Source organism: Panthera leo, chromosome A1, assembly GCF_018350215.1.
Source record: "Panthera leo isolate Ple1 chromosome A1, P.leo_Ple1_pat1.1, whole genome shotgun sequence".
NCBI lineage: Eukaryota > Metazoa > Chordata > Mammalia > Carnivora > Felidae > Panthera > Panthera leo.
Window position 1 is genome coordinate 121,533,246 of NC_056679.1, and position 144,179 is coordinate 121,677,424.

General features: G+C 40.4%; 2 protein-coding genes across 5 annotated transcripts; both read left to right on the forward strand.

Moving 5' to 3' along the window:
- The first annotated feature begins 1,358 nt into the window (after positions 1-1,358).
- Positions 1,359-73,848, forward strand: RBM27 (RNA binding motif protein 27). Of its 4 annotated transcripts, none has more exons than XM_042938433.1 (21): positions 1,359-1,563; positions 15,756-15,874; positions 20,230-20,354; positions 25,212-25,303; positions 25,972-26,165; positions 26,900-27,163; positions 29,324-29,611; positions 32,449-32,583; positions 40,778-40,942; positions 42,777-42,926; positions 46,350-46,494; positions 47,082-47,235; positions 50,543-50,839; positions 52,169-52,309; positions 57,248-57,367; positions 58,296-58,370; positions 58,511-58,675; positions 60,456-60,560; positions 60,644-60,835; positions 71,331-71,441; positions 72,864-73,848. In XM_042938433.1, exons 1-21 carry the CDS (start codon positions 1,505-1,507, stop codon positions 72,945-72,947), a joined length of 3,180 nt encoding a protein of 1,059 aa, XP_042794367.1. In that variant the 5' UTR covers positions 1,359-1,504; the 3' UTR covers positions 72,948-73,848. The 4 variants fall into 4 exon arrangements, with proteins under 4 accessions (XP_042794367.1, XP_042794376.1, XP_042794385.1 ...); XM_042938442.1 differs by having other exon boundaries at positions 26,903-27,163; XM_042938451.1 differs by lacking the exon at positions 40,778-40,942.
- A 49,222-nt stretch (positions 73,849-123,070) lies between these two features.
- Positions 123,071-125,697, forward strand: POU4F3 (POU class 4 homeobox 3). Its single transcript, XM_042906147.1, has 2 exons — positions 123,071-123,190; positions 123,508-125,697. Exons 1-2 carry the CDS (start codon positions 123,071-123,073, stop codon positions 124,402-124,404), a joined length of 1,017 nt encoding a protein of 338 aa, XP_042762081.1. The 3' UTR covers positions 124,405-125,697.
- Positions 125,698-144,179: the final 18,482 nt, after the last annotated feature.

Consider the following 144,179-nt stretch of genomic DNA (forward strand, 5'->3'; position numbering starts at 1 on the left):
TTTTCCACTTTTAAATGTTTTTTTAGAAAATCAAGAAAATATGTTGTGACATTTGAAAATTATCTAAAATTGAGTACGTTTTATTTGGACATAGTCAGAATCATTTGTTTATGTATTACCTATGGCCAGTTTCATGCCAAGAGGGCAGAATTGAGTAGTTGCCAGAAACCATATGGCCCACAAAACAAGGGATATTTAGTATCTATTCCTTTTAAGAAAAAGTTGGCTTTTTTCTGCTCTATGTGGATAAGTATACTTGCTTATTTTGGGCTGACCCATCTCTTTTATATGAGGTTTGTGCTCATCAGGTATTTTTCAAAATATTATTATATTGCACAATCCCACAAACCGTTCAGCTTTCTGAGAGACTGTTTTGCTAACCATTGGAATCCTGGTGCCTTACACAGTGCTAGCATAGAGCAGGTGCTCAGTATTTGTTGTTGAGTAAGCATTCTAAGACCAGTGCCAAGCTAGTAATTTCAAAACTTCAAAAGGAATTTTTTTATCCAATACAAACTAAGTTGCCTATTTTGGTAATTTCGGTTTTAAAAAAATATTTTTAAAAACTTTTTTGCTGACCAAAATTCTCCCTGCAAAAAAATAAAAAAAAAAAACACCCTACTGAATTTTAGATATCCAGTGAACAGAGAATTTAAAAAAAGATTAGAATCTTTTTTTTCCTAAATAAAGCATGTATTAAAAATACTGGTAAAACTGAAATGGCCTCAGCCTTTTACAACTGTGCGCCACGTTTTAAAAATGACGATTACTGGAGTCCAAGGAATGGTTGTCAGAAACATTCTGCGTAACTTAAGCATAGCGGCGAAAAATACAAGCATGTGTGCTGAGCAAAATGATTGTGCAAGGAAAAAAAAAAGTAAAATTTTGCATTCTGTGCAATGTGTCGAACGTGAATGTATTGCACGTTGTGTTGCAGATTTACTACAGCTGAGTCATTTCGGGACACAAGTGTGTTTCCAGGAAAAAACGAGAGGAAGGAACCAGGCTGAGGGGCTTGCCGGGTTCCCCCAGGCACTCCCAGTAGCAGACACCGGTATTGCGCGGCGGGCGACGGCGTGGTCAAAAAGGCGCCGCGGCCCCTTTAAGACTCACAGCACCTTCTCCAAGATACCATCTTGCACCAGGAGTTCACGTAAGCTCTCCACCTACCTTGCTATATCCCTCCTCCTTAACTGGGTACGGCCTGCCGGCGGGGCGAGCGAGCTTTTTCATTGGCTCTGCGCGCACGGCCCTCTTATTTCTATTGGTTCTTGCGCCCGCCACTTGACGCTATCTCCTGCCCTCCTGAGCCGTCAAGCTAGGTTGAGTGAGGGCTCTTGGGTTAGTTCCTGTTAGGCCCCGGCCGGGGGAGTAGGTTGAAGTCTCCTAAGATGCCCGGTGGGCTGGGGCACCGGGAGCTGTGAAGAGAGGGTGAGGAAGCGGCGAGGGGAGACCCGCGGCAGGCCTGAACAAGACCGGCGGCCAAGCCCGCCTTCCCTGCACCATGCTTATAGAGGATGTGGATGCCCTCAAGTCCTGGCTGGCCAAGTTACTGGAGCCGATGTGAGTGAGCCAGGCTGGGCCAGGGCCGGCGAACGTGGGCGTTGGGGGCCCGCGGGGGCGTGGGGGGAGGGGAGGCGGCGTGGGGGAGGGCGGAGCGGAGGGGCCGCGGTCCGGAGGTCCCGGCGACGTCTTCTCTGTAGTACTATCACCATTGTGGGGGGGGCGGTGGCGGGGGGGGGGGGCGACGAGAGGCAGGGGCGTAGAGGCGGTGTGGCTGTGGGACCGGAGGGTGGGGGTGGGGGGCGGCAAGGACAGCGAGGGCTTTTTAAATATAAATATTGGGGTGTTGGAAGGGGTAGCAGGAATAGTGAGGGAATTTAAAATTTTACTCTTTGAGAACAGCGGTAGATCGCAAGGCTATCGAGGGATTTTTGAATGTGAATATTAAGGGTGTAGCAGCCTGTCGAGGGCTTTATTAACAATATTAGTACGGGGCTAAAAGATCCAGAAGCAGAGTATCGAGGGCCTTTTAAAAACATGAAGACAGAAAGGAATAGTAGGGATACTGAGGGTTTTATAGCGATTATTGATGAGCTCTAAGGGTTCAAGAATTTTGAAGGATTTGAGAAACATGAGGTAGTTGAAAGGGATATGTGAGCATTCAAGTGTTTTTGGGAATTACTGGAAAGCTGTTAAATAGGATAACAAGGATATGAAGGGATTTTAAAATATTATCTGGGAGTTGTTAGTACTAGGAGAACTAATAACTTTTAAATACCATTAAGGGTTAGAAAATAACTGAGATTTTAAAGTTTGAGGGTTGAAAGGGCTACCCTGGTATTTAATATTATTGGAGGAGTAGTTGAAAGGGGGTATACCTGCAACATGTAGGGATTTTTAGGTACAGCCATAGGAGCAATAAAAGGGGTAGAAGAAAGACTACGAGTTTTGTAAATATTGTTGAAGGATTGTGAGGGCAACTGAGGATATTGGGGTGTAGGATTATTGTTGACGGGCTGAAGAATCAGAAGGGCTTGTTTTTGAAAAATATTTGGGTAGTATTAGTTATGGAATTACTGGGACACTTGAGAGAGAGAGCAGAGGTATCAGCTTTTTGTTTTGTTTTGTAACCATTTTAAGAGCTTAGGATTGTGGTGAGTTTATTTGAGATATGGGGATATAGGTAGTTTCTGAAACATCCCAAAGAGGGAAGAGAAGGAATGCTGAAGGGAGAGTTGGAGAGAGATGATATCGAACTCTCTTGGGAAAGAAGGCTTGGAAAGAGAAGGGAAGGGATCATTTCCTGCCCCCTCTTCATTTCTAGTGCTTATTCTCCTGTTAGAGGTGAGGACTTGCTGGTGAAAGAAAAGGGGTAGAGGAAGAGATGGGCAGGCTATAGGATTCATTAGATTAGACCATTTTAGTGGAAACATTGAGTTTTTCAGAAGTGTAAATAAGGGGTAGTTTGAGAGGCGTGGAGGTGTGGTAAAGCTGGGGCTGTTGGGAGACAGCTACTTCCCAGTTTATGTCCTGGTCCTCCTGAGAAATCTTGTTAAATAACTTTGTTGTTGTTTTGCTACTTTGATTTCTTGGACGTGAACACCTAAGAAGAGAGTCATCTTTAGTCCAATGTGTCAGTCTTATAAAGGTAGGATGGTTGAAGGAGGCAGCATTAGAATTTTGATGTCTGACATGCTATTTACATTCTGAGGATGAGGAGTATGTGAGAGTACAGGTGTGAATGAAAGTACACTAAGGGCTTCTGGGTTTTATATTAGTGTTGGTCTCCTTGAAAGTTTTGTAGAAGAGTATGGGTGTCTTGAGTCTGCTGTCTTTTTCTGCAGTAAAGTTTGGGAGCACAGAGATGGAGATGGATTGTGATGAAGGTAGAACATAAATGAAATAGATTTAGTGAAATTGACCATATATGGAAAAGGCTGAAAAAAAGGTCATGTTTAAAAAATTGTTTACCTTCATGTTGACATCAAAAAACAAACCTTGTGTGCGTGTGTGACAGTTTTGCATATAGGCTCTGATTTTGTTTGTAGGTAGAGATTCTATAAGAATTATATGTATATGTCTTTGGTAGAAGGTGACTAGTTTTAATGTTACTTTAATGTTAATTGCCTTTTTTTTTTTTTTTTTTTTTTAGTCCTCCCTAAAATGTTTTATTCTGGGTAGTGGTTTTTGTTTTTGTTTTAAACAATTTTTTTTTTAACGTTTATTCATTTTTTGAGAGACAGAGAGTAAGCGGGGGAGGGGCAGAGAGAGAGGGAGACACAGAATCTGAAGCAGGCTCTAGGCTGTGAACTGACAGCACAGAGCCGACGCTGGGCTCGAACTCACAGACTGTGAGATCATGACTTGGGCTGAAGTCGGTTGCTTAACCGACTGAGGCACCCAGGCGCCCCTGTTTTTGTTTTTGTTTTTGTTTTTGTTTTTTCTTTAATGTGAAAATTTAGTTTGGGTACAAACTTAAACCTAATCGTGTTTTTTCCCTTGGCTTTTTATACTAATAAGTTTATAAGTATTCTGTAATTTTTATGGGTAAAAATTATTTTTGAAAGTGATTATTTTAGTTTCCCCATTTGTTTTTACTTGTTCAACTGAAAACACCCAAAATGCTTTTTTAATTATTAAAAAATTGTTACTTTTTTGGGGCTAAAAAGAGCCAAAATCACTACTCAGGCTTTCCTAGAAGTACAAATAAAAAAATACTAATTTTTAACTCATAGAAGTATGGTTTCAGATGGAAGCATTAATAAGAGACAGCAAATGCAAAAAGGAAAAATAAATGCAGATATATGTATTTTCATTAGTTGTCACGGGATTTTTTTTTTTAGACATCCTAAAATATAATAAATGATATGCTAAAATGGGTTGTATTTGTAATTTACTTTTTGCGTATTACAGATTGTAGAAAATTTTCATGGCAGATTGGCATGTTGTTATGACCTAGCGTTTCAGAGCAGTTGTTAGGGTTTCAGATAATGGAGTTGAAGTGGATATGTTGGAATCATACTATGTCCGTGCACATGATCTTCTATTGTGTTTTCTTAGCTTAGTTTATGGTTAAGTAAATTTATAAAAGATTTTAATTTTTAGGGGTTTTTAAGTATGTTGTGTTGCACGTAATGGGGTGTTTCTAAACCAAGGCATTTTACATTTAATTATTTCTTATAGACAAATTAGAAATATCATATACTAGAGCTTATCTGTTACCTTCCACTTCTTTTGTAGATTGGGGACCTATCTTTTACTTTAAAAAATTATTTTTTAACGTTTACTTATTATTCAGAGACAGAGACAGAGCATGAGCATGGGAGGGGCAGAGAGAGGGGGAGACACAGAATCTGAACCAGGCTCCGGGCTCTGAGCTGTTAGCCCAGATCATGACGTGAGCCGAAGTTGGACGCTTAACTGACTGAGCCACCCAGGTGCCCCATGTCAATTACTTTTACTAGAGGAAAGACAAAAGGACAGTGCCTGGAAGAAATGACTCCTTAACTGGCTTGGAAAACCTAGTACCATTTTCATTGGCAGTGCAGTCAAGGGAGTGAAACCATCTCAGTCAAGAAATTTATATCTCTTTTCCTACTGCTACATGAACAGACTGAATTCACAAGTCTTGTTTGAGGTCTTTTTTTTTTTTTCCTAAGTTTATTTATTTATTTTGAGAGAGAGCACGATCTGGAGGTGGGGGTGGGGAGAGAGAGAATCTCAAGCAGGCTCCTTGCTGTCAGCACAGAGCTGGACGCGGGGCTCAATAGCAGAAACTCCCTTAACTGAGCTGAAATCAAGAGTTGAACATTCAACTGATTGAGCCACCCAGGCGCCCCTTGTTTAAGGTCTTTATCTTTGCTCACTTTCAAAGTATCCTAGATGTCAGAGAGACTATGTAGGGATTATGTACAATTGGGAGATGTCATGGTATCTATTAGAAATAACGTCTCATTTTCAGTAGGTGGGCCCTTTAAGAGTAAAGTCTAACTAAAATCCAAGGGATAAATTAAAAACTGATGAAGTTACAAGTTTAGAAAAAGTTCAGGCAGTAGAGCTTTGCTTGGGATTCTCTCTCTCTCTCTCTCTCTCTCTCTCTCTGTCTCTGCCTTTCCCGTTTGTGCTAGTGCTCTCTCAAAAATAAATATGTAAAAAAAAAGTTCAGGCAAGCATTTTTCTTTTTAAGAAAATATTTATTTTTTGGGGTGCCTGGGTGTTTCAGTCAGTTAAGTGTTCCACTTGGGCTCAGGTCATGATCTTGTGTGTTCAAGTTCTGTGCTCAGAGCCTGGAGCCTGCTTCAGATTGTGTCTCCCTTTGTCTCTGTCTCTGTCCTGCTAGTACTCTGTCTCTATATCTCTAAAGAATAAATAAACATTAAAAAAATTAAAAAATATATTTATTTATTTTGAGAGATAGGTAGAGAGCAAGTGGGGGAGGGGAAGAGAGAAAATCCCAAGCAATCTCCACGTTGCCAGCGCAGAGCCCCCACCAGGGCTTGAACTCATGAACTCAAATCAAGAGTCAGACACTCAATCCACCGAGCCATCTGGGTACCCCCAGGCAAGCATTTTTTAGTAACAAACATGCATTTCTACCTGAAAATGTCTTTATGTATTTATTTTTTATTTGAGAGAAAGAGTACAAGCCAGGGAGAGAGAGAATATTAAGCAGGCTCCATGCTCAGTAGGGAGCCAAATGTGGGGCTCCATCCCACAACCCTGGGATCAAGACCTGAGCGGAAATCAAGAGTTGGACACTCAACTGACTTAGCCACCCAGACACCTCCCCCAAAAGTCTTTAAGTGTTTTAAGTTATTTACATTATGTATTATATATATATATATATATATGTATATATAAACATAATTCAAAGCTGTTTAGCTTACTATAAAAATCTGTCTTGGTATGTGTTTTATTTTTTTCTTTATTTTTATTTTTTAAAGTTTACTTACTTATTGTGAGAGAGAATATCCCAAGCAGGCTCAGTGTGGAGCCTGATGTGGGGCTCAAACTCAGGAACCTGTGAGATCATCACCTGAGCCAAAACCAAGAGTCGGAGGCTTAACCATCTGAGCCACCCAGGAGTCCCCTTGGTATATGTTTAAAACTTTTTTTCCCATTGTCTGTTTTGAGAAAGAGAGACAGAGCGGGGGAGGGGCAGAGAGAGAGGGAGAGACAGAATCTGAAGCAGCCTCCAGGCTTTGAGCTGGTAGCACAGAGCCTAACAATGGTGCTCCAACTCATGAACTGTGAGATCATGACCTGAGCCAAAGTTGGACGCTTAACTGACTGAGCCATCCAGGCGCCCTCCTTGGTATATGTTTTAAAATGAGTGATGGGGTTTGTAATACTTTTTTGTACAGTTGCATCTATATTGTAGTAAACACCATTATGTGAATCAGGGCATTTAGTTTCTAGTTCTGTATCTATGTCTGATTTACTGTGTGACTTTGGAGAAATTCTTTAAATTTTCTCTAAACAGTTAATAATATTAGCCATCTACCTATCTTTCAAATATGGTATGAATATTAATGTGTAGACTATAAAAAGTGCCTGTGTACCTTAGAATCATTAAATATAAATGTAATTTTGTGGTTTTTGAAATGTGAAAATATGTTAAACTCTTTTTGCAAAAATATTTTACTTAATATTGTTAAGCATTACTGCCACTTACTAGAGAGCAGCTAGAGTCTCACTGCGGGCCTGTAGGTAGGACTGGGAATTGGTGAAAGCCGTGACTTTGATGTGTAGTTTCTGTGACTTCAGCCCATAGCAACATCTTTTTTAGTGCACTAGGAGATTGAATATGTTGTCATCTTGGAGTATGATGGAAAAGGCAGCAGTAAGCTTCATAGACAGATCACTGTATTGGTTCAGTGTTCAAGGAGGGAGTATACTTTGAACTCTATAGAGTTTTACATGCCACCATAGATTTGCAATCCTTATCACATTAAGTTCTGATTAGTAATGTCTTCAGCTGCTCAAATAGGAGGAAAAATCATCACCTAGTAGCTATGACACCTGACCTCTTACATAAATAAACTACGAGGGTGAAATGAGTATTTTGAAGGTATGTTCTTAAAAGATTGAGAAGTTCTGATAATGTGCTTAGTGGCCTCAAGGAATTATTCTGCCTCTAAAGTGCTGTCATTGGACTCGTTTAAGGAGACTGACCCTTAACTATTTCACAGAAAAGGACTTATTTTGACCAGAAGACTTCTTGGCAAGTTCCCCCCCCCCCCAATTTTTTTTAATGTTTTTATTTATTTTTGAGAGAGAGACAGAGCTTGAGCAGGGGAAGGGCAGAGAGAGAGAGAGGGTGATACAGATTCTGAAACAGGCTCTAGGCTCCAAGCTGTCATCACAGAACCTGACGCGAGGCTTGAACTCATGGACCATGAGACCATGACCTGAACAAAGCTGGACACTTAACCAACTGAGCCACCCAGGCACCCTACAAAAAATTTTTGAGTGTTTATTTATTTTTGAGAGAGAACGAGGGCACAAGTAGGGGAGGGACAGAGATAGAGGGAAAGACACAGACTCCGAAGCAGGCTCCAGGCTCTGAGCTGTCAGTACAGAGCCCGACATGGGGCTCGAATCTACAACCCACAAGATCATGACCTGAGCTGAAGCCAGACGCTTAACCAACTGAGCCACCCAGGCACCCCTTGGCAAATACACTAAGTGTAAGGACATACTTGTTCTTATGTCCTTTGGTTTGCCTCCTAAATATGTCTGACTTTTTTCTTGGCCCAATTGCTATAGGCTAGAAGCCAGAAGTTGCTTTTATAGCCCCCTGTTTCCTATCACTGTCTTGTCTCATCCTCTGATAGGGTTATTACTTACTTTCTTGTGAATCTGTTTTTTAACCATCTGTTATTTTGTACTGTAATTATTTGTTTTCATTTTCAGCCCTTGGCCACTAGACTGCAAGGCAAGGTCTGTCTTACTTAGATTAGACTAATTCCATTACCAAGCAAGATGCTTGGTACTTAGTAAACATTCAGTAAATGTTTAAATGAATCAGTGTCCTTATATGTGTATGTACACATTGGTTGACAATTTTGAAAAGTACTATTTAAAAAATTTTTTTTAAATGTTGATTATTTTTTGAGAGAGAGAGAGAATGTGCGTGTGGAGGGGAGGGGCAAGGAGAGAGAGAGACAGAATCTGAAGCAGGCTTCAGGCTCCAATCTGTCAGCACAGAGCCCGATGCGGGACTGGAACTCAGGGACTGCAAGATCATGACCTCAGCCAAAGTCAGACGCTTGACTGACTGAGCCACCCAGGTGCCCCATATTTTTTTAATAGCCTAATTTTTAGGGTATACTTAGCTGGTGACTATTGATTTGTAAGCCATAGTCTGAATATCAAAACAGTGTTTGCAGCTGACAGGTATATATATGTATTTTTTTTCTCCAAGGTAAATCTAGGTATTTTCTTCCATTCATGAAAGCCTCTAATTAATTAAGGGGAAGATGAAAGCTTTCATTCGAAAAGAAGTAGAAGTGCCATTATTTCTATCTTTTTAATATGTGTTAACAGGTTCTTACAACTTAATGTTATTCATATTAACTTTTAAAAAAAATTTTTTTTAAATGTTTATTTTTGAGAGAGAGAGAGACAGAGCAGGAGCAGGGGAAGGGCAGAGAGAGAGGGAGCAACATGTGGATTTTGGAGCAGGCTGTAGGCTCTGAGCTGTCAGCACAGAGCCCGACGTGGGACTCAAACTCACAAACCATGAGATCATGACCTGAGCTGAAGTTGGACACTTAACCACCTGAGCCACCCAGGCGCCCCACATTAACTCTTTTAATAAAGTCAGTTCAAGTTTTACTTCCTTTTCTTCTTCTTCTTATTTATTTTTTTTAATAAAAAGAGATAAGGGAGGGGGCAGAGAGAGAGAGAGAATCCCAAGCAAGCTCAGGCTCCTTGCCTAGCCTGGACTCGGAGGCAGGGCCTGAACTCATGACTGAGAGATTATGACCTGACCTGAAATCAAGAGTTGGATGCTTAACTAACTGAGCCAGCCAGGTGCCTCAGATTTTATTTTATTTTATTTTTAAATATTCATTTATTTTGAGAGAGAGAGAAGAGTGTGTGTACAAGCTGGGGAGGGGCAGAGGCAGAGGGAGAGTGAGAGGGAATCCCAAGTAGGCTCCATGACCAGTGCAGAGCCCCACCTGGGCTCGACCTTAGGACCATAGTGTGAGATTATGACCTGAGCCAAAAACAAGAGTTGGGACACTCAACTGATGGAGCCACCCAGGCACCCCTAACATTATATTTTTAAGTAATCTCTACACCCAACATGAGGCTCGAATTTAACAACCCTGAGATTGAGAGTCGCATGCTTCACCAACTGAGCCAGCCAGGTGCCCCGTTTACTTGTTTTTCCAGTGTTGTTTTATCAACGGAATAATCTGAACACAGATCTCAGGATCAGACATTTTGGTGTTTTATTTAGGTTTTTTTTTTCTTACAAAGTAAAAATAAAAGCATTATTATATTATAGAAAATATAGAAAGAAAAAATAATAAAATTGTGTGTATTAATTTCTAGTTTCTCTTGTGTGTTTGAACTTCATGTAGCTATAATAAGAATCAAATGTAAAATTCAAAAAAAAACCTAATGTTTACTTATTGGAGGACCTGGGTGGCTCATTTGGTTAAGGGTGCAACTTCAGCTCAGGTCATGATCTCACAGTTCATGGATTTGAGCCCCACATTGGGCTCTGTGCTGACAACTCAGAGCCTGGAGCCCGCTTCTGTCTCCTTCAGTCTCTGCCCTCCCCCGTTTGTGCTCTCTCTCTCAAAAGTAAACATAAACATCAGTGTTTACTTATTTATTTTTGAGATAGAGAGCGAGCAGGGGGAGGGCAGTGAGAGAGAGGGAGACGGAATCCCAAGCAGGCTCTGTGACCTGAGCCAAAACCAAGAGTTGTGTGCTGAACCAACTGGGCCACCCAGGTGCCCCCAAATGTAAAATTTCTTATCTTGATTTCTCCATTTTACCTTACATCAGAAATGTTTTTCATATCTGTGTATTTTTATAACTATCACTTTGGATCCCTTATGTTTCATAAACATTTACAATAAGAATGGGTGGGTACCTGGGTGGCTCAGTCCATTGAACATCCAACTTTGGCTCAGGTCATGATCTCACCGTTCTTGATTTTGAGTCCTTCATCAGACTTTCTGCTGTCAGCAAGGAGGCCGCTTTGGATTCTCTGTACCCCTCTCTGCCCCTCCTGTGCTCTTGCAAGCGCACTCGCTCTCTTTCTCTGAAAAATAAACAATAATAAATGTATATTATTTATATAAACATAAGTAATAAAAATAAACAACAATAAGAATGGGTATCTTGACTTTTTGTTAAAAATAATGCTGTTTTTATATCATGTATATATTTATATATATATATATATATTTATATATATTTAGCACTAATTAGTGCCACAATATATATATATATATTTAGCACTAATTAGGTATAGTGTTCTCTATGTTTGGCTTTATTTCCTGAGGCTAATTTCTCATAACTACAACTACTAGTCAGAGAATATGAATATTTTTAATGGCTGTTGATACACATTAAGATCAGGAGGTTCTTTCCCCTATGGCTCAGTAACGTATTCATTGTCTCACTTCTGAAACAAATATCACACTAAGGTATAACTTAAACTTGGGCCCTTCTTATTCAGGAACATGTAGATTTTTCTGAAAGTGGAAGAGGTTTAAATAGTGTTGGTTTTTTCCTTAAAAAAAATTAGACTTCTCTAACTTTTAAGTAGTGTTTCTTGGCTAGGGCCTAAGGCAAGCAAAGACCTTTATTCTTTGGTCTTGGGATTGGACATATGTCTGAGATCTGTAAAGCTGATATGCCACCAAAGCAGATGGGTCATAAACCTGTAGTGGAGATTTCATTAAGGAGGAAAGGACAAATTTGAGGATTTTACAGATATTTTTAGGGCAGTATTTCTGTTAACTTCCCCTGATGAAAATTCATTAAAGTTGATTTTTTAAAATAAAAGATAATTGAAACATGTTCTTAGAATATTATTATGCAAGATGTAAATTTTAAGGAGTCCTCATGTTTCTAATTTCCATTAAACTTAAGGAAATTTATTTTGTTCTTGATTTTAACTGGAAGGTAACTATTGGTCGAGACTTCAGATACATTAATTTGTCATGCAGATTTACAGTAGGAAAGCATATGCCATAAAATATGCTATAAAATAATTTTACTCCCTGGAATTCCAACTGAGTTTTACTTCCACAAGTATGCTTTCTACATGATCTTAGGTGGATTCCTTAATTTGTCTTTACATATTTACAAATTTAGATATCTATAAAATGAATACTAATTCATTGTGCTATTAAGGCCTTTTAAAGACTATAGTAGAATAGTAATTCAGATGGGTATCATTATGTTTTCTAATCTTTCTTACAATAGAAGCCTCTTTCTGTCTAGAAATGTGTGTACTTAACACATCCATGGATCCAAGATTTTAAAATCTTTTTTATTCTCAAACATGCTTGTCCCTATAGTTAAGGAGAAATTAGTTTCCATAAGCTTTGGTTACAAATAAATAGCTAAAAGATTTAAAATACTCTGGAATAAGAGAATAAGAAGTTGTCCTGCATTTGTCTCATAAATTACCAAGAATCTTAGTCATGCCCCGATTTTTGGGACACGCTTTTGGAAGTCTTGTTGGTGTCAAAGCTACTACAGTATTGTAATTGTTAACTTTTAAAGATTATATAGTAAGAAGTGATAAAAGAATATATAAGAACAGTCATAAAGGTACAGAAAATTACAGCATAAAACTCTCCGGTGTATTTAAGTTTCACCATTCACTTGGTGTGACTTGATTATTTCAGATTGGTAATTTCCGTCATAGTACTTGATGGGTACATATTAGGAGCTGTTCAATTTAAATGGTCCCATTCGTTTGGTTGTAAACATGCTTTTGAATTGGGTACAGAATTCTAACTCTCAGTTCTTAACAATCAGTTGTTTACTCATGTTGCACAAATACTTAAAATTTGTGATCGCTCTCTTGGTGTCTAGTTTTTTTCCTGATCTTTTACCTTCTTGTAATTATTCATCTTGTGTTTTCACATTGTCCTCTCATCATGTGTTTTATCAGAAGCAACCTAACTCCGCAGTTGTTTTTTCAGAGTCTGTATACTAAATACATGTATAAGATATGTGGGATTGGGGAACCTGGGTGGCTTAGTTGGTTAAGTGTCCACCTCTTGATTTTGGCTCATGATGATCTCAACCATTTGCGAGTTGGAGCCCTGAATGGGGCTCGGCGCTGACGGTGCAGAGCTTGCTTGGGGTTGATTCTCTCTCCCTCTCTTTCCACCCCTCCTCCCATCTCACTCTCTCTCAAAATAAGTAAACCTAAAAAGAAATACGGGTTCGTTTAACTCCTATTCAGTAATGTGAATGTTTTGCCTGCTTCTCACTAGAAATGGCATATCCTTACCAACTTTCTACCTGTTAGGTCGTGAGACTCCTTTAAAGCTTCTTATAACAGGAGAAAAAACAACATTGCCTCTTTCTACCATTTGTACGTATTTTTAAAAATTCTTGTCTTTTCTATGTTTAGAATATCTTCCTTATCCACGATCTGAACTTTGTAAGTCAAGGTAGAGATGTGATATTTTTTTTAATCCTCTCCCCTCCATTTGAATGTTGTTTAGAACTGATTGATCAAATACCTTACCTTACTATTCTCAGGAGTGAAGTATTTATGGATTAGCCAAGGTGAGCATGGTCTGTGTAACATTTTTGAAGGTGCAAATGCTGTATATTCATTTTATTATTTATTTATTATTGCTGTTTTTTAGGTTGGGTAATTGACATACAATGTTATATTACTTCTAGGTATACAATATAGTGATTTGATTTATACATTATGAAGTGCTCACCACAATCAGTCGAGTTACAATCTGTCACCATACAAAGTTATTAAAATATTATTGACTATATTCCCTATGCTATACATTATATCCCCTATGTCTTATTTATTTAAAACTGAAAGATTACAACTCTTAATCCCCTTCACCTATTTCACCTGTCCCCTCCAACTGCCCCTCTCTCTGACAACCATTAGTTTGTTTCCTGTATCTGTGAGTCTGTTTCTGCTTTGTTTTATGTTTTAGATTCCACATGTGAGTGAAATCTTACTGTGTTTGTCTTCCTCTGACTTACTGCCCTCAACATACACTTTCTAGGCCCATCCATGTTGTTGGCAAATGGCAAGATTTCATTCTTCTTTTTTTATGGCTGAGTGATAATACATTGTATGTATACGACGTCATCTTTATCTTCTTTATCCATTCTTCTGACAATGGACATTTAGGTTGCTTCTATATCTTCTTAGCTGTTGTAAATTATGCCCTGATGAACATAGGGGTGCATATGACTTTCCAAATTAATGTTTTAATTTTCTTTTTTTTAATTAATTTTTTTAATGTTTATTTATTTTTGAGAGAAAGACAGAGCATGAGCAGGGGAGGGGCAGAGAGAGCGGGAGACATAGAATATGAAGCAGGCTCCAGGCTCCCAGCTGTCAGCACAGAGCCCAACGCGGGGCTCGAACCCACAGACTGTTAGATCATGACCTGAACTGAAGTTGGGCGCTTAACCGACTGAGACACCCAGGTGCCCCCAGGCTTTTTTTTTCTGATTTTGATCTGTATATCCATTTTAGAATTTAGCAATTGGGTTTATCCAGGTAGTCTATTAATAATTCTCTAAAATGTAATTTACATTTTTTACTTAAGAAAAATCCTGGCTTTCTTTTAAGTTGCATATTTTTATTAATATATAGCTCATCATCGTGGACACTTATATTCTTTCCCAGTGCACTTTGACCCTTATCCATAATTATTTTTTTATTAGCTCTGAGTTTCGTAAAATTGACATTGAAACTCGCTCTCTTAGATTTGGTGCATAAATGTGCGGGTGTTTAAAGAAACAGCCTTTCCCACAGCAGTATTGGCAGTGAAAAAAATTCTATTTTATTGAATTATGAACTTTAAAAATATAGAATAGAAGGAAGTGCTTGGCTTTTCTTTTTGTAAAATTTTTTTTATTTACTTAAAAATATATTTTTCCCACATATGTATATATTTATAACACAAAAACTTTCATTTCCTATAGTGTAGATAAAATGTTAGGTCTGGAGAGTACTACATGTTGGAAACTCAGGGAACATGTACTGCCCTGGCAGACGAGATGATTTTGAATGTCAAAAGACAAGTTACTACTGACTGGAGGGGGGGAGGGGGGGTTGGAGGTTGGGGGTTGGGGTTGGGAGGACAAAACAAAAAAGGGAAGTAGCTAAAGATCCTTTCTGCTGCCCTTCTACTACTTCTCTCATCCTTTCTGTTTTAGCTCCCACATCTTTTCTTTCTTGCTTAGAGCTGCTAGACTGTTTGCCAGTAATATTTATGGTGTCAACCTTCTTGTGTTCTCGTTTTTTAAAGAGATCTTTTGGGGTGCCTGGGTGGCTCAGTCGGTTCGGCATCTGACCTCCGCTGAGGTCATGATCTCGCAGTCAGTGGGTTCCAGCCCCATGTCGGGCTCTGTGCTGACAGCTGGGAGCCTGGAGCCTGCTTTGGATTCTGTCTCCCTGTCTCTCTGCACCTCCCCAGCTCACGCTCTGTTCTCTCTGTATCTCAAAAATGAATAAATGTTAGAAAACATTTAAAAAAAAATAGATCTTCAAGAGACCAAGAAGATTATCAGTGGAATTGATTGCTATTTTTGGATGCTGGTGCCTGGGGTTATAGGGAATGAGGAAAGGTGTCCCATCACTTCCCCTGGTTCTTCCTCACGGTCACATGGAACAGATAGTTCCTGAAGATATGAACAGTGCTTCTACAGCACTGCAACTCGGGTTGGTTCCCATCCTTTCCTTGTTTCCATTGAGAGATGCAAATCAATGTAGATTTGGTCCAAAATTCTGGGTATAATTAGAACATTGAAAATAGACAATTTTATAAAAATAAGCATAAAAGGAAAATCTTGCTTGCACTGTGTGTATGCTGTTTGTTATAAAAATTGTCTTTGCAGTCACTATTTATTTATTTATTTATTTAACTTATTCGCACTTTATTTGAAATAAAGTTGTTGACCTTTAGCTTTCCAAAATAGGGGTGACTTCATTAATGACATTGCTGTTTAAAAAAAAAAGTTAAAACATTTTTGTTTTCTCTTTGTCTAACTAGATGTGATGCTGACCCTTCAGCCTTAGCCAACTATGTTGTAGCACTGGTCAAGAAGGACAAACCTGAGAAAGAATTGAAAGCCTTTTGTGCTGATCAACTTGACGTGTTTTTACAAAAAGGTAATTATTATGGCCTTTCAGCCACATATTTAAGAATTTAAATTTAAAACTTTCTGATAAAATCTTGGAGATAAAAGCTTGGAAGGAAAGACATCAGTCATTGCCCTTTAAACATTTGAATATACCGATTCCTGTTAATTATTTATCATGTATTTTGGAAGAACTGTTTTTACCCCATTTTCTTTCTCTGCTTCTTTCCTATATTGGAGCATTTGCTTTTTCGGTGAATGGATCCTCTTTGGCTTGTGACAGAATCTAGTTGATGGTTGGGGATAACAGTTTAAGGAAGATGAAACTATTTATGCTTACTGTTTATTAGGACTATGAAGCTATGTTTTTTTCCCTCTTGGCTGGAGCTTTTTGCTGTCCAGGAAGAGATGGGCATGATTCTCTTTACTTTGTGCCTCCAGCTTCCTATCTTACCAAAGTCCTTTCCATGACCTGCATAGCGTCCTGGAGTGCTCCCCTGCTTATTCTCTGACCTCATCTCCTACCACTCCCTCTCACTTGTTCCAGTCTAGCCACCTTGACCCCCTTGCCTTTTTTTTTCAGTATGGCAAACATGTTCCCACATCAGGGATTTTGAACTTGTTTTACCCTTGCTTGAAATGGTTTCTTCTCTATGGTTTCTGGTTTCTCCTCAAATGTTTCCCCTGAGTGTTCTATGTATAGTATATTCTACCTCACGCCCCTAATCACCCTTTCCTTTTCCCAGCCTTGCTTCATTTTGTTTATCCTGGTACTTGTCACTTTTTGTCATGTTATATGTTTATTTGCATGTTTATATGTGTGTGTGTCTTTTCCCCTCCCCCTACTTTTTGTCTTTCCCTTTGTTGAGAGTGGTGACTTGGAACCTATAATGCTTGGCACATAGAAGGCATTCAGTAAATGTTGTTGAATGGATGAAAGGAATGTGGATAATGCACACATTGGTTGATCTAGCTATTGCTGTGAGAAGATAACCTTCAACTGAAATGTCTACAGAGAAATAAAAGATAGTAAATATGGCTTCTCACTTGGAAAACAGGATTACATATTTTTTTGGTGGATTTTAAGGCTTTTTTTTTTTTAATACACAAAAAACATAATACTTCTAGAATTCCTCCCCAGTACAGGTGAGTATTTGTTTTCTTTTTTTGTAAAGGAGTATTTTCTAAATGTATTCATTTGTTTTACTTAGTTTACATGTGATGAAACTAGAAGAGTCGTGAAACACAGAGCCATGAGAATAGTAAAAAAATAAATGTAGTGAAGACATTGGGGTAAGAGGCAAATGTATATTTAAATATACATTTAAGAATTTGTTGTAAAAGCTTTAAAGATTTTTAGTAACTTTTTAAAAAAGACAGTACACAAGAAGAATCATAAAAACTTTTTTTTTAATATTTATTTTTGAGAGAGAGAGTGTGAGTGCATGTGCACAAATGGGGAAAGAGCAGAGAGAGGGAGACAGAATCGGAAACAGGCTTGAACCCACGAACTGTGAGATCATGACCTCAGCTGAAGTCAGACCTTTAACCACCTGAGCCACTCAGGTGCCCCTAAAAACTTTTTTTAAGTTTATTTATCTTGAAAGAGGGAGAGAGAGAGACAGAGAACATGCATGTGAGCTGGAGAGGGACAGGGAGAGAGAGAGAGAGAGAGAGAGAGAGAGAGAGAGAGAGAGAGAGAGAGAGAGAGAGAGAATCTTAAGCAAGCTCCATTCTATCAGTGCAGAGCTGAGGAGAGGCTCGAGGCCACAAACTGTCAGATAATGACCTGGGCTGAAATCAGGAGTTAGATGCCCAACCAACTGAGCCACCCAGGAGCCCTTATAAAACATTCTTTAAAAGAGAAGAAAATTAATAGCCATAAATTTGCCACCAGAGATAAAATCAGTTACCTTCGTATATGTCTTTGTAGACTAGCATGGTCTAGTAGAACTTTGTACACTGATGAGTATAGTCTGTATCTTCCTTTTCTAATTCAGTAGCTCCTAGCAGCTTTTGAGCGCTTGAAATGGGGCTAATGTGACTTAGGAACTGATTTTTATGTTTTTAATTTTTATTTATGTATGTATGTTTATTTACTTTTGAGACAGAGAGACAGAGTGTGAGCAGGTAAGGGGCAGAGGGAGGGAGACACAGAATCTAAAGCAGGCTCTAGGCTCTGAGCTGTCAGCACAGAGCCTGATGCAGGGCTCGAACCCACGAACTGGGAGAACATGATCTGAGTCCAAGTCAGCTGCTTAACGTACCGAGGTACCTCTGTGCCCTAGGAACTGATTTTTAGATTTAAATTAATTTAAACACCTACATGTGTTTCGTGGCTTCTGTATTGGACTGCATGGCTCTGAACTTATATATATATATATATATATATATATATATTTGTATTACATGTCAAAGTAGTTTTAAATGAATATATGCCCTTGTAATCTTAAAAAAAAAAAAACTTAATAGTTTATCTTGAATATTATGTTAGGTATTTAGCTATGCTTTTGTTTCTTTTTTATAAATATTAAAAAGAATTTTTTTTAAAGTTTATTTTAGAGAGAGAGACAGTGCTAGTGGGAGAGGGGCAGAGAGAGTGAGACACAGAATCCAAAGCAGGCTCCAGGCTCAGAGCTGTCAGCATAGAGCCTGACATGGGGCTCGAACTCATGGACTGCGAGATCATGACCTGAGCTGAAGTTGGACGCCCAACCAACTGAGCCACCCAGGCACCCCTATAATTATGTTTTAGATGTTTGTTTTTTGAGACAGAGAGCGAGGCATGTGTGTATGCATGGGCGGGGTAGGGGCAGAGAGTGTGGTAGAGAGAGAATCACAAGCAGACCCTGTGCACTTGACACAGAGCCTGATGCGGGGTTCTATATCTCTGTCTCACAAACTGTGAGTTCATGACTTGAGCCGAATTCAAGAGTTGGCACTTAACTGACTGAGCCACCCAGGTGACCCTCTTTTTCTTTGTAAGTTTGTTTATTTAAGAAATCTCTGTACCCAATGTGGGGCTGGAACTCATGACCTTGAGATCAAGAGCTACATATTCTTCTGACACAGCCAGTCAGGCACCCCACAGTTCTTCATTGGGTTATAGGTCTTTTATTTTTTCAATTTTTTGAGAGAGAGAGAGAGTGAGAGAGAAGATGCAAATGGGGTAGGAGCGGGGGGGGGGGGGTGGGGGAGAGAGAGAGAGACAGACAGACAGACAGACACACACACACACACACTCAAGCAGACTCCACGCTCATTGCAGAGCTTGACACGGGTCTTGATCCCAGGACCATGGGATCATGACCTGAACCAAAATCAAGAGTTGGACACTTAACTGACTGAGCCACCTATGCACCTTGTATTATAGGTCTTTTAAATTACAAAAGTGATACATGTTTTAAAAAATGTTTTAGAAGTACAGAAGCATATGAAGAGAGTCTTGATCATAAAGGGTTTTGGAGGGTCTGATCAATTTATTGTTTTAAAGTTAGGTGTAACAGTTAACAAGGCCTAACAGTTCTATAATCACAGAAAATGCTTACTACACAAATTAATACCATAAAGTTTTTTGAAAACATACTTTTCTGAAGAAAAACTCATTTTACATTTTAGAAATAGCTATTTATATAAAATGTATAATTACAGTGTAAGTAGATTCTGTGCTATATTTTTAATACACCCTGTAGTTTTTAATACATTCATCTGTTTCCCCCATTCATTTAATCTGAAAAAGTTACAAAATACAGTAGCTTTTAAGTAAAACACAAAAAGATATTTTTATATCATTCTCGTACCAAACTTTATTTTTCCAAGTGATTTTAAAATGTTTATAATGAAATTTTTGAATAGACAGTACATTTAATCCAACAATTAAAGGTACGTATCTTGAAAAATATCATGAAAAGTCTGTCTCACTTGTTTTTTGTTTGTTCCCTTCCCACTTCCAGTTGACAAACTTGTCATTTTTTGTCTGTGTCCTTTCAGAGTTTTTTTATGCACATATAAACAGATACAAATATTTAGTTTGTGTCTTTGAGATGTGATGTTATCCATATTCATTCTCTTTAGAGCTCTGTGTATTCTGTTGTATGGTTGTGACATACTTTAACTAGTCTCTTATTCATGAAAATTGTTCTTTTTCCAGCATTTTACTATTTTGTACTCAGTGTTGCATATACATCATTTTGTACATAAGCAAGAACGTACAAAGGATTTAAAAACCCAGACATGGGAATCTCCCTCATAAAGTATAGACAGACTTAGTTTTGATTCTACTGCCAGTGTGGAAGGTGTTCTGTTTTCCTCAGCTTTGCCGAGGAGCGTGTTGTCAGTCTTCAATTATTGTTTGTGCAATATTTAAATACTGTTTCTTCTCCTTAGAAACTTCAGGTTTTGTGGATAAACTGTTTGAAAGTCTCTATACCAAGAACTACCTTCCACCTTTGGAACCAGTTAAGCCTGAGCCAAAACCACCAGTCCAAGAAAAAGAAGAAATTAAAGAAGAGGTAATGTAAAGTTTTCTTTTGCTTTTGGGGGCTTTTTAGATCTTATTCCTAGTATCATTCTTAGTTGGAAGTTGACCTCTTTAAAAATAATTATCTCTTGATTGACTTTTCTGTGTTTGGCATGTTACAGATTCTTTATCAGGGCTTCTTAGTTAACTTCTTAGTTTTTTGGACTGGAAATGTTATTTAGTGTTCCAAGAAATATTTTAGGAATATTGAGAAATTCAGAGAAATCTTAGTGATTTTAGAAAGACAAAACTTGGTTACATATAGAGGTTTGACTAAAAGTGAGATGAAAGCTCAAGAAAAATGATTAAGTGACACATTTTCATATTATAGACCAACCATTTTCTCTTTTTTAACCACAGAATATTTTTTATGGTTAAGGTAGTTACAAATAAATAGTTATAATGTTAATATATGAAAGAAAAAAACGTTTTTACAACGGTTGGAGTTTAAAAGCATGATTATATAAGGTAATGTTCTTGTTTGAACTAATGGGAAACTTTTTACAGAGTTGATTTGTAATTCCTCCTTTCTTTTCCATTTTCTTCCTTCCTTCCTTCCTTTCTTTCTTTTTCTTTTCTTTTCTTTTCTTTTCTTTTCTTTTCTTTTCTTTTCTTTTCTTTTCTTTTCTTTTCTTTCAAAAACCCAGTGTGGGGCTTGAACTCACAACCCTGAGATTAAGAGTCATGTCTTCTATCGAATGAACCTGTCAGGCGCCCCCATTTGTGATTCTTTTTATGTACAGATAACACAGTGTTATAAGATTATGGGTTCTAGAATCAGGCTGCATGAGTTAAAATGATAGCTCTAAAATAAATTACTTGCTTCATTTTCACATCAGGAGAATGATCATAGTAATACTTATCTCATTGAGGATTAAATGAGATTTTTATATATACACACATCTTAGCTACCTGGCACATGAACGTTGGTTATGATCCAGAAATATTTATCAACTTTTGTTTTTATTATAATTGTTTAATAAACTTTTTATTTGGGAATAATTTTAAGTTTACATAAAAATTATAAGAATAGTACCTAAAACATCTGTATACCATCTATCTTTATTCACCTATTGAAGATTTGTCCCATATGCTCTCTTTATATATCCACACCCAGAACTATCATGCTCTGAATCTAGGAGTAAGTTAGATACCTCATGATCTCATGGCAGTCTGTGTACTTCATAAGAATAACGATGTTCGTTATTCTCATTTTCAGTAAATTTAATTTTGACAAAATACTTTAGTCCTGTTTGTATTTCAATTTTATGCATTGTCCCAACACTGTACCACCACCCCTCTTTTTTTTCAATGTCCTCCCCCGCCTTTTTTTAACAGTTTTTTTCTCTTTCAGTACATGATTCAATCTAAGAAGCAAGTATTGCATTTAGTTGTCCTCTCCGCTCCATTTTTAAATGCTAGGCTGATTGAATCAATCCATCATTAAAAGAAAACAAGGGGCTCCTGGGTGGCTTAGTTGGTTGAACGTCCATCCAGCTCTTGACTGGCTCAGGTCATGATCTCACGGTTTGTGGGTTTGAGCCCCTCATCAGGCTCTGTGCTGACAGTGCGGAGCCTGGTTGGATTCTCTCTCTCTCCCCTTGTCTCTCCCCCTCCCCTGCTCGTGTGCACGTGCGCGCTCTCTCTCTCTCTCTTTCAAAATAAATAAATAAACAAACTTAAAAAACAACAACAACAACAAAACGTGGCTATACTTACAATCAGTTGAAACCACTGTCCCATTTTCGTTTTTGGCTCATGCACTATAATTGTTTCATAAAATCTTTTTAAAATAGGAGACACTCTCAGTATGTTACTTCAAGTAATGGAAGTAGGAAGAAACTTTTCTGCTGTACTTGATTGTGTATAAATTTTGGTCTATGTGTACAGGTTAAATCTTTTAAAATAAGTTACAATTTTTGCACCATTTGTCCTTTTCTACAGTCTTTGAAGTTCAGTGGACTAGAAGTATCTGTTTGAAAGATAGCAGGTTTGAACATAAGTGAAAAATTGCATTATTTTGAGTTATTAAAGAACAGTTTAAAAAAAAACAAATTGTTGCACGGTTTCATTTTGTATCATACTAAGTTCTAATTTCGAAAATTGTGAAAAATGGGTATCAGCTTCTGCATGTAACAACTTACCAGTTGTTATACAACAGATAACTGTTGTATCTGTTATACAACAGATAACAGTTAACAACAGATAACTGTTAACCTCACAGATAACATCATGTGGTATTTCTCTTGTATTCTAAGATTTTATACACAACTTAATTGTCATCACTGACATAAATAACAGCTTATTGAGCTAGTGTATAAGTAAAGTAGTTTATCCTAACTCTTCTACACGATGTGGAAAGGAAGGGGTTTGAGATAGCACATACTTCTGGTCTGTGCTAGGTTGATGCACTTTCTCTGAGCAGTGTAGAGAGTTGCAAATCCATCTAAGGACTGGCCATTTTAACTTTTTTCTTTAAAGGAAAAGGGCATTGTGTATGCCCTCTGACTTATTTATTTATTTATTAAAAAAATTTTTTTTAATGTTTTATTTATTTTTGAGACAGAGACAGAGCATGAGCAGGGGAGGGGCAGAGAGAGAGGGATACACAGAATCTGAAGCAGGCTCCAGGCTCTGAACTGTCAGCACAGAGCCTGATGCGGGGGTCGAACTCACGGACCGTGAGATCATGACCTGAGCCGAAGTTGGACGCTTAACCGACTGAGCCACCTAGGCACCCCACCCTCTGACTTTTTTAAAATAGCTTTATTGAAATACAACTCCCCTACCATACAATTCCCCTACTCACAGTGTACAAATGTGATGGTTTTTATCGTATTCAGAATTGTGCAGCCATCACTAGTATGCTCCATTTTAAATCATTTTCATTATCCAAAAATGAAACCCTGTACTCATTAATCTATCACCCGCCAGCCCTTCTTTCCCAATCCCCACCCCTCTTTTAGGCAGCCACTAATCTACTTATTTCTCTATGGATTTGGCTGTTCTGAATATTTCATATAAATAGAATTATGTAATTTGTAGTCTTCTGTGACTAACATTCATTTAGCATGATGCTTTCAGGGTTCATGTAGGTTTTATCATGTATTCATTTTTTATGGCTGAATAATATTCCATTTTTGGAATGTACCACATTTTCTTTATCCACTTACGAGTTGATGGATATTTGGGTTGATAGACAAGTTGTTAATGCTTTTTTGTTGTTCTGAATAATGTTGTGCTGAACATTCATGTCCCAAGTTTTTGGGTGGCCTTATGTTTTTATTTCTCTTGGATCTTTCAACTCTTTAATAATAGTTTTTTCCATTAGGAATTAATACATGTTCATCAAGAAAATTATTGCAAAATACAGAAAAGGAAAAAGATCTTCCAAGTTGATGTCTTTTAAGTTTATTTTAATCTTTAAATCCCCCCTTTATACCTACCTGTATGTCTCTCTCATTCTTCTTTTCCTCCCCACTTTTTTCTCCCTAAATTTTATTTTGTTGAAGGAACTCAGTCTTTTGCTCTGTAGAGTTTTTGCCATCTGGATTTGCTGATTGCATCCCAGGGGAGTAATATATATAGTCTGTATTTCCTGTAAATAGGTAAAGAGAATGATTTTTAAATATAGTCTTAACAAATGTGTGGTATTTTAGCCAGTGCCATATGGTTGCCATATTGTGGCTACCATTTTATGTTGCCTGAGTTTTACTAAATTGTTCTCATCTGTTCCATTCACTGACCTCCTATTTGTTAAGTGAGCTTCTCTATTAGATGGACCTTTGTTTTAGCTCTAAGGCAAATGACTTTATTTCACCTTTCTCTAGTAAAGGCTATATATTTGTTTTGAGATTAATCTTAAAAAATAAAATAAAATCACAAGTTACTTCTGGTCAGTCTTAACTGTTAGGCTTTAAAAAGAAGACAGTATTTCTTGGGGCCCCTGGTGGCTCAGTCATTTAAATGCCTGACATTGGCTCAGGTCATGATCTCACAGCTCATGGGTTTGAGCCCCACACTGGACTCTGTGCTGACAGCTCACATCCTAGACCCTCCTTCACATTCTTTGTCTCCCTCTCTCTCTGCCCCTCCCCTGCTCACTCACTCTCTCTCTCTCTGTCTCTGTCTCTGTCTCAAAAATAAACATTAAAAAATAAAAGAAGACCATATTTCCATTAATTCCAATATCATTTTCCTGTAAATCTCGTGAAATGTGTCGTTTATGGCACTTATTTACTTTACCATTTTTTCTTGAAACATTTTCTATGAAATCTACAGCCCTCAAATTATGAATATATTTTATAATTAGGAAAACAGGAACCATTTTGCATATGATACTTAGAAATGCAGAATTGCTGTTTCTGCGGTTTAATTGTGAGGGACTAATTGCTGTTTTCCTCCTGCACTTCCATTCTCTACCTTAAACTAACATTTAAAAATTAGTGTATTACTGTTAAAATAATTTCAGCATCTTTTTTACTCCCCCCGTTGCCTAACTTTTTTAGATGTGATTTGCCTCCAATATTTCTTTCTTTCATCTTTTTTTAAAAAGTTTATTTATTTTGAGAGAGAGCTTGAGACAGCGAGCAGGGGAGGGGAAGAGGGAGAGAGGGAGAGAATCCCAACAAGTCTCCACGCTGATGCATGGCTTGAACCCACAAACCTTGAGACCATGACCTGAGCTGAAATCAAGAGTTGGACACTCAACTGACTGAGCCGCCCAGGAGCCTCTTGACTTCAGTATTTCAATGTATTTGTGCCCTCTCTTTCGTTAGAAAGATTATCAGGTGGATGTATTTCGTAATTAGTAGAAGGACTGATCTTTCTAATGAATGCTTTCATGTAGGTATTTCAGGAGCCGGCAGAGGAAGAACGAGATGGCAGAAAAAAGAAGTATCCTAGTCCCCAGAAGACTCGTTCAGAATCTAGTGAACGAAGGTTTGTGTTTGTATTTAATTAGGAAGACACTCATAATTCACTTTTCAGTTACCTTGTAGGGGCATTAACGGGATTTTTAACATATGTACTGATCCCTCTCTCTCTAAGCTGATTAAAGAAAGTGAATGTTCCCTTCCTTCCATTCTGTTTTTTGTCTTTGTCATACTTTCTCTTCCTTTTATAAACAGTCATCATTATGTGCTTTCCCCAAGAGCACAGGGGTGGGAGTAGTCTCCTTAGAGGATATTAATGAAATGTTCCATTTGGTTAGGGGTGCTCACTATTAAAATCATCCATAGTATTTTATATTACAAATAGTTCAGTTTATATGTTGAATCTTCAGCCTGCCATCCAGAAATTAGTCTTTTGTTTAGGAAAACTTTATTTCAGCCTTTTTTTCTTTCCTACTTGTAAATTTCTTTTTTTTCCCCTCCCCCTCCCCATACTTTGGATTCACCTCTTTCGTTTCTCCCCACCCAGTATACTTGAGGGAATGTTTTTTCTTTTTATATAATGGATCAGAGGAGTTGTGCTGTGGCTTTATGGCTTTCTAAAAAAGCAAGACGTTACGAGTTTTGATGAATCAGGGAGGGTATTTCATACTCCTGATTCGTTTGCTTACTTGGTTTCTCTAGTGTATATATGGCTTTTATATCTGTGCATTATAGGACACGTGAGAAAAAAAGGGAAGATGGCAAGTGGAGAGACTATGACCGGTACTACGAGCGGAATGAATTGTACCGTGAGAAATATGACTGGAGAAGAGGCAGGAGTAAGAGCCGGAGTAAGAGCCGAGGCCTGAGTCGAAGCCGAAGCCGAAGTAGAGGGCGCAGCAAAGACCGGGATCCAAGTAGGAATGTTGGTGAGTAGATGAGGCTTCCCCTAAAAACTCTATATTGCTTATTTTCCTTTATCATAACTGTATCAGAACTTCCCTTCAAGGCACATTACCTTTAACGTGTCTGAGCGATATAAAATCTAGAAATGTCTCAAAAAATCTAATACTGATTTTGTTACAGAGACAGGGCTGAGTTTGACTAAAAAGAAGCTGTTGATAAGTATATCATGGTACATGTCTAGGCTTAAAGTCATTTTGTATAATTGAAACTAATGTCATTTCATCAACAAGGCTATCATTGGAGGAAGAGGATTACCTGCTCCTTCCCCCACCCTCTGACTAAAAATAATTGATTTGCTTTAAGATTGCCTAGAGTTTCTAAAATTAAAAATAAAAAATGTAGGTAGATAACTAACTGGGATCCCAACCACTCATTACCAGGATGAAGTCAGTTCTTGGAAGTCACTTCTTAGGTAGCTTTCTTATTAACTCTCAGTGGTGAAGCTGGTCTTTCTTCATTATGTACTGATGTTGATGTTATAAAAGATGATTTTACATAAGCTCTTGTTAAGATACATCACGTTGTTGATGCTCCTGCTTTTAGGATACGTTAATAATGAGAACACTTTGAAATACGGATAGCTCAGTAAGTTTACTGCAATGTTCTCTTTTTCCCTGTTCTGTGAAAAAAGGAATCGTAGGTTGAGAACATAAATGTCTAATCTCGGTTGTTTCTTGTTTTTACTTTGTCTCTAAAGCAGAGCACAGGGAAAGATCAAAGTTCAAGAGTGAAAGGAACGACTTGGAGAGTTCCTATGTGCCTGTGTCTGCACCACCTCCGAGCTCTTCTGAGCAGTACTCCTCTGGGGCACAGTCTATTCCCAGCACTGTTACTGTGATTGCACCTGCGCACCACTCTGAAAACACAACGGAGAGTTGGTCTAATTACTATAACAATCATAGCTCTTCCAATTCTTTTGGTCGAAACCCACCACCAAAGAGGCGATGCAGAGATTATGATGGTAAAAATTGTCCTTTCGATTGTACCCCAAAGTGCTAGTAAAGCAAATGTGAATATTGCAGACCTTTTCATTTTAATCCAGATTTTTGTTAAAAGGGATGGATGAGGAGGAAAATCTCTTTTGGTATATGCTTATTTGCTTTTTTGATTTAATAGTTTGGTTCTGGTTAAGAGGGTGTGCACATGTCATCCATTCATTTGTTTTTTGTTGTTACTTCAGACAGTATACCACAAAATTTGGTAGGCACTAGGAATTGTAATTTATTTGTGTAGTGTTTGGTGGTGGGAATTTGTTAAGCATTATAACTTAGTTAAAATTTTAATATGCTGACTTTCCATTTGAATGTATGTATTTAGGTGTGTATGTATTTTAATTTTTTATTATGGAAATATTTAAATATTAATGTTGACAGAACAATGTAATTAACCCTAGTGTATCCGTGATCTCGCATCAGCAGTTAGTAGCTCCTGGGCAATTTTGTTTTCATCTGTGCTTTTCTACTGCTTCTTCTGGACCTGTATTATTTGAAGCAAATCACAGGCATTATTAACATGTTTCCTTTAAATATAGAATATATATTTTTACATTTTGTTTTTTTTATTATTATTGTTTTTAATGTTTATTTGTTTTTGAGACAGAGACAGAGCACAAACGGGGGAGGGTCAGAGAGAGAGCGAGATACAGAATCCGAAGCAGGCTCCAGTCTCTGAGCTGTCAGCACAGAGCCCAAGACAGGGCTCGAACTCACGAACTATGAGATCATGACCTGAGCCAAAGTCGGAGGCTCAACCAACTGAGCCACCCAGGCGCCCCAACATTTTATTTATTTTTAAGTGGGAAATAGAATCAAATAATAATTCAGGCATTATCTCATTCTCACCCTGGTCTCCCAGCCACAGAGTTCTCTTAAGGCCAATTTAATGTTATTTATTTATTTATTTACTTATATATTTATTTTTCAAGTTTGTTTATTTTGAGAAAGAGAGAGAGAGAGAGTAGGCAGGGGAGGACAGAGATAGAAGAAGAGAGAGAATCCCAAGCAGTTGGTGCAGAGCCCGATGAAGGGCTTGAATTCATGAACTGTGAGATCATGACCTGAGCCGAAATCCAGAGTCAGGTGTTTAACTGACCAAGCCACCCAGGCATCCCAGTGCTATTAATTTCTTATATATCTTTCCAAACATAGTCTGAATATGTGTACATAAATATGTACGTTCTCCCATTTTCTATTTTACATAAATGCTAGTATACTATTCACACTCTTCTGCATGTATTTTTTTGCACAGAGTAGTATTTGCTGGCAGTTGTCCTATATTAGAGCTTCCTTAATGCTTTTTTGAGGTGTTTTAGTATTCTATATGTAGAAAAACATGTTTAACTTAATTTGATGTTAATGTGCTTTTGGGGTGTTTCTAACGTTTTGTCATTATGAACAATGCTGCAGTGAATAACCTAGTAAATTGAATGTTTTTTTTCTTCCTTTTTTTTTTTTCTTTTTACATTTATTTTAAAGTAATTTCTCCACCCAACATGGGGATTGTACTTACAACCCTGAGATCAAGAGTCACATGCTCCACCAACTGAGTCAGCCAGGCACCCCTTCCACTTTAATATTTTAAGCTAAAGTTTCAAACTGTACATATAGCAAGAATGTAGAATTTAGAATAATACCATGAAAATAGATAGTTGAAATTAGATTGTCTAGTTAGGTCCTTTACCTGCTGTACCCTGCCTTTGCTATTTTGAATCTGAATTTTTTTTTATTTCCTTAAAGTAATCTCTACAACCAGTGTGAGACTCAAACTCATGACCCCAAGATCAAGAGTAGCATGCTCTATGGACTGAGCCAGCCAGGCACCCCGAGTCTGAATTTTTATTACAAAAACTTAATGGCGAATAGGTTAATCTGATAGTGGCTAGTAGCCTGTTTTGGACCCTGTTACTTGCTATCTCAACAAAGCGTAGTCTCAGAAAGTAGAGAGTACATCTGGCCCTACCTCAGTGATATGTGATGATTAACAGAGTAACACTAAGAAGGCTTTAAATTCCTTGGAGAAAAAATACTTTGTAAATCAGATAGGTAGGCTTTTCAGGGTCTTGTTTTATTTGTTTTCTGAACTCTAAATAGATTGTAATAAGATTGTTCTTCTGTTCTTACAGAAAGAGGATTTTGTGTACTTGGTGACCTTTGTCAGTTTGATCATGGAAATGATCCCCTGGTTGTTGATGAAGTCGCTCTGCCAAGCATGATTCCTTTCCCTCCACCTCCCCCTGGGCTTCCTCCTCCACCACCTCCTGGAATGTTAATGCCTCCGATGCCAGGACCAGGCCCAGGACCAGGCCCCGGCCCCGGCCCGGGTCCAGGTCCAGGTCCTGGACATAGCATGAGACTTCCTGTTCCCCAGGGACATGGCCAGCCTCCACCATCTGTTGTGCTTCCCATACCAAGTAAGTATATGTTCGTTGAATATTTCTTTCTTTAGCAAAGAATTGTATTTAGAAGAACCCATCTCTTAGCTAACTTGACACTAGATTTAAAGTTTTTGAAAGATAGATTAAGAATAGATACCTTCAAAAAATCTTAGGAGTCAAAATCTTGCTTAGTTGACAACATCTTGAGAAATCCCAGTGTTTTGAAGATGTCAGAAAAAAGAACATGCCACTTGGTTAATGAAATTTCCTAGTCTTAAAATCTGTTCTAGAATATTAAAATAATTTTTAAAGTCTTTTATGGAAATTTTCAAATATGGTAGAATAATAATATGTGTACCACATGCACGATCATCCAACTTCAGTGATTATCAGTATTCACCTGTTTTTGTCTTATTTCCTCCACCTTGCTCCCACTCCCCCGCCGCTGCCCCACCCTAGTGTGTGCGCTTTTTGGCTCATTTTTGCTGGAGTAAAATTCCAAAAGTCTTATCATTTCACTAGCATGTACTTTAGTATGAGTCTCTTTACTGATAAGGATTGTTTATTGTTTATTTTACTTTATTTTTTAGTGAACTGTATGCTCTTATCACATCCACCAAAATGGAGTACGAAATGTTTTTATTTATGTTAACGTTTATTTGAGAAAGAGAGAGCAAGCACAAGCGGGGAGGGGTAGAGAGAGGGAGACACAGAATACGAAGCAGGCTCTGGGCTCTGAGCTGTCAGCGCAGAGGCCAATGTGGGGCTTGAACCTGAGAACTGTGAGATCATGAAATGAGCTGAAGTGGGATACTTAACTGACTGAGCCACCCAGGCACCCCAAGTACAAAATTTTTTTAAATGATTTAAAAATTCGTAACAGTTGATAGTTTAGCAAAAAGAGAAGCAAGACTAAAGTCCCTTTTTTTTTTTTGTAATTAGAAAAAACTGGTGAATAGTTTACATGTGTGCAAAGATAGAACAAAATATCTATGTGGAGACATTAACAATTGTTAAGAGATGGCAAATTGTTATTTAAAAATTTTTTTTTTAATGTTTATTCATTTTTTGAGAGACAGAGAGTGAGTGGGGGAGGGGCAGAGAGAGAGGGAGACACAATCCAAAGCAAGCTCCAGGCTCTGAACTGACAGCACAGAGCCCAGTGCGGGGCTTGAACCCACAAACCGCGAGATCATGACCTGAACCGAAGTCAGACGCCCGACTGAGCCACCCAGGCGCCCCGCAAATTGTTATTTTAAAAAATGATTGCCATTCAATTTATTAAGCAGTACTTTTTTAGCTTTCTTTTTTTAAACTCTTTATTTTTGAAAATATTGTAGACTCACAAGGAAGTGACAAAAATAGTTTAGCATGAACCCATGTACCAATCACCTAGCTTTCCTGCAGTAGTATTCTTTATAGAACACATTTCATGGGGCACCTGGGTGGCTCCGTAAGTTGAGTGTCCAACTTCAACTCAGGTCACAATCTCACAGTTTGTGAGTTTGACCTGACATTGGGCTCACTGCTGTTAATGCAGAGCCTGCTTTGGATCCTTTGTCTCCCTCTCTCTCTGCCTCTCACCCACTTGCACTCTCTCTTTCAAAAATAAACATTAAAAAAAAAAAGGAATTAAAAAAGAACACATTTCATTAATGTTGATAAAGATTTGGAGACATTTAATACACAGATTTAGTATTGTCAATTATATGGCATAATTGTGAAGCTCAAGTTGAGATTTTATTCCCCAGATATAAAGACATCTTCATACATAGAAATTCTCACAATAAAAGATGTGATATGTGGGAACATTTCTGTTTAATAGTGAAATCCAAGAATGTCATTTTTTCCATGTTGCTATGAAAAATTTCAAGCAAACTGAAAAGCTGAAAGAAGTATACACTGAATACCTATATACTCACCATCTAGGTTCCTGATGAATATTTTACTATATTTCTCTCGTCATGTATCTTTCTATCTTTTCCATTATTTTTATATGTTCCTTAGAGCATGCATGTGCACACTTGGGGAAGGGGCAGAAAGAAAAGGAGAGAGAATCCCAAGCATGGCTTGATCTCACAAACCATGGGATCATTACCTGAGCTGAAATCAAGAGTCGGGACGCCTGAGTGAGCCACCCAGGCGCCCCAGCCCATTATTATTTTTGATGCATTTCCTGTTGTGTTGCAGACAATCAGTATATTTAAACATCTTCATGATGTTGTAGAACTTGAGTTCTGTAGAACTTTATCATCATCCCAGAAACTTTGTTCAAGTTACTTCTCAGCCATTTTTCACTCCCATTCTCCAGAGCTAACTATTCTGGTTTTTTTTTTTTTTTTTTTTTTTTTTTTTTTTTAAATTTTTTTTTTTTTCAATGTTTTTTATTTATTTTTGGGACAGAGAGAGACAGAGCATGAAAGGGGGAGGGGCAGAGAGAGAGGGAGACACAGAATCGGAAACAGGCTCCAGGCTCTGAGCCATCAGCCCAGAGCCCGACGCGGGGCTCGAACTCACGGACCGCGAGATCGTGACCTGGCTGAAGTCGGAGGCTTAACTGACTGCGCCACCCAGGCGCCCCAACTATTCTGTTTTTTTTGTACCCTGGAGTTGTTTTGTCTGTTTTAGAACTGAAATGTCATCTTAATTAATACTGCAACTCAGTGTGTTGAAGCATGTGTTTATCGAATTCCTTTATTCTGTTCTAAGCTAAAGTAGGTAGTTTAATAATGACTACCCAAATTAGTACTAGCATAGTATTTTTATTAGTTAGGAAACATTAGTGTTCTAACTTTTTCTTTCCTTTTCTTTCCCTTTTCTCTTCTCTTCTCTTCTCTTCTCTTCTCTTCTCTTCTCTTCTCTTTAATTCTTAGGACCACCCATAACACAGTCAAGCTTGATAAACAACCGTGACCAGCCTGGGACAAGTGCAGTGCCCAATCTTGCGCCAGTGGGAGCAAGACTACCTCCTCCTTTACCCCAGAACCTCCTTTATACAGTATCAGAACGTAAGTAAATACTGCTTGACTTAAAACTGCTAGGGTCTAGAAAAGCTTAAGTTTCAGTGTTATCCTTTTAAAAAATACAATTTGTTTCTCTTCTTATGGACTGTGCCATATAAAAATTATATTTGTATTCACAAGGAAGTTTACTATGTGGTTATGCTCTTTAGTTGTGTATTAACTTGCGTGTTCATGGAGGAGAAGGGCAAGGCCTTCTGTACTGGAGAAGTTTCCTGTAGAGGAGGTAGCAACATTTATATCTCTTAAAGGACATTTCTTTTGAAGCTTTATTCTCGTCTAAAGGAAATTTATTTGAAGCTTCTGTTAAAAAATTGTACCTCTGATTGAATTTCCAAAGCACAAGGCTTATCTTCTAAGAATATACAAAAGGTCAGATAAAATATGCCTGTTAATTATTTAACTTGTATGCTGGAGTGAAGATAGTGAACATCATTTAAACTGTAATATTTAATGGCTAGGATATTTGTAACATTTATGTTTATAATATGTTGTTCTTCAGTCCTAATTCTTTCTTTTTTCTTAGGTGGCTTTGTTGTTTATAGTTGATTTAAAGTTTTTTAAAAAATTTCCCTAATAGCATAAAACTGACGTAATTAGTTGTTAAAAATGTCAGGTTGTGAGTTTTTAATTTTTACAGAGCTATGTCACTTTATCGATAAATTCATCTTTTATGCAGTTCTGTTTGTCAGGCATTTTTTTGTCTTTATCATACCATGGTGAGACAATTTAAAGTAATTAATAAACCCAGGTTTAAATCCTGGTTCCGTTACTTTCTGTCATTGTGACCTTGGACAAGTTACTTAACTTCTTTGTATCTTAATTTTCTCTTCTGTAAAATGGGAATAATAACATTACTCACCTCATTAAGAGTGTTTGAGGAATAAAGGAATATATGTATGTAAAGTATCTAAAATAGTACCTGGCATCTAGTAAGCTAGATGTAGTGGTTAGTTTTTATACTGTAGTTATTATTGTCTGCTTACATTTTAACTTTTCTGAAATCAAACATAATTATCTTCTCTTTAAGTCTCTACCTCCACTATCCCTGTCTTTATAAATTGAAATAACAGCCATCTAGTCACCTAGAATTGAAACCTTGACATGATTGACTCATTGCTTTGCTTTTTTATATCTAGTTAGTAAAAAAATCCTTTCTCTTTTTCTTTGAAGTATCCGTTTCTCTCTATTCCTCCTGTGGCTTTTGCCCTCATCCACACTTGAATCACCTCACATTTGGATTATTGCTGTACTCCTTTTGACTCCCATTATGTTTCACTCCCCCTAAGTCACACTGCATAGTGCTGCTAGTTTTCCTAAGAAAGCCATTCACGACATGAGAACTCTGTAGTGGCCACAGTTTTCTCCTAAAGTATAGATGAACCCTTCCCTGTAGCTTCTCTTTTATATAATAGGTAATCTCACTGTGCTCTCACATACATCTTCTGGTTAGGCAATTAATATCTTGTCTTGTGTCCCTGTCTTGAATCAACTTTCTTTTCCTGTCTTCATTCCTAGTAATGTGCTCTCTCTCTTCTCTTCTTTCAAACCCCACATCTTCTAAGTACATGGGGAACATTATTGGTCTGTTGTAAACTCCGACAAGACCAAAAAGCATTTCTTACATAATGACGTATAATTGTCCATAGGCCTCCTGTTAGATTTCTTTTCATGTATATTAAGTTTATGTTCAGCTGAGCTTTTTCAGAACAACATCTTAGCCTCTCATAGTCTTCTAATTAGTGCATCTTTGTTCTACTGCTTCTTTTATTTTTCAATTAGACAAATTTTAAATGTAAAAATAAAGAAGATAGTATAATGTACTGCCATATACATCTGTTACCTGGCTTCAGCATTTATCAGTCCTGTATCATTTATTTCCCCCAATTGAGTTCTTAACATTATTAGTTAATGCTTTTGGACTTACAAGTACAAAAACCAGATTATTTATCTGAGAGTGTATTGCAGATGGCATGTTTTCTTAGTGTTAAATTTAGTGTTGTGACTCACAATAAAAATTCTTTGTTTTTGATTTTTTTTCTAAGTCTGGCAATTACCATTTAATATTGTTAAATTTAACATAGTGACTGTAAAAATTCCACTTTGATTTTAATTTATAAAAATCTGACTGTTACCATTTATTTTAGTGACTTAGATGTTTGTTAATTGAGCAAGTATTTGGTGAATGCCTGCTATGTGCCAGGTATTGTGCTACATGCTTGAGAGCAAAGTTGAACAAGGTATCTAACCTCATTTTACTTGAACACCATTTTTTATTTTTAAGTTTTTGTGTGGGTTTTTTTTGTTTGTTTTTTTGAGAGACAGTGTGAAGGGGAGAGAAGGACAGAGAGAAGGAGATAATCTTTAGCAGGCTTCAGGGTCAGCACAGAGCCTGATGCAGGGCTTGATCTCGTAACCATGAGATTATGACCAGAGCCAAAATCAAGAGTTGGATACTTAACCAACTAAGCCACCCAGGCACCCCCATTTTTCTATTAAAAAATTTTTTTTTAATATTGATTTATTTTTGAGAGACAGAGTGAGCAGGGGAGGGGCAGAGAGAGAGAGGAGACACAGAATCTGAAGCAGGCTCCAGGTTCCAGGTTCCAGGTTCCGAGCTGTTAGCACAGAGCCCGATGTGGGGCTCGAACCCACGAACTGTGAGATCATGACCTGAGCTGAGGTTGGATGCTTAACCAATTGAGCCACCCAGATGCCCCCATTTTTCTGTTTTTAAAAGCAAGAATATTTTGTTAATATATTAGTAACTGCTTTTCAGAAGCTGGTAACATTTTTAAGAAAATTTGGAGGAGCAGTATAGTTAGCAACTTCTTGTTTGCCCCCATTAAGAAACTATATGTGAAAAAATTTAATATTTCTGTTTAAAAACTACATTTTTATTTATAAAAAAAAGACAGTACCAGAATAAAGGACAATCCTTTTATATTTCATTTTATGAAATACTAATTTTTCCGTTCATTTTGTCTCAGACCAGTAAAAGGTGATAGCTTTCTTTTGGCGTTTGTGAATTACTGCTTTAGAGGATAGTCCCATATAAGCGCCAGTGTCTTGAAGAGATTTGGTTGGCAGACAAATGTCTTGAAAGTTACAGAATTATTCGTATCAGACAATTTAAAACTCTTTGTGCTATGCAAACTACTCTCTTCCTTTTTTAAAAGTTAAAATTTGATTCTAAAATTCATAGGGAAATTTGAAAACATAGGAGAAAGTTTCTGATTACAATGTAAACAGTTAAACATTTTTTTGGTGTAGTTTGTTAGGCATACATTTTTTATATCTTTGTATTTAGTTGTTTTAAAAATAGCTTTTTTTTTTTTTTTTAATTTCCTTTTAGATATAAGTTGAATCCTTCAAATTGTTCAGGTATATTTTTCTTAATAGTGTAATGAGTAATTTCCCAAAAAATTAGAACTTCACTTCAAACAAAGTAAAAAAATGTATTAGAGAACTTGAGCTCTCAAAGTTTAACAAGTTGGGAAGGTATAAATTATGGATATTTTGTTGTCGTTAAAATTCACAACACAGAAGATGTTTATAAGTGGAATACAGCATATCAAATGGTATTTACTTTTGAAAATTATGTCTGTAGAAACCCAGGATATACAGAGAAAAATGAAATCTGGGGTTTGGGAAGGAAAAATAGAGGAGTTTCCCTAATGCTAGGTACTGGGAATATACAGATGAGTAAGAAATGATTCTTGTAACAAGTTAAAAATCTAATAGTGGAAAAGAAATGTGTTTTTTAAAATATAGCATATTTTGCCATTGTAACTAGATGAACAGAGTGGCTCAGAAATACAGGTGACAAAGAAACTAATTCTGTCAAAAATAAAACATCCAGCCTGTGGTTATTACTTGTTTTGGAATAGGACAATTGAATATTAAAAGAAAAGGAATTATCTTCACTGTATAACTGGGTAGGGTATATATGGCCTCTGGTAATGCTATTTAAAAGGTGTTGTCAAATAGATACAGTTTAGAAGAAATTCTGAAATGTTGTTTTGTTGCATTAAAAATGTCACAGATACTCTGAAAATGACTTAAGGAATATAGATGGAATTGCATGGAAAGAGAACAATATCATAACACACATTAAAATCACCTCTGTCCTCTGCGGTACTCAAGACATTTTATCCAAATTTGAAATAACCAATTCAGTGTATAATTTTTTGGTTTTCAGGACCAGTTTTAAGTATATTCCCCTTTCTCCTTTAAATTTGGTCTCTTTTTTATGTTTCTCTGAAGAAGATGTGGTAGATCTATTTTATCATCGCTAAGCTCAGTGTAACGAGTGTGTGCAAGAGTAATAGTAGAATATAACATCCTGTATTCTACAGACTGATGTTTTGGGTTGAAGGTAGTTGTCAGTCTCCAAATGAATTTATGTAAATTATCTCTTAAAATACATTTCCTGTTACCGACTGTGTAAAATTATTTAAAGCCCTGTACACCTAAACTTGAGATTCTGCACTTAATTCTGTGGAATGCATAAATAATGTTTCTTTGTGCAGAATCTTGGGTTTTGAGGTCTAGAAAATTTATTCGTATCCGATAGAGTCATTGAATGTTGTCTGGGGCATCTCTCCCCTTGTGTTTTACTTTGTTTTGTCTTGCATTCATTATCTTACTGTCCATTTCAGCATACAGATTTTCATCCAAAATACTTGTCATTGGGATACTTTTAATAAATAAACTTTCATCGCTTCTTTAAGTCACTCTTTATTGAGTTCCTACTATGTACCAGACATCATTTAGACCCTGGAACTTTAGATGGTGTGCCAGGGACCTTGGATTCTAATACTGAAGATACATGATCAATATGGCCAATAATTGGAAGGTGTAGCTTTTTTGTTTTCTAATTGAGCTTTTAGTTTAAAGCTTAAGATTTTTTTTCCCTTGGAAAACTTTTAAAGACAAAATCAGGAAATTACAAAGCTAAAAATTCTATTTGAATAAAGACTATCTTCAGCTGACTAGAGTTAACATTAAGAAGGTGAAAATTTGGGGGGTGCCTGGGGAGTTCAGTTGGTTGTGTCTGATTCTTGATTTCGGCTCAGATCATGATCTCATGGTTCGTGGGTTCAAGCCCTGTTTTGGGCTCTGCACTGATAGCACAGAACCTACTTGGGATTCTTTTTCTTTCTCTCTGCTCCTCCCCTGTTCACTCTTTCTCTCTAAAAATAAATAACTAAACTTTATTTTTAAAAACTGAAAATTTTTCTGTCAGGCATATAAGATATATGAAAAACTTAGGAGCATGAACTTGGGAGTGTTTGCACTTTGAAATTCTCCATTCACTCTGTGCTGATCAGAACTAAAATTAATGAATATAAGTTGTGATCAGCTCACCTTCACAGTTATTGTAACATACTTCATTTAAGAAAACTTATGGAGGGTCGCCTGGGTGGCTTGGTCGGTTAAGCGTCCGACTTCGGCTCAGGTGGTGATCTCACGGCCCATGAGTTCGAGCCCCGCTTCGGGCTCTGTGCTGACAGCTCAGAGCCTGGAGCCTGTTTCAGATTCTGTGTCTCCCTCTGTCTCTGCCCCTCCCCTGTTCATGCTCTGTCTCTCTCTGTCTCAAAAATAAATAAACGTTGAAAAAAAAAATTAAAAAAAAAAAAAGAAAACTTATGGAAAATTTCAAATATACAAAGAAGGAAAGCAAATACTGCAGGAATCTTCAGGTACTCATGGCCTTCAATGCTTCTCAACATATGGAGTTAATCTTGCTTCATGTATAGCTCATCCCTGACTTGATTATTTTAGAACAAGCCCCAAACATAACATTTCATCTGTAAAAACTTCATTGTATATCTTTGAAAGATAAGGATTGAACACACAATCACAGTACTTGATTACACTCCCAAAATATTTGTAAGTTTACTGTTGTCAAATATGCCATCAGTGTTCATATTTCCAAATTGTATCGTAGGTGTCCTTTTACAGCTGGTACATTTGAAGCTGGATCCAAACAAGGTTACATATTATATTTAGAAGATGTATTTCTTAAGTCTTTACACCTATAACAGTTTCTCGTACCTCTGTTTTGTTTTTTCTTGACCTTTATTTGTTAAAGAAACTGATCATTTGTCCTGAAGAATGTTTTCACATTCTGGACTTGGCACATTACATCCCCTTGTGTCATTTAACACATTCTTCTATCTTCTGGGTTTTCTATAAATTGGGGGCTAAATTTTGAGGCATTGGATTCACATTTGTTTGTTTTTTGTTTTTGTCATGAATATTTTATTGATGTACTTCCTACTACAGTATTTTATGATATACATAATATTTCCTTTCTGTATTGTAAATGCTGATCAATGTGTACAGGTATTTTCATCCTGATTGATCCATTTTGAAAGTAGTTCATGGTTTCAGCAGCCATTTGTAATCACTGCTTAGACCTGTTGTTTCATTAAGGGTTGTTGAAGAACATCAGACTGCATTTGAATAAACAACCATCTTTCTAAAATTAAATGCATGTTCTTTGTCATTCATGTTGACAAGAAGACATTGTGCAGATTAGCCTTTAACTTTTCATTTCACTTTAAGACAGTTATTAGTTAAGTATACTTGGTACATTGAGTGCTGTGTCAAAAATTTAAACTAGTTGTATGGACTGAGAATGTACTTCCCCATTTTTCTCTTTAGCACACCCCTTCATTCTGCAGGAAATTCTGCCCAGTAGGTCGTTCTTACAACTATTTTCAGATCGTTGATGATATGTTAGGTTGTTTTTGCAATGTAGTGATCAAAAGATTCTTTTTTAATGCAAATTTTGAAAGAATTGGTGCTAAGCACACAGTTTTGTGGTCTGCTGTACAGTATGATTTGTCACCTCCTTAGCTTCATACGTAGGAAGAGAAGGGTAGTAAAATTTAGTACATCTGTTTCTCTTGTACGTTTACTATAAAATCAAGTGGCTGTATTGTGGTTTGTTCTGTTAAAAGTGTATTAAAAATCTTTTGGAGGGGCACATGGGTGGCTCAGTCAGTTAAGCGCTTGACTTCGGCTCAGGTCATGATCTTGCGGTCTGTGAGTTCGAGCCCTGCGTCGCGCTCTGTGCCGGCAGCTCAGAGCCTGGAGCCTGCTTCGGATTCTGTGTCTCCTCTCTTTGCCCCTCCCATGCTCATGCTCTGTGTCTCTCTGTCTCTCAATAATAAACGTTAAAAAAAAAAGTTAAAAAAAAATCTTTGGAATTTTATAACTGTTAAGGAAATTTATCAGGTGTAAAAGAAATTCTAAATTCACTTATCTTGTGCCACATAGTGAACATCTGACTTTAAATATAAAGTGTTGAGTAAACATTATAAATAGGTCTCATGGGGTAGTCAGTAAAACAGATACTATTAAGCGTCCAATGAAAGAAAAAAGCCTACTCCTTGGTACTTCTTTTTAAATCTTTTTCTACCAAATTTGACTTCATTGTGTCAGAGATTCTTGTGTTAATATATGTAAGCTCTAAATGTGCTTTTTTTCAAAAGTCATTCTTAGTATCTGAGGTAATTTCATACGTACAGTAGTTGGTCTGTTTATCTCGGGTTTTGTCCTTTTTTTCTTTGTACTTGTTATCTACCTGTTCATGGGATAACAAGTTTTCACTGTCTTGTTTAGTGTTTTCCTTTTGAACGTTTCTCATTTTCTGTGAGGATATGCTTGTGGTGTTTTTTGTTTTTAATTTTTTTATTGTTTTTTCTGCTCCCAGATATGGGAATATGTTTTGTGTCAACCTTAAACTATGTGGTTTTGAGGAGAGAAGAGTTTTTGTTTTTAATGGATGTGATAGTCTTCAAAAAACTACATGTCTTGCTGGATACAAAACTGTACACAAGTAATAGCTCAGGGCACCTTTACCTGATAGTGTGATATGGTTGACTGTTCAGTTTTGGGTACAATTAGCATATCGTTGTTCCACTTAAGATTGTGAAAAATGGAGATTATGCAATCATACTGCCTAATTCTCACTCTTTCTTTATACCTCAGTGCATCCTAACTGGTTATGTGCCTGTTTCTTGAGTTAGGAAGAATATCAGTAATACCTTTCTCGACTGGCATTTTGGTGTACTCTCTCTGTTCTTGGCTAAAGTCTCAGGAAGTACATCATTCCCTGAGAAGCTTGTGACTCTCATTCCCAGCTGCCCTCCTATTCTTTCCTCTGTAGGACAGCCCATGTACTCTCGTGAACATGGTGCTGCTGCATCTGAGCGACTTCAGTTGGGGACACCGCCTCCTCTGTTGGCAGCTCGTTTGGTGCCACCTCGAAACCTCATGGGATCCTCCATTGGGTACCATACCTCAGTCTCCAGCCCCACCCCTCTGGTCCCAGGTAAGCTTTGCTACAGATGGCCGGCCATCCACCCTCTGATCTTTTTGTACCATAGCTTGCCAGCCTGCGTGGTGACTGGCATCCTGATCTGCCATCACAAATTCCCACCGAACCTCTTAGGTAGTTTTCTCTTCTGTTCCTCTGCCTCTTTGATTTGTCCCTAGTGGTTGCTAGATTAGGCCTCCTGTGTGTCTGTCATCTCTGGTGTCCTCTATGTTGACTTTTACTGCCTCAGTAACAAAGTCATGGTAGTTCCTTGAACTGATTTCTAATACAGTAAATAGGAAGAGAATATCTACTTGGATATTTTCTAATCAGTTACACATTACAAGAAAAACTAGGATAATTTTTTAAAAAGCAAACCAAAAACATCTGTTTTTCTTGCTGATCATGGATGAGCATATCTTTTTTTCCCTCTCTGATCCATGTATGACCTGGCTGTGTATAATGTAGTAATTTCTGGAAAACTCTTCCCTCCTACTTATGTGTACCTTTGGAAGACCTGTGGAGTGCTTTGTGGGTGTTTCATGAGGTTTTTAACATTTCTTGCTTTCCCTTTAGATCTGAGTCCATCATAACTGTCTAAAGGACTTTTGAGTTTCTAGGGGTTCTGTGTATTCTCAGGAATTATAGAACAAGGTCATTTGATTATGTAACTGCTTTAAAACCTACAGCTATAGGAGATTTTCTTTCAAGACTACCAAGTGGTAACTGAAAACTTTTTTATCATAATTTGCTGATCTTATACTTTGAATCATATTGATTGGCCATTTAGTAAGGATCTGAATGTCTCTTACTTTGTAGCTGAAACTTAATATGAACGCCATAGAGCATTTTTCCACCAAGGAAGAAAAAGAGACGCAAGGACTTCTAAATCACAGTTGTGAAAACCAGTGTCTTCACTTAATCTTAACCCTTGTTTCATTTTATGTAGGATGAAGAGGATATATACCACTTAGAGATGAACATATTCAGAATTTTTGTAATACTAACAAAATAGCCATTTAGCATTATAATTTTAAGAATTAAATATTTAGTTGTAGAGAAAACAAAGGGAATGTGATAAAAGTGGCATTGATGGGGTGGTTGGTAGTAACATAATGATTATATTTGTAAATGTAAAATTTTTTTAGCTGTTTGAAATAAAACATTTGAAATGTTTTATGTATGAAAGCAGCTATTATATCTCCATTTTAAAATGTAGGTAAGCAAATTAGTAGATTGATTTTTTTCTCTATTTTTTTCCCTACTTAAAAGAGTACCTAGGGTGGGGGGGATGGCTAAATGGGCAAGGGGCATTAAGGAAGACACTTGTTGGGATGAGCACTGGGTGTTCTACCCAGGGGATGAATCTACTCGTAAAGTCATTATTGCACTATATACTAACTTGGATGTAAATTAAAAAAAAAAAGAGTACCTAGAAATTGGTGAAACATGATAACAGAGGAAACTCAACCAGTCCTTTATATATAGTATTCATATATGTGCATATTTCTCTTAAAATATTTAAGAGATGTTTGGATTAAGTGATTAATATATAGGATAAAAATGGCTAGCTAAGGTAAATGAATTTGGAAATATCTCTGTAATCAAGAACAGATATGTGTATCTGTGTTTTGAGACAGGAGCGTTTTTATTTCTTTCACTTCTAACAGGTGTATTAATATATATTGTAATTCAGATTGTGTGTGTGTGTGTGTGTGTATTTGTATGTATGTATAGGTTGATATATTTGTCAAAGAAAAATTCATTTTTTGCAGTTGTTTATAGTAATGAAAAATTACTTAACTACTCTCTTATTTGTTATGTGTTTTGTTGTTTTGTTTTCCCCCAGATACATATGAACCAGATGGTTATAATCCAGAAGCTCCTAGTATTACCAGTTCTGGTAGATCTCAGTACAGACAATTCTTTTCCAGAACACAGACACAGCGCCCAAACCTGATTGGCCTAACATCTGGAGATATGGATGCAAATCCAAGAGGTGAGAATGCCTCAGCCTTTGTTTGTTGCTGTTATACAGGAGTTCAGTACAGCATTTCAGACCTCACTAGGGTCCAAAATTATTTACACACTGTCCTTTTGAAGAGTGCTCTATAATCATCTCAAATAAATGTTTTTGAATAACTTTGTCTCCACATTTTATTTTAAAACTATAATTAGAGGGGCACCTGGGTGGCTCAGTCGGTTAAGCGTCCAACCCTTGGTTAGGTCATGATCTCATGGTTTCATGAATTTGAGCCCTGAGTCAAGCTCTGCACTGGCAGTGTGGAGTCTGCTTAGGATTCTCTCTCTCCCCCTCTGTCTGCCTTTCCCCAACTTGGGCTGTCTCTCTCAAAAAAAAAAAAAAAAAAAAAAAAAATTAATAAAGCTATAATTGTAATATATTTATTTTAAAATAAAAATACTTTTTTTTAATTGCTTTTTTTGTATACCTTTAGCCTGTTTTAGCTGTTTACTGGGCACTGCACTAGATATTAGGTAAAGAAAGATGAAATGACATGGTCCCTTGCCTTCAAAGAATTTGATCACTTCAGGGCCTACTTTGTATCGTAAGAGCTATGTTGCACACTAATAACTGAGAATCTAAAATACTGCAATAAGATGATTATTTGACCTTTTTAAATATTTATGATTACAACCATATGTCAGGATCTTTACAGAGCATAGTCATAAACCTTTAAAAATTAAATGCAAGCATTTACCTTTAATATGGGTTGATGTCCTCCTTTCTCCTCCCTTAAAAAAGTTGGTTTAGGGGCACCAGGTGGCTCAGTCGGTTGAGCATTCGACTTTGGCCCAGGTTGTGATCTCATGGTTTGTGGGTTTGAGCCCCACATTGGGGTTTGTGCTGACAGCTCAGAGCCTGGAGCCTGTGTCTCCCTCTTTCTCTGTCCCTTCCCCGTGTACTCTGGTCGCTCGTGCTCGCTCGCTCTCTCTCTCTCTCTCTCTCTCTCTCAAAAATAAATATAAAAACATCTGAAAACAAGTTGGGTTAAAAAGTTTGATGAGGTTCCAGTTTTTCTTACTATAGTTGGTTTTCTGATATTTAATTTTAATTTGAATGTCCATGGGACATCCTGACAGTATTTATCTTTTTTTTAAACATTTTTTAAAAGGTTATTTATTTATTTTGAGGGAGTGTGTGCATGTGCACCCATCAGGGAGGGGTAGAGAAAGAGATTCCCAAGCAGGCTCTGCATGGAGCTGGGCTCATAGCTTGATCCCACAAACAGCAAGGTCATGAGCTGATCAATAGTTGGATGCTTAACTGAGCCACCCGGGCACCCCCCCGACAATGTTTTTCTGATTTAGTTATATGGTGACTATTTTCGTGTTCTTACCTTCTTTCCTGTCTTGATTTTATTAACTTTTATTTATTGCCATTAATATCATTGTTACTACTGCAAGCTAACAGTTTTGTGTCCAGATGAAACCAAATGCTTTTGTATATGTATTATTATCTCTTATTTTCCTTTCCTACAACTCCTTAAAAGAGGTACTATTTTAATTCTCTTTTTACAGATAAAGACACTGAGGATTAGAGAGGTTAAAGAAATTTGCCCAAAGTCACACAGCTTTTAGTGGCTGAACTAGAATTTGAACCCAGGTCATTCCAATTCTGAAGAGTATACTATTACCTTCTATGCTATAATGCATATATTATTACCAAATTACTTGAAATTAGTGGAAAGATCAGAGTCTTAAAAATTCAAGTTTTTCCTTTGTCGCTAGTCTGGTCTTTCTCTGCATTCATATACAGTAATTCGTGGATAATCTCACTCAGATAGAAATGAGGTCTTTGGGGGACCCTGGGTGGCACAGTTGGTTAAGTGTCTGACTTCAGCCCAGGTCATGATCTCAAAGTTCATGGGTTCGAGCCCCGTGTCGGGCTTAGAGCCTTGAGCCTGCTATGATTCTCTGTCTCCCTCTCTCTTTCTGTCCCTTCTCCACTCACATTGTCTCTGTCTCTGAAATAAACATTTAAAAAAATTATTTTAAAAATTAAAAAAGAAAGAAATATGGTTTTTGTACAGCAGACGTGGTTTGTCACCTTGGCAAAGTCATCCAGCCTCTAGCTCTGTATCTCTTTCTTTTTTTATAAAGCACTTCAGTAAAGGAAAGCAGTAGGCAATGTTAGGAGGTAATCAAGCTATTTTAGGGAAGATCTAATGGCATCTCAGATTCTAGAATGCATTATACCATCACAATTGCTATCTCCTCCATTTGCCTTCTGAAAATAAAGGCCCTAATAGAGCAGAGATCAAAGTTATTTTATTCACTGATTTACACGTATGTCTAATATGATTGTTGAGCTCTAGCAGCTGCTAAAGAAATACATGTTAAATCTGCATCATTATTTCCCCGATTGTCACACATATTACCCCCCACTCTCATCCCTACCCCAGCATCTAGCCCTACATGTCATTTTTGGCTGCTGATTTTACTTTTGGTACAGTCACTTGAAGTTAAGGAGAATATTCACAGTGTATCAGGCATAGTTTTGTGTTGTTATTTATTTTTTTATTCACACCTCTTCCCACTCACAGATAAGCCATTGTAATGTCAGTTTCTTTAAGTATTTTAGTTTTAATTGTTATGAATGAAATATAGCAATTTATAATACGGGCTTTGGGTTTTCCTCCCAACTTTTGAGTTTGAAAAATTTTAAACGCACAGGAAATCAAAAGAAATACAATAAACATTTGAATACCTTTACTTAGATTCACCTTTATTAAAGTTTTGTCACCTGTGGGCCTAAGTGCTTGCTTATGTATGCGCAATGCACATTCTTCTTTATCCCTTCTTTCCTTCTCCCTTCAGGTTTTTTTTCCCTGAGTTACTTGAAAGTATATTGCAGAGATTATGCCCTGTAGATACTTTATTTTACTTCCAAGAATATGACGTCCTTCATAAGCACAATATCATTGCTACACATAAGAAAATCATAATTCCTTAATATCCTGTCCAGGTGAACTTTTTTTAAATCACATCAAACAGTACAAATAATTTCACTCTGTTTATGGTGCTAAGTTTGATTGCTTGTCTGAGATGATAATTGGTAGATCTCTCCATTGTAAAGTCATCATTTGTGGGGTGTACTTTGGCACCAGATAAATATCTTGTTCTCTAACAACGTTTACTGATGAATATTGTTTTCCAACCATTGATGATCCTTGTCTGAATCAATTTTTACATTGGAGCTGCCTATGACTTTTTAAACTTCAATATTGTATTTTTAACAAAGGAGAAAAAGGAGGCAGTTAGTAAATAAGCATTTCTGAAAAGGAAATGGTAGCTGGGTGCTATTCACTCTGCTTTTTAGCTTTTAGGCTATATATTGTAATCATTTGAAATTCCTCAGATACCATGCATTGTTAGTAATGTTAATTTTTGTTTCCAACAGCTGCTAACATTGTCATCCAGACTGAACCACCAGTTCCTGTTTCAATTAATAGCAACATAACCAGAGTAGTTCTTGAACCAGATAGCCGAAAAAGAGCTATAAGTGGTTTGGAAGGGCCGCTCACAAAGAAACCTTGGCTGGGAAAGTAAGACAATTTGCTACTTAGTAGTTCTAATTGGTGTATTTGTTGTTTTTGTTTGCGTTAGTAAATTTGTAAAATTCACAGTTGTCATTAATCAGTGATTTTAAAACTTTGTGTCTCAAAATTAGGGTTCCCCAAGGCATCATTAGAACATCTTAAAAATGGGAAGAGCGAGCAGAATATAATAGATATTAGTAACTTGTATTAGTAACTAATAAAATAGGTATTAGTAACTTGTATTCTGTACTTTTACAGAAGTTGAAAAACCCACCATTGAAAAAAATGATGTTCTTTCCTTGCTTTAAAGTTAGACTCCTTGGTAATTGTGGTGGATCTTTTTAGCCTATTAGTTTTAATCTCATTTGGGCCTCTCTTTTTGTGATCTTTTGCTCTTCAGTCTTCTTTTTCTATACCTGTTCTGTTCCCATGTAACACGGTCGATGTGAAAATTACTTAGTAATTTCTGAAGAATGTAAGAATGTCTTACAAATGACACTTTAATACATATAAACTTAAAGTTTTTGTGGACCTGTCTGATGGCTAGGCATAAGGTGGGGGAATTAATCAAGATCTATTAATATTCCTTTCAGGCAAGGGAATAACAGTCAGAGTAAACCAGGATTTTTGAGAAAGAATCAGTATACAAACACCAAATTAGAAGTCAAGAAGATCCCTCAGGAATTAAACAACATTACTAAACTCAATGAACACTTCAGCAAGTTTGGAACTATTGTGAACATCCAGGTAAATGTGACTAGGTTGCTGACAAATGAATGTGCTTTTATGCATCTTTGAACATAGCAGTTCACTTTGCTTAAATGAGCCAGTAATTAATCTTATAATCTCTGCTAAGTGTTTTAAGCTCCACTGTATAGCTCTGTACCCAACTTTATGATGAAATTAAGCTGAATTTGTTTTTTGCTTTTTTTTTTTTTTAATTTGTTTCTTATCTGTAACCTCTTCCTGAAAGACATTGAGGATGGTTAGTATATTTTTATTCATGGTGCTATCTCTGGACAAAAGACTTTTTAATCTGCTTTAGTATTCTAACTAGATAGGTAAGATTTTTGGTAATTTCTAAGGTAATTTTGTCTACTGAGTGACTTTTATATTGTAGTGAAAAAGTGATTGGTTAAGGATGGTTGTAATCTTGACAATTTAGGCAGCGTAACATGTTATCTAACATCATGTGATTTGTAGTTTCTGTATTTTGCTGTCTACTTGACACATATTCCAATTTATGCATTTGTGGTTGGGTGTTCCAGTGTAATTGAGAGTACTTGAAGTCCTTATTAATTTGCCATTTCACTCAGTTACCCCTGATGGTTAATGTTGGTCATGAAACCAAAATATGATTTATGTAACAATTTAAGAAAGTATTATGAGGGGGTGCCTGGGTGGCATAGTCGGTTAAGTGTCTGACTTAGGCTCAGGTCATAATCTCACGGTTCGTGGGTTTGAGCCCTGCGCTGGGCTCTGTGCTGACAGCTCAGAGCCTGGAGCCTACTTCAGATTCTGTCTCCCTCTCTCTGTCCTTCCCCCACTCACACTCTGTCTCTTTCTCTCAAAAATAAATATAACATTAAAAATTTTTAAAAAATTATATGAAAAAAGGCACCACCCTTAGGTCACTGCAATAAATCCCTGTTCCCTTCACCCTCCAATCTCTGTACTCATCCAAAATGTGGAGGTGTGCTATACTGGACCAGCACTGTTGAAAACACTGGCTAAAAATGAGCATGATGATCAGGGTCCTGGCCTTCATGCAGCTGACCTTCTCAGAGAGCAGAGAGAGAATAAACAAGTAAAACAGGTTAAGTGCTATAAAGATAGATATAGTAAGGTAATTAAGTGATAGAGGGGGAAGGGAACTCAAGAAAAAGCACTCTGAGAGGTGACATTTAAGCTGAGACCTGAAGAAAGTAGTATGAGGGGGTGCCTGGGTGATCTCACAGTTCCTGAGTTTGAACCCGGCATCAGGCTCCATACTGACTTTGCAGAGCCTGCTTGGGATTCTCTGTCTCTCCCTCTCCGCCCTTCTCCCACTTGTGCTCATCTGTTCTCTCTCTCTCTCTCTCTCTCTCTCTCTCTCTCTGTCTCTCTCTCTCAAAAAAATAAACTTTAAAAAAAAGTAGTATGAGGAAATTTTATATTTCAAAGAATTGAACCAAGGTACTCTTTTTGAAAGATTTTTAAGCACTGTGTTTTCCTGAGTATAGTACATGTTTAATTTTATAGATAATTGGAAATCCATTAAACAAAAGTGAAAAAACAAATCACCTGAATCTCACCACATTGCAACAATAATTATTAATCTTTTGATGAACATACTGTATTTATATGGAAGAACACATACATGCACACACATAGACATGTTTTCTTTTTAAAAATACTTACTTTACACACTTCAAGAATACAAAATCGTATCAGATGTCTCTGCCTTTTTTCTCTTACATGTTTTCTAGGTCATTATGGTTTATGGCATTTAGGAAAATTAGATGGCTTAATGTAATTTGGTATATTAGTCTTGTTGGATTGCCATAACAAATACGTATCAGAGACTAGGTGGCTTAAACAACATTTATTTTGGGGGAAGTCCGAAATCAAGGTGATGGCCATTTTGGTTCCTGGTGAGGATTCTCTTTATGATGGCCACTTTCTTGCTGTGTCCTCAAATTTTGGAAGGGGAGAAAGATCTCTTCCTTTTCCTATAAGACCTCCAGTACCATCTGATTAGGGCCCCACGCTTATGACCTCATTTAACTTTAATTACCTCCTAAAAGCCCTGTCTCCAAATGTAGTCACACAGTGAGTTAGAGTTTCAACATAAGAATTTGGGAGTGGGGGCATAAATCAGTCTGTAGCAATAGGCCATAATTTACTTACTGTTCCTTGTGGTTGAGGATTTCTATTGTTTCTCTTATCTTCTATAAAAACAATGCTGTGGTGAGCCTCCTTGTTGCTAAACCTTTCGTTCTCTTTTTATGATGCGTTGCTGAATTAAAGGGAATTTTAAGACTTTTTATTTGTGCTCTGCCAAATTGTTTGCCAAAAGGGTTGTGCCAGTTGGTACTCCCACATGCACTGTGTTAAAGCCTGTCAACATTGTAATGTGGATCCATCAAAATGTTTTGAACCAGTTTCGTAAGTGAAAAATTATACTTGTTTTACTTTGCTTTTCTTTTTTTAAAATAAATTTTATTTATTTATTTGTTTATTTATTTAGAGTGTGAGCTGGGAGGGGCAGAGGGGGTGGGGTGGGGGAAATCCCAAGCAGGCTTTGCAGTCAGCACAGAGCCGGACATTGGGCTCGTACTCCCAAACTATGAGATTATGACATGAGTCAAAATCAAGAGTCAGACACTTAACCCGCTGAGCCACCCAGGCGACCCATTTGCTTTTTTAAATTACTAGGTAGATTCTGATTTATATAGATCATTTGCAGGTTTTTTTGGATATGCCTATTGATTGTCTTCGCCCATTTTTTATGAAGCCATTTATAATAGTGCTTTTCCAAGCCATTGCTTGTCATGTATATTAAAAATAGTTCTTCTATTCATCATTTAGTTTAGGGTATATTTGGACTGACAGATTTTAAATTTTTATGTGGTAGAATTTGCTACTGTTTGTCTTTATGGATCCTGTTTTTATAGGTATGCATAAAAAGATTTTCCAAACACTCAGATTGTACAGATATTCACCTTTTTTTCTTCTGTGTTTTTATTGTTTTTTTTTTTGTTGTTGTTATGGTAAAATATTTTCTTTCTCTGGAGTTTATTTGGATGTAGGATATCAGGGAGGGATCTAACAACTTTTCCCTAACTGGTTACGTAACATTACTAGGATTCTTTATTGAATAGTCTTTTTTGTATATAATTTGAAAAATACGCATATTATCTTTTAGGGTGATGGAGAACTGTACTTACAAAGCTTTCGGAATGGATTTCAGCAGGTTCTTTTCTATTCTGAAGTCTTTATCAATAATTTATCTGCATTTAACTGCTTATTAATTTGTTTGCTTTTTTTTGTTGCTTTTGTTTTTTTCTTACAGGTTGCTTTTAAGGGAGATCCAGAAGCAGCCCTCATCCAATATCTTACCAATGAGGAGGCCAGGAAAGCCATTTCCAGCACTGAAGCAGTTCTAAATAACCGGTTCATTCGAGTTCTGTGGCATAGGGAAAATAATGAGCAGCCTGCATTGCAGTCTCCAACACAGCTACTCCTGCAGCAACAGCAAACACTTAGCCACCTGTCACAGCAGCACCACCATTTGCCACAGCACCTTCATCAGCAACAAGTGCTGGTGGCCCAGTCCCCTCCCTCAACGGTACATGGGGGTATCCAGAAGGTAATCTACTGGTTCATAGACAAGGAAAAGTCCTCTGGTCCCACCCTCTAGATCATTGTCAATTTGCGGTCGTTAGGTCTTCTACTTTAAAACTTCTCAGTTTGATCTGCAGACCAGCAGCATCTTATCTCCTGAGAACTTATTAGACATGCAGTTTTTTGGACCTCACCTCAACTTAGAATCACTAGGGTTGGGGCTTAAGCATCTGTGTTTTAACAAGCTCTCCACTTGATTCTTACAAACCGTAAAGTTTGACAAGTGCAATTCTGCTTCTACCAGAATTACTTGCCTGAATACAAATTCTTGGATCTTAGCACCCAGAAGTTACAGTCTGTAGAAATGGGGCCCATAAATCTACATGTTTAAAGGAATACTCTTAGTGATTCTTCTCAACACTAAAGTATAATAACTGTCCACTACCAGACAACTCTGAATCTAGAACTTCTTCTTTGTTTTGTGTTAGACTCAGTCATCCTTGTACCCACTCTTTTGTCTGACTTTTTTCCATGTAGAAAACTCTTTAAAAGCTTTAAAAATTGAAATGTAAGCTCCAAGAAAATAGGATTTTGCTTGTTTTATTCCTTCTGTCTCTTGTGTCTAAAACAAGGCTTGGCACATGTTGCTCAAACTATACTTGAATGAACAGATGAAGGAAGTAAAGAAGAAACCACTATGCATTAGTGCCATTCCAATATTGATGGTAATGCTGATCTTTTCCTAGGTGTTCTCTTGTTCGAATTAAATGCATTCAGGTTTTTTTTTTAAAGTATTACCATATGTAATCTTAAGTCCAGTCATTATCCTTTTTATGTGCACCTCAGCCTCCATTTCTTTTGTCTAGGTCCCACTTCATGTTAGAGCCCAGAGGCAGGTGCTTCCCCTGGATGTAGGCTGAATGGTGTACAAGAGTGATACGGTCATGTTTGTGATCCATTAGACTATGTTCTGTTAATGCAGCCCAAGATTGCACTGTGTTCTTGGGGTGTCCATATCACACTGTTATTGATATTAAGCTACTATCATTTAGAAGCCCCAGATCCTTCAAAGCATTACATATTAAAGGGAACATTTTAAAAATTAGTAGAACTTGTTTTCTGTATGAGTTTATATCCATATGCATGCATTTTGTTATGACATATTTCAGACATCCATAGAATAGATAATAGCAATCATTTGAATATCTACCACTTAAAAACTTAGAGATGATAGAAGCACTCTCCCTTCTCATTTCTTTATTTTCTTCTCCAGGGTAATCACTAGCCTGAATTTGTATCATTTCTGGCCATTTTTAAAACTTTTACCACTTATGTGTTTATTTTGTGTATGCAGATCATGAGTAAACCACAGACATCCGGCGCATATGTTCTTAACAAAGTTCCTGTTAAACATCGCCTTGGACACGCAAGTGGTAACCAGAGTGATGCATCACACGTGTTGAATCAGTCAGGTGGTGCTGGAGAGGATTGCCAGGTATGTATTTCTGTGACCCTCTGATTCATTAATTACTCAATATGTCTACCTATTTATAATTTTTAATGTTTATTTTCGAGAAACAGAGAGAGACGAAGTGAGCAGGGGAGGGGCAGAGAGAGAGAGGGAGACCCTGAATCTGAAGTAGGCTCTAGGCTCTGAGCTGTCAGCGCAGAGCCCAACACAGGGCTCCAACTCACGAACAGTGAGATCATGACCTGAGCCAAAGCTGGATGCTTAACCAGCTGAGCCACCCAGGTGCCCCGATCCTCAAATATATTTAAAATTGTTTAGTGACACAGAGAAATTAACAACTTAACTTTCATCCAGATTTGTAATGTCTTGTTTCTTCACTTGAGGTAAACGTGACAGCTAACCTTAATGTGGAAGGCATACTTGCCTAATTTCCATGATACAGCCAGAAATTGGCTAAATTTTTTTTTCTATTCAAAGCTAAGTAGGAGTTTGAGAATTTTAGAAGAATATAGTGAAGAAGATTCTATCCTAATCAAAACTTTGAAATGTATCTTAAGTAGTTTCTTTTGCTTTTAGGAATATATCTGTACAGTGACTTTGCACAATGGTGATTATTTCAAAGAGGGCTTGGAAAATTCTGAAAATGATCAAGGCCGGTGGGGGGAGTGCTTAACCCTACTAGCCATAATAAGAATATTGTGAAGTCTATGTAACTAAGTCAGTTAGTACTGGGACATGAAGAGATAGACCAGTGAAATAGAGTAAAAGACGAGAAATAGACTCATTTGCAAATAGGAATTTATTAGATGTCAAAGAGTATCTCAGGTCAGTGGGGAGAATATGGACTTTTTGATAAATGCATTTGGATAACTGAATAGCCGTGTAGAAAAGATAAAACTAGATCCATTTTTCAAATTACATAATAAACTAGGATAATTTCCAAAAAGATCTGAGAATTTAGATGCTGATGGAAATGCTAAATGTTACAACCCCCATGAAAGCAAATTTGGCAGTGTCTGGCAAAATTATGTATGCATTTATTCTAAATCAGTAACCCTCCTTTTCAGAATGTATTCCAAAAGTACATTTGTCAAACTATGAAAAAATATACGTACCAGGCTAGTAAGTGTAGACTATAATAGCAAAAGACTGGAAACAATCCAGATGTCCATCAGTAGGGAACTAGTTAACTTAAAATGCAGTACAGTAGCAAAAGTGCAACTTTACAACAGAATGAGGAATATCTTCATATGTACTATGAGGTGATCATGAGGCTGTATTAGGTAAAAAAAAAAAAAAAGTCCAAGGGTACAAAACATATATAGGCAGCCACTGTTAATGTAAGCAAGTAGGGCCATTGAACACCTAAGTATTTGATTAATAGCAGAAACAAAAAATCCTAAAATTAATTAAAAAAAATTTCTTTTAGTTCCTAAAATTTAAATCTTGGTGGTTACGGCAAGGATGGAAAAAACTAGACACCTTTGACTATGTCTTATTTTGTAGATTTGTCTTGGAACCATGTAAATGCTGCGTTCAGTCATAAAATGAAAAAAGTAATGTCTAAGAATTGAAAAATGAAACAAATGAAGTAATATGTTTGCATAGAGAGTACCTTTTTCATTTTTTACAGTTTATTTATTTGAGAGAGACATTGTGAGCAGGGGAGAGGCAGAGAGGGAGAGAATGAATCCCACACTGATTGCGCAGACCCTGACTTGACCTCATGAACCACGAGATCATGACCTGAGCCAAAATGAAGAGTCAGATACTTAACCGACTGTGCCACCCAGGTGCCCCTAGAGAGTACTTTAAAATACAGCTATTTGAATATATATTCCTAATGAGATGAACCCTGAGTTCAAAAAAACAATTTTAAAAAATATTTTTCAGCAATAATGTTATTCTGAAACAGTTTGTGAGCATTGTAGGATAAATCAAATGAAAAATTATATTGGTGTCACTGACAAGTGGCGATTTTCAATGTGGTTGAAAAGATGTGTATGGTAGATTAAGTGAAAACACTGTAGTCCTATGTTTGAATTGAAAGTATGGTAGATCCTTGAACGACATGGGTTTGAATTGTGCAGATCACCTAAACATGGATTTTTAAAATAAATACAGCACAGGACTGTAAATGTATTTTCTCTCAGGATTTGCTTAACATTTTCTTTTCTGTAGCATCTTAGAAGAATACAGTATATAAAACATGTAACATAAAAAGGACGTGTTAATTGACTGTTTATGTTATCGGTAAGGCTTTTGGTTAGCAGTAGGCAATTAAGTTTTGGGGAAGTCAGAAGTTAAATATGTGGATTTTTGATTCTTGGGGTCCGTGCCCCTTAACCCCTGAGTTATTCAAGGATCAGCTGTATTGATACACATTCACATACTGTTTTATCATAAAAAATAATAAGCAGTAAAAAGCTCCAAAACATTTCTTAATTCTATTTACTGAAAAGGTTGAGAAATAATAATCAGTCCAAGGGTAATTACCCCCTGCCCCCTCCCAGGCACTCAGAGGAACCAAGGGTTTTTTGAAGAAATGGCTGTCTGCAGATCTGGGGCTGGCAGTATTCCAGATGACCCTAGAATTACTTTGTTCAACCAGAAAACAAAGTCGTCAACAATTTCTGGAATCCTGTCAGAAGATTGAGAAGATGTCATAAAGGCTCTAGATCTACTAATTTGAAGGAAATTCAGAGGACACAGAAACATGTTATGGGGTATCATAGAATTTTGTGGTGAATACAAATTCACAGGATAAATGACCTGATTTCTTCAAAAAGCAGTTTGCAAGGAAAAGAGATGAGAAAGGAAATGGTATCAAAATAGACTTTAAAGAGATATAACCAGTTCCTGTAGAAGAACCTTCATAGAGCCCAATTCAAATGGCAGAAAATGTTTAGAAAATTATAATACAATCTTGGGGCACCCTGGGTGGCTCAGTCGTTAAGTGTCTGACTTCAGCTCAGGTCATGATCTCACAGTTCGTGGGTTTGAGCCCCGCACCTGGCTCTGTGCTGACAGCTCGGAGCCTGGAGCCTGCTTCGAATTCTGTGTCCCCCTCTCTCTCTGCCCCTCCCCCACTCACCCTCTGTCTCTCTGTCTCAAAAATAAACACTAAAAAAAATTAAAAAAATTATAACACAATCATGAGATGTGATTGTCTAATGATAGTAAGGAGTTGTTATAAGTGTGATGATGGTATTGTGGTTATGTTTTAAAAAGAATGGAGTCCTTATTTTTTAGAGATACAACTGAATATTTACATGTAAAACATAGAAACAGTGTTTGATATGAATGTGGAGTTAGGGATTTAGGTAAAACAAAAGTATAGTAGTCTCCCCTTATCTGTGAGGATACTTTCTAAGACTCCCATTAGATGTGCGACACCATAGATAGTACCAAATCCCGTATATATTATGTTTTTTCTTGTACATACCCATAATATGGGTACATACCCATAATAAAGTTTAATTTATAAATTAGGCACAATAAGAGATGCACAATGATAATACTAAAATGGAGTAGTTATAACAATATACTTTAATAAAGGAGAAGTCACTGAAAATACTGTACCATATTCATCCTTCTTGTGATGATGTGAGATGATAAAATAAATGCCTCCAGATGAGGTGAAGTGAGGTGAATAATATAGGCATTGTGATGTATTGTTAGGCTTCTAATGACCTCCTGATGAGTCAGAAGGAGGGTCATCTGTTTCTGGACCACAGTTGACTTTGGGTAACAAACCGTGGAAAGCCAAACTGGATAAGGGGGAACTACTCTATTTTATGTCCTGATAATTGTTGGTGCTTAGTGATGGGTACATTACCTTTGTAGTATAACTCTGTTGTTTCAAAAATTCTATTATGAAAAGGTAGCAAAACAAAGATAGTTACAGATTTGGAAGTCAGACAGCCCTATTTGACTTGACCTGCCTCTTACTAGCTGTATTAGATAACTTGGGAGCATTGGTTTCCTTTTCAATAAGTTGCTCTGGGGATTAAAAAAATTTCATGTTAGTAAAGCATGGAAGGGGAGTGTTAAGTACATACTAAGTGCTCAGTAAATTGTAGGTGTTGCCATTTGTGTTAGGAAAGACTTGAACCAGAGAGATTATACTGTGCCATGTAGCTCTGCTATGCCTTAAAAAAGGGAAGATTAACTGGAGAGTGGTCTGTTCAGAACGGGAAAGGAATCTAAATACCAAAACAACCACAGTAAAAATGGCCACCACTTTGCTTGCAAAGTCAGACCTGTGAACTAACTACTTGTTTTATGTTTGATTATAAACTCATATAGCATTTGATTTAAATAGATTCTGATGAGGAAGTACTTTAATCCTGTGTTAGGTGACTTGGATCAGGGTTTAAAGAAATAGGAATAATTCTATGACCAGATGTCTTAATTAGTCTTAACTAAGAAGGAGGGAAAACTAGAATGAGACTAAAGGTATAATTGGTAAAGAGGCTGCAGTCATTGCTGTTAGCCAGGTCAGAAAGGGACTTGTCATTTTAACTGTTTGAATAGTATTCCTGTTTTTTTCTGTGTTCAGTCATGATTCTGAATTGTGGATTTGTTTTTGTTTTTGTCTTGATTCATCGCGGTCACAAGAGTTGGTTTGTTGGAGGTTCTTAATCTGTGAAATTGTTGAACGAGAGGACAGTAAGGCTTCGCTATGAGTACAGGCCTGCTCCTAGATAAAAGTGGCTGTGGTTCCTTTTTCTCAATTAAGAAAATAGAAGAAGAAGGATGTGATTGCGTTCAGAAACATTATTGCTAAAATTTTGTTTTTGTATTTGAATTACAGTTGAATTTATGTATATATAAAAACCAGTTATATAAATGAAGTTTTTAAAGTAAACTTTAACTCCTGAACAAAAAGAAATACATGCAGTCTTTCTAAAAAATTACCTTAAAGCGTTTCTAATATTTAATTATACTTGTGTTTCATAGATATTTTCAGCTCCAGGCCATCCAAAAATGATTTACAGCTCCTCAAACTTAAAGACGCCTTCAAAACTTTGTTCAGGGTCTAAATCTCATGATGTTCAAGAAGTTCTTAAAAAGAAACAGGTAACAGCCTTGATTCTAATTTCCTTAAAGAGGGAAGGACCCATTGAATTCTTAAGCAATTTTATTAACACATTTGAATAGTTCATGTTCTAGAACTACATTATGTTTATTTAGCTGCTTCTTGATGGAGTGTACATTTGAAAAAAAAAAAAGGTGAACAGACAAAAAAGTATTTTGCAGTTGCCTTGCAGAGGCTACATCAAGAACAAGGAAGGATTTTTTTCCATGTAAAAATAAATAGCACTGAGTTGTCCTGTTTTTTTTATCCAAGGTGAAGAACCAGTTTTATTTCATTATTTCTTCTTTTAATTCCTCTCTTGCTTTTGTAAGTTAGTGTTTTGTATAAAGTATAATGTTTATGTAATTGGTATTCATATGACTTCTGAGTTTCATTGTTATCTTAGATATAAACTCATATAGACGATTTTAAATCAAATAGATATTTATAGGTATTATTTCCATATAATTGGAGATTTGATTAGCAGAGGGGTGGGAGGCAATATTTTCCTGGCAAAAATCCATAGAATTTGCCATCATTTCTGTCTTCTAGCCTGCATCTCACATTTATTAAACTTTAAGCTTGAAAAATCAGGGATGGCTTACTACATTGGCAAGTGGAAACAGCCCTTGTTTTTCCTCATACGTACATTCAGGTCACTCAAGAATAAATGTCATAGATACAGCTAATTAGGAGTTAGCCTTTTAAATATTTTTAAAAGTACACTTAGAAATTTTAACTCTTCCATAGAAAATGTAATTAAAGGTTTCATTTCTGGTTTCATCTGTTTTTTGATTGGGAGTGAAATTTGTCTTGTATAGCATAGGGATGATCCAGAAGAAAATGAGTTGTTCATGTATCAAATGTTTGCAAGTATATCATTGGCAAATATTTTTATCTCTTACTAATTTTTTAAATGTATTCATATAGGAAGCAATGAAACTACAGCAAGATATGAGGAAAAAGAGGCAAGAAATGCTAGAAAAACAAATAGAATGCCAAAAGGTAAGACAAGAGCTCATTTGCCTGCTGGAATTGTTTTCTACAACGGATTTTATAGCTATTCCTCTTAGTAAAGTTGATAAGGGTTAGTTATAGTAAAAGTTACTAGGCATAGTTTTTACTTTTTTCTGTTTATTTTGTAGATGCTAATATCTAAGCTAGAAAAGAACAAAAACATGAAACCAGAAGAAAGAGCAAATATAATGAAGACTTTGAAAGAGCTTGGAGAAAAGATCTCGCAATTGAAAGATGAATTAAAAACATCTTCTGCAGTCTCCACACCATCTAAAGTTAAGACAAAAACAGAGGTATGTATTTTCATTTTCCATTCAGCATAGGGTTGTTGAACATCTGTTATATGTTTGGTGCTTTGAAGTACAGTGGAACCCCTAGGTAACTAATAGTATAACAGGGAGACAGTAAAAATTTTAAATGTTCCTATAGATGCTGTGTCTTGTCTTTGAAAGAGGTGCTAATACCTTGTTTGAACAAAGATATGTTTATTATTATTATGTTTATTAACTGAATTTATGGTTTCCTTTCCTAAATATGAAATTGCTAGAGTGATGGCAAAAAAAGTGATATTTCCTATTTCAGCAGTTGTTTTTCTAATCTATAATACAGTGAAACCATTCCTTTTAATATTCAAAAGGTATCATTGGCTTTAATACGGGTAAAAATGTGATACTCTATTGAAAAGGATAATCCACTTAAAGTTCCAAATCCACTTAAGTCTCTTTTTTTAAAAATACTTTTTTTAATGTTTATTTTTGAGAGAGAGAGAGAGAGAAAGACAGAATGTGAGCGGGCAAGGGGTAGAGAGAGGGAGACTCAGAATCTCAAGGAGGCTCCAGTCTCTGAGATGTCAGCATGGAGCCCAGTGCGGGGCTCAAACCCACGAACTGCGAGATCACTACCCGAGCCAAAGTTGGACACTCAACCGACTGAGCCACCCAGGCGCCCTACGTCTCATTTTATTAATTGTCATTTGTTTCCTTACCTAGGAGAATAGTTACTTTACACAGTGATTACATTATACCACAGCTCTGTCATGGAATTTAAAAATTTTTTTTTAAAAGATTTTACTTTTAAGTAATCTTGACATCCAACATGGGGCTCAAACTCACACCCCGAGATCAAGAGTCACATGCCCTTCTTGACTGAGTCAGCCAAGCACCCCTCTGTAGTGGAATTTTAATTTCTAGTCCTTCGAGAACTCAAAATAATAAATTTGTCAGATATATAGAGTGCAAATTTTTATATCCAATATTATAATACTTTTGAAGTTGTGGTTCTGTATTACTAGAGGGATATAAAGTATTTCTTCAAGATTGCATTGAAAAAGTCTAATAAAAAATATTTTTAGTGAAATTTCCCCCAATTATAGAAGGGACATAACGAACATTTTAAAAATTGAAGAGAGGGACGCCTGGGTCGCCCAGTTGGCTGGATGTCTGACTGTCAATTTTGGCTCAGGTCATGATCTCATGGCTCACTTAGTGAGACGGAGCCCTTTGTTGGGGTTTGCACTGGCAGCATGGGGCTTGCTTGGGATATTCTCTCCCCCCACCACCCCCCCCACTCACAAAATAAATAAATTAAAAAAATTTTAAGACAATATGGGAGTAAAAATTAGTCTCACAGTCACACCATCTAAAGACAGATAGTTTGTCCCTCACACACACAAAAAGAGTGCAATATTGTAGAATTCAAATCTGAAAGCAGTTATGTAGATGTTATTTATGTTTTTATTATTAATTTTTCCTATGTATATATTTTGCTTCCATTGAGTTTGATTTATGGCTCTTTATTATTAGAAAATTATTCTCAGCTCCCTTTTTTCATTTGTTTCCAGAGTCTGATTTTTAAGCCATCTTAAGCAGTAATACTGCTTCTTATTTTTACTGAGTTCAGTATATTCTCTGTATGTTTTCATACAGTGAACCTTCCTTTAAACACTCCAGTTTATTGCATCCTCTCATTCTCCTTTTGCCAAAAGAGATGTTATGTCATTCTTTAAGTATGATATTCTGAATAAGATCTTGGAAGTTATCTAACAAATACATTTTTACTCTTAATTTTCCAAAGGCTCAGAAAGAACTATTAGATACTGAACTGGACCTTCATAAGAGGCTATCCTCAGGAGAAGACACAACAGAGTTACGGAAAAAACTCAGTCAGTTACAGGTTGAGGTGAGATTTAAGAGGTTTTTAAGAGGTTCTTCCACGGTTCTTCCTAGAATGTATATTATATTCTGCCTTTTGTTGTTATTCAGGCTGCACGATTAGGCATTTTACCTGTGGGTCGAGGAAAGACTATGTCCTCTCAAGGTCGAGGAAGAGGCCGAGGCCGTGGAGGAAGAGGAAGGGGCTCGCTGAATCACATGGTGGTGGACCACCGCCCCAAAGCACTAACAGTAGGGGGATTCATTGAGGAGGAAAAAGATGAATTGCTTCAACATTTCTCAGTAAGTTTTTAAAGTTGGCAGATATCAACTCTAAAAGCACTGTATTCAGCATTTTCTTGCATTCTGTGTAAGTGTCAAATGTTTTATAGATTAGAAAATCAAGTTGTAAAAAATGGGTATTAGCAAACTCTTATTAATATATTTGAAGGTCAAGAAGCAGGTCATGCTTTATAATTCCATAATAGCCCACATAAATGCATTTGTAGTGACAAGTTGTTCCAAAGCAAATATTTGATTTTTGTTTTAGGGTTATTACATGGTTTAGCAGGTGTTCATAGTCAATAAGTGAAATGATCTGGGACGAAGGCAGAATTCAAAGGAAGAATTTATTAGGATAAGAGACATGTATAGTTATGTTCTGTATACAAGGGCAACCACTTTTAGGTAAACATGCAAGTAGAGATTTGCTACAGGTAACTGTCTTTAATTTGCTTCATAAACAGAGTATATCTTCTCTCCAGTCACTCATTCATCCAATTAAATATTGAGTGTTACTTGTGCTAGAGCGTTTTCATACATGATCTCATTTAATCTTAAATAACTGTATAAAGTGCATGTGAAATCCCATGTGTACAGACAGGGAAAACTCACGTTTAAAACTTAAAAGTGAGTCATACATATAAAAAGATCGTTAAGTAAGTGTCAGAACCAAGATAAAAATACAGTTGACTCTTAATATCTGGGATCCCTATTCCTCAAACAACTTTTGTTTTAAATTTTTATTTTACTTATTTTATTTATTTGAATTTTTATTTTAATGTTTTTATTTTATTTTGGAGAGAGAGAAAGAGACAGAGTGCGAGTGGAGAAGGGGCAGAGAGAGAGAGACACAGAATTTGAAGCAGGCTCTAGGCTCAGAGCCCAACGCTGGGCTTGAACCCGTGAACCGTGAGATCATGGCCTGAGCTGAAGTCGGACACTAAACTGACTGAGCCACCCAGGCGCCCCGACTCAAACAACTTCTTTGAGAGAAAACACTTTCAGCCCTATTAAGTATTAAAGATGATGAAGGAAATATTTTTACTTGTTTTTTACTGTTTATTTATATTTGAGAGAGAGACTGTGTGTGAGCGAGGGAGGGGCAGAGAGAGGGAGACAGAATCTAAAGCAGGCTCTAGGCTCTGAGCTATCAGCATAGAGACCGACACGGGGCTCAAACTCATGAGCCACCAATACCATGACCTGAGCCAAAGTCGGATGCTTAACCAACTGAGCCACCCAGGAGCCCTGATGGTGAAGGAAATCTTAAAGAGCAAGACTTCACTCTGAGTTTGACACCCCTTAGTCCTTTTTCTCCCTGACTTTAGAGAATGGTGGGTTGTTATATAGTGTCAAGATTTGAGAACTGTGCTGGCAGTACTCTGTTCACTTGAGGCAGTTTCATTCACCAGTTTGACCTACACACACACACACTTTTTGTAAAGTGGGAAACCAGCTTTATGTATTTACTTATTTTAAATATTTTTGAGAGAGAGGAAAACGCATCCACGTGAGTGGGGGAGGGATGGAGAGAAAGGGAGACAGGATCCAAAACAGGAACTTATACTAAATGTTTAGAATACTTGAGCTGCGCTTAGACATTTTCAAGTAGCATGCATCAGTTAACTGTAAGATTTTTGAACTGTGGTGTATGGTTTAGCCGTTGTACTACATGATACAGGGTGGAACTTGATTTTTTTTTTTTTTTCTTCTTTCTGATTATGGAGGTAATACACACATCTCAGGATGTGTTTGGCTTGAAGTAAAAGATAACTTGGGAAATAGGAAGATTTATTTTTTTTCCTTTCATGAAATTCAGAGTTAGGGAGGTTTTAGGTTTAATTAATTCAGAAACTCAGCCACACAGGTTCTTTTCATAGGTCTCCTCTGCCTAGTATGTTGGCTTTGTTCTTAGGCATTTTTCTTCATGGTGTGATAGCAACCACAAACATCATGGCCTCTAAAAAGAACGTCCAAAGGCTTAAGGTAACAGTACCTTTCTCATGACATTTTAAAAAATCATGAGAGGTAACCTTCCCAGAAAGTGTCCCTGTTTCAACCCTCACCCTCCTCCACCCTCACCCCACCCCTGACATATACCACTCTTACTTAGCAGATGTGCCCTCATGTGTCTTAGCCAGAATTGTCCCTTACCCGTTTGTAAACTAATCCTCGTTGAGGAAAACGGTTACCATGATTGAATTAAACCTGTCATGGTTCCATATGCCACTTGACCAGTGATGAAAATCAGGGTCCAGTAGAATGGAAGGAGATCAAGTAGTTGTTGGTTTAAACAACTAAGACAATGTCTTTTTTAAAGTTTTTATTTAAATTTCAGTTAGTTAACATACAGTGTAGTATTAGTTTCTGGTGTATAGTATAGGGATTCAGCACTTGCCGTGTATCACCGAGTGCTTGTCACACCAAGTGCGCTCCTTAATCCACATCACCGAGTTAAACCATTCCCCTCTGGTAACCATCCGTTCTCTGCAGTTAAGAGTCTGTCTCTCAGTTTGCCTCTCTCTCTCTCTCTCTCTCTCTCTCTCTCTCTCTCTCTCTTTGCTCTCTTGTTTTGTTTCTTAAATTCCACTTATGAGTGAAGTCATACGGCATTTGTCTTTTTGCTGCCTTCCTTTGCTCAGCACAGCTGAGCCGCCCAACTCTGGGTCTCTCCATGTTGTTGCAGATGGCAAGATTTCATTCTTTATTATAACTGAATAATCCATTAATATTCCATTGGAATATTCTTTATCCATTCATCAGCCGATGGACACTTGGGCTGTTTCCATAATTTGGCTATTGTAATACTGCTATAAATTTTGGAGTACATGTATCCCTTTGAATTAGTATTTTTGTATTCTTTGTGTAAATACCCAGTGGTGTGATTGCTGGATCGTAGGTTAGTTGTATTTTGGGGGGAGGGGTGGTAGTTTTATTTTTAACTTTTTGAGGAACCTGCATACTGTTTTCCACAGTGACTGCTCCAGTTTGCATTCCCACCAGCAGTGCAAGATGTTCCCCCTTTATCACATCCTTGCCAAGACTTGTTCTTTCTTCTTTTGTTGATTTTAGCCATTCTCACAGGTGTGAGGTAACACATCTCATTGTAGTTTTGATTTATATTTCCCTGCTGCTGAGTGATGTTGAGCATCGTTTCAGTGTGTCTGTTTGCCATCTGGATGTCTTTGGAAAAATGTCTGTTCGTGTTTTATGCCCATTTTAATTGGATTGTTTGGTTGGTGGGGTGAGTTTTATAAGTACTTTATATATTTTGGATGCTAACCCTTTATCAGATATGTCCTTTACAAATATCTTCTCCTTTTCCGTAGGTGGCTTTTTGGTTTTGTTGATTGTTTCATTTGCTGTGCAGAAGCTTTTTATTTTGATGTTGTCCCAATAGTTTATTTTTGTTTTTGTTTCCCTTGCTTCAGGAGACCCATTTAGAAAAATGTTGGTATAAGCAATAACAGAGAAATTACTGCCTGTGTTTTCTTCAAGGACTTTTATGGTTTCTGGTCTCACATTTAGGTCTTTAGTTCATTTTGAGTGTATTTTTGTGTATGGTGAAAGAGAATGGTCCAGTTTCACTCTTTTGCAAGACAGTGTCTTCCATGTTGTTCATTGAAGAAAACTTGGAAAGCACTCGGTTATAGAAAAAAGAAAACGGGCTCCTGGGTGGCTCAGTTAGTTAAATATCCAACTTTGGTCATGATCTCACGGTTCGTGGGTTTGAGTCCTGCGTCAGGCTCTGTGCTGACAGCTCAAAGCCTGGAGCCTGCTTCGGATTCTGTGTCTCTTTCTCTCAAAAACAAAATAAGCATAAAAAAAGAGAGAGAGGGGGGAAAGAAAACAACTTCAAAAACCTTAGGTGCGTTTGATAGGAATTTTTTAGTTTTTATTTTCTTAAAAGTTATATGTGTACATCATTTGAAGAGTCAGATGAACTTAACAGCCACAAGGTTGTTAATCATTTTATTACTCTATTTCTCCCCAATTTCTATTCTTAAAGGATGTCTACTTTTAAATCTTTTAGCTGATTTTTTGGGTATTTTTTTCATTCCTGAAACATTTTTGCTACTATTTCCTGATTTTAAAATTGTAGGCATTATATATTTAATCCTTCTGCTTCTAAGCGCCCCATGTTTTTTTTTAGCTTTGTTGTATTCTCTGTTTTTTTCTAAATGGATTTATGCCTCTAAAAATAAATCATTTTAGTATCATTGCATACTATCGTGTTCATCTTCCATCTGTAGCCAGAGAGTATTTTAAATCTTAAGAAAGTAACAGGTTTAGAAGTCTAAGTTTCTGTACCCCTCCAAAATATTTGTGTAATTCATTCAACTTTTTGTGTTCTTATTGGCAAGAGCCTCTAATTGATCACTCCTTCATTCCTGGACCTTCAAGTAAGACAATGGAATACTTCTGCTGTAATTACTAAAGACTTATCATGTATGGTTAACTTTTCCCTGTAGCCTCTCTAGGTAGGGATTTTACCCTTTCCCATGTTTCAAGTGTGTGGAAATATATTTGAGAGTTTTATTGTATATGGAAGTGATTGATACCTTATCATTTGAAAGATAATTTTCCTTTGTGTTTACTAGAACAAAAGTTCCCCTTTCTCTGGATTTAGTATTCAGGGAAAGTTTTCTGAATAGCACTTCAGTATTGCCATTCTTCAGACCTTGTAAAAAATCTCTTAGTAATGGTAGATTTTTCATGAACTACTGATACTGCCTTTGATGGCTAGAGTATTTCCCATTTTGCTGTGAACAGTGTTACAGACATCTTACTGGATTTTGCGTCTGTGAGTGGAACAGTTTGTTATATAGGACAGTCCTGTACATGTTAAGACCTTTAGCACTCCTGGCTCCCGCCTACTAAATGCCAGTAAGTGCTCTTCAGTCAGTGTGACACCCAAAATGCCCCCCAGAGTAATGTTGTCTCAGTTGCGAACCCTGTTTTACATTTGTTCGTAGGAGTGAGAGGACTAGATGAAAGGCATGCATATTTTTTTTTAAGTTTTTTAATGTTTATTTATTTTTGAGAGAGAGAGAGAGAGAGAGAGAGTGAGCAGGGGAGGGGCAGAGAGAGGGAGACACAGAATCCAAAGCAGGCTCCAGGCTCTGAGCTGTCAGCACAGAGCCCGATGTGGGGCTCGAACTCATAGGGTGCAAGATCATGACCTGAGCCGAAGTCAGAGGCCCAACTGACTGAGCCACCCAGGCGCCCCAAAAGGCATGCATATTTAAAATTTTAGGACAGCTTGCCAAATAACCCTCCAGGAATGTTGTAATAAGTTTTACTTATAGTGACATTGGATAAGAGTACCTATTTGCCTATGTCCTCAGTAGCACTTCAGTTTTGTTTGATCATATTTGCTGGTCAGGTAATTGATAAGTGATGACTGACAGAATTGGCATCAGTTTCTGATCTTGGAAAATGGTCAAGTTAGATGAATTTCTAGTAACTTCTGCCTCTAAGGTTCCAAGTACCTCTAAGTTACTGCATATAACTTTTCATTGATGGTATATAATTGATTTTCTTATATTCATATATAAGAATGTTACTTTATTTGAATTACCTTATATTTTGAGGGGCAGCACACATGTACAAAGTATAAAAGAAATAAAAGTGTAGGGGTGCCTGGATGGCTTAGTCGGTTGAGTATGCAACTCTTGATTTCAGCTCAGGTCATGATCTCATATTTCAAACCCTGCATTGGCCTCTGTGCTGACAGTGCAAAGCCTGCTTGGGATCTCTCTCTCTCTCTCTCTCTCTCTGACCCTCCCCTATGTTTCTCTCTCTCTCTCTTTCTCTCTAAATAAATTAACTTAAAAAAATATAAAGAAACAAAAGTATATGCAGTGTACAGAAGGTTTCCTTCTATATCCAGTCACTGTTTCACTCTCTGTAGGCAATTACTGTTATCTGTTTCTCACATATCTTCTTGAAGATATTTTTCTGTATTTATGTATTATTTTATCTCTCTTTAACAAAAATGGTGGTGTGCTATACAATACTCTTTTGCATATACACTTTGTATTTGGTATGTATTAAATTGTTATTGGAGATTATTCTGTACTAGTGCATGTGTTGCTGTCTTCTTTTTAATGGCTGCATGGTATATCATTGCATAGATGTACCACACTGGATTTAAACAGTCCTCTAGTGGGCCTCCTGGGTGACTCAGCTGGTTAAGCATCTGACTTTTGATATCAGCTCAAGTCGTGATCTCACTGTCATGAGATAAGCCCGAGTTGGGCTTCGCACTGGGCGTGGAGCCTGCTTGGGATTCTTTTTCTCCGTCTCTCTCCAAATTAATAAGTAAACTTTAAAGAATCCTGTAGTGATGGACATCTAACTTTTCCCTAGTATTTCATTGTCTCAAGCTATATTATGGATATATGTGTTAGGTAAAATATATGTGCATATTGAAAAATTACGTATTTTAATAGATACGTCACATTTTAGAGGCCAGTCTTAAAGTTATTAAAGTATTCTTTAATAAAAAAAGAATACACACAAATGGTTAAAAATATGGTTAATAAAAAGTAAAAAATCTTCACTTTTCCTTCATCTCTGCCTACTCTTAAAAGGTAGTCACTATTCTTAGATATCTTTATAGAAAAAAATTCTGAATATAAGAATACATACACAGTCTCTCACTTGAAAAAATTTACCAGAGTATAAATATAGAGCTGTATTTCACACCTTGCTTTTTAAACATAAATATCTTAGCTGTTTGATATATTTTTTTAATTATAAGGATAATATTCAATTTAAAATACTTACTCTGAAACAAACTATACCAACTAGAAACGTATATAGTTCAGTGATTTATCAGAAGGTAAACTTCCATATACCTACTCCTCAGGTAAGGAAAAAGTATATTCCCAGCCTCCTCCTTGCCCCCTTCCAGTCACTGTTTTCTCTCCTCCTCAGAAAAGTGACCCTATACCCTCACTTTCTGATAATCACCTCCTTGCTTTTGTTCTATAGTTAATCCTCATTATTCATGGATTTTGGACTTGCACATTAACCTGCCTAGTAAAATTATTTGTAAGATCAAAAATCAGTACTCAAGGTGCTCTTGTGGTCATTTGCAGACATTGGCAGTTACCTGATGCACACATTCCCAGCTAAGTTCAAATAAGGTGACACTCTGTCTTACTGTTTCAGATCTCAAACTGTAAACAAGTGTCCTTTTTGCAGTTGATTTAGTACCACGTTTTTCTCATTTTTGTGGTTTTCATTGTTAATTTTCCTATTTGAAATGCCCCCCGCCAAGTATAGTTCTCAAGTGCTATGTCGAAAGTTCAGGGAGGCTGTGATATACCTTATGGTGAAGACACATATGTTAGGTAAGCTTTGTTCAGGCATGAGTGCTTTTGGCCATGAGTTCAGTGTCAGTGATTTCAACAATATATATTTTTAAAAATATTTTTTAACGTTTATTTATTATTTTGAGAGACAGAGACAGAATGTGAGCAGGGGAGGGGCAGAGCGAGAGGGAGACACAATCCAAAACAGACTCCAGGCTCTGAGCTGTTACCAGAGCCCTACATGGGGCTCGAACTCAAGGACTGCAAGATCATGACCTGAGCCGAAGCTGGACACTTAATTGACTGAGCCACCCAGGCACCCCAACAGTATATTTTATGTTTAAATTTTTTAATGTTTATTTATTTTTGAGACAGAGAGAGACACAGCATGAGCAGGGAAGGGGCAGAGAGAGAGGGAGACACAGAATGTGAAGCAGGCTCCAGGCTCTGAGCTGTCAGCACAGAGCCCGACGCGGGTTTCGAACTCATGAGCTGTGAGATCATGACCTGAGCCGAAGTCAGACGCTTAACCGACTGAGCCACCCAGGCGCCCCAACAGTATATTTTAAATAAAGAGTCTTTAAAGCATAAAACAAGGTTATGTATTGATTAGTTGAAGAAAATGTTTTGACCAGAAGCTCATAGGAACCTGGCCTTACTCTGTTTGCCCTAGGAGCAGTGGTTCAGTATTTGCTAATTCAGTACTTGCAGTGAACTTCATACAACTAGTGCAAATAATGAGAATCATCTGTAGTTTTATCACCTAAATGTGCGTTCCTTAATATTACAGTATTAGTCTGCCTATTTAAAAAATTTATATAAATGGAACCACACAGTCTATATTCTTATGTGTCTGTTTTTTTCCCTTAACGTTATGTTTGTAAGATTCATTCATGTTGTTACATGTAACAGTAATTCACCATTTTTATTGCTATATGATTTTCAGTTGTATAAATATACCACAGTTTATTTTTCTGTTCTCTTGTTGATAGGTATTTGGGTTATTTTCACATGATTTTTATGAACACCACTGATAGCATTCTCATAGATCTTTCAATATATGTGTATACACATATATGTTTGATATACATGGAATTGTTGAGCAGACTACATCAGTTTTACTAGTTTAGATACCAGTAGTGTGTGGGAATTCTTGACTTGGTATTATTAAAATACATCTTTATTCTAATCACTAATCTTACTTATTGTTGTAGGTTAGACTGTGAGAATTACATATTGTTAGTTCCTGACTGCATACAAATTCTATTTCTCATTTTCTTTCAGTATTTTATATGCACTACATTTAATGGCCTAAAATTCCCTTTGGAGGACAGAACTGCTATCCTCTTTGGAGGGCAACCCAGTAAATATAGACTAAAAAAATCTATATTGCCTTCTGTGATTATAAAAGTAACATCTTTTTTTACAAATTCGAATAACAAATAAAGCCTAAGGATCCAATGTGTTACATGGTGACTATAGTTGATAGCACTGTATTGTATAATTGAAATTTGCCAACAGAGTAGAACTTAAATATTTCTACCCCAAGAAAAGGGTAAATATGTGAGGCGATGAATGGGTTAATGAGTCTTTTCACAGTGCATATGTATATTAGATCATCATGTTTTACACTTATAAATGTCTTAACGGTTTGTCAGTTACATCTCAGTAATGGTAGAAAGAAGAATTCAAGTAATACAGAGGTGAACAAAATACTGAAAAAGGCACTCTTTAATTGGGCTGTGTATGTTAAAAGAGTAAGGGCACAGGAGGTCTCCTACACACATTACCAGATTTTTCCCCCAGGTTTATTGAGATCTACTTGACATACAACATCCTATTAGTTTAAGATATACAACATAATGGTTGAATACATATACATATAGTGAAATGATTACTAATATAAATTTAGTTAACCCCCATCACCTCACATAGTTAGAATTCTTTTTTTCCTTGTGATGAGATCTGTTCTATTAGCAACTACCTGAGTTTTACAAGATGGGGCCATTTTGATACATAGTGTAATATGTCCCATGAGTTAAAATGTTTGGTATCACATTATAAACATCCAGCCTCCACAAGGATAATAAGAATTTTTCCTTAGATCACATGCTGATTTCTGGTCATACTGGTTCTGGATCTGGTACAGTCTTAACATGCAGTCATCTGAGTGTTCTGTGAAAACATTTGGCAAATGCTTACTGACATTTATCAACATTTTTCCTAGAAAAACTAGAGTGAAGCCCCATATTTAAAAGAATGCCTTCTATTACATTTTTCAGGATTGAACCCAGAATTGGGGATGTTCTACAATCTGGCACCATTAATAGGAAAGACTGAACTTCACTTTAATGAAACTTTGGGTCTATATTCTTTTGTCTCTGTTGCTTTGTCTTTAAAATTTTTGTTTTCTCTTAATGAAATTTGTTGGGGAGGAAGAAATTGGATGGTAGTACCAAGAAATACATTTGAAACTGAACAGTTTTATGTTGAGTTAGGATAGGAGGTGTTTGATTAACATTTATTGAATATATAGAATGGGTGGGTACTTGTCGTTTGGCATTTCAGAAGATGAAGTGGGAAGAGCTTTATCACTGGGGCTGTGAGAGATGCTGTGAGATCATTAGGCATTAAAAAATCACTCTTAAGTTTTCAGTCTAAGTATGTAGATTATGAAAGCTAAAGGTTAATAATTGTTTTTTTTAATCTTTATTTATTTTGAGGGTGGGGGAGCGAGAGAGGGGGAGAGAGAATCGCAAGTAGACTCTGCCGAGTCAGCACAGAGTCCTAAACAGGGCTCGATCTCATGAACTATGAGATCATGACTGGAGCCAAAATCAAGAGTTGGATGCTTAACTGACTGAGCCATCCCAGGTGTCCCTGAAGGCCAGTAATTGTATTAAGATAGCATTTGTTGTTTTCATCATGACTTTTGTAAGTAGGGTGACTATATAATTAATTTATCATCTAAACCAAAACATATCCTAAAGTTAACATGACATAGATACAAGTCATGGACTATCTGGGCAAAACAGTACATATGGTTCTTTAATTAAAAGGGACTTCACTTTTTCTAGCTCTTAATAGAGATTGTGTTTAGATCCATTTTAACATCCCCCCCCCCAAGTCATTACACTTTTAAATAGCATACAATTTGAATATAAACTTTTCTGTTTTTCTGAAATCTATTTTAGACTGCAAACCAAGGGTCAAAATTCAAAGACCGTCGGCTACAAATATCATGGCACAAGGCCAAGGTGCCTTCTGTATCCACTGAGACTGAGGAAGAAGATGTCAAGGAGGAGGTAAATTTAACGATTGAAAATAAGCACTGAATTAGATTGTTTCTCAAGTAGTATTTTTCTTGACATTAAAGTAAATAAAATAAATTTTAAAATAAATATGGTTCTTTCATGCACACAGTAATCAAAGACTAGAAGTTTATTAAAGAATGAGAACAGGTGCAGACACATAAAAAAAAGCTCTTTGGGGGGTATTTTCTGGTAGAGGAGACAGTTTTTTTTTCTTTGCATTTATTTTGGCTTTCTTTGGGCTCTAGAAATTTTTATTCTGGTAAGTGAGGACATGGATTACATGGACAAAATACATTTTAGCTGGTTGTTGTAGCTTTTCATTTATTCACGTTCCATAGGTAATAGATTTAAGTTTCTTATTTTCCTTCTGTGTACAGTTGGTTAAAATGAGAGTTACGGAAGTGGGACGTAAAAGGGAAGAAATAGGAAACCAAGGATTTAAACCAAGGAAACTGTTAAAATATATGAAAAATAATTTCACTCTTTAACTCCTATTTCTAATTTGCTTATTAAAAGGGACCTTTAGCCAACATTGCAAGTTATTCCTGATTCACCATAATTTTGGTTTTATAGATGTTAGCATTCATGATTGATCAACAGTTTTGTGATCATGTGGATAATTTTATAAAACAAAAGCAGAAACATTTCCCATGTTAAAAAAAAAAATCTTGATATTTTGGGAATGTTTGTAGAAATCTGTATTTTATGTAAGATTTTAGATTTTTGTATAAGGTTGGGAATGTTGGTGTCATGGGGAAGTTAGTATACTCTCCATCACAGATTATTTGATATTAAAAGAAAGGTTTAGGAGTTTGGTCTTATATTTTCATTTTAAGTTAATGGCATAAAATAAAACTTATTTATTTTTATGAATAGATTAATTTTATCAGAAACATTTTATAGATATTTTTTCTTCTACTCCTCCTACTTAGCAGTCACATTTTATTTTCCTGATGATATTAGAATGGAAGTCTGTTAAAACGCAAAATTAGCAGGGGAGGAAAATATGTATACATTGAAAGACCGTTGTGGGTGTTTTTGCCCTGCCGGCTACTCTCTGAGTGTGTCACTTGTAAATCTGTCCTAGGTTTTGTATACTAGTCTTTGTGTCCTTTGGCCTAAAAAGTACTTTACTTTAGGGGCGCCTGGGTGGCTCAGTTGGTTCAGGGTCCAACTTCGGCTCAAGTCCTGATCTCATGGCTTGTGAGTTCGAGCCCCATGTCGGGCTCTGTGCTGACAGCTCAGAGCCTGGAGCCTGCTTCAGATTCTGTGTCTCCCTCGCTCTCTGCCCCTCCTCACTCGTGCTCTGTCTCTGTGTCTTAAAAATAAATAAAACATTGAAAAAAAATTTTTTTAAGTATTTTACTTAACTTCCTTATACCACTAAGCAGATTTTACTCTCTCTCTCCTCAGGAAACGGAAACCTCAGATTTGTTTTTGCATGATGATGATGATGAGGATGAAGATGAATATGAGTCTCGTTCGTGGCGAAGATGAAATCTGATTCGAGCTGTATAATTTTTAGGAATATTGTTTAGAAAAGAACAACTTTTTAAAATTATTTAAAGAAGTCAATGAGCCAAAAATTTTTTTTATTTTTCTTTTCAACACAGTAGGTTTAAGGACAGCAAGTTTGCTATTTAAACACATCTCATAACTGTTCATGATATTAAAGCACCAAAGGCCTAGTGACTTTTACACAGTTGTGAAGATCCACAGGGATGATACGGATAATCTCTAGAGCCTTATTTTCCACACCACCTGTTTTGTTGCTATTGGTGTTGGATTATGATGTAAATGACAGGGTGTTCAGAAATTTTATTTTGGATTATAATCTGCTGATAAAATTTCATTAAATGTCAAAATCGCCTGGAATCTCTTAACTCTCAGCTATTATGGATGGGTCGTCAGACAGAAGGAGATATTTGTAATGAAAATACCCTTTTGCTTTCAAGAGTTGTCTTGGAAGAAAAGTAGATTTATTTTAATTTTTTTACTATGGAGGAGCCCAGTTTGTATTCATTCTAAATTTTGGGGGTGGGGGGTGTTGATGTGCAGTACAAGTACTATTTTAGCGTAAATCATAACAAACTCTGTATTCTTAAATGCTGTAAGGCAACGGTAGCTAGTTTCATGGTATTTTCATTCTGTCATCATTAATTCTCCTGGACTCGTGCTACTGATCCTTAGTTTGCTTTGAAATTAGTGAGAATGGGTTCAGTTGGTCCTTTTTAAAAATATTCCCAGAGTGTAAAAGTCTTTAATCTGTTGCCCATTTCTTGTCCCCATTTTCTTTTTCTTGCCTTCTTATTAATAGGCCTGACTTACCCACTGTTGAGATAAGTGATTCTTTTGGGCCACCAAAAAGTCAGTCCCCAATAAAAAGTTTAAACCAGCACCTTGATAAATAAGTGATGTTTTGATGAGAATAATGGAAGGATTGGTGGGGGGTGGGGGGGTGGGGGGAGAGTCACCAGCTTTTCCTTTTTCTTTTTTGAAGCTTCAGTTTAGTTAGTAGTTACAAAAGAGGGTTACAAAGTGTCTGAAATTCTTTTCCTAAATTTAAACTATGATGGTGAGGTGACTGGGGATAGGGTGGGGGTGGGGTGGGGTAGGGTGATGGGTATGCTAGTAATAAATGGGAGTCATAACTTGACTTTGATCAGATGACTTTATATTTTCATAATTTTGTAGCTTGTTGCTATCCATGAACATATGCATCCTTCAATAGACAGTTTCCTTCACTGTGTGCATTTTTACTGTACACTGTATAGAGTAGAGTATCTGTTAAGTAAAATATATATGTAAATTTATGTCCTTGTGTTCTGAATGTTAGATGGAAAAGCAGAGGAGCAACACTACACTGTATTGACCCCTGGGAAAATAAAGTGATTAATGTACATAGGATGTCACTTTTTCAAGGATATGCACATCTATGTTTTTATATATGTGTGGTGTGAAAATTTGAAACTTCCTGTTGGCTTCAGAAGGTTCTTGGTGATCACTATATCAAGGATATTGTATCCTGAGGTAAAGGCTGTTTCTCAAAATAGAAACTATTCACTAAGAAACCTAAAACCATCAGGATTCTAGATTTACTTAGCTCTAAGAAGTTAAATCCCATGTTCTGATTACCTTTTCTCTTCGTATTTTCCTGGAATGATGTATCAAACCAGGATCATTTTTAAGTTCATGTAATTTTCCCTTCACTATAATAAGGACCTCCTTTTTCTAGGTTATTATTATATTTTCTGATAACACTGAAGCTAAAAAATAAGCTTATAAAAGAAGGAAAACCTTACAATGGGGTACTTAGAATAAGCAATCTTGCTCCTTCCTCCTCCATCATCTCTAATGAAATTTTGATGTCTGTGGCTCAGTCGGTATATATTTTGGAAGATTCATTGTGGTGAATATTTTGAGTCCTGACAGTTTAAACGTGATAGAGGGAACAAAGGATTTATATATTTTTTGTACAAAGTTTTTTCTTAAACTGTATAATTTTGTAAATAATTTGTTTGGTTTTTTTGTGTACTAAAACTACCAGCGTATAGATTTCAATAAGAATTGTTGTATTTTTGTATTTGGAAACTGAAAATTACAGTAAATTAATGGAGCTGTAAGAAAATTTTCAGTAGACTGACAGTTCAGAATGAGATTCCTTTTCATATGATTTTTAAACTTCAGAATTGACATCGTATTATACTCTCGGTGTAGAGAGAGTTGGAGATTGATTTGACTTTTTTTAGTTACTGGGGGAGAGGGGATGGAAGAGAAGGGCATTCAAGTAAAGAATAGGCAGACCCTTGTCCCAGGGAGATTGGAGGCCCTTCTATAAAAGGTAGTTTTCAGATACACCTTAAAATAGGACTGATATACTTTTTAAATGTCCTACGAATTCTAAAACATGTCTGACTCTCCAAAATGAATTCAAAATATGGGTAAAATATAATATTGGGAAATTTAGTTAAGGTCAGCATAAAATAGTTGAGTGTATTTTTTTCCTTTAGGAGTTTTTACCTCCACCTTCAAATCCCCAAGCATTAGAATTGCCCTAAAAAGTAAGTTACTACCATGACTTGTTTTCTTGGCATCTTCACTTACAGAAACAACATACAGCATCTGAGGCGAATTTTGTCCTGTTTAATGTGGATGCCATCTAAGTAGCCGAAGAGCGGTAACAGCCACCAGTCTGGCTGGGTTAGCCTGGTTTACTAGTGGATTGCTGCCCAGGCTTAAAAAGGTGACCCTAGGGAAGGCAGAATTTCCCTCAATTTCTTCATGTTGTAACATTGGGAAAACACTGTCAGCAGCTAAGATGATAAATTGGGCAACATTCTTGCTATAGGTAGGTCCATGGTGATGGATCATTATTTGAAAAAGAAAAAAATCATGTGAAAAGGAATAGTGGTTCCTCTTGATGTATAGTATGCCTGTATTATAGTTTTTACAAAATTGTGAACTTGTGTAATAGTATAATAGGAGATATTGTTGAATTTCTAACTGTTTATACATTTAAATTCATATATGTAATGTTTGTTTTATCAATTACAATCTGAATTTCTAAGAAGCATGTTGACTTTTGCAATAAAGATGCAATATGGAATGGTTCACAATTGGAAAAAAAAAAAAGATAAAAGTATTACAAATTCAAAATAATTTGGAAAATTTATGAACCATTCCAAAAATTCTAACAATCACCAAAAGAGCTGTAATTCTGGCTTGTTCTGGAAAGAAAGAAAATGTGTGTGTATGCTTGCTTGTATGTGAGAATGAGTGGGCAGTGGATATGCATGTGTTTCATGTTGGGTTCATGTACATGAGAGAATGCACTCAATATGAATTTGGGTACTGAAGTCACTGGGTATTAAATATTCAGGAGAATATTTCATGAACAGGGTGGTCTTAAAAATGAATGAGAAGGGTATTGAAGTGTTAGTCGTGAATAACCTTGGAAAGCCCTATTCCTTTGTTCATGGATGGGTCTTGGTATTTCAGATAACAAAGCACAAACAATGTTATGAAAACAATTATTTTAATGTTAGCTTGAGATGATTGAGTATGCCTGCCAGTGATGAGGAAGGACATTTTCTTTAAGTGGAGTACAGAGAAGGGAAAGAACACCTTGAAGAGGTGACCTAAAGATCGGTCAGCTCTAACTGTGATGAATGCTTGTAAGGAATAACAGGAGAAGGAAGTGACATTACACACCACGTCCTGGATGGTGACGAGAAAGAGAGGTGTATCACTTGGGCTTATTTTCTCATTTTAAAAATCGCTTTTCTTCTAAATTCCCCTTCAAATGATTAGGCATTGTCTAAGAAGAGTCATTCTTTAGTTCTCAACTTGTACAGGAAAATACTAAAGAATGGGAACATTTTGTTTTCATTCTCTTCAAATATACTTTGTCTGTATTTTATGAATTAGGTAAAGTGAGGTCTGTGTGACCATTTGTTTCATTTAACCTACATTATGTTTATATTAAACATTAGTTCTGGGACGTTTGGAATAGCCAGCATACTTCTAAACATAGTTCTGCTTAATGGTGGCAAATCAAATATTGTGCTCAAGTGGAACTCTCAACAGAAATTACTGGTTTCATGTGATGTTTTTACTGATTTTGATGTAAATTTCCTAAAGCCAAGGATACATTTTTGAATCATGAGTCCAGTGTACTATCTAGTCTGGATCTAATAGTGTTACTGTAAACACAAGTTGTGAGTGCGTATGTCAGCGTGTGGGATCACTTTAGATGAGTCAGGATTGCCATAGACACGTGAGCCAACCTTGGGCAGGGCACTTTTTTTCAATTGTGGTCTCAAAGATCTATTTGAGGGACTAACAAAGAGTTAAAAAAAAAAAAAAGACTACACTGCTATTGCTTGTATTTCAAATCACCCTTTATGCTTTATAAATTGATCTTATTGCCAAGTGATCTCATTTCTACCAGATCATCTACCATTTGGCCTCTTAACCTGGTTCTGCATTCGACCTTAGGTTAACTAAACCATCCCAGCATTCTGATACAGGCAACTTGATACAGTTGAAATTAAGGTCAGAATAGTGTTGGATGATTGTTTGCCAAGGTATTTGTAGATTGAGTCTACTCTTTCCTTGGGCTTCTGCAAACTTGTTTTTTTTTTTTTTTTTTTTTTTTTTTGGTAGTGGTGGTGATTAAGCATGAGAAAACATTGCTGTAACTTTTGTTATCTTTCCTTTTATGATAGAGGAGCAAGGGAAGAAGGCCCTAATCTAATAGCCTATTAGCTAATTTCCAATGAAAATCAGCCTGGGTTTCCCACACCACCTCAGGTTTCTAACCCCTTCAATAAAGTTCTACTTTGGTATACAGATCTATTCTTAAGAGTTACTAGTACTTGATATTTCAGAATTGTTCTTTACTCAATCCTTTGTTGGGGAATGGAGTTGTGAAAAGCCTTTCAGGGACCCTAGCCATCTTCCTGTTGATTTTCTTAACATTGCTTTGGAAAACCTTCGTAAAAGTGAATGGTGAACATTCCTTGTGATTTCATCTCTTAGTTTGCCCTCAGACAGCTGTTATTGTGAAATATGGATAATGTCTCCTCTAATTTTAAATATTTTTTTAAAGTTCATTTTTTAAAATTTATTTTGAGAGACTGTAAACAGGGGAAGTGGGGGAGAGAATCCCAAGCAGGCTCTGCCCTCTCAGCGTGTAACCCTATGCCAGACTCAATCTCATAAACCGTGAGATCATGACCTGAGCTGAAATCAAGAGCCAGACGCCTGACTGAGCCACTTTAGGTGCCCTTCCAATTTTAAATTAGATGCTAAGAGCTAATACAGACCTTGCTAAATTCATTTGGTTTCTTGAGGATTTGGCTTCAAGGATGAGGCTGTGCACATGTTCAGTTTTTACGTCTTTTGGATCAAACACTGCCTATCTATGTGTTCCTGTGCAAGCTATTGAGTTGTAGTTTCTGAACCACCCTGCAACAGAAAGATGATTTATTTACTGTAGGGTTGAAGTTTTAAACATGTAGAGCCTGTAGGGGGCTCCAGAAGGCAAAATTTAGTTGGCCTTAGAGCAGTGACTAAATCTTTCACAGCAACTCACAGTGAAAAACACATTTTGCATTGTGACCCAGAACGCGCGCGCACACACGCACGCGCGCGCGCGCGCGCGCGCACACACACACACACACACACACACACACACGCACATATTAGAAAAAAGGTTACCAACAATATGTACCTTTACTACCCAGTATGACCTGATACTTTTTATTACAAATTCTTGTCAGGACCCAGTATTTGCTTTCAGAACTGCAGTTTGGAAAACAAGCCTTTTGAATTGCAGGGAGAATTGCATTTTTAAACCACTCTCTCCCTTGCTATCACATCATCACTACTATTTTGAGTATTAAATGGTATCAATTTTCTGTGTTTTGCTTGGAAAAGTAAGTAGTCTGGAATGTGAAGTTGACCATTAGCCTAAAAATAAAGGTGGAAGGAATGTATGCATCAACATCTTTATTGATGAGTGAATGCTCTTGAACATGAAGGTGTTTTATAATTTTCAATTTTTTAAAATAGACAACTGTGAGCAACTTTTTAAACATACCTGCAGTGTTTTATATTTTTGTTATTATTTCTCCTGGGAAGGGAGTGGAATACTGTTATATTGGTGCTACTTTTTACAAAATTCAAGTCACTTTGCAGACATTTATTTTTTAAAAAGTGGGGTGGGGTAGGCCCTGCCTGTGAAGTCCATACAACTGCAACTACTTAGTGTCTGTGAATCAATAAAAATTGTTTGACTTTGAATTTTGTTTTGCATTTAGAGTTTGCCTTAGCTATTAAGCATTCAAAACAATCGAGTATGCTATCTCTGTGAGAACACTGTATGAAGTCTGACATTGCGCCATTGAATTTTACCCTTTCAAACACATTGCCCTCCAGGTTTGTAACAGATGTTGATAAACCCCTGTAAAAAAAGTTACCGAATCCTTGCCACTTTTCTTAATTCTGGGCAAGTGTGTCATTTGTATCTTTACATGCCTGAGCTTTTTCATTTCCTAAAATGTAAAGAGAAAGACTGGAAGCATGTGGATGAGACTTGCCATATTTTCAGAAAGCCCCAGAAGAAAACCCATTAAGTCTGCAAAGTAAAAGGGTACTAATCATGCAAGTATAAGCTATTGGTACATTTCAGTATTCTTATTCTCTCGTCTCTCTGTACATTCCTTGTGGGAGTCCTTAAGCAATAAAGTGTGGCTTCCTGTGATACCAATAGTCCCAAGTAAATATTTTCAGTTAAACTGGTTGATCATTTCAAACTGTTCACTTTTTAAACATAATATCCGGCAAATATTGAATGCAGGCTCTGTACCGGGTAACGGGAAGTTTGCCTGCATTCTGTGCTTGTGGCTGCCCTTTGAAGAGAGTGCTCTAACCTCCTCTCTTCACCTGTGAGAACTGAGTTTTGGAGTGGTCAAGTGGCTTCCTGGAGGTCACACAGCCTTTAGTGGTGGGATCAGGATTTGAACACGGGTCGGCCTCCAGAGCTGACATCCTTAACCTCTGTGCTCTGCTGCTTCTAATAAAATGGAATATTGCAAGTCTGTAGAATGTCACTGGCCTTTTTTATCAGTGTCTGTCAAACACTGCCATTCTGGCTCCATCTAGCTCATCTGCCTTGGATTGGAACCAAGCTCCCTTGGGGAGCAACACTGTGTTTTTAGGTAGCATATTGGAAACCATGGAGAACAGTGTTTATATATGCTAATTTGTGGGGAAACATTTTAAAGTAATTTTCTGTGACCTCCATGATGTACAGCCAGCCAATTTGATACATTTCACACTAATTTGGCTATTTCATAACCTATGTTTATTTTATTTTCAATTTTATCTTAAATATTTTCCCCATGGCAAACTGAATTATGATAATCTTGCAGTATTTCTACCTTGCCTCTTTGTGTTTTTCAATATTTCTGGTGCCTTCTTCCTTTTAACCTTGGCATTAAAAAAATCATGTTGTACATAAATAAGTTTACATGCTTTAATTTAATGATGTTTTCATATAGTATACTGAATTTTCTAGGCAAAAAGTGCTGAGAATAGCAGTGTTCGTTTACAGTTATGTTTATGCCATAGTTTTTTTTTTAAAGAATATATTCTCAGTGAATAAAACTGATGTTCATGTCTTTGTTCTATTGTTCATAGAATTATTTGATTTTTTACATGTTTGGATTTCTTATTTTAGTAATGTCTTTCTAGATCCTTGGGGAATTTCTGATTTTAGCTCTTTTGGCAACTATGAAATGTTTATTGACTACTAATGGCATGGTGATTAATTGTCACCTGCAGGAAAACACAAATACGCGCGCGCACACACACACACACCCCAGATGTAAGCACCGTTGGGAGAAAAGGGAATTTTTTTTCCCTTTGGCAGCCCATGAGAAAACTAGGCACGTTCTCATAGATATAACAGAAAAAGTTTTTCATTCTTGACAAATATTCCATGGTCACACAATGCATATGTGCTGTTTTCATCAGCATATTTTGCTTTGAAATATATAAAGATGGGCAAAAATTTTATACACAGAACCTAATTTCTTAGAACTATGATTTTTTTACCTATTGAAAATTTTCTACCAATAACTTTAAAGCACTTCTTTCCCTGTGATTTATTTAAATCCCAATAAATTATACATTTCTGCACTTTAGCCACTCATGTGAGAATTATTTGGAGTACTCTTAATAGAATGGTGCTGTGTGGTCTCCTGAGGCCCCAAATATGTCAGAGAAGTTTGATCCACTCTTAGTTTTATATTTTTGGTGACTATCATTGATAAATGAGATAAAGCTAAAGAGAAGGCTTTAAAGATTGAAGTATATGATTAAAATCTACTAGAAGCAAGGACTTGCTTATGCAAGGACTCTTTTTAATTAGATTCCTTAGTGCCCCTTACCCATTTAGCCCATCCCCTCTCCCACAACCCCTCCAGTAAACCCTCAATTTGTTCTCCATATTTATGAGTCTCTTCTGTTTTGTCCCCCTCCCTGTTTTTATATTATTTTTGTTTCCCTTCCCTTATGTTCATCTGTTTTGTCTCTTAAAGTCCTCATATGAGTGAAGTCATATGATTTTTGTCTTTCTCTGACTAATTTCACTTAGCATAATACCCTCCAGGTCCATCCATGTAGTTGCAAATGGCAAGATTTCATTCTTTTTCATTGCCGAGTCATACTCCGTTGTATATATACATATACCACATCTTCTTTATCCATTCATTCGTCAATGGACATTTGGGCTCTTTCCATACTTTGGCTATTGTGGATAGTGCTGCTTTAAACATGGGTGTGAATGTGTCCCTTCGAAACAGCACACCTGTATCCCATGGATAAATGTCTAGTAGTGCAATTGCTGGGTCGTAGGGTAGTTCTATTTTTAGTTTTTTTGAGGAACCTCCATACTGTTTCCCAGAGTGGCTGCACCAGCTTGCATTCCCGTATATAAGGACTCTTTATGGCAATCTTCTGTGCTGAGCTCTTAATATTTTTCAAAGCTACCTGAGTTGTGGACACCTATCAATTTTTCAGAAATGGCCATATCTAGAAAAAAACCCTAACAGGTACATTATGACACATTCAGAAGACTCTGAACGTTGTCTGCAAACAAAGCACAGAGCATATTTTGCATCTCCTGTCTTGCAGCCCAGGAGGATTGTGTTTTCATTCATTTTGGTTTCAGTGATCGTCACTGGCAGGGGTTTTCTACTTCATAGACTTTGGGTGGCAGAACTGGTTACAGTAGATGGTTTCATTTGTTTTCTTCTTTCTTTGTGGACTTCATGAGTCAGACTCCCAAGAAAATTTGCACACTTAAAGTAGGAGAAGAGTGGGGTGCCTGGGTGGCTCAGCCACTTGAGCGTCCAATTCTTAATTTCAGCTTAGGTCATGATTCCAGGGTCATGGGATTGAGCCCTGAGTCGGGCTCCACACTGAGTGTGGAGTCTGCTTAAGACTCTCTCTCTCTTTCTCTCTCTCTCTCTCCCTACCCTGCTCACGCCCTCTCTCTAAAATAAAAGGAGAGATGTACAAGTTCGATTCTCGTTGACATTTAGTTTTATTTATTTATTTATTTTGAGAGAGGGAGGGAGAGACAGAATCCCAAGCAGCCTCTGCACTGTCGGTGCAGAGCCCGACACGGGGCTTGGGCTCAGGAGCAGTGATATCATGACCTGAGCTGAAATCAACAGTTGGGCACTTTACAGACAGCCACCCTGGCACCCTGATTCTCTTCAACATGTCAATTGGGGCTCCTTGATCACTCTGGCCCAGAAACATGATGCAGTTTTGTGTGTGTGCCATAAATAAGGAATTCAGAAAACATGTTTGATCAGACAGGGTGAATATTCTGCACACAGAAGCCCTATAGTAACTGTTGAGTAAATGATTAGGAGAACTAGAAGAGATAATAACGATCTATCTGTGCTCTTTATTTGGTTCATTTTCATTTCGCTTCACCACAATTTTAATGGTGTTAAGAACTGATTATAAACTTGGAAAAGGAATTGTGAAGACTATTGTTACCTCCCAGCATATTTCCTGTGAATTATTTTTTTTTTAATTTAAATACTGGTTTCTTTAAGCATGGTACCATTTTTTAAAAGATTTTTAAATTTTTAAAGATTTCATTTTTAAGTTATATCTACACCCAATATGGGGCTCAAACGTACAGCCCCAAGATCAGGAGTTGCACGCCCCATAAACTGAGCCGGCGATTTGCCCCTCATATAGTGCTTTTAATGTCAGTGTTCCCTGTGTGAAGAGACACGACAAGCAGAGCTCTGAGGACCCACAGGTCCTCTCCCACAACTGGAGCATTCCTTGCCATAGGGTGGGCAAGAGAGCCCCAGCCTTAGGTCAAAATAATACTGGCTGTCGTTTCAAGGCTCCTAACGTGACTTGCTATGCGGCATGTTTTCAAACATTCTCATTTAGTCCTTTCAATAACACGGGAAAATATACTATGATTTTTCTCTGTGTGTGCAAGGGAAAAGTGAGCCACAGACGGGCTGTGTCACCCAGAGTCTCAAAGCAAAGTTAAGATTTAAAGTCACGTTATAACTGACTTCACAGTAAGACTTTCAAACATCGCTTGATGCGGTATTCATGTCCCAATGCCTGCTACCTGTGCAGGCTAAGATTAATTAGTCTTAAATGCTCAACTCATTCCTATAGAATGGGCCTTTCACTATCAGCACTGATTTAGTGTTCACACGCTTGCAATAAGCATTAACTGGATAAAATTTCCGAAAGCCTCTGCGAAATGTAAGCCGCTATTATTAACACATCTTCCGAGTTTCATCACATTGTCTGAACAGAGTTATTTTCAACTACAATGGAATTTCCTACTTTGGACATTAAATCTTCTGGCATCACCTAAGTAAATGTGTCCTGCCACGTTGGAGACAAGGGAAAACTTCATACCCGAGTTGGCACTTGTGTATTTCTTTAATAGGCCACGCTCATCACCTCAATAGCGACAACTAGACTCGAGGTCAGGATGTTTCCTGATGTCTGAGCAGTTGTAAATGCACATTACATGTAACTGTGAGGTGCGTCAGATACGGTAGGTTTCAGCTTTGTGCAAGTCACTTACTTCAGATTGAAGGGGCTCACTTTCCGGACGAGGACCCTCTAGCAGCCTCCCCTGCAGAAATTAGGTATTTTTTGTATGCTTACAGAATCTGTCACAGAAGAGCACACGTATCACCCCAAAGTCTCAAGTCCTTTGACCTGGGAATTGATTTAACAGGCGTACTCCAGCGAGGGTGCTCCCTGGCTGCTGTGGTATTTGCCGCGTGACTTTGCTCGGGCCCCAGTAAATCCTTTCGCGTGAATTTCTTAGTTGTGGAAAATGAGACTTTTCTTTGCTTTCCCATGTGTGTATACTGCACATACCCACGTGTGACAAGGTGGTGAGTGAATTATGCTTCAGGGTGTGACCAAAGGAAAACAATTAAAATAGAAAATTGTTTACATTATGTTGCATATGGAATCCTTTGGGGACACAAGAATCAGCTTTTGAAGAGGTACCTCGTGGTAACTTCCCGGTTGTTCCCTTTGTGTTTCTTGATGAAAGGCAGAAAGATATTTAAAAGCAGCTGTCAGTTTCTTCATCTCTTCATAAAATGATCATTGCGATGGTACACACTGAAAGGAATCATGTTATTAAAACTATGGAACATTTCTGTTTTTAGTGGGTTCTCTTGTAGCCATTTAAGCAAATGTATTGATTTATTGAACATTCTGGAAGATAAAAAATGTTTTAAACACTCAAGTTGAAAATACACAGACACGTTTTGTCTGGAAAGGATGGAATCTTCCCCTTGCTGGCGTCCCCTCCTCATGTCTAACTTAACCACACTATTAACCAGTGGGAGACTTTGTCTTCTTTGAGACTTTTATATCTCTATTTTATACTTCCTCAGGACATCATCTCTTTATTCATAAAATGGCAAGATTTTTTTTTTTTTAAACCTGTTTCCTGTAGCAAAGGATTTTACTTTAGGAAGAAAGGAGGTCTTGACAACCGAATTCCCTCAGGGATCACGAGGGGTAGTATGCTTGCCTTGGCCTTCATTCTTTTCTGCCTTATTCTTTCTTATTGTTGGGATTATTAACTTAATGCGACTACCCAGAAGCCAGAGGCGAAGCTGCACTTCAAATTTAAAACCAAAACAGAGGATAGACAGCAGGTGCAAAATTTTTGATAACGGCTTTATGTGGACTAGATCTGGAACATTATAGGTGCAGGGGGCTTTTCCACTAGTAATGAATATAACCTGTGGATTCCGTCCCAACGCTAGGCTGTAATCCAAAAGAATAAGCACCTGCAGGGAAAAAAATGAACCTGTCTTATAACCAACAAGGTGCTTTCTTCAGGCAGCAAACTTAAGGATTATGTAATTATTCAAACCTTTACAATGTTATAGTACGTTACACCGTGGGAATCACAGATTACAGGAGAGTTTTGAGCTTTCCTGTAGGAAAAGATCATTTGCTATTGTCACTCTCTGCATTGGTAGTAATGTGGAAAAGCGACCGGGGGAGTTTTTGAAGAACTCATTTACTGCATTGCATTGGAAACAAATGAGTGTCACCCCCCTTTTGTCTCAGAAGTATATTAAATTATATAATAAACACAGAGGAAACATCCTTGCCCTTTCCCCCCATACAAGTTGGTTTTGTATAGCCTTATTAGCTCAGATCTTTCTAAGGATTATTTCCTCCTGAGCAGTAAGAGGCTGGTGACACTGGGAAGAAGAGAAATTCTGGAATGACCAATTATCTTCCTTTCCTTTCCTTTGGTTTAATTGTGATTACAGTGCACTCTGCAGGTATTTTAGTACTGGGTACTAATTCAGGTGTTTCTTTTTAAAAGTAGTGGCACCTGTCCTAAAGTAAAAATATCTGAGCAGAAGTGTGTGTAGGGCAGCTAAACAAAAGATTGGTCTGGAAATTGTAATTGTCGATACCTTCGTAGGCAAATTAAATTTGTTTGTTGAAATGTGGCATAAAACACGTGAGAATTGTCAGTCTGGTAATCAACCTATTCATCTCTTCACTCCTCCTCGCTCCCCACCCCGCGCCACACACACCTTTTTTCATTTTATGGTTTATAAGGTGTTTGTGATTCTACTTCAGATTAATTCCATTCTGCTCTGTGAGAGTTTATGTGTTTTTACAGGTCATGTAGCAAATAAGCATGTCCTTCGGGTTAGAAATATGTGGAGAGGAAATAGAAATGTGAGTGGTGGGGGTGCCTGGGTGGCTCAGTCGGTTAAATGTCTTGACTCCTTGATTTCGCCTCAGGGCATGATCTCATGATTCGTGAGTTCAAGCCCCGCGTCGGGCTTTGCACTGACAGTGTGGAGCCTGCTTGGGATTCTCCCTTTCTCTCTGCTCCTCCCTCACTTGCCATCTGTAAAAAAAAAAAAAAAAAAAAAAAGATTAAATAAACATTAAAAACAGAAAGAGAAGAAGAAATGTGACCAGTGTGGAATATTGCCATACACCTGAATGCCTCTTCTAATTCATTTGGTCTGTGTATAGGAAGCAGTGCCATTTACATGACCTGACAGGTTGTGTTGTTTAATAAAACACAGAAGTGACATGGAGAGCTTTGGCTGCACATTGGGTCTGATTTTGTTAGAGCGGCTAATGACGCGCACACTTTGCCCAGCCCCTGCACACGTCCCCCACATTTGGGGAAATGAGCTAATGTGCCACTTCCGGAGAGCTTGGTTTTAGGTAATAGGCTCTCCTCTCTTTGTGGCTTTTCTGTTTTAATTTCACAACCTAATGACTGGTCCAGGGATCCTTGATGCTAAGGGAATATGCACAGGGGATGGTGGGAAGCAGGGGGAGGATGGATACTAAAGGAATCTATTGTTTTTGTCTTGGTTCATGACTCTCTCATCTAGAGAGTCTCTTGTGGGTCCTTGGCCGAAGCCATCCCAGCTGAGTAGGGACAGAGCAGAAAATGTTCACAGGCAATACAAGAGGTTGCCTGTGGAAGGAGAGTGGACCCATGCCAGGGGCAGGCTCTTGTTGGAGAGGTGAGAGTCATTCTGCCAGGCGAGAGCACACTGTTGGTATGTTGTAGAGCAGTTTGGTGGGCAATGCATAATCCCCTGAGCAATGCACTCCCAGGACTGTATTGTGCTAGCTACTGAAAATAGTTCTTCCCTCACCCCCCAGCTTTTCCTGATAAGTAAAGCATTATTTCAACCGCATGTACTAACGGCCCATCAGTGGCCCTCGCTCACTACAGACTCCTGCAGAGAGGAAACAGGAAGCTGGTTTCTGCACTCATGGCTTAACTTCCTCTTCTTTCTGTGCAGAAAGTGAGCACAGAAGGGAGGAATAGTGACCGCGTTAAGCTCAAATCCACCCTGATTTATGACAGTGGGTCTTTCATAAAGGTTGATACGCTTTAAAAAAAATTCTTTTTTAATGTTGACAGAGAGACAGAGAGAGAAAGAGAGACAGAGTGAGAGCGGAGGAGGGGCAGAGAGAGAGGGAGACACAGAATCTGAAGCAGGCTCCAGGTTCTAAGCTATCAGCACAGAGCTCGACGCAGGGCTTGAACTCACAAACCACGAGATCATGACATGAACTGAAGCGACTGCGCCAAATGTTGATACTCTTTACATCATAGCAAGGTATATAAGGCACGCAAATGCACTGTGACACTGGACATAGAGTATCCCTGCCTTTGAATAGTAACTCCAAAATCCGACAGCACACCAGAAGTTTCCTAGTGAACTTTAGAAAGTACATATTATTGGGGCGCTTGGGTGGCTCAGTCAGTTGGCCTCCAGCTCTTGATTTCAGCTCATATCATGGTCTCATGGTTTGTGAGATAGAGCCTCCTTTGGCATGGGGCCTGCTAGGGATTCTCCCTCTCTCTCTCTCTCTCTCTCTCTCTGCCCCTCCCCCACTCTCAAAATAAATAAATTTTAAAAATAGTTTAGAAAGTACAGGTTATTAGGCCCCAGCAGGGAAGATTCTAAGTCTGTAGTTCTAGAGAAAGGCTTTATAGTAGACAGACACACACACACACTCACCTCACACCGCCCCACATGCACACACCACACACACACTCATGTGCACTCACACAACGAACACACACGCAGTCACACACCACACACTCAATATGAATAAATACATACATAAATCTACATATATGTTTTTTAAACTTTCCCGAGTGATTCTGTGTGCGGTGTGAGAAATGCTTCCTAGGCTCACTCCATACGTTGATGACACATGATTCAACAGGCAGGACAGAGATGACCTTCCCAAAGAGGGGTCATTCCCTGTGACCCTTTGGATACAAGTTCTGAGGACTACCAGTGCCTTTGAAGGGAACTCCTTCCTCCTCAGTCTCCAGCGGAGGTGGTAAGAGGAGTGCTGGAGAAAGCATGGGCTTAGAACACCAGTCTCCTGTGGCCGCCATTTTTGTCCCTTAGTTGATACCAACTATCCTGCACATCTTTCTTGGAACATGGAGGGAACTGGGCTCTCCTCAAAGGATCCTGAGAAATCATCACGACAGAGAATGTGAGTTAGGAGGCGAGGTGGAGTCTGTCACTATCATTCCATCTTGAAAGCGGTAGCTCTACAGAATGTCAGGTGTCTGTGAGATCCCCACCATTGTCATACTCATAAACTGAACTCAAGAAAGCTGTGTTGAAAATAATGATAATAGGGGCGCCTGGGTGGCTCGGTCGGTTAAGCGGTCGACTTCGGCTCAGGTCATGATCTCGCGGTTCGTGAGTTCGAGCCCCACGTGGGGCTCTGTGCTGACAGCTCAGAGCCTGGAGCCTGTTTCGGATTCTGTGTCTCCCTCTCTCTCTGACTCTCCCCTGTTCATGCTCTGTCTCTCCCTGTCTCAAAAATAAATAAACTTTAAAAAAAAATTAAAAAAAAAAAAAAAAGAAAATAATGATAATAATATTCAATAATATATAATAATAATAACTCACAAAAACTGAGTACACATATTTGGGTGTCCTAAGAACTCACTTTACAACAATTTTTTAAAAATGTTTATTTATTCTGAGAGAGAGAGAAAGAGAGCACATGAGCAGGGAGAGAGGGAGAGAGAATCCCAAGCAGGCTCCCTGCTGTCAGCACAGAGCTTGACACAGAGTTTGAACTCAAAATGTGAGATCATGACCTGAGTCTAAGCCAAGAGTCAAATGCTCAAACCAATGGAACCACCCAGGTGCCCCTCATTTTACAGCTTTTTGAGGTGGATGTTGCCAGTGAGGAAACTGAGGAAACTCAGTGAAGTACTGAGAGGTTAATTTGCCCAAATTATGAAGTTGGTAAGTGGGAAAGCCAGGGTTTACATCCAGATGGCCCAGCCCTCAGATATGGCCCTACTGTAACTGCTTCTCCATTCTGCAGGGGGGCTCTTCTGACACAACTTTTACAACCCAGGAAAGGAACCGACCGGGTATATTCTGACCTGGTCCGTGTGAAAGCAAAAATGAAGGTTTGAATCATTGAGATTTATGCGATGATTTCAAAATTCACAGCCTTACCACTCCTTAGCAGCCGTGGAAGAAGCTGCTTCTGGAATCCTTATGCAAAGGGGGCAGCTTTCGAGGCTGTTTCAAAGAGTAGTGGTCTCATTCTTTTTGTCTTCTACCCATACCTTCAACTTCTATTATTTCTGCTTGATACAATACTTACACATTGGGCAATGTGACAGCAACGTGTTCTGATGATTTCACTGTGCCTTGCTGTTTAAACAAATACTGTCTCGGGGGCACTGATGCATCACTATTATTGTTTCCTGTCATCGCTATACATAGACATATTTTTCCTATTTGCACCTCTTTATACTCATTCTATTCTTCAAGGTTGTCTTTATGAAGATACATCTGTTTAGCTTTGGTGATTAGCAGAAACATTAGCAGACCTACTGTTTCAGAGCATAAATAATTAATGGATGTTCCTCATTAATTTCTTCTGAAACTGACTCTTGTTAGACGACTGTTAGATATATTTCTTGAATTAAGAGCACATACAAGGAGTAGGGACTCTCTATTTCGAAAATAGACCATTTACTTTTGAGGGAAAATATGGCATCTGAGTCTCTCAATGGCAACGAAAGGAAATCCTCTTTTAATGAGGTGTAACACATGTCTTTTGTTTGCTGAGAGCCTTCTATTACAAGGTGCCCGTTCTGTGATCTGTTTCTCTAGTTTTCACACAAAGCTGCCTTTTCTCCCCATTTAGTGCAAGTGGTAATTATTGTATTGACATATTTACAAAATATGACAGTCAACCTGCCTTTTAATCAAGCAAATGTAAAACAGAAGGATCCCTTCTATGTCTGCCCTTGCCTCCCTTACTCTTTTTCTTTGTACAACAGCCCATTTCACTACTTGCTGGGGATTTCTCTAAGTTCATGTACACACGGTGGAAGCCTTGCCCCACATTAGCTCTAATTCCCTCCCTTGCTATCTATTAATACACAGCCTTTGAATAATCTGTTCAAATTAATAGGCAGAAAATAAAAATATAGCTCAGTAAAACACTTCCCTCAGAGCGTTAGCCTAATTAAAAGTTAGATTTCCTCCTATGAAAAAATCAAATGCACACCAGTGTTTGCCTGCTTCTGACCCCCAGAGTAGGCAAAGCTTATCACCCCAAGTATCAACAAAATAACTTCCTAGACTTCCTAAGGATCTCAAACAATTATTCAGCCTAGTTCTAAGCTGGCCTGCCCTTCACCCAACCAAAGGGAAATTGTGGTTGATTTAAAAACAAAACAACAGGGGTCCCTGGATCGCTCAGTTGGTTCAGTGTCAGTTTTTTTTTTTTTTAACATTTACTCATTTTTTTGTGAGACAGAGTGTGAGAGGGGGAGGAGCAGAGAGAGAGGGAGACACAGAATTTGAAGCAGGCTTCAGGCTCGGAGCTGTCAGCACAGAGCCCAATGCAGGGCTTGAACTCACAAACCGTGAGATCATGACCTGAGCTGAAGTCAACGCTCAACCAACTGAGCCACCCAGGCGCCCCCAGTGTCAGACTCTTGATTTCGGCTCAGGTCATGATCCCAGGGTTCATGGGTTCAAGCCCCGCATGGGGCTCTAAACTGACGTGGAGCCTCTCTACCCCTCACCCCTCTCAAAATAAATAAATAAACTAAAAAAAAAAAAAACCCAACAGAATTAGTAGAGTAACTTTGTAATACAGAAGTGTCTCAAAAGTAATCATAAAATATCATGCTGTGCCTATATGCTGTGCTAAAATTCTAAGTAATGGCAACCACTGCAGCAAAGGGAGGACATATTTCTTAGCTGTTTTCTTAGCCATGTGGGCTCCTGAATATTTATTCCAAGGTAATAATTCCAGGCATTAATGAAATGTTGGTGTCAGCCTGAAGACCAGCATTATTCGTTAATTGCATTTGGCAATGCTGCTGATTAGACCCCATCCGTTATAAGCAATATTGCCATAATAAAAATAGCTAACTTTTTAAAAAATGTTTTATTTATTTTTGAGACGGAGAGTGTGAGCAGGGGAGTGGGGGAGGGAGTGGAGGATAGAGGATCTGAAGCAGGCTCTGTGCTGACAGCAGACAGCCCTACAAGGGGCTCGAACTCACAAACCGCGAGATCATGACCTGAGCTGAAGTCAGAAGCTCAGCCAAGCCACCCAGGTGCCCCCAAAATAGCTAACTTTTGAAACATGCGAGGCATAGTGCTAAGTGCTAAATAATAGTTTTAAAGGATGTGTTTAAAAATGTCTCATTCACCTTTACTTTTTTTTATTTTTTAAAAAATCTTTATTTTTTAGAGAGAGAGGGAGACACAGAATCTGAGGCAGGCTCCAGGCTCCGAGCTGTCAGCACAGAGCCTGACACGGGACTCAAACTCACAAACTGCGAGATCATGACCTGAGCTGAAGTCGGATGCTTCACTGACTGAACCACCCAGGCGCCCTGCACCTTTACAATACTGCTTAAGGTGTATATGATTATTTCCATTTTTCAGATGAGAAAGCACAGAGAGATTAAGTTACTTGCCCTGGGTCATACAGTGAAGACATGGCAGAACTGGGCTATGAATCCAGGTAAAATAAAATTGAAACATTGTGCAAATTGATTATTAAAGGGACAAAGGACATGATGAAACTTATCCACTATTCTCCCATTTTAATTTTTAAGAAGACAATTTTTATTTTCTTCTTTTCTTAGTAATCATGCATCACTTTTGCATTTTGTGACTTGGAAAAATTTCTTTTATATTTGAAATAAAGTATGTTGAATTATACTTGACGTAAAACATGATGGCTATTTACAGAAGTACGCTACGATGTCTATTTAGTGTTTACTTAATAAACATAAGATGACATTCCTTTTCTTGAACTTGCTGTCTAAATTCAGAAAAGAGCAGGCAAAAAGGATAAGGCCCTAGGTTGCTGTTAAATCTGTTTCCACTATAATTTAGAATCGGTGCATAAAGCAAACACCAGGCAATGGTTCTTCCGTGTCTAAGCAACTCCACGGTGCCCCCCGCAGGCTGGGGCTGAGAGCCTGCGTGACAAGAGTGAGGTGAAGGTACACAGTAGGAAAAGTGCACGCCAGTGAACGAACCACTCAATCTCAATATTGGTTTCTTTAATAAATGGCGCCATAAAGTTGTATTGAAGTGAATGTACATTATTAGTATCGCTCACCATGTTTATGATCCACTCCACATCAAAGTGACATAAAAAGCAGAGTTAGTACCAATTAATATCCAATTGCTCATCAAACTTTAATTTGTATTTGCTTTCCCCCGATTGATACATCTTTTATAACTGAAAGGCTCCATTTCTTTATAACATGTGCTATCATTCAAGGCCACTTGTTTTCATCACTCTGCGAACCAGCATGAAGTTGTCTAGTAATTCACCTAGGTTTTGTCACAAGTGCCTGAAGTTATGGCAGTCTTTTCCTGGGAGCAGCTGTCCCCCTTGGAAGCTGTTGGAATTATTAAAACAGTGGAGCAGCTTCCTGGCTAGCATTGATGAATAAAGTGCTGATTCTTTCAGAGGCACGCAGTTGATTTCTTGTTTTTCACCTGTTGGTTTGGATTTTGGTGGCACAGCCGCAGAATAGAATTCACCGCTCTGGGGGGCTGTTGGAGAAGGCTTGGGGGGAAGTTTGTGGTCGAGAGCTACCACCTGTCAGCACGGTCCTGCCACCCCTCATCTTCAAAAGTTATTCATCCACAGCCGGTGCCAATTTGGATTGAAAATATGGTAAAAACAAGCAAAAAACAACTCCTGATATCTTTCATGTTACTTTATTTTAGGTCTTCTCCAGAGAGTGAATGCAGATCCATATAAGAGGCTTCATTTTGCACGGCTGTTGCAACTCCGAGAGTTCTCCAGGGTAGCAGAGGGCATTCCCGGCACACGGGGTGGGGTGGGGGGTTTGATCTGCAAGACCCTGACCCCCCCGGTCCCCCCCAACAGAGCCCCAGAGAGCTTCTCGGCAGCCCAGCCACTGCCATGTTTTAAAGGTTCCTGTTGTACTTAAATGAGAATATGAAATTGGCATGTTTAAAATCCTCCACATTAAATAATGTAAATGCTTTTCGTATTCAAGGAAGAGGAAGAAGGAAAGGGCAGAAAGGATAAAAAAATAGAGAAGAAAAATTACAGACTTCAAGCATACCCTCGTTTGGAGAAAAATTTCAAAGGTCTGAATAAGGCCTTTCCCAAAAGAGCCCCTTGGCCAACCCGTGGGGTAAATCCAAGCCTTAGTGTGGGAAGACAACCACTGGGCAAATGCCTGTGTGGAGTGTGGCAGTGGGTGTGGGGTAGTGTCTAGTCCTTTGAACCATTTTAGCCTGCAGGTGAAACCATCTGAATGTGTGAAGAAGGAGTTGAGTGGAGGTCCCAATCCTAATGCTGCTTTCGTCTTTCCATCCTACCATGGATATCTGGATGAACGTGTTCTGAGGAGGGGACAGGCAAACCGATAGCATCCAGACGGAGCCAAAGGCATCCCTCCCTCTCCAACTATGGAGAAATATGGTAGGGTGGCGAGACTATGGATCAACATGAATCTGGCAGTCAGAGAGGCCTGCTTGCAAACACTGGCTCTCACCTTCCTAGCCATCCGGCCTTGGCCATGACACCAAACTTCTGAGCGTCATCTCTCTCAGCTATAAATGCAGGATAATCATGACACCCCCACCCTGTAGTATTGTTACAAGGACTCGATGGGATCACCCTCTCAAAGCACGTGGCACAGTGCCGGGCACAGCATCGATGTTCAGGAAACACAACTAGCATCACTGTAAGACTATTAGATGCTGGGCTCAAGTCTACAGAACCAGGCACGCAGATGAATGGGGAGCTGCAGTCTGCAACCTAGCAGGACAGCCACACGTTGCCACAAGAAGCATTCTGTGTCAGGGGAGACCTGAAAGGCAGCGCTCACTTCATTTTTTAAATCATGAAATATTTCAGCCTTCCTGCAAAGTTTAGAAAAGAATATGACAAACACCAAGAGTACCCACCGCTCAGCTTAAGAGATAAAATATTCTGAACAATAAAATGCAATACAGCTATTAAAATGAATGAACCAGAGCGAGGTGGTTAAATCTCAGAAACATAATTCTGGTCCACAAGAGCGAGTGGCAATAGGATGAATACGATGGGATGCCATTTACCTCAAGTTTATTAACTTGCACAGAGATGCTGTGTACTCATTGTTTCGCGGTGCACACGTAGGTAGTGAAAGTGTCAAGATGTGCAGGGGGATGAGAAGTCTCTGGAAAGCTTTGAAGGATGGGAGCCTTTTAATTCTCAGGTGTCCTGGCTTTGTTCTCAGCAGGGCCTAGGCCAGGAGCTCTCCTCCCTGCTGTTTTACACAGATGTTAGCCCCTGTGGAGATAGAACTCTAGGCAAACAGTGTTAAATACACTGAAAGCAAAATTCTTCCTTTGAATGTACTTGGCTCCCATTAAAGTCCAGGGGCGCTCTCTCTGCAGGTCTCCTGCACATCATGGCATGACATATTCAACCTGAATTCTGAAGGTTGGATGTAACATAAAAGCAGGCAACCAACAGCATAAATGTATATGAAATGAAATCAATAAAAAGTGTATTTTTTCCTGCTATTGAAGATAGTCCTGGGAGGGTACATCACAGGAGCTAGGACAATGTGAGGGAGATGCTCACAGGAAGGATGAAGGGAGAAAGTTGGGGTGGGGGAAGGCTGGGGGGAGGGGGGAGGGGGGAGGCTATGTTAATATTCGCTGCGTGAACTGGGGTTTACTGAGAAGTGCCTTTTCCCTCACCACTTAAAAAAATCAATTATCAATGCTCATATGATGAAATAGTGATTTGTGTTTTATTCGTCTGACTGTATCCTAAAAGGTCATCCTGATAAAGAATTATTTCTGAGATCAGGTGGATATCACAAAACGTTGATACCAGATTATAAATGTGTTATGGACAAAAAACTGGCATCAGGCTTGGAAAGAGAAAAGCTTTTCTTCATCCATCCTTTTCTGCTATAACAACAGTGGTATTTGTATATCTCATAAAAGGAAAAGGCCAGGAATCGCAATGAGTTGTCTGCGTCGGCTGTTGTGTGTGTCTGTCATAAAAAAACACACGAGGTGGCTTGGAGAGCTTGTGTGAAGTGGGAGGTACACTGGAGAGCCAGGACTGAGCCCAGGGAGTCTGACTCCAAAACTTCCACTGGATCGCCATGCAGTATACCTACCCCTACTGACACAAATATGCAAAGAAATGTTCTTTATTTACTCACAGAGCCATCCTCAAACTACTGAAACTTTACCACAGGGCTCTGTTGCTGGCAGGGCTTTGGAAATTATCTAATGTGACCCTCTCTCTCAGAAAGCTTGTATTCCAGGTAATAATGTGGTCTGGTAGCTGGAACATCAGTCTGGGCACTGGGGACCTGTTTTCTAATCCCCCATCTTATTCTAAAATTGTCCTGCTCTAGCAGACACGCCTTTGCCAGCTCTTGCCCCTGACTTTTATAACTGTCCTGAACTCCCCCAGGGCTGGGCTCCCGCATTCTTTTTTTCTATGACATGACCTTGCCCTTCTGTGACCTCAGGAGATTAAACTCTCCTGAGTTTAGATGGACACCTGACCTAGGGGAAAGCAGTCATTGGTGGACAGAATCAGCCAGACTGTCCCCTGGGAATTTGGGCAAAGAAAGAGAGGGTTGAGAAATAATGCTGTCTCCTTCCTAGATCTGAGTGATGTTGTTTAGAAATGCCTGGAGTCGGGGTGCCTGGGTGGCTCAGTGGGTTAAGCATCTGACTTCGGCTCCGGTCATGATCTCGTGGTTCCTGAGGTCGAGCCCCACATTCGGTTCTGTGCTGACAGCTCAGAGCCTGGAGCCTGCTTCGGATTCTGTGTCTCCCTCTCTCTGCCCCTCCTCCCCTCACGCTCTGTCTCTGTATTTCTTTCTCAAAAATGAATACACATTAAAAAAAAAAAAAGAAAGAAATGCCTGGAGTCATCAGCTTCCTAATTACATCCTAAAGACCAGCCTTTTTGAGTCCCAGCCTAGAGCAGTCTGTGTTATGTTGTCCCAACATTGCTTCTTTTATTCTGCTCTCCCTTCTCAGAACTCTGTACACAGAGACTGTTAAAACTTCTGCCGCTACATCATCACCACTTTGGGTTATGTTTTCCAGAAGTTTAGTTTATTTTGCACTAGTTATACTTCAGAATATTTTTCTTCTTATGGCAGTGGTGGTGGGGATTCATTTAATCTCAAAAGTGTGCTATTTTCAGAGTCTCGTATTACTAAATATATATATTTTTATATATTTATATATGAATATTATACATTCTATGATATATTTATGTCATATACATACACATATATGTATATATGTATATGTGTGTGTGTGTGTGTGTGTGTGTCTAATTTCATTTCATTTCATTTCCAGGGAATAATAGAAATTTTCTGACCTCTTGTCACCAGACTCCAGGCACACATGTATAATTATCCAGCATCATCCTGTGACTTTGCGGAGGGCTCTTCCATGATAAAGGGTCTTTGTCTCTTTTTGAGTTCCTTGGTTGTGAGCAACAAAAAATAATCTAGCTCATGTAAAAAAGAAATTTACTGAAAATATAGAGTAACACACAGAATTGAAGAAAAGACTGAAGAGCTCAGGGAATGGCTGGAGCCAGGCAGTTCTGAGGCAGTAGAACTGAAAGGACCCAACTTTCAGGTGTTGCATGAGCTCCCACAACCCTTGTCAGCCCACTCAGCATTCAGTGTCCCTGATGAGAACACTTGCCTGGCCAACCCTGAGTCATATACCAAACCATCAGCCACAGGAGGGTAGGACTGTTGATTGCCAGTCCCACCAAGATGGTATCCATTCAAGAAGGGCTCGTTCCCCAAGGCAAAATTGGAGTGTATACTAGTAGAAGGGGGAAGGGATGATGGTCAGAGTAACATTATATACTTTCAACATTTCATCTGATCCCTCCCCAAGGGTGGGGTGATATGAGCAAGGAGTCTCTAAGAAGAGCTGCCATATATAGATAGGCTTGTTATCATCATAGTCATGGATAGACCCCACTTAGCTCTGTTACTTGGTACATCTGGACACGGGTGATGTGCCATGAGATCCCTCCAGACTTACATGAGACTGCACGGTGCTGGGTGTTAGGCTGGTGACTGTTAGTGTAATTTGAAGAGATAATAGGTTCTATGGAACTAAAATCTACATCATGTGCAGAGAAGGAGAATCTGATCTGTAACAACATTCAGAGACAGAATTTTCTAAATGGTGACACAAAAGTCAATAAGTATTCCTAATCAGGTCCCCAAATATGTTTACTTCAATTCAGAAAATGCTCTCTCCCCTTGATTTACTTACTTCTTTCCACTGAAAACAAATATTTCATATTACTCAGTTTTGGATCATGTCCATATATATGATATGAAAGCTTCCCGGTTTATTCTCTATTTAGATTCACAAAGATCATTGTCCTCTAAAATATTCATTACTTACTTTAAAGTAATTTTTAGAGCTCAAGTAATTTATGTTCATTGTAGAAAAATCAGAAAATAGAGACTGGCCAAAGGAAGAAAAATGAAAACCCACAGACAACCACTAGATACATTTTTGTGTGTATACCCCTAGACTTTTTTGTCTGTGATGATGTATTTACATATATTTATGCTCACAAAAAATTTATAAAGCTTTTATTTTATTATTATTTTTTAATATAATTTATTGTCAAATTGGCTAACATACATTGTAAACAGTGTGCTCTTGGTTTGGGGAGTAGCTTCCCATGATTCATTGCTTCCATACAACACCCAGTGCTCATCCAAACAAGTGCCCTCCTCAATGCCCATCACCCATTTTCCCCTCTCCCCAACCCCACGTCAACTCTCAGTTTTTTCTCTGTGTTTAAAGTCTCTTATGGTTTGCCTCCCTCCCTCTGTGTTTGTAACTATTTTTTCCCCTTCCCTTCCCCCATGGTCTTCTGTTAAGTTTCTCAAGATCCACATATGAGTGAAAACACATGATACCTGTCTTCCTCTCACTGACTTCTTTCACTCAAGGCTCACAATTTTCAAAACATGGAATCATGTTGATTACATTGCTTTCATGATCTTTTTCATTCAATAATAAGTTACTACCTTTTCATAATTATAAAAGTATTTCCTCTACATTGTTTTCATATTTCCAACAAGCTTCATATATTAGTATCATGTTATTTTACTGGTTCATTGCAGAGACAAGGACAAGACAATTTGCCACGTTTCTTACTTCTCATTGGTGCCTTCATTTTGATTTGCCCTCTTTATGAGACTATGAAACCTAGATTTTTCTTTTTTTTTATGTTTATTTATTTTTGAGAGAGAGAGAGAGAAACAGAGTGCAAGCGGGGTGTGGGGGTGGGCAGAGAGAGGGAATCCAAAGCAGGCTCCAGGCTCTGAGCTGCCAGCACAGGGCCCAACATGGGGTTCGAACTCACAGAGTGTGAAATCATGACCTGAGCTGAAGTTGGACGCTCAACCCACTGAGCCACCCAGGTGCCCTGAAACCTAGATTTTTCTGAAGTGCTACAACACAATCTGTTGACACCATGGTGGTTAAAAAAAAAAAAATTAATTGCCCTGGGCGACCAAGTTTCCTTATGGACGTGCAGAGGTGTTAAAAGTCCTTAAGCGCTTGGATATAGTCTTCATGTGGAAGAAGCTGGCGAGCACTGCTGTCTATTTTACCACTAGGAAAAAGGAGACAGTTTTGAGGCCACGGGAGAAGTCAGTGGCAGAGCCCAAAAGAGAAGTTCTAATGGCCCAGCCCTGTAATCAAACCACAAAGCCACACTGCTTCCCTTTCCGCTGCTTCAGGGCTGGGCTTGGAAAGGAAAGGGCTGTCTCCCTGGGAGGGCTGAATGGTGATTTGCCATTCACAGGCCAGGTTGCTCTGTCAGGAGAGATGCAAACTCCCCAGCTCTCAATTGCGGGTGAAAGCTTGTTATCGTGTGCAGGACCCATTGATCTGTTTCAACAACGACTCCTGAATAATAGGGCCCCTAAATGTTTGCTGCCGGAGAGATCTATACCGTGGATGAGATGATGGTACTTACTGGAAACTATTGCCTGATGTATGAGTTTTGCTGTTTTGTCTCAATGAAGTATCCCTGCACACTTGGAGATCTCCCTCCTCACTACTCCTTCCTTCAGCTCTGGTGTAACCTGTGGGGCTAGAAAAAAGTGAAATAAGATAATTTACAAATGTCTTAACATTTAAAGGAAAGTCTCACTTGTGTGAGTAGAGAGGGGCAGAAGCTGTCCAGAGGATGAATTTTTCAGTTTATTAAGAAAAGCTTAGTGGTGCCTGGGTGGCTCAGTCGGTTGAGCATCCAACTTGAATCAGGTCATGATCCTGCGTCTGTGGGCTCGAGCCCCATGTTGGGCTCTGTGCTGATGGCTTGGAGCCTGGAGCCGGCTTCAGGTTCTGTGTCTCCCTCTCTCTCTGCCCCTCTCCTGCTCATGCTTTGTCTCCCTTTGTCTCTCAAAAACTAAAATAAAAACATTTAAAAAAATTTTTTAAGAAAAACTTAAAAAATGCGTGTGCTCATTTACCCAGCAATTGTGCTTTGCGTAATTCATCCAAAGTGAATAATAGTGGAAGAGACAAAGTCTAAATTACAAGGATCTTCTCTGTAGCATCGTTTACAGTGGTGAAAAAATTGAAGCCATTTTAAAACTGAATAGGAGATTGGTTAGATGAATGATGATTTGGTTATATAATGGCTCTGTGCTGTCATTAAAAATAAGCTGTATTAATGCTTATAAATGACAAGGGAAGTTGTTTATGATATAATGTTAAGTTACAAACAACAGGCGATGAAACAATGAGTTTGATGCCCATTTTGTAAAAACACTACATGCATACATACCCTTACCCTCATACAAACGCACACAGAGTCCTGGTCCTGCCAGCCTGTCTTTGTCCATGGCGAGCTATTCTCCCCCTTGAGTCTTTCAGTGACTCCCCCCTACCACACACATCGCCCAAGAAGTTCGCTTTCCCTGCAAGATCTTCCTTCTCCCTGGGAGCAACTCATCCTTCAGCAAACATTGGTTTCCACAAATAGGGGTCAGATCCCCAGTATAAGTTCTCAGGATCCCCAGAGATGAGAAAGACATTTTCTGCATAGCACTGTGGGAGTCATCAGTGCTGTTGACCAAATACAGAGTATCCAAAAGTCTGGAGACAAAATATAATTCCTTCATGAATTATCATATCAACAAACTATTCACTATGTATTCTCTTATGTTTTCAGACTTTGTGGACGCCCTGTACTGTGGTCCCCGTCTGTCTGGGCACATCATTGGTCATGCTTCCCTTGTCTCCATGGAGTTAAGTGTAGCCACCTGACTAGCTTTGGTTCATGAAAAGGACACAGAAACGACATGTATCAATTCCCTGTAGAAGCCTGCATGGAACAGTCCAATATGCTCTAATCTTTCCTCCCTGCATTGGTCTTGCAACTGTCCGGGGGTAGAGATTCAGTCCGTCGTCTTTGCCGAGTGAGGGCGACCGGGGCAGGGACCACCTCCCGTCCCCACTGATGTAAGATGGAAAGTATTGTGAAAGAGGAGCTATTCTTTGTGATATGAGATGACTGAGACCTGGGGTGAATGTGGGAGAAATCAACAGTTGTATGAATGCCTCTGAGCGCTCTGGGGGAAAGAAAGAGTAGGAGGATAATATACTAAAATGTTGGAGATTTTATTGCCTTCTTTGTGCTTCTTTATACTATCTAATGTTTTTATACTAAGCACACAATAATATTTTTTTTTTTACAGAGATGAGTTGTGTTTTCCATTTATAACTTGGGGATTGTGGAAGCCCAGCAAAGTTCTCCGGCAGCCCTCACCAGTGCGGCAACCTTTGAAAATGCACACATTCTCTCTGAGGTAGCCCTAGGGAGTGATCACTATGGCTTAATAAAGAAGAAATGGAAGGGAGAAAATGTTAGGCACAGGAATAGTTTTTGAGGGGGAGGGCAAAGGTGAACTTTTAAGTACACATTGCTTAAGCATAGCGCATATTTGAGCCTACCAACTATGCATATTTTTTTTCTTCCTGTTATAACAACGTTATGTCTCTGAAGTCACTCACTCAGACACGGGTGGAAGTCCACATTGTGACACTCCTGGTCTCCATTACCATAATTACTTGACAATCTACGACTTTGTTGTCACGCTGGTACAGAGGGATCCGAATAGTACCTGGCACCCGCCGTCGTGGGGACCAAAGTCGGCAGTGCCCATAAACGCTCAGTTCGATACCTGTCCAGAGTGCATGCTTGGTAGATGCTGGTTACTAGTAGTGCCATTGTTGGCTTTATCATCTGTGATTTGGGGGAGCACGACTAGTGACAGAAGATCCTCCACGTGTAAGGACTCACTTTTTTGCCTGCACCAATCGTAATGAATGCCCACACCTAACCCTGGGAGGTAGGTGCGAATAGAACTTTTTAACATGGAAACTGAAGCTCAGAGTGGTTAATTAATTTGCCCCAAGCCACACAGCTGGGAAGAGGCGAAGCTTGGATTCCAACTCCTGTGTGTCCAATACTACAACGGACACTCTTCAGTTATTCTCTCCAGGGAGCTGGTGCAGTGCCTCGTCTTCACTCTGTGCGGTTCTGTATACCCACGGGCCCCTGTTTAGGACAGCATGTTCCCTGTTACCCACCTGCCACTCGGATCGTTGCAAACACACCCAGCCGCGAGACTGTTAGCCAGTGTGACGGAAGGTTCACCGTCTCCTATGTGCCTCCAGTTTTCAGCACCAGCCACTACTGTGGGCTAAGCAGGGGTGGGGCCCTGGGGGACCAGCTCTGTAACTGCTGAGAGGGTTTCATCCAAACATTCTGTGTTCCAAACCTGAGAATTTAAAGCCTTTTTGGAGGTTGTTATCATATTACAAGTCCTTTTCCGGAAGTTGGAGACATCAGTCCTCTCTCATGCCGCTCTGCTTCAAGGAACACACTGGAGGCCATCGTTGTACTGCGCGTACCCGTAACTGCTGCTTCGTGACACGCTCACATGTTCGCAAGTCAGAATGCCACAGGTGAAGTGGACAACACTTAGGTTTTCATCCGCAAGAGTGGGAGGGATCCCTGGGGAATGGCGTGCACAAGCACTTCCCCTGGCCCGTGGTCTCTTCAGCGGACTGAAACGCTGTTTTTCAAAGAGTTGCTTAGGCTTCCTGAAAAATCTCCTTTCTCCCACACTCCTGCCTTCCAGAAGCCTTGGGGTAACCACGGGGTAACCACGTCATTAGAACAACACAAACATCACACCGTAAGTATGGGGAAGACAGGAGAAAATGTAGGGCAAAGCTGTAACTTATTCACATGGTTGGAAGGGAAACACAGGCATCCTTGCTCCCATTGCAGTGATTTTGGAGAAAGCCTTAAATGCTCCAGGGAAAAATAAAGGTTTCTGCTTCATTTCAGAACCAGCTATGCAAGACAATCTATCTATTACGTATAAATGATTGAGAGAGAGAAGAGACCTATTATAATAGGTTTGAAATTCTTATACACCTTAAAAAAGTTTATGTGGTATTTTAAATGTTTGTATTTTCAGGGGCGCCTGGGTGGCTCAGTCAGTTAAACATCTGACTTTGGTTCAGGTCATGGTCTCACAGGTTGTGAGTTCGAGCCCTGCATTGGGCTCTGTGCTGACAGCTCAGAGCCTGGAGCCTACTTTGGATTCTGTGTCTCCCTCTCTCTCTCTGCCCCTCCCCCACTCACACTCTGTCTCTCAAAAATAAATAAACTTGAAAAAAATTTTTAAAAAGTTTGCCTTTTCATAAGGAACTTCCCTTCAGTGCCCCACAACTCCCAAAATCAAGATGGCACACAGTTATCCTTCCTATGTGTGGATTTTAACACAGCCCACATGCACACTCCACTGTAAAAGGACTGTTGACGACATCACTCTTATACAAGGGTTGGAACTAATATTCATACTCAAGCTCTTAATGACATTGGTTAATAGCCAAACATAACAGTCTGCAGTCTGAATACGACTTAACATTGCAAAGAATAAGCGGAAGAGATGTAATTTTCTCAGTTTAGAGATTTGTTACTTGTGCTAAGTCTCTGCGGGATGCTTCATTAGTAATAATACAGGGAAACTCTCTGTTATTTAAAGATCAGCCAGGGGAGACTTTCTAACCGTCCCACAAGTGTGTCTTTAAATGTTTAAATTTTATTTTAAAGAGAGCCAGAGAGCATGAGTGGGGGAGAGAGGCAAAGGGAGAGTGAGAGAAAAAGAAACTTAAGGAGGCTGCACACTTAGTGCAGAGCCTGACATGGGGCTGGATCCCATGACCCTGGAATCATGACCTGAGCCAAAATCAAGAGTCAGACACTCAACTGACTGAGCCACCCAGGCACCCAAATGTGTGTCTTTTTTTAAAGTTTATTTATTTATTTTGAGAGAGACAGAGAGAGAAAGAGAAAGAGGGAGAGAATGTACACAGGAGGGGCAGAAAGAAAGAGAATCCCAAGCAGGCTCCACACTGTCAGTGCAGAACCCGATGTGGGGCTAAAAATCATGAACTGTGAGATCATGACTTGAACTGAAACCAAGAGTCAGACACTTAACTTACTGAGCCACTCAGGCACCCACAAATGTGTGTCTTTAATGAGCTCTTTCAATACCTGATGATCATCTACCTAGTGGCAAGAACAAGTGACTACAAGTACCAGTCTTTAAAATTTTGTATTAATTATGTGATACATTTTAATCATTCTAAGAAATTCAGAAAATACAGACGAATTAGTAAATAATGAAATGTCCTCGTAATGGAATGCTATGTGATCATGAAAAGGCTAGAGCTTTATGCTTGGATGTGGCAAGATGAGTGTCATAACCACAGCCATCACCACAACAATGGCTAGAGCTACCATGAATGAGAGTGTAAATGTTTCAGGCACTCAACGCTTTGGACACATTAATTTATTTTTTCCTCTTAAAACAACCTTATGATTAGATACCAAATATTACACTCTGAATGCAGATAAATTGCTCTTTGTACATTTTCTGCCTAAGCGTGGGACTTTCTGGCCCATAAGCTTGAACTGAATTTGGGACTAAACAGCCAAGCTCCGTCTGGCTACACTGTCCATCCATAAGTTCCTGGAATCATTTCGTGGGCAAAATGGACCCAATGCAAGATGTGAGGTTTCAGCAAGATATTGTGAAACCAGTGAGTATAAGGAGGCTGTTGACTGAACAAACGTTAGCCGATGTTCTATGGAGGAATAGTTCCTTTTGGTGGTCTAGACAGGCCCAAGTACTTGCACTATATATAGACTTTAGCTAGTTCTTAAGAAGCATGTGATGGGAACTTCTTAAAATTAATGTTATTTACCTGCTAGGATGTAAATGCTAAAAGGATGTGGTCTACATTATGGACAAGGGCTTTGTAAAATGTGATATTAGAAAATGGAAATTTTACGAGTTCTGGGAACAGAGACAGTTGATGGGAGTGAAATGGGAGAAAATTCTAATTTTTGCTGCTTTGCTAGAACTTAATCTAAAGTACTGAAAAAAAATGAATAGTAGAACTACAACATCCCTGGGTTAATTATGCTCACTTTGACTCTATCAGGCTGCCTGTTGCTGAAAAATAACCCTTGTACTTAAAACAATAGTCCCTTCCACCGCTGTTCATGGGGCTAGAATCTCAGAACTCCAAGCTGTTGAGGAACTCAGGATTCTAATCCAACTCCCAGCGTGGGGCATGAATTACTCTTTGTTGGCTGGTCAAATCATCTCAGTCAGAGACTTGTGGGATGGGTGGTAGTGGAGTGCAGTGGGTAAGACATCAACAGTTTTTGCTTTCATATTTATCAAGCTGTGTCTGGGAGACAAGGCAAGATTAGGGTCCCCCTACTACTCTGCCATCTTAACTCTTCCCAGATTTTGCTTTCAGATGGTCTTCGTGAGCTCTGTGACCTTGATGTTGCTTAACCTCTTAAGAGGTCATCCATCTCATCTCTAAAATAAGAATACCTCATGAGATTGTTGGAAGGATTAAATGAGGATACCTTAGCAAAGCCTTGGGTTGAATGCCTGACACAGCATCCTTAATGACTTTTTCATTATGATTATCATCACCAACATCACATAGAGGAGTAAGCATGATGTGAGGCATCAGACTGCAGGTGCTGGGACAGTGATAAGTCCATAGGGCTACTTTTGGCCATAAGCCATCCTCCTTATCTTGAACTGGGAACCAGTGAGCTCCCACTATCCTGAGTTCTTGTGAAAACTCTTTTCCTCATTTTAATGGAATTCTTATGTTACCTTTCTCCTATCTTGGATGTTCTTTAACATCAAAAAGACCAACCTTACCCAAGTATGGAGCACATAGAAAAACAAAATCAAATTCACAAAGAAGGGAAACAAACTGGTTGATTCTACCCTATACCCACCCCACCCAGATTAAAGCCCAATTCTTTCAGTACAATATTAACTTATAATATAATTACATGGTGATGAGACCTTCTCATATTTTATCGCATTCACTTATTACTTGACAACTTGGGAGGAAAATAGAGCAAAGAATACATTATCATCCTTGCTCTATAGATAAGGGAACAGAGAGAAAGCAGCGAACTTGCCTGAGCTACACAGCTGTTGGTAGAAATAAAATCCGGGTGTCTGTGTATAGGCTTCTAGCCCATTATCTTTCCACTGCTCCAGAGAAAGCAAATATGTGCAGCCACTCCCCCATTCATCACTTGCAACAGACATTGCTAATCAACCACAGTATTCTTTCCCACCACCTGAACTTAGACTCAGAGCCATTCTTACCACGGTGTTCCAGATAGCCATCACCAGTTGAGTATAAATGACACGAGAATATAACAAACATATTGGCCATTCCTGGACAGTGGCCTTCACCACTGATCTCATCAACTAATTCACTTGGCATATCAAAGCTGGAGGGAGAATTTTTTCCTTAGAAATCTGTTGCCAGGCCCTATTTTGAGCAGGTATGTGGTCAACATTGATTGCGTGCTCCTCCAGTCTAGATCCTTGGTCATTTTCATATCCCATAACCTGAAATGGAGCCTGACAGAGAGAGACATTGAACCACGTTTTGGTGGATGGATGAATGGACTTAGTGATTGAATAGGCCCATAGAAACATGTCTAGGGTAGAAAAGAGCCTCCGCTACCGATGGTTTTATAGACTTTTCACTTCGGATGATGACTTCACGCCTTCGTGTCTCCTAGCAGTGGGCCGTCAATCTAGAAAGCACTGTCCAGCTTCCAAACACTATCTATCTCCATTTATCAGAGGATATTATCAGACACTGTGCTGCTGAGGTAGCACATTAGGTAGAGCTTTTTGTTCTGCGTCGGTGATAAGGATTTGGGGAAATGTGTTCTGCCAGGGGAGGGAAGGTACATGGTCTCTCTATTACTCTGGCCTGATGACAGCTGCTAGCACTCTGCTGAATGATCAATAACTGGCTGCCAGTCCCGTTACTCCTCACTGGCTATTTTAAGAACTGCCAGCAGAGACCCACCATGGACTCATGAAAAAATATTCTGAAACAAGGAAGCCCACTCTTCCTCCCTATACCAACTTTGACCTTGGTCACAGAGCCCAGAGATGCATGCAAGTCCAGGAGACCTTTCAGAGGGTATCACAGAAAACCATCTGCGGTGGGACAGGTGACCAGCTATTCCCGTGCACTTAGCCATCGATCAGGATGCTGTTCCACTGGCGCCTGGACTTTGGCACCGTTGGTGAGAATTTGAGGTTCCAGATCCTTCTGCCTTCTCTGGATTGCTTTTCATTTTAGTTGCCTCTTTCCCAAATAAAGATCAACTGAATTTGCAAGAAGTCCAGCCAGTCACTAAAGAGTCTTAGCTTGTAAGAAAAGCTGCTTTTACAAGGACAGGTGTAAAAAGAAAAAAGGCAGTTATTTCCTTTACTTACTTCTTGTTTTATGTACAGAATATCTGGGAAGAAATTACAGGACTGAGGAAGGTTTTTGACCTAATAAAAACTTTTGTGGTCTTTGTTTATTTACTTTGCAATATGGGGTAGAATTGGTACTGCCTTATGCACTTCCATTTCCTGTACTGTCTTAGAGAATGGATGTTACAATCCTTTTTATGGCAATGATGACTAATAAAAAATAGTATAGATTTCAGTTGACCTTATTTTTTTAAGTTGATTTATTTATTTTGAGGGGGAAGGGGCAGAGAGAGAAGGAGAGAGACAGAGAATCCCAAGCAGTCTCTCCACAGTCAGCACCGAGCCTGACCTGGAGCTCGATCTCACGAACCAGACTGTGAGATCATGACCTAAGCCAAAATCAAGAATCGCACAAAAGTGACTGAGCCAACTAAGCACCCCTGACTTTATTTTTTCTAAGTGGAATAATTCAAAAATATGAAAAGAGAATAAAATAAACCCAGCTGAGATATACACCATTAAAAATGCATTTCAACCTCTCCAGCGACATATTTTACTCCAACCTTTACCCCTACTCCCAAGGGAGCCATTACACTGCTTCTGGTGTCTCTCATTCCCAGGCCTGTCTTCATGCTGTTTGTTTGTAGTGATAGATAATAATATTTCGCATGCTTCAGAATATTATATAGGGTCACCTGGGTGGCTCAGTCAGTTGAGTGTCTGACTTTGGCTCAGGTCATGATCTTGTGGTTCATGAGTTCGAGCACTGGGGTTGCTGCTGTCAGCACAGGGTGTGCTTTGGATCCTCTGTCCCCACCCTGCCCCCCGCCTTCCCCTCCCCCTCCCCCCTTTCTCTCCCTCCCCAAAATAAATAAACTTTTAAGAAATATTATGCAAATGGCATCAAACCAAATGTCTATTTCTGGGAATGTACTTACTGAATTCCTCAGTATGTATGTGAAGTTTTTTTTTTTTTTTTTTCTATTAGTACATGTAGTTTAAGTTAACTTTTAACATCAAGCAATGGATTTTTCCGGGACTGGTTTGAGAGTCAAAAAGGAGAGGCTTCTCCAATCCCTAACCGAGGTTAGATATCCTTGTTATGGACTCTCATCACACCCTGCTCTTCTCTGTAATATTTAATCATAGTGCTTCTCGTAGTTTTGTTTAATGATGAAATGATAAATACTACATATTTATGTCATGTCTGTCTTCCCTGCCAGAAGGTAAGCTCCCTAAGGTCAGGGACTATGTATATCTTATTCACTGCTGTGCCCGTTACACTTAGCTTGGGGCCAGCCACTGAGCAGGCAGATAAATGGAGTTTGCTTGACTGCCTCCAGTATAAAACCCAGCTTCCTTAGAATTCTGTGTGATATTTTTAGTGATCTGGTTTCCACCTCAACTTCTGAGCCTCATTACTGCCCTTGTATGACCTACACCCTACTTTTTCTCCCCTAAAACCTTTGCAGTCCTGAGTTCTCTTGGGCTGCTTGCTTTTGCACTTGCTGTCCTGTCAGTCTAGAACATCTACCCACCTTTGTTTGCCTGTCAAACTCCTTTTCATCCCTTAAGACTCATCTGAAACGGCACCTCCTCTGGGAAGCTGTCAGCAACAATTTCAGGCAGAATGCAGGGCTTCTCCTCTGTGTTTCCACAGCACCATCAAATTTCTCTACTCCTTTATTCGTTAATTTATTGAAAAATATTTACTGGGGCACCTGGGGGCTCAGTCAGTTAGGCGTCTGACTCTTGATTTCAGCTCGGGTCATGATCTCACGGTTCATGGGATCGAGCCCCACATCGGGCTCTGCACTGTCAGGATCCCTCTCTCTCTCCCTCTCTTTCTTTGCCTCTCACTGTCTCAGAATAAATAAACAAAGCTTAAAAAAAGAAAAATATTTACTGTGTTCCTACTACAAACCAGGATTTCTCTGTGTTCTAGAAATACAGAATAGACAAGATAGGGTCTCTGTTGTTTACAACTAGGTCAACAGGATCTATGAAGGCACTAAATGGGGTGACAAGACAGTCACTGGCAGTCTTCTTTAGGGAGGGTAGGGAGGAAGGCCTGTCTGAGGAGCTGATGTTTGAGCTGAGGCCTAAAAAGAGGAAAGCAAGTCAGTCACACAAAAGGCTATGGCAGTATTTTCCAGAATAGGAACTGATTCCCCAGTGCCAGCAAATGACCATCAAAGTATTTCATGAATGAATGAATGAGCTAGATTATGTTGGCTCAGAATGAACCTCAGTTATCAAACTTGCAACAGCCTCACCTCACATGAAATATTCACGTCAACCCAAATCAGGCCCTCCTCAGGTGCTAATGGCTGTGGGAAGAAAAGAATTCCACCGAACCCGAGCTGGTGATACCCAAGTGCAGACAGAATGTCAGTCAGTCAGGGTTTGCCCTGTTTTAGAGTTTGCATGCTTGAGTAAAGTCAGCCCATGCAGACACATACCACCAGGGCCAGGAGCAGCCCTATTCATTGTCACTAACTTGTCATTAATATTTCTACGGCATTAAAGATAATTATTCCCTACGGGGAGGTCAGCATGCACCAGGCATGGTCTCACGTCGTCTTCATTTTGCTCCTATTATTATCTCTCAGAGGATGGAGACTCATCAAGACCTTGTAGCTGGTAGGGGCACCTGGGTGGCTCAGTTGGTTAAGCGTCTGACTTTGGCTCAGGTTGTGATCTCACAGTTTGTGAGTTCGAGCCCTGCTCCACCTCAGGCTCTGTACTGGTGGTGTGGAGCCTGCTTGGGATTCTCTCTCTCTCTCTCTCTCTCTCTCTCTCTCTCTCTTTCTCTCCCTCTCTCTCTCTGCCCCTTCCCCACTTGTGGTCTCTCTCTCAAAATAAATAAACTTAAAAAAAAAAAAAAGACCTTACAGCTAGTAAAGGTGAAGTCAGGGTTCATGCTGGAGTCTGTCTCACTTGGAAGCCTGGGCTCTTAACTCTGCAACCCAGGGCCAGTTTCACGGGTGTGGAACCGGTTCAGTGGCACAGGGATCCACGCTTAGAAGGGCCCCGTGCTTGGTTTAATGGTGTGTTGTTGCCACCTTGAAATTCTTAATACGTTTTTGAACAAGGGGATCCACATTTTCCTTTTGCACTGGGCCCTGCAAACTATGTAATTTGTCTTGCTGACACCACACTATCTCTCATAACAATACATTAGATGTGATATGCACCCCAGTTTTTGGAAACCTCTTTGTCCCTGAAGCCCTAAACAGAGACTTCTATATGCACTGAAGCCCCAAACGGAGGCTTCTTCCCTCAAGATCTGTATGTTCAAATCTGAAAATACGTGAGTGTTTCTTTCTGGTTATAAAAGTAATACAGACAAATACTAGAAGTAGTAGTCAAGGGAACTACAGTTTTATCTGTAGTGGAATAACTTTTTATAAGAAGAAGGTTAATTATGTTGAGTATATAAAGCTCTGTGTCCTCTATATAAACTTTTGTATCTTATATATAAATATTTTTATCCTTAGGATGATTTTTTTAGACTCACTCTCAGATGGATGCCTGGAGAGATATTCTAAGAATCTGTAGCACCCGGGGGAATTTTTGTTATACTTGTACTCTACTTTTGTTCGATTATATGCGAGATAGGCATCTTTGGCTTTCCTCTAAAATGTTAAGTAATGTGTTGTGAAATATTCTTATTCTCCTGGTAAATATCCACTTCGTTTGATAAAGGGAACTTAGCTTGTATCTTGTACATTCCTTCCGAGGTCTAAATCAAACCCATCTCCTCTTAGCCCCCATCCCTTTGTCGAGGCTGAAAGTAGCCCCATGGGGGTTTACAACTTGATCTTTGGTGCTGGTGATCCTTGGGCCTCTCTTGCCATGAAAAGCCTCATATTGTGGAAGTTGCCATGTTGCGGGCTGGTCAGGTAACTTCTGTTACTTAGCAACCTTCTCCTGCTTTGTTAAGTTGGGCTGTTCAATCTCCTTAATGAATAAGAGCATCAAGCCAGGTAATTGATGCCTGGACGTTTAGCTCATGAATAATTGACTGTCTGGGTAATCCTAGATACATTTCCTCGATCAGATTGTGCAATGGAACAGTCATGTCATAGCCAGTGTCGAGTTTTGTGTGTGCGTTTTTGGTTTTGGTTTTTTTTTCGTCTTAATTGGTTTTATGATGTCAGAAATCTGCTTTATTGACCCAAAGGCTCAAATGAACAATGGAAGCAATGATCCTCCCAAAGCTGGGACATGCTTCCTCTTTCCTCCACAAGAGCTCAGCATTTCCCCTTCAGTCTGGGCTTAGAAAAGTTTTCAGCTCTGCTTGTGTATCTTTGCAGCTATCTTTTCCCACATACATCGGGAAGGCAATGTGGTCTGAAGGGGAGGAGGGAACTGAGAATTGGGTTTCCTGAGCAATGCCAATCAGTCACTCTGCAGCTCCAGGCCAACCTTAGCTCGTCTGACTTATGTATTCATTTATGCATTCCTTCAACACACGTTGGGAGCCCCTCCTGCATGCCAGGCAATGGAGATTCTGTGAAAAACAAGGTTGGCCTTGTCTGCTTTCATGGAGCTTATGTTCTAGTGAAAACACACGGGTGATAAGCACATAAACAAGGAAAAGGACAAGTAATTTTCAGATCGTGCTAAGTGCCAGGTTGAAAAACAAAAACAGAATAATGGGGCAGAGAGTGACCAAGGGGGGAGGAGGTATATGGAGATAATTTTGATTGGGTGGTCTGGGAAGGCCAGGGAAGTTGTCTTTGATGAGGTGACATGTGAACTGAATGACAGACGTGGAGGAGCTGGCCAGGTGAAGAAATGTGGGGATAAGATAGAGGCACATGAAGACAAAAGTTCTGAGATGGGAATGGGCTTAGCATGATGAGCAGATTGACGGGCAGCACAGTATGAGGGAAGGTGGATGCCCACATAGGCAGCTCACCTTGCATACCATCCAAGATGACAAAAAAACTGTGTAGCCTCCCCTTAGCCATGGGGGCCTGAAGGAAGGGGCCCAAATATAGGCCTCACCAATGGCACAGGTAGTGTCATTCTTTGTATAAAAATAAAAAAAAACCAGATGTTGTCAAAACTCAGCTCAGGTTAATTTATTGATTCCACACAAATGTATTGAGCTCTAGGCAGTGTTTGTGACACTAGGAATATAGAAGTGACTAAAGCCAAGTCCCTGCCTTTGTCAAACTTACACTGTATTAGCAAAATAGGCAATAAACTAATAAAAATAGTCAAATACAGCTATAAAGTGTATAAGATACTGAGTGCTATGGAGACAAAGCAGAGAAGGGCATAAAAGTAGGAGGGATGAGATAGTTGAAATTGGAAATGGAGTCATCTGGGAAGGCTTCACTGAGAAGATGACATTTGAGCTGATGCTTGAAGGTGGTGTGAAAGTGCGCCGTGTGACTGTCTGCAGGAAGAGCCTTCCAGACAGAGGGAACAGCAAGACTACCACTTTTTTCCAGAAGACCTCCCTTCCACATGCCTGCCTCTGGCCTGGGCTGTGTTCCCTCTTAGGAGACTTCTATCAAAATGCTTATCACTCTCCTGCTTAAAACTTTCCACTGCCCTTGGAACAAAGCACGAGTTTCTTACCATGGCTTATAAGGTCCTATTTAATCCTTCACCCCTCCAAACTCATCTCTCTTTCTTCTCCCTTGTTCATTGGCCCCAGCAGAGCATCCTTCTTCCTGGTCTATAAACATGCAAACCCTTTCCCAGTTTGGAATTCGGGACGTCCTTGTCCTTTGCCTACAACCTCTTCTCAGAGATTGTCATATGACTGGTTCCTTCTCCTCATTCAGGTCTTAGCAACTTAGAGAAAGCTTCCCTGACTGTCCTAATCCTCTGACCAGCCACTCCTCACAATGATAGAATTTATCAAAGGCTTACCACTTATTCACAAAGGATGTGGTCATTTCCTACTGCCCCAAAACTGGCCCTTCATGTGTAATATGCTCTTTGGAGAAAAAGGAGGTTATAAATGTGAAGTGAAATGTAACAGAGTACCAGCAACCATACTGTGATGCTTACAGCCCTTGGGAATATGACATTCACTTCCACAACCTTCTATTTACCGCCAGACCGGATTTCCTTCGAATTCTGAAAGGTTCAGTTACAAATGCATGCAAAAATTTCTCCCCTGTTCAGGAAAGAGAATGCAAGAGCAAAAGAAATGGATGAACTGCCATTTTCACAGAAAGTAAAATGTCTGGGGATACAGGAGACAAGAGCTTCCAGCTTCTCTATATTTCTAACCCACTAGAACTTGGATGCTGAACCCAGTGATGGAGCCAGGCTTTCATTGTCTTTTTTGTTATACTAAAAAAATTGTTTGAGAAAGATAATAAATTATGGATATTCATGGGAAGAAATGGAATGGGATAGCATATATTTATAGTGTTTTGTTTACAAAGTGATGAATTTTAGTAAAGAGAAGGCAACTGTCTATAAAACCTTTCTGGACTGACGTATTAAAATATGTCAATGGCTGGGGCGCCTGGGTGGATCAGTCGGTTAAGCGTCTGACTTTGGCTCAGATCATGATCTCACGGTTGGTGAGTTCGAGCCCCGCGTTGGGCTCTGTGCTGGCATTTCACAGCCTGCTTCAGATCCTCTGTCTCTCTCTCTCTGTCTGTCTCTGCCCCTCTCCTGTTCTCTTTCTCTCAAAAATAAATAAATAAACATTAAAAAGAAATATGTCAGTGACAAGGTCATCTCATGTCAAAAATAATGTTTTACCCCTGTTCACACAGATGACGTGGGTCTTGGAAGATGGTATCTCCACACCACAAACAACACCAATACACTCCCCTTTCAAAACCCATAAATGAAAGAATCTACTGGGTCAAAACATCTTGATGTCTCAAGATGGCAGCTCTCTTGTAGAGCCGTTTGGAATCACTGGCCAGCAAAAAACCAGAGACACACATTTATCATCCAGCTCAAACTTAATGGTAGAGTAAATAGGTGACTTGTGTACTTTTCTTTTAAACCCACTTTTGGTGGTACTTTATCACAGCACAGGGAACTACAGGATTTTAAAAAGGGAGATGGATAGTTTCTCCTCACCGAGGAGTGCCTGCTCTCAGTCCTCCAAGGAAGAAAAAGGAGGGTGTTCAGGTAGGGAAGGTTCTGTCTGTCCCACATCCCGACAGAAATATGGCCCTGCAGGAAGGAACCCAATGAAAGAAAAGGGCCAAGGTGGTTGCCCTTTGTCCTTCAGCCTGTCCACCCTCAGCCCAGGAGGTAGACACACCCTCTCCTCAGCTCTGAACGAGTCATCACTGTTATTTCCAGTTTGGTGGATTTTTTCTTTTTCGAATTCAGGAGACCCATCAATTATGTAGGGCTCCGTGATGATCTCAGGCAGTGACACCTCTGTAGGTCTGAATGGCGTTTCTGAAGGGAAACCATCTGGCCTACCTTAGCTTGTTCATCCCTGGGCTTCTCTCCCAGCTTGTAAGGTGTGGCGGCCACAGAGAGTGCCAAAACCATCAATATTTCACAGCCTTAATTAAAGTAAGCCGAGAGCTGTCAGCCTCTTGCAACTGGCTTCCTTTTCCAAAACAAAACAACCGCCTGGCATCTTGAACAGGGGCCGCAGACAGAAAGGGGACTTTGGCTAGAGCTCGGTGAGGGAGGGAGGGAGCCCGGGATTTCACAGACCAAGACTTCCCGGAGTTATAAACCCGCCAGGACACTGGAGTAAATTCCCTGGTGCTGGCCTTGGGACCTGGGACCGGAAAAGGGAAAGAGGGTCGCCTCTTGAGCTCCCTTTGACAACTCTTGTAGGGGACTGGAAGTGGGGCAGTAGGGAAGTGCAGTCTGCAGACTTCAGGGCTGCGTACCCTAGTCCAAAATGAATGAGCTCGGGACCCAGCAGAAGCTTCACAGTGGGGGGGCGAGGGTGGGGAGGGTCTGGAGCAGTCTCTCTGCGGCCCACTTCCCCGTGCCTGCCCCACGTGCCCAGGCCCGCGCCGCCATCCAGCCTGGCGGGCAGGGGAGCCCGGAGCCCTGCGATTTATACATCTATTAATTACCTCCAGCCTGGAAGAACTGCCTATAAATACAGTGGCACTTTAGATAAAACTTTCATGCAGCTATTTAGATCCTTTAAAATATAAATGATTTCCTCTAAATTTTTTATCATAAATCAGGGCATGGAGCTAGGCGACAAGACGCCGATTTCCCCCCTGATGGGAGCAGAGCCTTTGCTTGTTTTCCCTTTTTCTTTTTCTTTGCTACTTTTCTTCTCCTTCTCCTCCTCCTCCTTCCCCTTCTTCTTCCTTTTAATTTACAGAGGTTGGTTAGTGGCTCTGCTTCTCTTTGCTGTGTGGGGTGGGGGGTGGGGGGAGGGAACAAGTTGCGGGAAGTTTCACCCCCTTTCCTGGATGGAGGCTGCCTGGTGTCTGTGGGAAAGCTCAGCAGACCTGAGTTCAGATCCTATCCCTGCCACTTGCTCCCGGTGGTGCTACCAGGAACACAACTTCTCTGAGCCTCAGCAGTCCTGTAGGCAAAACATAGGTAACAATAGCACCTACATCATAGACAGGGTAGATGTTAAGATGAACTGACATGATGCACACAGCCAGGCGGACAGAGTAGGAGCTCAGGAAGACAATGAGCTGTACATTGGCAGACAAGTTACTTCACCTTTCTGAACCTCAGTTTCCTCATCTATAAAGAAAAGGTGGAAAGATAATTCACTTTGAGGGAGTTATTATAAGGAATGAAAAAGACAACAGCCAGATTCTAAGTTTCTTGAGCCAGTGACCACATAAACCTTGTTTATCATTGCATCCCTAGACCTAGCAAGTGTCCAGCTCAGAAGAAGCGCTTGGCAAGCATGTGATGGCTACACAAAACAACAGTGTTTTCTGCTTTGAACTTGGTTTCCATTTATGGTGATGGATTTGACCTCTACCCTCTTTCCAAGATTCCTGCTTAGAACCTTGACTTATCCACATTGAAAGGGCCTGTGGATCTAGTCTTGAGTAACCAGAGGCCCAGAGCCCATGAGTAACTTGTCCGGGGTGACACAGCAACTTAGCTATGTATCCATGTTTGAATCCAGACCTTTCCCCTTGCTGCTTCTTCACAATCAAGCTGACTGGGTAAGAGAAATGGCCTAATCCTTTGGCCACAGAAGAGCTAACAACCAACTGAGTGACATGGGGATTGACTTTATGACTTTGAACTCTAGGATGCCTATGAACTGGGGAAGAGAAAGTCAAAACCAGTCTTTGTGGGCCAGGAATAGGACCACGTGATGATTGAGTCCAGATTCTTGAGAACAAGCAGAGAGATGGCCATGCTACTGATGGCATAGATATTCTAAAGTCTTGAGCTCAAAGATGATGACACAGCAGGACCTATTTGGTGGCAGTGGTTGGAGGGGGGGTAGAGTATGAAAAAGTCACGCACTGACGTAGGAAGTTGTTAGGAAGAGTCTCCGGGGGAATGGCGTGTCAAATCCAAACTACTGACTGATTTTCCTTGAAGCAGTAGACTAAACCCAGAAAATGTGGGGTCTCTCTCATCCATTCTGGACCACTGCAACTCCATTCCTATACGGCTGCAGGAAGTAGACCTCCAATCCTATCACCACCCTGCTTAAAAGCTCCAGTGCCCCCCCCCCATGGTTCAAAACCCAATTCCCCTGCAACATCTGGTGCCTGCCTTTGACTCTGTCCTTTCCCACTTTTGCGATCTCCTTACTACACTCCAACTACCCTTGACGTCTGCTTGTTCCTGAAAACGCCATTCTTACTCCCACATCAGGTGTTCACACTTGCTGTTTCTCTTGTCTTCCGTTTTATGCTTCAAGCCTTCACTCAAAGGTGACTCTTTTGCTTTCTGTCCAGGCAGTCTCTATTCCTGTATTTTCTCTGGTTTATCTTCTCTGCAGCAGTTATCCGGACTCCAGGCTGTCTTGTTTGATGCTCACTTGCTGCTGAAGTATCAGCTCCATGGGGGGAGGGGCCCTGGGGAGGGTGGGGTCTGCCTTGTTTGTAGCTGAATTCCTATCTGCTAACATCATGAGGGCCACAGAGTAGATGCTCAATAAATGTATTCAGTGAAAGAATGCATGATGGACAAGGGCTCTAGGACATCCCTCGCTTGGTCCCCTCATTTTTCAGATGAGGAAACTGAGGCCATAAGGAGTCAGAGACCTGCCAGCCGTACTGCCCTGCCGGAGAGTCAGAACTCAGTCGGCAGGGGACGCCAGGGCAGGGGAGGGCTGGCGCGTGGCGACAACCCCTCAGGGGTGGTGGGCCTGGGGCTCCTGAGTCCCTCTGGGCATCTCAGATCTTCAGAGCCCCACGTAGACAATGTGAGGCGAGCGGCCGCAGCAGCTGTGCAGGCGGCAGGTACATGTGAGAAGTTTGTGAGAGGAGCTGAGAGAAAGGGAGAGGAAGGCGGGCGGCTGCGAACACCTGGCCGGGCAGCCCCGCCAGCTGCCTGCCCGCGATGGCATCTCGAGTTCGGGCAGTCCTATCGGGCTATCTCCCATTCCACCCCTCCTCCCTGTCCTCCCCTTCTCTCCGAAGTGGAGCTTGGCCAGGGATGGAGGTGGGAACTGGTAGCCACTGGCTTCTGGAAGCGGCCTCTGCCGGAAGCAAGCCTGGAGCGGGGCCAGCCTCTGAGCCTCTGGAATAGAGGCCACCTCGCCTTCTGGGAGAGAAGTAAAGCCTGCTCTTCCTCCCAGTCTCAGCCTCTGGGCTTGGGGGATGGGGTGGGGTGGAGATTCTGGTGCCAGCCCAAGACCTTCATTAAAAGCAGGTTCAGAAGTTAGAAAAACCTGGGCTCTAATGCCCACCCTACCATGCTTCAATGTGTGGCTTGGGGGAAAAAAATCAGTCTCGCTGTGCCTCAGTTTTCTCATCTGGGAAATGGAGATAATAATATAATGTCAAAGTCTTGATGTGGAGATTCAGTTATAATTCTTTTCTAAAGCACATAACCCAGAGCCTGGCAGTCCATAACTGGTTTTTCTTGTTATTACCATCATCCTACTGCCAAAATCGTAGGGGAGATATTATTCATGCATTCATTCATTCAATGCACATTGTTATATTAAGCTCCTATATGGTACCTGCCCTGTAGACATAGGCAGTGGAGACACAGGGACAATAAGACCCATCCTCAAAGAAGTCCCAGGGTCCTTCAAGGAGCTGAGGCAATGAAACATTGTGTTCTTACCAAGACATAATAGAGGAGGACACAAAAGACTCAAAGAAGAAAAATTTATCTCTTGGAGTCTTAGTGAAACTTAAACTTAAATAATTATTTTAGGGTCTGAAAAAAATAATGTCAAGTAACAAGTTTTCACATCAAGGTTTTCAAGTTGAGAGTCCCAGGTCACCCGCTGGCAAATCATAAATGTCTATTAAGAAGCACCTCAGGTGTGCCTGGATGGCTCAGTCAGCTAAGTGTCTGACTTGATTTTATCATGATATTATGTTTTGTGGGTTCGAAACCGCGCCCTGCTCTCCCCGCTCCCCTGCAGTCTCCTGCCCCCCTCCCTCGCCCCCCCCCCCCCCCCCCCCACCGAGGGACTCTGCACTGATAGTACAGGGAACCTGCTTGGGATTTTCCTTCTCTCTTTCTTCCTCTGCCCCTCCCCCCCCCCCAAAAAAAGAGGCACTTCACTCCCATGGGTAGCATCTCTGCATGTCGTCATCTTAGGATGTTTTGTTTTAAGAGGCTGCAGATTCCTGCATGATTCCTGCTGATGCTAAAGTTGAAAACCACTGGCCCATAGGAAAATGCCCCTGCCCCTCTGCCCTAGCTTCCCTACAGGGCTAGTCCTTCCGGAGGGACAGAGTGCTTTGTGTTCTGATTTAGAGTTACATGTGGCAATTTTATGTCCCCACTAGAGTCTGAGCTCTCCAAGCAGTGTGCTCTATGCCTACAGAACGTATCACAAGATCCAGCCATCAGTAGGTATCCTGAAATGACCATGGAATGAAGAAAGTGTCCCCATTAGTGTCACTCACATAAATGCCCATGTGGTCCCTACTTGGACCCTCAGACAGATTTCGTGTGGCCTTTATGTGGGGTGTGTGCATGGAGAGGGGGGAGGGATGTGCATGTGCTTTTTAATTGTAATTTAATGCCACAGGGGTGAGGATGGGGCATTTGGTCTCCGCTTTACGTCAGTCCCAGTCTTCCCTGTTATATACCCAACTGATCTGCTTTACTGGACTTGCTCCTGACAGAACTGAAGCTTGAAAATCCTATAAAGTATACAGTGTTCATAGTTCTTCTCGTTCTTTTCTCTGTGGTCTTTACCTCATCTCCTCTCTCTCCAGGGCCTTCTCAGAAAGACTGCTCCCTAAGGATGGGTGTCACCTTACTGCTGGCTGCATAGACCTGTCAGTGGACCTTCACTGAAGGGAAGGATGAGAAAAATCCAAAGAACACAGGTTGCCTGATGCAAGAGTGGCTTTTGATTTGTGGTCCTAATGCCTGGGGATGCTAGGACAGAGGCTGGTGAACTGAAGGCCAGCACGGAGGCCTAAGGAGGTCAGTTACTCTTGCTCTGGCTCTGACCCTTGCCTGACCTCGACCGACCCTGGCAAGTGTCTCCCAGCCCCTGAGGGGACAAAGCAGAGAAGGATGGATGTGGATGGGCCTTTCCTTCTGTTTCTAGGGGTTCAGCTTCTTAGACAATTAGGGTATGATTAGGTGATTGTGGGTCTCAGGGCACCATGGGGTCAGGCAAGTTCCAAAATCTTCTCCCTAGAGGATTCAGCCTCCCTTCTTTTCCTTCCCTGCTTTCCATTTGCCTTCCTGCATTGGGCAGAAAATGAGAATGAGTGGTCCTAAACGTTGGTGAAGTGATGAAATAACGCTGCGTTCAGCTTCTGGGAAGTTAAGGTCCTAGGAAAGAAGCTCTTGACTCATTTAAAATGTGTTTCATTTAAGTTAACCAGAATGGTACTGTTTGGCTGGAGCTGGAAGTTCCTACCATCTAGTCCAGCCCTCTTCTTGTGGGTAAACTGAGGCCTGGCCAGGGTCACACAAAGCCCAATATTAGAATGCTGTCTAAGAGCCAGCTGTCTTAAGGCCCACAGTTATGGTGTGTATTCCGTATTTCAAGAATTCCACCAGACTTGCTCTGTGTCTTGTGTGTGAATCTACATCTTCTCCACTGCAGTGCAAGTTTATAGTCAATTTCCTGCAGTGGATTTTAGACTGGTGACTCTGTGAGGGCAGGGATGGAGTCTGATTCACATCTGTGGCCCAGCCCTCTGTGTGGAGTCTGGCACAAAGCAGGTGTTGAACGAAGGAAGGACAGCAGGGAATCAGATTGCACCTTTAGATCAGTCATTCTCCAGGGAGATTATTTAAGCCACCCCGGCTCCCAAATGCTTTAGCTTTAAGTGTTGAGGGAAGAAGAAGAGAGCAACAAACATTTATTTCATGATTTCACTGTGCCAAGCAGCATGCTGAAAGCTTATCTCAGTGCACTGCTCGCAACAGTTAGTGGAGGGGAAACTATTTCATATATGATGAAAGTTCAGTCCAACAATGTTTGAGGTGGCTCATGGCCTCTAAGTCAGCAAGAGGCAGAGATGCATGTTGAATCTGAGGGCAAGGCTGCGCCCAAACATTAGGTTGTGAGGTTTGCCTAGCACTAGATATGGTGCTCAATGCTTTCCTTTCTATTCTAGTTTGAAAACACCTTCACCAGAACCCAAGAAGGCAAACAGGAGTGCAGTTGCCGTTTTACAGACAAGGAAACCAAGGCTCAAGAGAGGTTTAGTGGAAGGGCAGCCCTTGGCCTCAGGCCCCTGGGCTCAGTCCTCCTCCCCGGTTACAGGTTACAGAACGGTTACAGGACGCACAGGACCCATGCAAGGGGGCTGGCTGTAATGCGGAGAAGAGGGATTGGCAGGATCCGAGGGTGGGGAGCCCAGATCTAGGCAGGATTTGCTCTTAGGCCAAAGGTGACCCCTCCACACCCAACCGCCGTGTTCACATTCTGAGAGACCCGGCCCGCATACGCGGGCGCGCAAGGCCCAGCCCTCTGGCTGGGGAGACTTCTGAAACTCGAAGGTCGCTCCCGGGCGGTGGCGGCGTCCGAGGTGAGGTGGGCTCAGCTGGGCGCGCAGGTCTCGGCTCCGAAGCCCGGAGGGCGGCGCTGCGGCGCGGTCCCAGGATTCCCTATCCATTATTCACGATGTTTACTAGCGCGGGCAAAGGAGAGGACACCAGGGGGAAGGAGAGGGGATCAGAGCGAGGCGGGGGCGGAGCAATACTAACCCTGCGGCACTTCGGGTCCCAAAACTTCGGGAGGAAAAGTGCGAAATGATGAAGAGCTGGGAAGTCAGATGTGGCGCTCGGCACACAGTAGGCCATCTGTAAATATTCGTGGAATGGATAACGGAACGAGTGAGCCAAGGGCTCTGTTCCCAACTGGCTCTGTTGTCTCGGGCGAGTCACTTAACCCCCTCGTTTTCCTCACCTGGAAAGCAGAATAACAGTATCTACTCCGCAGAGTGTGCAGATACCATGAACTAAGTCTCTAAATAGCCTACCACCTATTAGGAGCTCAAAAATGGTAGCTATTGTTCTGGCGAATGGGGCTTGTGAGGTTTGGCAGCCCAGTGGAAGTGCACTGACTGACTCCCAAGGCCGGTGGGCAGTTCTGAACTGTTACTATTCTAAACAGAACTCATTAAGCTTCCTTCCACTGACGGGTTGGGCAAAGGGAGAGGGGGCCAAGTTGTCTTTCTCTAGCGAAGACCAGAACTGCCAGCGTTGGGAGGAAGCCGCTGGTCTCCAAGACCCGGCAGACATTTATTTCCCCCATTTCCACCCCGCCGGGAGATTGGGGTCACCTGGGGCTCATTCTGGCAGCCCCTCACCCTCCCTGGAGCCCGTCTGGGCGCTTGGAGGCGCCTCTTCGCTGAGCCGCGGGGCCGGACTCTGGTGGACGGCTCGGGCGTGGGGCCAGGAGCGCCCTGGAAATGGGCAGTTTGGCGGCAGCGAGGCCGACAAGGAGTGTGTGTGTGTGTGTGTGTGTGTGTGTGTGTGTGTATAGAAGGGTCAGCTTCCTGGACCCACTCAGGCCGTGGCTGCCCTTCGATCTGGACAGTGCGAGTTGGGACAGGACGGAGAGGTTTGAGACTTTGGGGGAAACTAGTCCACCAAGAAGAAACAGTCCGGAAGGTCTGCCGGCCTGGAGCCAGGCGGGGCGGGGCAGGCCCGGAGAGGCCAGGCCCGACCGGGGTATAAATGCTGTGGCGGGGGCGGCTGTGGCGGGCGCACAGACGCGCGCCTAGAGCTGCTGCCTGGCCTCGCCTCCCGGGCCGCCCCTGCGAGTCCCGGGCGCGTGAGCACGCCTGCGCGCGCCCGGGCCCTTCCTGGCAGGCTGCTTGTAAGATGAGTGAAGAAGCAGGTGGGGGAGAGGGGAGGCAGCGAGCGAGAGGGCGAGGGGAGCGCGGGCGCTGAGCGGCGCTCACTTGGAGCGCGGCGAGCGAGCGAGACGAGCCTGATCCATGTCCCTCGCTGCCTCCCTGCCAGGCGCGCGAAGATGATGGCCATGAACGCCAAGCAGCCTTTCGGCATGCATCCGGTGCTTCAAGAACCCAAATTCTCCAGCCTGCACTCCGGTTCCGAGGCCATGCGCCGAGTCTGTCTCCCAGCCCCGCAGGTACGTACTGGAGCATAATTACCGCTCTAAGGCACATTTTTTGACAGGCACTAGCTTCATGTTTTTTTCATGTCGCCCAGAACAATCGCCGCTGTCTGAACCCCTCTCCTTGTCTCCCCCGCGCTCTCTCCCGGCGCGCTCTCTCTCTCATTCATGTCTCTCTGATCCACACGTCTGTTCCAGCAAAGCCTCTGTCTCCGTATTAATTTTTATGACCTGGGCTTTGAGGAGAGGCATCTCGGTTGCTTGAAAATGTGTTTTAATCCTGAGTTGACAGTATTCCCCACTGACCGTGCTGTGCGCCTTCTCGCTTGCAGCTGCAGGGTAATATATTTGGAAGCTTTGATGAGAGCCTGCTGGCACGCGCCGAAGCTCTGGCGGCGGTGGATATCGTCTCCCACGGCAAGAACCATCCGTTCAAGCCCGACGCCACCTATCATACCATGAGCAGCGTGCCCTGCACGTCCACTTCGTCCACCGTGCCCATATCCCACCCGGCCGCGCTCACCTCACACCCACACCACGCCGTGCACCAGGGCCTCGAGGGCGACCTGCTAGAGCACATCTCTCCCACGCTGAGCGTGAGCGGTTTGGGCGCCCCCGAGCACTCGGTGATGCCGGCGCAGATCCACCCGCATCACCTGGGCGCCATGGGCCACCTGCACCAGGCCATGGGCATGAGTCACCCACACGCCGTGGCGCCTCACACCGCCATGCCCGCGTGCCTCAGCGACGTGGAGTCGGACCCGCGAGAGCTCGAGGCCTTCGCCGAGCGCTTCAAGCAACGGCGCATCAAGCTGGGAGTGACCCAGGCGGACGTGGGTGCGGCTCTAGCCAACCTCAAGATCCCCGGCGTAGGCTCGCTCAGCCAGAGCACCATTTGCAGGTTCGAGTCTCTCACTCTCTCCCACAACAACATGATCGCGCTCAAGCCGGTGCTCCAGGCCTGGCTGGAGGAAGCCGAGGCCGCCTATCGAGAAAAAAACAGCAAGCCAGAGCTCTTCAACGGCAGTGAGCGGAAGCGCAAACGCACGTCCATCGCAGCGCCGGAGAAGCGCTCGCTCGAGGCCTACTTCGCTATCCAGCCGCGGCCCTCATCCGAGAAGATCGCGGCCATTGCTGAGAAACTGGACCTTAAAAAGAACGTGGTGAGGGTCTGGTTTTGCAACCAGAGACAGAAACAGAAACGAATGAAGTACTCGGCGGTCCACTGACTGCGGCGGGGCGCGGCGTCCGGGGCCGGGGCCAGGGCCGGGAGAGCGGAGTGTATGCCACCCCCCAGAGTGTGTGTGTGGGGGGAACGGTTATGGGGAACTCCAAGACGTTTCCTGGCAGGTCAGGCTCTCTCCCCCGAAGCCACAGACTTTCCCCTTTATCCTACCTGGTTGCCTCCCGGACTTCTCTTTCTCTTCTTTCCTTTCCATTCCCACCTGAAAAGTTATGGCGCTAAGAAAAAAATTCCTGAAGGGCAGGCCCCGAGTGGCAGGCGCTGTCCGTGGTGCTGAAAAATCTCCCTCGCGCGCTGGACTGCGAAACCACAGGGCAGGAGCCCCAATGCAGGGGACAGTGAACTGGCCCCGACCACACTACTCCGGGGTGAAGGCGCCACTTTGCTAAGCGTGATTAGACAAAGGTGAAGGGATGGGAAGGCAGTGATAAACACTAATACAAAGTCTAACTGGGGCACAAACATGTACTGGAGATTTATTTAGAGTATATAAAATACTGTATGTTTCCAAAGGATAGCCTTATACTCCTTTCCTCTCCTAAATTCTATCCATCTCATCCTTTGGTTTGCTGTAAGTTCTCTAAGGTAGCACGGACTAGGTTCAGGGAAAGTGTGCGTGAAGTTGCGAGGTCCCAGCTGTTCTCTGCGGTAAGTCGGGCTCCCTAAAAGATGGGCTCAATTTTGGCGACTGAAAATGCCGGGATCTCAAAGCTGGTTGCAAGCAACAGCCGGCAACTGCTCTAGCGCATCCTCCAAGATCTGATGGTGTTTGAGGGGGTGATTACTGCCTGCTGGAGGGGTGGGATTGGTAGTGTTCCGGTCGGACTGAGGACTCTCTGCCCCCAGCTCGCTCCTGCAGCCAGATTTCCAGCGCAGCATAGAGGCGGCTTTTCGAAAGTAATTGTAACTTCTCTGAATCATATGCAAGTCCTTCCAACACATCTAACCTCATTGCGATTTTATTATTGTTGTTGTTGTTAGCATTGTTATTGGCTATTATTTATTTAACTCTGCTTCTTTCCATCCCCCTTACATGGGTGTCTCCTGGTGGAGGTTCACTTGTGATTTGGAGCGGAAAGAGGAGCCAGACTGCTGGCCTGGACCCTTCTCACCGCCATCCCTCTGGCCCCACCACATTTTATCTTTCGTTGCTTCATGTAATTCGCGTGTTGCTGTGTGACCTTGGTTTTGTTCTCCAAATAGATACAAATAAAATATTAAGTTTTCTTCTCTATTTACCCCTTGAATTAACTCCTAAAATAAATGCTTTATTTTTCAACCTGAATCACAGTGCTTTTCTTTCTCAGAGGCTAAGGAGTACTAGTCTTGGAAAGGATTTAAAAGTGAGGACCCATAAGGGCTGGGTTCTCGCTTCTGGCAGGCCAGTGTCTGGCCATCTCTCCCCTCTTCCACACAGCTGCACCTTGTCACTCAGATCTCCTCTAGGGAGAGCTGGCCGTTCTTCTCTGGACCTCAGGGTTACAAGGCACTTCCCTCCACACTTCCCTGAATGTGAATCTATCAGCCTCTGTTCGGTCAACTAGACTCAGATCCACCGCAAACTTTGAAGCCTGACTGATGAGAGTAGGAGCGCCTAGTACTTGCACTCATTGGCTGAATGATCCTGAAGCCAGTTTCTTACCTTCTCTAAGGCTCGGACTGCTCTGCTCGCCTGCAGGATTAAGATGTTAATATTTACCTCACAAAGTTATTGTCAAGATTAAATAAGATTGTTTATTTGAGGCATTTGGTAGCGCTTGGTGCTCAAGATGAAACATTATTTTAAAAGATTCAAGTGGCCTGGCAGGAAGTGGGTGGATAGAAGCAAAGAGGGAGGAAAGTGCTCTTTCCTGGGACAGAGTCCGTTGGGGCCCCTTCGGGGTCATTTCAGAAATTCATTTAAAATTGTCACCCAAGAGCTTACTCAATTCATGGTCTATCTCATCTTCTCTATGAGGAAGGAGGTGCTAAATGGTACATCTGCTGTCAAGATCCTAGCCTAGTGCCCTGCGCACAGTAGGTGCTCAAAAGATGGCCATTCCCTTTTCTTTCACCCCCTCTAAAAGGGGGAAGAAACCTTTTTATTTGTGAGCCACAGGAACACCTTCATGATTTAAAAATTAATGTTCCAAGTCAGAGAGTCGTCTGCACATTTCCCCTCTGTCTTCAAAGAGGTCTGGGTCATCGACTCCCGGCCGAAATTCGGAGCAGAGCGGGTCTCCCCTCCGCGCGGTGCACTCCCTCTGCGGCAAAAACAAACCTAGGGATCGCCCCCAGCCCCTGGACCTCAGTCCCTCGCCCCCACCAAGCGCAACAACCCCAGCGATGCCTCCACCTCCTTCTCCATCGGGTGTCCTTTAATAATAAATGCCCTTATGCCATTACATTATATTGTGGGTTTTGAAAATTTAAAATAAGGCTGATGCAATATTAATTGCCTATAGTGGTATAAAACACAGGGCCGGAGCCCAGCCGGGCTGCAGAGGAGGCGGCCGTGAGCGTCCCGCGCCGAAGTGAAGCGCTCCAGACAGACGCGCCTTTGCGGGCTGCGAGATTTCCTGCAGGTAAGAGCCTTCAGCTTTTCTGGTCCGGGAAAGAACCCGATATCCGCCGCCTCCATCTCCTTTCTGAAAAGTTCCCTGCTGAGATTATATATATATATATATATATATATATATATATATATATATATTAACCTCAAAAGTTTGGAAGACTTTTTTTTTTTGGAGAGGGCGGAATGAGCAGCCCGAAAATAAGATCTGCGCTATTACTGGACTGGCTGGGTTGTGAGTCGCACGCTCACCTCTGCGCCTGGTCCGCTTCAGGCGCCGGGACTGTCCAAGCGTACCGGTATTTCGACCAATTTGCACCTGCGGGCGGGAGCTGCGGCCCGGTCCACGACGCGCCCCACCCTCTCCCACCCACTGAGTGCGCCGGGTCGGCGCCGCTGCCTCTCTCCTTGGGCTCTCTCAGGAAGCAACGGGAGCTGTGGTTTCTCCGGAATTGTGCAGTCGCCTCTGCCCCTCCTCTGGGGCGGAGGCACAGTGCTCTCAAGAGTGGAGGGTGGGTAGGTACCAGCCGGTTTGGGGTTCACATAGGCCTGGTTTGCATCCTGGTGTGCCATTTCCTAACCGTGTGACCTTGGGCAAGTCACATCACCCCTGGAAGCCTCTCTCCATGGCTGCAAAACCACAAACATAATTTTTAAAGAGTAACTGAAAAACACTCCGGAGCAGATTTTCCTTTGCAAAATACTGCCAATTTGCAACATTCACTGTGCCCGCCCAGCTGGGAGTTTCTTTACACCAGGCCAAGAGAAAGGAAGGCCAACGTTCAGGGCTGTTTGTATGGAAAGGTGCACTGGGTCTTTCAAGGTGGGATTTTGAGAGTCATCTGAGGACTAGGGAAAGGCTTCTAGGCACATGGCTGTCTGGAATTAGGATGTGACCCCTGAATGAACCATGCATACAAAGGCCCACATGGGTGAAGCCTTGATGGGCAGATCATGCATGTGGGAATCCTGGGCTCCTGGGTCTGGGCTGTGTCATCTCTGGCCAGGAGCTTCCTTTCTCTGTGCCTAATATTTACCAGTTTTATTCACTGTTTTATACCCACTGCCCAGCTCAGGATCTGGCCCAGAGTGGCAGACGATAGGTATCTGTCAAATGAATGGATGAATGAATGAATGAATGAGGCTTTGGTTTTGTAAACTGAAAGGATCCTTTCCAGCCCAATCCTTTCTAGATTCTGGGGACTGTAGAGGAAAACAGAGACCATCAAGTAGAGACAAGGGAGTGAGGTCAGGGTCAAGGTGGTGATCTGCATCTCCAGAGTCCATTCAAAGGTGGCCAGTTTCCTTCATACTTAAATTAGAAGAAGCCTTGCCTCACTCTGTGTTTATCATGGGTACAGAAGGGGTCCTCTGTGACATGGGCCCTCAGAACCTAGAGGGGGAATCAGGGAGGAGGATCAGGAGGTGACCTCTGCCCTGCTGAATGTGCCTGACACTTTCTTGGCCCTTCAGCCTGGTTTATTTTACTTTCCTGCTGAGATGGTAACAACTGTGGCGCTGGGTGGACAGACTTGGGGTGGGATACCAACTCCATCTCTTAGACCCTTTAACTTCCTGAGCCCCAGTGCCCTCATACATAAAATAGGAAAAAAGGCTATCTTTCAGATTGCTGTGATGAGTATCACACAAGGCCAGGGCCCTACACATAATAGGCATTAACGGGATATTTAATCTTTTTCAAACATAACTTATACTCAGACAAGTGAGAGTTGGCGTTCCAGGGACAAAATAGGGGCTTGGCATCGGCCGGGATAAACATTTTCCCTCTCTGCGCCACAGAGGGAAACTGCTCTATACCACGCTCTTCCCTCCACTGCTCTATACCACGAGAGCAGTAACAGGGACTACCAGCTCCCGATGTGGTTGTTAGTGGTAAACCAGAAAGGGTAGAAGTAATGTCTTTGCAAACGGTGTGTCCCAGGCACAGAAGGCACGATGTAATTCGCTCTCCTGGAGTCCACCCTGAGAATCCGAGTTCCCACTGAGAAACTTGACCCCAATTTCGGCTGCTTGAACGCCCAACTTCGGCTGCTTGAACTCGAGCAGAATCCTTGAACTCCTTTGCAGAATCCTGGCATGCATCAACCTTTTGATTGTTGGGAAACTCAGCACAGCCCTCCCTCCCAAGGGGCGGGCTCCAGTAGGCAGAGGAGGCGGGGATCGGGGGATGGTGGGGTCTCTGACTCGTTCTCCCGGGCCCAGCTCCCACCTCTGGGCTAGGCGTCAGAGTGCGTCAGCCTTAGGGCGCCCTCTTTTTTTACCGAAGGAGAGACTGAGGCCCAGACTGGGGCGGAGGCTCCTTCTACCTTAGTTTGTTCTTTTCCCCAGACACCCTATCTTACTACTCTGTTTTATTTTTTTCTTAGTCCTTATCATTCCCTGTTAGCACCCTGTTTATTTATTTAACAGTAAATGAGCTTTGGGGCAAGTACCACCTCCATAACCCGCCTCCTGGAACCCTGCGCAGAGCCTCCCAGAGAGTGCGCGCTTCACTAACGTTTGTTGGAAAAGTGAATAATAATATCTAACATGTATTAAGGGCTTCCTGTATGTCAGGTAGTGTTCCAAGCTCGTAATGAGCATTAACGTATTAATCCTTAAACAACACAAGTAGGTACCATTTTAAACCCCATTTTACAGATGAGAACTTGGAGGCACAGAGTGTTTATGTAACCTGCCCGGGACAAGTCGTTATATGGCAATTCGGTGGAGAGATCTGGCCAAACACCTGCTTCTTAGCTTCACTGGTCCCCTAGTGAGACCCAGCAGCGTCAGGGGGCAGGGAAGGAGCGGCCGCCTGGATTAGAAGTGGAGCAGGCGCATCAGGTTTGGCGGAAGGTGCGGAGGGAGCAGAGGGGGCCGTGGCATAAGCCGACGAAGCCCGCCGTCCTCGCCGGGTTTTGGAGCCCTCCACTCGCGCTCCATCTGCGGGTCTCTCCTTCGCGATTTTGCGCCGCCTCCCATGTCTCGGTCACTATCGGTGTCCGTGTGTTTGCCTGTCTCCCCCGCAACCCGCTCTTAGCTTCCCTTCACCCTCGCGGGCGCCAAAGCCTGACCCCAAAGCGCGGGAGCGACTTGGCTGCGTCCTCTCGGCGCGCAGAAAGCCCCTTTCCCCTCTCTCGTCTCTTCCGCCGAGCTGCGGGAGCCTCCTGCGGTAACCCCGTCCCGGCGGGCGGAAGGAGCCAGAGAGGACCCCGGCAGACGATTTAGCCTCGCCTCTTCGATCGCTCTTTTCCGAGCAGGTCAGGTTTCCCTCCACCCCCCGACGGCGCTTCCGCACTCGCTCAGCTCCCAGGACTCCCAGGCGGGGTCAGGGTTCGCCCCGCTCCTCCCCTCGCCTCCGGAGGGGGCTTCCTCTACGCGGCTTTCCGGCCTGGGGAGCCCCCGGCGTGCGAGAGGGGCGTTGCAAAGAGACGGGAGGGCGGCCAGGCCCAGGCTCCTCCTGGGGAGTCCTCCCCACCCGTTGTTTTCTGTCTCCAGCGCGTGGAGGACTTGTCTCCGTGAGACGTCGGTTCTCTGCCTTTTCATTCAGCCCAGCACTGCCCAGCCTGGCACTGGAGGCAAACTGGCACCGAAACAGCACTGTCTCTCTCTGAGTTTGAGTTTTAGGATTTCACACACACACAAAATCCTAGTGTTCATCTTGGGATAATCAAATTTTGCTGGACTTCTTTATACATTTTTAGGATTGATACTGTTTTTACTGTGAATTATCTAGGGAGGGAGCATCACGGTAGTTTCAAGAGGTCTCTGGACGAATCCCACCTCCATTACCATATCTCTTTTTCCTCCACTCACAGGCCCTCTACCCATCCTGAGAGCGCGCGCGCGCGCGCGCGCGCGCACACACACACACACACACACACACACCAGCCCAGCTCCAAAACCTCACCATTCCTTCCTGTGACAGAGCCTCCCAGTGCCTGGGGCCTTGCTAGGCAGCTCACCTCTTGGCAGATATAGTTAATGTCCAGCCCTCATAAATCAAGACCATAAAAAGCTTACTTTCATATGCACTCAATTTCTACCAAACCTAAACTAATTGCATAAATTCCTTTAGGCCACTCAGGGCTGCTCTCTGGGTTGGGATCTGATCAATTAGTCATTAGGCACTCCATTAGCTGGGGTTTAAGCTGCCTCATATAAATGTCTCCTGTCAATTTGCTTGTAATTGAATGAATAAAAAAGGGTACAATTATTAGCACAGAGGATCAGAATAAGGAGACGTCAATTTTATTGAAATATTCTAAAAATGTCTTAATCTAACAACAACAACAACAACAACAACAATTGAAGGCATTTAGACACCAGCCACTCCAAGAGTCTCTGTCCATGTTAAGGAAAGGTCTGGTCTGAGACACAGTAACCTGAGTATATATCTATGCTCTGCAACCCCCCCGCCCCCCACTCCCCAGAAACTAGTCTTTTCCACCCTTAGGGCCTTAGTTTCTTTACCTGTACAATGAGTAGGTTGGGGTGATTCTTTTTAAAATTATTTTTATATTTTGTCAGAGTAATTCATGCATTTAGTTTAAAATTGAACACAGTATGACAATTTGACCAATCCCCAACCTCAGCCGTGTTTAGAGATTTCTTTTGGAAGCCAATTACGTGACTAAATAGTATGATTTTGATACTATTTTTCTCTTTTTAAAATTCAGAGTTTATGTCTTCATGTTTTGATTAAAGAATACACAATTCAAATTCAAAAGAACTAGAAGATTTGCAGTGAAAAGTCTTTCTCCCATCCTTGACACAAGTTACCCAATTTCCTTTGTTGTCAAATAACATTATCAATTTCTTGTGTACACTCTAGAGACGTTTTATTAGCCGTCATATTTTGGCTTGTCATTTTTGATCATGGTGCATTAATTTCTTGCTATGGTATCAGAGAACTAGAAATGATAATAATCTTGAATAATCTTTTCATACCAAGAAACCTAGGAAATATACAAAATCAATATTTAAAAAATATGAACTGAGTGGGCAGTTGAAAATTCTGATTTTTTTTGACCAAAAATTAATTTGGAGATGCAGACTCCATCATGTATAAAAACTGTCTACTTGCAAACATAAAGAGTGTTTATAGATTGGTTTACATTCTACCACACCTCCTTCCAAATAGAATTTATTTTTTTTTTTTTTAATTTTTTTTTTAACGTTTATTTATTTTTGAGACAGGGAGAGACAGAGCATGAACGGGGGAGGGTCAGAGAGAGAGGGAGACACAGAATCTGAAACAGGCTTCAGGCTCTGAGCTGTCAGCACAGAGCCCGACGCGGGGCTCGAACTCACAGAGTGCGAGATCGTGACCTGAGCCGAAGTCGGCCGCCCAACCGACTGAGCCACCCAGGTGCCCCCCAAATAGAATTTAAAGCAGCCTATCTGTAATTACTATGGAATCAGTAGTAATTTTTGGCATTTCTATGGAATCAGAGCTCATTTTTGCCTCAAGAAGAATTTTTCTTTGGTGGACACAGCAATGATGGAACTGGGAAAGACCTTGGTGACATCATTGAATAATCTGCCTAGGGTTGGGAATTGAACACCAGACTGGAGAAATTGCAGCTGAGCCCCTGTATGTGAGGAAATTGCAAACCTCAAAGCATAAATTCTGTCTCTGACAGAAATTCAAGGTGATGATCCTGATTGATGGATGATATACAGGAGACATTGTTCTGGGGGCGGGATTGATTTGTACTGAGTCCTGCATACTCTCTCAATAAATTCCTCTTGTAGTGAAAACCATGGGTTGAAAGAGTTAACTAGGAGAACCAGAGTCACCTCTGTCAGCATACAGGCCACATGGTGCAGTGGGAAAGAACCTGAAATGTACACAGAAAGGTCTGAGTTCCAGGCCTTACTCTGTTCTTTGTGATCTTGGCAACTCTATTCACTTTCCAGTGCCTCAGTTTCTCCAACTCTAATGTAGAGAATTGAATTAGATAATAGTTCAATTCTGGAGAGGATTCATGGACTCCTTTAAGAAGCTGAGGAAGTCTATTTCCAAAGGTCTGAGTTCCAGGCCTTACTCTGTTCTTTGTGATCTTGGCAACTCTATTCACTTTTCAGTGCCTCAGTTTCTCCAACTCTAATGTAGAGAATTGAATTAGATAATAGTTCAATTCTGGAGAGGATTCATGGACTCCTTTAAGAAGCTGAGGAAGTCTATTTCCTTAACTCAGAAAAAGGTACATCTGTACACTCAAAATTTTGGCTAACTTCTTGAATATTAACCATGTATCTGCTAGCACCCATGAGTTTATGAGTTCCAGGTTAAGACCCCCTAGAGGAGGTCATCTAAAGACTCCTCTTCATATGACCATCTGAGTGTATGCTCAAATACCCATAGGCACTGAAACCAGCTTAGCAAACTGGGAAGAACTTTACTGAAGGTAAAAATAAAGTGTCAATTAGAGTATGAGCCAATTGTCAATAAAGACTCCAAATGGCTTCGGCAAAATTATTTTTCAGATCAATAATCAGTCTCCCAAGAGACAATGTAGTGGAGTGAAAAAAAAAAAAAAAAGCACCACATTAGGGGTCAAAATCTAGTGTTGTTGTTTTTTTAAATCAGTTTGCCAACACGTAGAATTGAGATTTTGAGCTGGGGACTTCCCTGCTCTGACCCCCTCTTTTCTTTCTTTTTTTTTTTTTTTAATTTTTTTTTCAACGTTTTTTATTTATTTTTGGGACAGAGAGAGACAGAGCATGAACGGGGGAGGGGCAGAGAGAGAGGGAGACACAGAATCGGAAACAGGCTCCAGGCTCCGAGCCATCAGCCCAGAGCCTGACGCGGGGCTCGAACTCACGGACCGTGAGATTGTGACCTGGCTGAAGTCGGACGCTCAACCGACTGCGCCACCCAGGCGCCCCTGACCCCCTCTTTTCTTACGGGTGAAATGAGAGAGTCTGGCCAGATAATTTCTGAAGCTTCCAGTTGTGACGTTATATGAGCTTCCATGTGTGTAGACATTGGCATGTCTTACATTAAAAATTTTTTTTAATGTTTATTTATTTTTGAGAGAGAGAGAGAGAGAGAATGTGAGCAGGGGAGGGACAGAGAGAGAGAGAGAGACAGAGTCAGAAGCAGGCTCCAAGCTCTGAGCTGTCAGCACAGAGCCCGACATGGGGCTCGAACTCATGAACTGTGAGATCATGACCTGAGTGGAAGTCAGAGGCTTAAATGACTGAGCCACCCAGGTGTCCCTTGCGTGGGCGTGTCTTACATTTAACATTTGTTTTGGCTTATTTTAATTTTCTAATTTGTTTTCAAAATGATAGTTGTACAAAGTAGAACTGGAAGGAGAGGCTACCAAGTGTGATGTTTGCTGGGTTCCCAGCATTGAGGCTTCTAAAACCGTGTGGCAGAAACACAACCCCACCTCCTAATGAAAAAATAAAAACACCAACAGTTTGTAAGTTTAAAAATTAAAGGCAGATTGGGGGGGTTGTAGGAGGCAGAATGAAATGAAAACATTTTGTTAGACTAAAGAGTCCTGGCTCAGCCAAGCCAGTTCAACAGCAGGTCTGGGGAGCTCCAGCCCAGGAGATTGTAGAAGGACTAGGGGTTGTTATGGGCTGGGCAGGGTAGTACCTGTTCCCCAAGCCCATTCCAGCTCTGGCTGGAATCCACAGATAAGAGAATGCTGACTAGAGCTCCTGTTCTCAGCTCTCAGCTCTTCATTTTTCTCTTCCCACCCCCGTGACTTGGGTCAATGCTTGCTGCTGTGAGCTCGCTCAGCCTTTGAGGGTCTGTTTTACTGGTAACATGGTTCAGGTAAAATGATTAGAGCATTGGCCACCTTCCACTCTTCTGTCTCCAGCTTCATAAGGTGTCTCCTGTCCTATAGTTTGTTTTGCCCCAGTTTTATTGAGAGATAATTGACAAATAACATTGCATAACCTTAAGGTGTGCAACTAAGTGATTTCTTATATGTAGATACTGAAAATGATCACGGTAGTAAGATTAGTTAGCACCCATCACTTTACATAGTTGCCATTTTTTCCCTCATGGTGAGAACTTTTAAGGTCTACACTCTAATCTACTTTCAATATATAATATAGTTTTGTTAACTATAGTCATCAAGTTGGACATTACGTTCTCAACACTTATTTATTTTATAACTGGAACTTTGAAACTTTTGACAACCTTCGCCTAATTCCTACATTCTATAGTTTTTAGTTCCTGAGTTTATCTCTGATGGTACTGTAATATTGGTCATGGCTTTGGATAGGATGGCCCTATGATTTCTAGTGCTATTAGGTCATTCAGGGGGAGGGTCTGTATTTCTTGACTGTCACAGTAGGGTTTTTCCATCACGAGAAGAGTTTTAACTATCTATTCAAATGCTTTGTATTATCTATGTTAGACACATGAAATCCTAGAATGTGAAGCAAAGAGAGTTCATAGAGATCCTCTGGCTGGAGAACATCATGCTGTATTTCTAGGGGCTCTTGAATCTATATTTTTCACAATCTCTCCGTGGGACTCTGCCTCTGCCTACTTACACAGATAGGAAGATGTTTCATACACCTTTTTCTCCCTGCCAAAGTGCCCCACCCCTGGAGTTCGGGTATATAGCCTTAAACACAAAATTGCTTTCAATACATTTTTCGTTACAGACAATATAAAATTTACCATCCATTTCACAACACATCTGTGACTGTTTTGCCCTCCCCACCATCGCAATGTTACTTTACTTAAGGAATAAGTTGGGGCAGCACCAGAACCTTTGGTACAACCACACCCTGCACAGTTACAGGTGGTTCATAAGAACAAGGAGCTTAGATTGCCAGTAAATTCTAGTGCAACCTCTTTTATTATAGGGCAAAAACGAGACCTAAAAGCAAAGCAGTAGGTATATAGTAAAATAACAGTAAAACAAGCGACAGCTTCGATGATCACTTTAGAACAGCAACATTTAACACATTTTGAAATTAAGTCTATGAATGAGCTATTCTTTATTATTATCCTCCCAACCATACCCCTCCCCCAAAGGTGAAGGGAGGAAAGCAGGAAATTTAAAGGTACAGAGTGTTCCTATCTTAAAAGTACTGCTCTGTCTAAGATGTTTTACAAACCTAGGTGAAGTACATATATCGTAACCCATATTTTAAAAATGAGGTGTCTGAAAGGTAAAACAACTTGTCCAAAGTCATACAACTATAAATCATAGAACCTAGGAGTTCAATCCAGAGTTGTCTGCCTCTAGGGCTGTACTCTTCCCACTATGCCATGCTTGCTCCTGTGGACTTACATTTTTCGCGATGATATCTGAGGGACTTTTATGTGAAAGAAGCTTGTTCTATGGGCCCCGAAGGGGTGTAATTAGATAAGAAATGAAAATCACGGTAAGAAAAATTTAGTTTCTTGTAAGAAGAGGGCTCTGGTAGTCAATATGGTCGAAGGAGTGGGCTGTGCTGTGAGTCCCTGCTCTGGAGCATTCAAGCAGAGATGTTAGTGAGTGATGCTGGGGAGTGGTGTAGATGGTGGGTTTCAGCATCAGCTGTTCGGTTGAATGAGGTCATGTCCCCTTCCAAGCTGAGAGCTACTGTTGCTCTGGATGTTTGTTAAGTCTTAGATACCTCCGGTGAAAAATATAAAGGACTATCTCCTCTAAAAAGTGTACAACTTCCTTAAAGAGGCTTGGAAAATAAATATTATCTTAATATTTTTATTCTTGAATTTGCCTTTTAGAATACTAAAATATATACTTGAAGCCAATAATAATAATAAAACATTACACTTGGCTCCTTGACCAACTTACCATATTAGAAGAACTTAGGGTCTGGGCGCCTGGGTGACTCAGTTGGTTAAGCATTCGACTTTTGATTTCAACTCAGGTCATGATCTCATGATCTCATGGTTTGTGAGTTCAAGCTCGGCTTGGGATTCTCTTTTTGTAATCTCTCTCTCTGCCCCTTCTTCATGTGTGCTCTCTCTCTCAAAATAAATAAATAAACTTAAAAAAAAGAAGAACTCAGGTTATTGAGGCTCACTAAAGTCTTTGAGGAAAATGGGAGCTGTCACTGAAAAATGTTTTTGTAGAGTAGGGAGTAGATTGGGGCCTTGAGTGCCTTTTTCCACTGCCATCGCTTTATCTTCTCTCTCATCTTTTCCTTCTTTTTTTTTAATTTGCTTTGAGACAGAGAGAGAGAAGGAGAGAGAGACAGAGAGAGAGAGAGAACAAGCTGGGGAGAGGCAGAGAGAGAGAGAGAGAAAGAGAGAGAATCCCAAGTAGGCTTCACACTGCCTGCATGGAGCCTGATGACAGGCTTGAACTCATGAACCATGAGATCATGACCTGAGCTGAAGTCTAGAGTTGGATGCTTAACTGAGTGAGGCACCCAGGTGCCCCACGTATTTTCCTTCTTAAAAAAAAAAAAAAAAGCTTCTTTTGTTCCTTCAGTTCTTTCCCTGTCTCCTTTTCTTTTCCCTATCACAGTGTCAAAGTGCTTGGGAGGACTGGTTACTGTTTTTAAGTTTCTCATTTGGACCCTTGAGTGTTCCAGAGGCAGCAGGCTATGAGGCTAAATATGCCCCAAGCCAGGGCTCAATTGCCAAAAGGCAGACTAAACATGTGAAGGGAAGGGGCGCCTGGGTGGCTCAGTCAGTTAAGCCTCTGACTTTGGCTCAGTTCATGATCTTGCGTTCTGTGAGTTTGAGCCCTATGTCAGGCTCTGTGCTGACAGCTTAGAGCCTGGAGCCTGCTTTTGATTCTGTGTCTCCTTCTCTCTCTGCCCCTCCACCTCTCATGTTCTGTCTCTGTCTCTCCCTCTCTCTCAAAAATAAGTAAACATTTAAAAATTTTAAAAGAACATGTGAAGGGAAGACATACCAAAATAAGAAAGAATGTTTTGGAAGACTTCAACTTTTGATATTTTAAAAAAGCATCCTTATGGTCAAGTTCAGAATTGTGTTAGACTTCCTGAGGTAGTGATTTTAACTTCATACAGGGAAAGGGTAACAAAGCATTAAGTGTTTAAAAGCTTCTCAAGATCTTCCTTTGACCCAACATAAAATAAATACAATTATAAGACTAATTATGAATACCCTGAACTGTGACTTTTTTTTTCATTCTCTAGCACAGTTTGACCAAAAAACTGAAGAAATGTAGAGTGTCTTCTAATTTCTGTGTGTATGCCTGGCTTCATGAGAAATAGCTGAGGTCTAGAAATATAATGGATTCATTGAACAGATATGTGTTATGTTATTACTATGTGACAGGTCCTGCTTAAGGTGCCGGGGACTGAGCAGGGAACTTGGGACTCTCTCCCTGTGCTCAAGGAGCTTACACGCAAATTGGAGACTAGCGATATCTCATTCCTGGGACTCCGGACCAAACCGTTAAGTATTAACCAAGTTAACCCGACCTTTACCTGTCTGTAGTGTTTGGGAGCCGGTCCCAACCTTTCTGAGTATCTCCGTTCACAGAGTATATAATATATGAATACTGTTCTCCTCCTTTCTCACCCCTGTCTGGAGAGAAAAGTCACAGAAATTGAAACGAAGAGATAAACAATAACCCCCAAAGCCTAGTGACTTAACATCAGTTGGCACCAAATTATGGAACTCAACCATGATTTTTTTTTTTTTTCAAAAAATGACAAGAGGAAGTAACAATCAGCTGGAGAGGATGGTGTGTGTTCCTGGCAATCACAGTTGGCCACTACACTGTTGGAGCCGCTTCCTTTGTCTCCCTCTGGGCCACTGATTGCATGGATTCACATTTCATATAGCCTTCCTCTATGTCCGTGATGCACTGAGATGGACACATCTTCTCCAGAACAGACCAACTAACGATTTCTATGCAGCTGGACTCTTCAGAGTTTAAGCCCAGTTAAAATGATTACACAGGGTGGGGGGAGCATAAGAAGAGCTGCTTTTTTTTTTTTTTTTTTCTGAGAGAGGAGAGGTTTGATGGCAACAAGGCAACACTGATTACATTCTAGGATAGTCAGAAACTAGGTTGGTTAGAAATTAGGTAATGCTTGTGTTACTCCCAGGAATCAGAGCAAGATTCCTTTTCTTTCAAACTTCTTTTTAAAATGAAAGTTGTATGTGGGGCACCTGCGTGGCTCAGTTGGTTGAGCATCAGACTCTTGACTTTGGCGCAGTGCTGTTGTCACGGTTCATGGGATCCAGCCCTGCACTGGGCTCTTCGCTGACAGTGTGGAGGCTGGTTGGGATTCTCCGTCTCCCTCTCTCTCTCTCTGCCCCTCCCTTGTTTGCTCACTGTGTCTCAAAATAAATAAGTAAACTTTAAAAAAAAGCTGTATGTGTCCATAATTTCAAAGTTCAAATAATTTAGCAAGGTGGCTAAATTGAAGGGGCGGCTTCCTTGAAGATTCTCTAATGCTAGTTTCTTGCTTTTCCTCTTTGGATTGGTTAATTCCCAGAGAAAAATCTCCGTTTCCTGTTTTAAGCATGTATGTCTGGCTGTTCACATTCACGGTTCTGAGTGACAGAAAAGGAATGTGATTTTCAACATTTAGAATGTAAAACTGTATATAATTCCTCTGTTTTCAATGTAGTTTCCCACCCTTAACTGTGGTCGGTGTCCCCCAAAACCCCACGTACACTTTTCTAGTGAATAAACTGCCAGCGTTCTGCCAAGTTTGGGTCAAACAGTTGCCCACCTGCACCAAGTGGTTGAGGTAGGTCTGAGTCCTCATCTGAAGGTCTAACCACTTTGTAAACACGCTCTCGGCCAAGTCACCTGTTTGCAGCCGCCTCTTAACTCCAACCTCCAGAGATAGGAGGTACTGCCACTTTGCAAGTCTCAGGAATTTGCTATGCCTTTGGGGTTGCTTCTCAGCATTCCCCCCTGCTGACTTAGGATTCAGCTTTCGTGTGTCTACTATCATTTACCTCTTACTTGCTGTCCAGTTTCCAAAAAACATTTTTTGGTAATTGTCTTTTTTTTTTAAATTCTCTTTGTCCCTGTAGGCTTAGGCTTTAAATATCCTTTAATTATCATTTTACAATTAGGTTCTGGGAGAAAGGGAGCTGATGTATGTGTTTGGTCTCCTACTCTAACTGGAAGTCTCCAGAGCGGGGATTCTGAACGAACGCCTGAGGAATTCCTGGAAGAGTCATGGATGTACTTTGAAGGGCGTCTTTGTATAACCCCCCTGAAACTTTATGCAAAATTAAGTGTCTTTGTATGTATATTCCCACCATTATTAAGTCTATAGGTTTTATCAAATTGTCAAAGTGATCTGTCCTCAAAATTCAGTATTGTCTCTCCAGAGGCCAAGTTTATGTTACATTGTGAAGAAAGTGGCATAAGCTTAAAGATCCTCAAATTTGGGAAATAGCAGACCAGCCCAAACTTTCCAGCCCTGCTAATAGATGAAGGTTCAATCACTGGGACTGAACAGCCCTTGAAGACCAGTTCATTCCTATTCATTGTGCCACATCTTTCTTGTCTGGGGCCCAAGAACCATGCAGCAGGCCTGAGGAGAGAGCACTCACGTGTTTGAAATTACAGGTGGAAAGTAAGTGATGAAACCTTTGAGACGATCCTTGCAGACCAACAGATCCAAATGTCAGAAGGGCAAGTAGATGAGAACAGTGAGCCACGTGTCGGTGGCAGAGTGGTGCAGAATTGCGGGGAACCGGAGGGCCTGTTGTCGCCCTAAAAGGGGCAGAAGTTACCCAGCATCAACCCGTGACTGCTGTGTGGGGAAATGAAACCAAGGTAAGCAAATCTTGTGATTTTTTTTCAAGAGACCCTGGAAATCTAAATTTCTACCATATGATACCTACTTGCCTTTCCTTCCTTAAAATAAAAGTTAAAACAACAACAACAACAACCAAGTAGGCTAAACTACACACATATGCAGGCCAGATTGAACTCACAGACCACCAATTTGTGATACCTCATTTGCTCCAGTCTTCTTCTGCATTCTTGGAGCCCGTGGCCCAGAATGAGGATGCTTCCATGTCAGTGTTGCCCAAGAGAAGGACCCAAGAGATTGGGTTTTGGATCTCACAGGGCGGCTGTGAGTCCTTCCTGTATAAAAGGGTGGAAATTGGTGGCATTGGAGTGCATATGAGAGAGAGAGAGAGAGAGAGAGAGAGAGAGAGAGAGAAAGGGAGGCAGAGTATATGAGGAAGGAAGGGAAGACTCTGGTGAAGAGATAAGATGAAGGGACAGTGTTGGCTTAGGCTCCAATAGCTATACTTCTCAGGGTTTGATTAAAAAGTTGTACAAAATTGGGGGGAAATGAGGGTTGGGTAGGCAACACTGCTGAGTACTTTTAAGATATTTTAGAAATGTCCAATGCTGTCCAATAAAACTTTTTATAATTATGAAAATATTTTCTATATCTGCACTGTCCAATATGGTAGCCAGTAGCCACACGTGGCTGCTAAGCACTTGAAATGAGGCTAATGCAACCAAAGAAGTGAATTCTTCATTTAATTTAAATCTAAAAGGGCTCCTGGCTACTGAACGGGGCAGTGCCAGTTGGATCATTATATCCCACCATGCGTTATGTCTTCTTTCATGGGTTGCATGTGAATAATTAAGACAGAAAACCATGTCTTTGTAGCTACACCCACCCCCTACACACACACACACACACACACACACACACACACACACAAACACACATTCAGCCCATGATTTCATTGCTACTGTTACCTGACTGAGACAGAGTTTAAAAAGGGAGCGAATTTAAGAAAAATGTTTAGGAGTCATTTTTAGTAAACATATCTAATAAATAGCATTTACAAAGTATATATGGCAGTTATAAAGGTCATACAAATGACTGAAATTTGGCAATCAATGAGATTTATAGATATTTACTGAATTGTGGACTACACACCACTGGTCACTCACATCGTGTCACCGTCAGAAGTATCCCATGGACAAGTTAAATAAATGCGGGCAATTTTCAAAGAGTTTTGTTGTTATTGTTATTGCTGCTGAGCTGCAGAACTTTTCAGAGTCTATTATAAGTTGGAATGAATGTGAATCTCCAAGACAGAAATCCAGAATGTAGCATTTCTCACACATAATTGACCAGGGAATGTCGGCTGTCCATTTTTTTTTTCTCACAGGCCTCCATGTTTTAAGGGATGCTAGTGTTCCTTAGAACCTAGTTTGGAAATGATGTGGCATAGTTTTTCTCCATGGGTCAGAAAGTAAATAATTTAGGTTTTGTGGTCATACTGTCTCTGTTGCACCTATTTAACTCTGCCATTATAGGGCAGTGGCAGCCCTAGATAATACATAAACAAATGAGCATGGCTGTGTTCTTAGACCCCTTTGTTTATAAAAAAAAAAGGCAGCCAGGGGCACCTGGGTGGCTCAGTTGATTGAGCCTCTGACTTTGGCTCAGGTCATGATCTCATGGTTCATGAGTTCGAGCCCCACCTCAGGCTCGCTGCTGTCAGCCTGTCAGCCCACTTCAGATCTTCTGTTACCCTCTCTTTGCCCCTCCCCTGCTTGTGCTCTCACCAAAGTAAATAAATATTTAAGAAAAAAAAGCAACAACAGGCAGTGGGCTGGATAGAGGAAGCGGCATTGCAGGAGACACCTTGCCAGTTTCTTGTTTTGCCAACCATTAACTTGAACTTGACTTGGGCAGGTCCCATGACTTGGCCCTTCGGCCCCTGTCTGGAAAACGAGAATGATGGTACTAGCAACTTACATTTATTGAGCATCCACGATGTGCCAGCAAGGTACCCTACCGGGCTCTGGGCAAAGACAGGTGAGGTGCCTGCCCTCATGGAGACAGAAGAGTATGACTGACAGTAACTGCTACGGTTTGATGTATCAAGTTACTTGGGGTAAAATGTGGGAATAAGACTTAACCTGAAGACATTTTTATTGATTGATTCCTTACCATGAACCAGTCACCTTCTCTTAAATGTAGGATCTCCTTTGAGATAAGCACTCTCATCCCCATTTTTTTAAATTTTAATTTAATTAAAAATTTTTTTAAATTTACATCCAAATTAGTTAGCATATAGTGCAACAATGATTTCAGGAGTAGATCCCTTAGTGCCCCTTACCCCTTTAGCCCGTCCCCCCTCCCACAGCCCCTCCTGTAACCCTCAGTTTGTTTTCCATATTTATGAGTCTCTTCTGTTTTGTCCCCCTCCCTGTTTTTATATTATTTTTGTTTCCCTTCCCTTATGTTCATTTGTTTGTCTCTTAAAGTCCTCATATGAGTGAAGCCATACGATTTTTGTCTTCCTCTGACTAATTTCACTTAGCATAATACCCTCCAGGTCCATCCACATAGTTGCAAATGGCAAAATTTTCTTCTTTTTGATTGCCGAGTAATACTCCATTGTATATCTATACCACATCTTCTTTATCCATTCATCCATCGATGGACATATGGGCTCTTTCCATACTTTGGCTATTGTTGATAGTGCTGCTATAAACATGGGGGTGCATGTGTCCCTTCGAAACAGCACACCTGTATCCCTTGGATAAATGCCTAGTAGTGCAATTGCTGGGTCGGAGGGTAGTTCTATTTTTAGTTTTTTGAGGAACCTCCATACTGTTTTCCAGAGTGCCTGCACCAGTTTGCATTCCCACCAGCAGTGCAAAAGAGATCCTCTTTGTCTGCATCCATGCCAACAACTGTTGTTGCCTGAGTTGTTAATCTTAGCCATTCTGACAGGTGTAAGGTGGTATCTCATGGTGGTTTTGATTTGTATTTCCCTGATGATGAGTGAAGTTGAGCATTTTTTCACGTGTCGGTTAGCCATCTGTCATCCCCATTTTACAAGTGTGAAAACTGTAGCACAGAGAGGTTAAATATCTTCCCTAAAAGCACACAGCTAGGAAGGGGCCAAGTAGGGACTTCAGGACTTTGTGACATCAAATCTCCTGCTCCTTCCTTTATGCCCTACTCACCTCACAACATACGCTGAAGCTCAAATGAGAATATATGTGAAGTGCGCAGCCTGACATAGAATGGATGCTTTTTAAATGTCAGCCCTGCCCTTACTCCCACTCCTCCATGTTCAGTCCTTCAGGGTGACTTTCCTGGAATCTTCAGGGTAAGCCAGTAGAGGCTGGGGGCCCCCCAAGCCTTCTTCCTGGAGAGTCCTGTGGGTTTCTACATGGAAATAAATCTATGTGAAATGGAAGATGTTCTGCAGCTGGGACTCTACCCCTTTCTTGTCTTCAACCCAGTGAATGGGCAAGGGGACTAGA

Coding starts and splice junctions, on each gene's coding strand:
- POU4F3 (XM_042906147.1), top strand. CDS start 123,071: ATGATGGCCATGAACGCCAAGCAGCCTTTCGGCATGCATCCGGTGCTT. Junction 123,191..123,507: donor TCTGTCTCCCAGCCCCGCAG/GTACGTACTGGA, acceptor TCTCGCTTGCAG/CTGCAGGGTAATATATTTGG.
- RBM27 (XM_042938433.1), top strand. CDS start 1,505: ATGCTTATAGAGGATGTGGATGCCCTCAAGTCCTGGCTGGCCAAGTTA. Junction 25,304..25,971: donor TCAGAATCTAGTGAACGAAG/GTTTGTGTTTGT, acceptor TGTGCATTATAG/GACACGTGAGAAAAAAAGGG. Junction 60,836..71,330: donor AATTGCTTCAACATTTCTCA/GTAAGTTTTTAA, acceptor AATCTATTTTAG/ACTGCAAACCAAGGGTCAAA.